This window comes from Diadema antillarum, unplaced genomic scaffold (assembly GCF_040938485.1).
Source record: "Diadema antillarum isolate AM-2024a unplaced genomic scaffold, OU_Dant_1.0 seq00000177_RagTag, whole genome shotgun sequence".
Lineage (NCBI taxonomy): Eukaryota > Metazoa > Echinodermata > Echinoidea > Diadematoida > Diadematidae > Diadema > Diadema antillarum.
In genome coordinates, this window is record NW_027271244.1 from 616,125 (window position 1) to 760,303 (window position 144,179).

General features: G+C 38.1%; 2 protein-coding genes and 1 pseudogene across 2 annotated transcripts; 1 reads left to right on the plus strand and 2 right to left on the minus strand.

Moving 5' to 3' along the window:
• Positions 1-1,312: 1,312 nt before the first annotated feature.
• On the plus strand, positions 1,313-58,569 carry LOC139728376 (adenylate cyclase type 2-like; the record flags this gene model as incomplete). Its single annotated transcript, XM_071639319.1, has 23 exons — positions 1,313-1,612; positions 9,442-9,795; positions 20,361-20,510; positions 22,313-22,473; positions 23,210-23,321; positions 30,677-30,804; positions 34,203-34,361; positions 37,408-37,540; positions 37,936-38,097; positions 38,463-38,521; positions 39,999-40,079; positions 41,385-41,454; positions 42,869-43,051; positions 44,341-44,460; positions 45,142-45,309; positions 47,058-47,233; positions 47,850-47,934; positions 48,526-48,684; positions 50,646-50,711; positions 54,678-54,824; positions 55,684-55,897; positions 56,624-56,748; positions 57,837-58,569. Coding segments are annotated over 23 exons (3,471 nt in total), but the record flags the coding sequence as incomplete, so codon positions are not given.
• A 12,932-nt stretch (positions 58,570-71,501) lies between these two features.
• Positions 71,502-79,935, minus strand: LOC139728394 (ribonuclease P protein subunit p29-like; annotated as a pseudogene).
• A 15,243-nt stretch (positions 79,936-95,178) lies between these two features.
• LOC139728377 (uncharacterized) lies at positions 95,179-112,556 on the minus strand. The gene is made up of 6 exons (XM_071639320.1): positions 112,544-112,556; positions 107,536-107,701; positions 107,022-107,263; positions 106,452-106,700; positions 103,019-103,137; positions 95,179-95,682 (listed from the first exon to the last, which is right to left on the minus strand). The coding sequence occupies exons 1-6, from the start codon at positions 112,554-112,556 to the stop codon at positions 95,179-95,181; spliced, it is 1,293 nt and encodes a 430-aa protein (XP_071495421.1).
• Positions 112,557-144,179: the final 31,623 nt, after the last annotated feature.

Here is a 144,179-nt window from a genome sequence, read left to right on the forward strand (position 1 = left end):
TGGTAATACAAGCCTCCTTTTTTATTCACTGTAATTTATTGTTTCAGGTACGTGGGTGATACTCGGGGTTATCAGAATTTTTGTCAAGATTGGGATAGTCAGTTCAACTTTCTTTAAAAAAAAAGGAATTAGTGATGTTATTGCATTCAAGCAAGCTGTCAAAGATGAGGTCTCTAACGATGAAGGGGAAAATGTAAAGGTGCCTGCAACGTGTTGACATAACTTCGTGCTGGACGAAAGGACAACATGGCATTGTGTCTATTTGTTCTGCCTCTTCGAGTGTGAGTGCATCGATTTGGTTCGCGGTGGAGGCAAATGGAGCATGCGAGATGGGACAGGATGCGTTTTTTATCTCCCGCCACGCCGTGGCGTGATGCTCGAGGAGGAATCGCAGTGAGCGAGAGGAAGGAAGAGAGTGTTCTGTCACACCAGATGTGCACACTTCTGATGCAAAAGCAAACTTTAATGCTGTGTACCGCTATGTTGGCCTCATGCAGTTAATCTATCCATTCCTGACACTCGCAATTACACGCTCAGAGGAAACGAGATGAACCAGAGGGGTTGTCGCGAAAGGACGTTTGAAGTTTCTGCAGGGTTGTGCTCATACAACTTGAGCTACAGCAGTATATGAAATGCAAGATCTATTTTAGTATAGATTTTTGTGCCATCTGCCATAAAACAAAAATTCATTGAGAATGTAAGAAAGAGAAGCACATTGACATCTACTGTATTCCACAGTTATTTTTATTTTATCACCCAGTGACATTTCAAGGATTGTTCTTTATCACCAACTTTGGACGACGCCCCCAACTACGGTTGTTTTCTTGCCCTCGGGTTAGTCAAACATCGCTGGCTAATTTGTGAATCAGCAATGGTCAAGCGCATTAAGATTATTGCAGCCAGTGACATTTGTTGAATGGAAATACCATAAACTCTTTTGCATGAAGCTCTGTGTAAAGGCATTTGAGAGTTTCAGTGAGGCTTTTGCGAAATAACGGAAGAAACGAAGTGTGCCTTGCTATATATATATATAGGCCTATAGAGGACAGAACAGCTGCCATTCTACCTAGAGATCTTATTTCGGATTGAAATTATAGTGCAGTGCACCTTGTTGCTTCTGAGAAACTTTTACGGAGCCTGTGAATGTCTTGTGTATCTAAGTGATTTAGACTTGTATAGAATTTGTCAGTGTGACAGTTGTGTGTCTCATGGTAATTGAGGATTTTCGAAGCCAGAGGACGTAAGAGACTGTGAACAAAGGCGGTAATTGGAAAACACTACCACTGCTTGATGTGAAATTTACGAACCCCCTTATCTCGGTATTAAAAGAAAGAGCGCCACCATGAAGCAGGAGTACTACCAGATGGGACAGGTCCACGGAGACGTCATCAGCTTCGGCTCCCTCGACGACTTCTTCAGGGAGCGCGGCAACACCATCGACCACGCCGGCTGGTCGCTGCGGCAGCTGCGGGAGAAGTTCCTGGCCATGGAGGTGGAGGTGCTGTACACCAACTACTGCGCCCAGCTGCGGAAGTGGCTCCTCTCCATGTTGTGTCTCATTTCCATAGCGCAGGTCGGAGTTCTGATTGGTCTCACTCTCTTCCACTCAGAGGTAAGTCCAGCAGTCACATCTTTTTGTTCTCTTACTCCATCATTCATGTCTGGGGGGGGGGGGGGATTTGTGGTGCTGAAATTATTATCTTGTCATTTGATTAGCACCGCTGAATTTAACTTTATATCTTTCATTGGAAAAAGATTTCATAGATTTTTTTTTGATGTCATAAACTGCATGCACAAAATCAAAAATACCTTCACAAACATTTGCAGATTGAAGAAAGAAACTGGAACTTTCATCTTCTGAAATGTGTTGCCAATTTGAGAATCAGGTATAGATTTAGTAATAAAGATTTTTTTCGTTTAGATTCTGCAACTAAAAAGAAAAAAAAAACAAACTATATATGAGCCACAGAAGTGTACAAATGTTAGTTAGCACATTATTTACTTTCCCTTATGAAACACTGACAGTGATGAATAACAAATCTTACAAAAAAGAAAGGGCAAGATTCTGTACCAATTAAACCATAGATACATGTATGTCATTCTTGGATTTGATGGGTTGAATTTCTGTCAGCTATTTGCTGCAGACTTTACATTCAAACACACAATGCAGAATGCAGGTGCTGTTTATGCTCATTTTAGGTCTTTCTTCCACCTTATCTTAATCCTTGGTGATATTCCCGGCATTTGCTCCAACTTCAAGACCTCTTGAAGCATCCCTTCGCTCAAGGGTTGCCATTTATCATCTGCTTGTGTAACATCCATCACCATGCATGGGGTACTGTTCTCCCAGGAATACCTAGGAGTGATTTGGCACAGAAACAAGTGGCAATTTCTTTCACTGCAGAATAAAATCTTTAGGCGTGTGTGCTTCCTGCTATCTACAGCTGTACTCCAAATCATGCAACAAAAGTATGAGAGGCTTTATTACTCCTGTCATGAATGCATTTCTTGGGGCATTGGGATCTAATTTCTAGGACACAGGACATGAGGCTGCTTAAAAGTGGGAAATTTTGATGGTAGTAATCAAAGATGGTGGGTTCCTGCTCTTCAATTTCTGTGAAGGTGTGGTCATAGAATTCCTCACTCTCATTTGTCATAACACTTGCCCTTCCCTAATTTTTTCATCTTGTTTGCTGAAGAAAAAAGAACAATACTAGAGAAGCACTCTGAGAGTGCAGATCTCCGCCAAGCAGCTCATTTCCATCGCTGATCTTGTTTTCCAAATGAGATCATTGATTACCACTCATATGTATGCATGCTGAAAATCACCCAATTTCCCAATATAGAAACCTTTTGTGACGTCATCAGCTTCCAGCTGCGCGGCACCTCGCCCGTGTAGAGTATGCACTTCAGGGTGTGTATGCAAACCTCAAAAATGCGCAGCTTGAACTCCTAAGTTCAATTACCCTACCTGCCAAAATATCGAAAATCCTTGATAAAATCCATAAAAATTCCTGGATCACTACCAAAATTTAATAATCTCTTCCTTGTGTCATTCTCAACCTTCTCTATAAATTTCATCCAAATCTGTTTCAACTTTTTGAGTTATTTTGCACACAAACAAACAAGGGTACAAACAAATGCTGATGAAAACATATCCTCCTTCTTTGGACAAGGTAATGAAGGGAAGTGATGGGGGTGTAAAATAATATTATCTAATTGCGACCTGATTAGGATGGCACAGCTTAACTATCACTACCAGCCATACTTGAATAAAATAAAGAAAATAACAAAATTATGAACATTGTGAGATTTTCATTTGGTTGTGTGTAATGTTGTTGCTCTTCTTAGGTTTGTTGTGAGATATTGGCTTTACAGTAAAGTATGGGAGATTGGTTTGTGGAAGCACTCTCCTTCGAACCCCGGAGCCAATGTGTTAGTTATTTAAACAAAGTTGTACCTTAAGGGACACTTTTAGACAAATTGTTCCCAGAGTCTGAGTAGGTAATGTACCATATTTTCCTGATTAAATGAAATAAAAAAGAGAGAGAAAAAAAAAAATACAGAAGAAGGTATGACAAATTTTCTCTGGATCGTAAACAGGAGGAAAATCGGCAAGACGCCCACCGGGCATTCTATCCATATAATGTCAGTTCTTCTACATCTCCTTTAGATCTTTTGCAATTGCATTGTGAATTCCATTCCTCCCTTGAAATCAATTACAATCTACCTGTATGATGCGTGTTTATATGTATTTCCCCTTTGGCCATTTATTCCTTTGCTTGTGGGAACCAGATGTGTCATGTGTTATATCAGTAGGGACGTATCAAATCTTTGAAGTGGGTGGTTAAAACATGCATATACTCTGAGAGAGAGGATTGAGGAAAGGAAAGATGATGACTGACTGATATTAACCAGAAAAAAGAAAAACAGGGAGAAAAATTGAGCCTTACCTTTGGAAAATGATGTAATGTGTTTTTGACTGTTAGCAAGCTTGTAGTGTCTCATATCAATGATATGCAGATAACATTAGAAGTCACAGTGTTGCTTAGTGCACAGTGACAGAGTTTTTCCTTTATTGCATCATGTATTTGTCAACTCCTTGTCTCCTTGTCTAAGATAGCATGTTATCGTAGACCAAGAATGTCTAAAGGAAATCATGTATAATGCATCATAATTGTAATTTGCTTGTAAGTAAGCCTACAGTCACCATTGTTTAGTCAAGGTTTGGATACAAGGGAGCTCTGCTTTATTAGGAACAATCTGAAGATACCGCTTTCAATTTCACTGAAACAGAATTTGCAATCAAAAGTGGGGTAAAACATGGTCATCCATTTGTGCATACAGATACGTACAGTGGGTGCATTCAGTCCCAAATATAGTGAAACATGCCAGAGCAAAGCAGAACCTGTCCCAACCCTAGGTGCGCTCTAGAGTAGACTGTTCTGGCACACTTTGACGCTTAGGATTGAAGTTTGTGCTATTCAAGTGTGTGCTTGTTTTATTGTGTTGTGAAGGCCTATATGTATTGAATATCTTATAGTGTATGGCAGACTCAATTTCAGGACTCTTTCAATTGGGACAGCTACATGATCTTGACATGTTTAGTTTTCCTGAGTGATGTGACCATTAATTTCTTTTCCTAAAATTATGTCCAGGGATACAAGTCTTCATTCCTTTAGATAAGTTTTAGTGAAATTAATGCATATTGTTACAGCATACATGTAAAGCTGCACGTTAGAAATCCAGCCAGTTGTAGGTCTCTCCCAGCACACTTTGAGGTGCTTTTCATGCACTTTGGCATTGCCTGCCAGTAAGGAGCAGCCCCATTATGATGATGGCAGTGCACCACAATGTCAGATTATATTCTACTCTTACTCTTCCACGCCTCTTCATGTTTGACACAAAGTCCATCCTGATACTTTCATACCATCAACACTTACCTCATTGGGGGGGGGGGGGGGGGGGGGAGGGGGAGCAGGGAAGGGGAGGGGAGTGTGCCAAGTGGACTCAAGAATCTCTTAGAATGTGTGCAATTCGTGGACCTCATTGCAATACTTTCCCCCTTATCCCCTCTCACCTGGCTGAGAAAGAAAAAAAAATCATCAACAACAAAAACAACAACGACAACAACAGGGAAGAAGTGATTTTCGTTGCCTTCAATTCATGCTGGACTGCACTAAAAGCTGGACTGCTGACGGCGCATCCTTGGATTGCAATCGCAGATTAAATTCTCAGAGAGACACTTATCCCTTGGGATATATTCTTCTCTGTTTTGTTGCATTTTTTTTTGGGGGGGGGGGGTTTGTTTGTTTGTGGCAACTGGTTGTATTCATCTTCCAACCTGGCTACTAGGAGGTAGCAAATGAAATAAGTATTAACTCTTGCAAAGAGAAAATAATGCAATAGATATTTGGTATACATTTTTTCATACTGGCAGAAGAGCAATAAACCATGGTAATATGCTCTTGTGATGGTTTTTATCTTTATATATTTCGTGATGACCTCAGAAAGAGCAAGATGTAGCCAGTTACAAATGTGACTTGCCGTCACAAATGTCTGATGAATCGCTGAACATTTTGTAGACTCCAAACTTACTTTTAACTTCTCCTGCCATTTCTATATACCTCCTACAGAAATATTACAAATGTCATCCAGAAGATGAAAACAGAATTTCAGTAAAAATTGGCTTTGACATCCATATAAAGTCAAGGATGAAGGAGGTTAGACATTCATATATGCAATAGATCAATTCAAAATGCCAGAGTAAGACATTTCATAAAACTTCATAAAATTTTGAATTTCCAAACATTTCTACGCTTTAATATTTGCACAAGAAGTAGTTCAGATATCAAGCTCTTGATCTTTTGAAGAGATATGAAATGTCTTATTTTTCAGTCAAATCTCCTCATATTGCAGTTTTCTTATCTTTAATGTCTGTGGCCTTGTCAATCTTTCATGGTCGATCGCTCGCTCACAAAATGTTTGCAGACTGCTTCATGACTCGTCAAATACACTGCCTGCAATAAGTGGTTATTATCATCCAAAAAGAGACCTACTTTAGACATAGCAAAATTGTATGTGTACATGTAGGTTTGGTGCATTTAGGATGCATCATAGTACATCTATGCGAGCGAGTCAGCTAGGACATGATATGCCAAGGAGCTTATGAACAACCAGTATTGCTCTTTTGTCTTAAAAGGTGTGTATAGTTCTGGTCGAGGTGAAGATTTAGCTTTTAACGTTTTGCGAGATATTCAGAAACCAAAGAGCATGCAACTCTAAGGAGTATCAAAAGTTTATTTGATGAAAATCGGTTTTGAAATGGCTGAGATATCCATAAACAAGGTGAAACAAAGAGATCCTAATAAAAGGCGTGGCCCGTCGCCTTTTATTATTATCACTTTTTGAATATCTCAGCCATTTGAAAACCAATTTTCATCAAATAAACGTTGAGTCCTTCTTAAAATTACATGCTCTTTCATATTTCAGAAGAGGTTTCTCATTATCTTACTTAGGAATGTTCAAAACATGAATCCCCACCTCAACCAGTACTATACAGTCCCTTTAATACTGATGAAATAAATGTATGGTATGCAAAAGTTTACATGAAACTTACAAGGGGCCAAGATTAAGTCATCAAGTCCTAGAAAGCATCTGGTGTGGTGCTGTATGATATACACGTAAGCTTGATTTCTCATTGTTAGTATTTCGTTAGATAGAGTAAAATATTTTCTTTCATATCAACCCTTTGCCCTTTGTAATCACTTATTTCAGTTGCAGATATTTTAAAAACTCTCTCCTTTGTCAATGTATGAATCTGGAATTGGCGACATGTATTTGAAATTTGGAGCTCCTAATTGTTGTGTAATTAACCATTCTTATAAACAATTTCTTTGTGATTTTGTGCAGATTTGATAAGCTTTATCAGTTTCAGTTAATCTTTCTCAAATATGAAATATGCAATGGAATTCAGAGTTGCCAATTTAGTGATGAAATAAGTAATGATTTCTGCAGCAAAGTTCCCTCAGAATTTGATAATCTTAACCCGTTGAAGAAAAATTTGGAGTACTACTCAGGTAGGTGTCTATGAGAAAGATGTGTCATAGCAAAATAAGCTCGTCCTCAAAGGGTCAATGTACAGTGATTATCTGTGCTGTCAGTCTGACAACACAAAACATTCACAATTGTAGATATCAGCCAAAAAAGAAAAGAAAAAAAAAAGGGGGGGGGGGACAATAAGTGGGAGCACAAAGCAATTTGAGACTAAAATGGAACTTGCAGAGCAGATGCTCACAATGTCTTTCTGCCGTCGATAGATTCTCAATGCAAAAAAAGAGGTGAGAAGAATGGCAGGGTGAGAACAACGCACTCCACAGATTTTTGCATCGTGCAAGACTAGAGGGACTCGTAGAGAGTTCACCCTGGATATAAACTCTGACATTTGTGAGAAGGTGCTCTCTTGTCTCCCGCTATTGTAATGAGATTGGCAGTTTAAGTGGAGGGAAAACCCTTCTGCCTGTTCGCAAGGTGGTACTTTCCATTATCAGTAACACCTTCTGGAGTGATAGTTCCACTTTTCTTTTTCCTTCAAGGCAGTTTCTCCCACACAGTGAGGTATCCTGATTTAAATGGAATGCTTTTGTTTCCATGAGGATGAATATTATCATTATTGATACTATTAATTTAGAAGTAATTTGTTGTTGTTGTAATGAGACATTTTTTTGTTTGTTTTTGTTTTTTGGTAAGGCATGACAAATGAATCTGTAGGAATCAGTCTATGTAGAAATTAAAAGGTGATATAGTATTCAAATTGTGATAAGAGTAAAAAATTGATTCATTTATATTACCACTTTGATTTTGTTTAAGGTGAGAGAGTGAAAGAGAGAGAGAGGGGAGAGAGGGAGAGATAGAAAAAAGGACTTTGGACATGTTTTGTCTGCTAGAGCTGCACGTGCACACTGATGTCATATGTGATAGCTACAGTTGTATTAAGGCACCTAATTTGTTGTTTTGGAAACATTCATGTGGTTGTTGTTTTTTGCACACATTTAATCTCAGTGCAGCTAAAATTATCTTGTTAGTGTAAAGTTGTTTTTGTATGTTTAAAAAACAACACTTCTCATTGATGTCACAATAGCCGCATTCGCACGTACAAAATAGCTGGATGACGATCGCGCTCCATATCTTGAGATTATTTGCAAGTGTTCACATGCTCAGAAATAGCGGGATAGCGATTGCGCTCCAAATCTTGAGATGTTTTGTAAGCATTCATGATAGCCAGCTAGTTGCTGATTGATAAATTGATAAATCTATTGTTTTTGCACTTCACAGTGGTGTGATGCGCACACTGTTCTGATGTGTGCTTTGAATGATGGGATATAACATCTCAAGCTTATTTGCTCAAGCGTTCACACCATTACCGCGGGCCAAATTAGCACTCTAAGTCAGATATAAGAGCAAAATGTCTTGGGTCTAGCATCTTGCTGCTGATCGCGCTGCTTTGTGGGTTCTCTGTGTCCACACGTGAAGGAAAAAAACAAGCTTGCGATCGCGATGCAAATCTCAAGCTTTGTATCTCGCTAATTTGTGTACAATTTAATCTCCCTATTTTCATGTGATGATAAAATTTCTTTTAAAACTTTACTTAATTAAAGTCCTTGTGCATCTGAATGTGTTTTATGACAATTGGATATGTACATGTATACTGCATATGGCATTCTTATGAAACAGAGATCATAAAATTGATGAGTTAATGCTCCCTTGACATATGCTTTTAGCTATCTTTGGAGGGTATCAGAATTTATATCCAGGAAATTAGTCACCAGAGGCAAAAGATATCTGTAGAGCAGGATTGTCTCCAGAAAGCATAACAATATTTCCTTGAGACCAATAATTGGTCTGCATCCTAGTGCAATATATCTTCAGACACTGGTCGATGAGATATGTTACAAACAATGATACAATTTTGTAAGTGTCCTCGGGATAGTAATCCTGTATGTTTGTACATTTGTATGTGTGGATATATGTGTGTGTGTGTATATATACTGTAAAACAATATTTTCGCGAATTGGAGCGGACAGCTGTTATCGCGGCATGAAATTTTCGTGAGTTGCCTCTAACATTCAATGCATATAGTGCAGACAAGAACTTTTGCGTGCGTATCTTGGCTCTCGTGAAATTCGTGAAATTAAAATGCACACGAACACTCCTCGTTTTACAGTGCATTTTTCCGTACATGTTTGCCTATTTAAGGACATGAGAGCATGATATTGTATAGTGTGTACATGCTTACTGAGGTGAAACCATACTAACCCAAACTAGACAAGAGGAAATAGTAAAGGTATAAAAACCAGTCTGTGTGATTGTTTTCTTGTTGCATTAAGAAGATGACTGTTGCAATGAAAATGGTTTCCTTCTCTTTCCTACGTTTAAATGCAGACGTTTGACCAGGTCCTGCCCCAAGCGGCCACGCTGATCGGCGCGGCCTTCTTGCTGACCTGTCTCCTAGCCCTCTCCTGCCTTGACTTCATCGTCCCCCGCTTCTCGTGCCACCTCTCCCTGGTCATCTGGCTCATCCTCCTCTCGTCCACCTACACCGTCCAGGCACTGACCTGGGTCCGCTCGGCCACCGACGGGGTGGGGCTGGTGCTCTTCACCACTCTGGCCGTCTACGCGATGATGCCCCTCTCTCACGTGACGGCGGTCATCCTTGGCTCCCTCACCTGTCTGCCCCACGTCATCCTGACCGGTATCCCCAGGAACCAGGAGGAGCCGGTGGAGAAACTCTTGGTGGTAAGTCTTGAGATGCCCAGAGCAGAGCATCAACGTTGTTTCCAATTCATGACATTCTTTCGTTGAGATGTTTTTATTGCAACTGATTGGCAAATTGCCCTACATCATCGTATATAACACTGATCAATTCAGTGCTTATTTACGTCGTTGTAGGGCAATCAGTTGGAATAAAACATCTCTACGGAAGAATCATGAATAATTTTTCAGTACCAGCTGCATGCTATAAGGATTAGAACCAGTACTGTATACGCCGTTATTTTCGCGTACAGATATTTTCGCGAATGATGAGGTCATAGACATTTTTGCGAGGTGTTGTTTTCACGAATCGACACCGACGCTTACGTTAATGCTCTATCAACAAAGCGCATGGAGACAATTTCGCGTGTTGTTAAATTCCTGATCCAACTGCAATTTGCGAAATTCGCAAAAATTAAACCCTCGCGAAAATAACGGCGTATACAGTACTTGCTATCAGGCGGAAGCTCAGAGGTCTAGTAGAGATGATGCCTGTCTGGTGATCAGGAGGTCGTATGTTTGAATCCTGCTTGAGTATCTATGCCCATGATTTCTTTTATCATGACTACTACTAAAACACTGATCAATTCAGTGCTTATTTATGTTGATGTAGGGCAATTTGTCAATCAGTTGCATTCGACTTTGTTTTTGTGTTTGTTTTCTCTGGTTGTCTTTGGCTTGTACACTTTAGCCCAAATTGACAAAGGTAGTTTAAATCAAATCCATGGTTTAAATTTGTCCCAAGGGCTAATAATGCAAGCACAAAATAGGCATACCTTTCACATGCACATATCAGCACGTTTTAGTTATTGGATGTCTCTTGGCGTAAGTTTGTGATTTGAAACGCACATTAATGCAGAGGAAATTTGCATAATCTACAAACTAAATCTAAAACTAAAATACGTACATTTATGAATTTGGGCCTTAGTGACGGGCATGTGTCGTGATGAGGTGATCAGAGATTGTCGGAAGTTGTGTGCACTCAGTTGCATGTATGGCCATTCCATCGTCATATTCATGAAATTTGACATTTATGTATCACAAGCAGTCGTAACAGAATTAGCGGGACATACATACTTTATCAGTGAAAATAAGAAAAATGCCACAACAATGGCCTATCAGAACTAGACAGGCAAGAAAGCTGTAACTTCAGGGGAATGATTGGTTGTAGGATTGCAGCAACTGTTTGCAGACTCACCATTAAAAAACAAAAACAAAAAACAAACAAACAGATTGAATCACTGTCAAATGACCATTGTTCATGCTAAGAGGGCTTCTGATATTAGACATAGGTTTTTATATTAGTCTAGACCTTATCAAAAGTAAAATCTAAACTTTGACACTTTTTCGCAAAAAATGGAGTAGCAATCAAGGGAAGTAGTAAGAAGTTCAGTAGGTAACAATTCCAAACAGCAGAATTATGCCGAAAGTAAGCATCACAACTAGCGACCATGACCCAGCCAGGCACCATGCTAACCTGCAGTGTGTCAGCCAATATCCAATAATCATTTAATTAATTAATATCAGATGACCCCCCTATGGCAGCTGAATAGTATTACTTATCGTTTGTCCCTTGAATTGTCATCGCATCATAATTGGTCAGACATATGATTTGTGTACTGTTGAGTACACACAGCAATACATTAGTGGCTGAGATTTTGAGGTCACTGTGTACAGACACTATAGAATTAAATTTACTCAATCAATGTGGGGAAAAAACAAACAGAAGTGGCTCCATTTAACTGGGATGGGTTTAGAAATCAAACCTTCCTCCGATGTTAGCAGGGCTTTAACCCTTTAGCAACTGAAGATTCCATATATATAATTGGCCAATTGTTCCTTGGAAGGTACAGCTATATCATTCTCATTTTGACAACTTTCAAAATTTTGTAAAACAACTCACAACCTGTTTGTTTCAGTCTATCATAACAATGTACGTTATGTTTATATAAAAGCCAGTGAAGACCTTACCAAAAGAATTGTGTGTCACAGAAGTGATTCTGACATACTTAGATGATCTTTGACCTCCTTCAAATTACATACTTATATATTCTATATGAAAACAAAAATGGTGGTTGTAAGGCATAAAACTATGAGATAGCAGACAGGTGGTTTCGGGCATTTTCATTAAGGAGTAATAAGAGGGATGGTTTCGGGTAGTTCAGTGACTAACAGGTTAAGTAGGCCATCTGCAAGTCCCCTATGTTGAACCAAGCACCAACTTTTATGATACGTATACAGTGAGACATTAAAAGTGAGCAAGAAACAAGCCCTATAGCATAAATGTTTTTTTTTTAAATTTATTTATTTAGTTTTATAGAGATCTTAACAAATAACAAAAGCAATTGCAAGCATCATCTATGAAGCTCTCGATTGTATTGATTACTGCAGTGGAGAGATGGGGGGGGGGCGTATTTGTATACACATGCATACAGGCACATACTAACAGAGCTACACAGACAATAAACATGAACACATTTAGGAGCAAATAGCTATTCCTCTGTCAGTTTGCTAGCCTAGATGATCGAGACCTGCACCACCACGTTGATCAGCCCATCACTCACCAGAGAAGATGCCTGCGTGATACTGGTGCAGCAGTTTTTAAATAACACAAAGTGGATCTTGATTAAGGTCATTGACTCTATTATGACATCACTCATGCCATTGAGCTCTAGCTGACGTGAAACATGCAAAAATTGAGAGCCATTCAAAGCAGGTGATCTTTATTAGGATTTCATTCATTATTCCATCCCTCCATCATTTCAGTTTTACATTTGTCTGACTCCTCCAGTTCCAAGATTGATACTGAAACAGCACCTTTTGAAAAGTTATGTGTCTAATAGTTGCAACAGTGAGGAAAAAAGTATGTACATTGTATGAATGATGATTTTGCTTGTCCAGTAATCCACTTTAATTGTGTTGTATTTTCTGTAGAAAACTTGTATGACTTTGGAGCCTGTATAAGAGAAAGAAAAGTATGTTGGCAATTGGGGTTTCATTCTGAGGATAATTATGTTCATGACAGTGATTGGGAATGGTCATTAGCAATCATTTATCATCAACACACTCAGATCTAATTGAACTCAGTGTGACTTTTATGTAAACTTCCACTAGTGCTTTGTAGGGTACCCTATTGAGACAATGAACATTGTTCTCTGCTCTTTAGTTGTTTTGATCATTATGAATGGGATGTCTCATCAGGGAAGAATCCCACCTCGTGTCTGGTTACATCCAACCGCAGCAGGCAGCGCCTCCATTTTCACTGGCTCGGAATTGTGTAACAGGAGGTGGTCAGCTCGTGGCAAATGGGTTTTGCGCTCCAAAGTGGGTTGAGCGAAGATGGCAAGATCAACAGGTGACGTACTCATTATGGTCCCATTTCTCTCAGCTTTAGCGCGATGTGATTACGCTGAGAGGAGGAAGAAGAGTGCAGAGACTTGAAACTCTTTTCATCTTAAACCCTCCTCTCCCGCCGCTGTGGCCGCTGGTAGCTTATTTCCTGCAGAGGATGGATGGAAGACTGGGTGGCACGGGAGGTGTCGATGCCCCCAGGGGGACTGGGGCATGGAGAGCAGACATTTAATCATGCTGTCTCAATTGGGATTACAGGGCTGAAGTGAAAAGGAAACAACTGTGGGCCCCCTCCGGCAAAAGTTGGAAACACGCCGCGAAGGCCCATTAGTGGGTATACTGAATGCATTGATGTCGGATGAGATGGAGCGAGTGAGAGTGGCGAGTGCGGATGTCTCTTGAAATGTGTGCTCCACTGGATCTGCACGAAAGGAGACAACTTAAAGTCTATCAAATCATTTTGCGTCTTGAGTTTTGACTTGACATGATAGTTTGCGCAACCATGTGATAGAGTTGCAGAGGAGTGATGGAGTTACAACCTTACAGCACCTTTCACTTTCCAGAAATGGGAATTGTGCAGTGCCAACATTTGAGTCTTCTTCTATGAGACTTTCTGTCACATTTTCAATGTTGCTTCATTTGGTTCTTAATGTATGAATTCACTTTTTAGGAGAAATTACCGGACCCTGATGTTTTTCTCACCGAATGGGACTTTGGACGTAACTGCTTCCTTTGCCAAACTGGGACTCTTTTGTAATGTTATGGTGCTTTAAGATAGTCCAGTTTAAAAATCTAACATGAAAATTTCCAACATGCAACTCTATATTTGCACCCCATATAACTAGTAAAAAGAAATATTGAGAACATGTTTGCCCAGTTTAAGTAGACATTTTATTCTGCAACTTTGCTGTAATTATTTCTAAGAGGGGGGTCAAAAAAATACAAAGTAGGTGTTGATTTGCAAACTAATTGTATGACTACACACCACCTGTATTCGGTGGCCACGTACTTGATCTGGCCGTCTGGTGTTCCAATGTACGGTGAGCCATGGGCTAAATGCACAGTACTTTTTGTTTTTCAGTAATCCTGTGTGATGGCAAATTGGCAATGCTTGCGTGCCCAGCAATTTCTTTTCTTCTCTTAAGTGGCGTGACATACTTGGATTTCACTCTCTTGCTGAGTTTAACTTGTGACCTTTGGTGAACTGCAGGGAATTAGTAGTGTTTGTCATTCTTCCACCATTACATGTACGTGCCTAGACTTTTTCATCCTACACTGAGAGGCAAGGTGAAGTGGCTTTTTTAGCATGCATGGGTTGCATAACTCTCTTTGACCTTCATCTATACCTTTCCGAGGGAGCGGAGTATCTTGCCCCTAAGTGAAAGGGGTAAGGCTGTGATTTCATCGCAAAGTGTTTTGTGAAGACTTTTAGTATACCAGTAATTTGACTGAGAGCATCAAGTGTGCTGATACAATTTGACAAGTAAATCGTGCCCTTACAACTCATTTCTTCATTCTGCATTATATCTGTCTGAAGTTGTACCTCATTTCCTTCTCTTCACTTTCCCCTGTCCTCTGAAGTGGCCAAACATTAGGGGACTCATGATAGTGGTATGGACTCTACGAGGAATGTGCAGCATTGTTATTATTGCCATTAGTTCAAGAGAGACTTGAACCGTGGACTTATTGCATCTGAGGCTGCCAAATTACCAGTGTGCCATTCTTGTTCACATCAAAATTTTAGCCTTATTTTTATTGTCTTTTGTACATTGAATTTTGTCTGTTTTTTTCCATCTGTTGATGTCATAAAGTGCGTATGTAGATTAAAACTTTTTAAAGGATTGTTTCTAATGTCCAAACAACTTCTGATTAACTTATTAAATACCTTTGTTTTATTTACATATTTTCATTATACATAATGGCTATCTATTTTAATTTTTTTTATAATTCTTATGAGTGCTAGTTTGAGAAACTTTTTCTTGAAACAAGCTTTTAGTAACAAATTACAGTGAGAGCTTTTATGTCCGATTCCCCCTTATTTCTGGGCATCTTTGACATTTTGTGGCCAGAATAGGCGCAGGGTGTTCGCCTCACGTTTCCACTCCTGTTGAGCTTGAGGCATGAATGGTATCCTCAAGTCACGAGCTCTTCCTAGGTATCTATCCCTTCTCTTTACTTCACCTGGATTGCCTTCCTCTCTGTGTGTGTTTTTCCCCCACCTTCTCTCGCTCTTTCTCTCTCTCTTTCGTCACTCGGCTCTCCAATCCAGTAACCCATGCCCATACATGCATAATGCAAGTGAACAGTAATGTTCAATCAGACGCTAACGACTTTAGTGCACTCAGTCAGCATGAAATCAAATGAGAGGCAGAGTATCAGAGTCCACTTCACCACCCATCCCCCATCCCCCATCCCCCACCCCCACCATCCTCCCATCAATCCCAGTGATTGCATCACCTGGGTTTGGCAGTCTTCTAGGGTCATTGACTTCCAGGAATGCTTCAGCAAACCTGTTAAAGGGATAGTACAGTATTGGTGGAGATGAGAATTGGGCTCTAAATTTTTTGCGAGATATTACCAAGAAGACACTTATGATATAGTACAGAGCATACCATTTTAAGAGGAATTCAAAGTTTATTTGATGAAAATCGAGTTTGGAATATCTGAAACATCCAAAAACAAAGTAAAACAAAGCGATCGTAATAAAGTGTGGGTCCCACACTTTAATACAATCGCTCTTTTTTGGATATCTCAGCCATTTCAAAACCAATTTTCATCAAATAAACGTTGAATTCCTCATAGAATTACATGCCCTTCCATATTTCATAAGAAGTTTCTCATGATCTCAACAAAAAATGTTAGAAACCTGAAATTAGGTCTCAACTAGAACTGTACGATCCCTTTAAAGGCATAATCTACCTTTTGCAGATGAAACAAAAACCCAGCGTTAGTGCTTTAAAATAGTTCTTAAATGTGAGTTCGGGATAGAAACAACCACTGTAAAAATTTGAAGCTGTATAATCGATGTTAAGTATTGTTAAATACACAAAATGTGAACAATGATCATAATGAAAATGTTTCCAGACTAAACCGTGTACAGTTATGGTTTATTTAGAAAAATACTGATATCTCCTTATATTTTAGGTTTTATTGTGAAAATTTTATATGGTAGGATGTTTTGTGATACAACAGACCTACACATATGCATCACATGTGATATCTTGAACATTTTTGAAATCACTGTTCCTAAAGGTAAACAGGACGTTTAAAGTCTTAAAGGTAGCCTTCCATTCCCCTATGTCCTTCACATGCAAGCACAAGAAATCTGCTCCTATAGATTTAATATGTGCATTGTGTTTATTCTATGTATATTTACTATCTTGTACGTATTTTATAGTAATCATGCTCATTCTTGTAAAATGGCGATCCGCAATTTAGCCTGCAGGCTGCAATAGATATCAATCAATGAAATATGCTTTTCAATTCAATTTGGTTCCATTTTATTGCCAAATGTGTAATAATTTGATGTATACACAAGAGATAATTTGATCACTTTGATAAAGACAAAGTGATAGCATTCACAATTTCTTCTAACATATTGTAGGCCCTATGTCTTCTCTGAATGGAGAACATTTGCACACATTTGTTAAACAAGATTTTCTATGGTGAATAAGTATAAACAGAAGTCATAAATTTCAAGGTTATGCTCCCTGGTAATCCTGCGTAGTATGTACGTAGAATACCAGTCTTGAACTCTTCATTCAGGTAACATTATTTATAAATTCCCATTATGCAACCTACCATGATAAGTGGATTGAAATGAATTTGATTAGTACCATGCGCGTGCACTTAATGAGATCAAATCAATAATGAATCAAACGTAAATTAACACTGACTTCTGTTAAGTGCCTGACTAATGACATTGCTGCATGCTTACAACATTCATTTTTTTTTTACAAGTTTTGGCATGATTAAGTTTTGAGAAAGAAATCCAAAAATGATGATGACAATGATAATGATAATTAAAAGCCTGCACACAAAGATATACACATTCACATATAATCATATTATATATGTACCTGTGTCAAGATGGATAGATAGATAGATAGATAGATTGGTATGTAGATAGATAGATAGATAGATAGATAGATAGATAGATAGATAGATAGATAGATAAATAGATAGATAGATAGATAGATAGATAAATAGATAGATAGATAGATAGATAGTAGATATAGATGTATAGATATAGATACTATTGTAGATAGATAGATAGATAGATAGATAGATAGAATGATAGACATTAATTGCCAAGCAGGGAGGCTATTTTGATTTCAATTTTTGCTAGAACGTAAATGAAGTAAGATAAATAAATCTAAGTTCTTATTTACAAGCCATTTGCAATTTTTGTACCAAATGGTGTGGAAATATTTGGCTGAATATATGGTAAGAGTCCATGATGTGTGGAATGTTTTATGCTCTGAAAATTTAATCTACAGTAGATATATGTGAATCAGGACTACAAACAGTGTATTCCCCCTTCATATTTTGTCTTATCGAAAATAACTCTTTTCTGTTTTGCGGTGTTGTAATACCTCAGCTACCTCAGAACAAGTATTCTTTTTTTTTTCTTTTTTCTTTTTTACTTTGTAATGTCTGGCAACACTTCCCCACTTCACATCATCCAAGTGAAAAGCAATACACCCAAAATGTCAGCTTAGCTCTACCATCGATCCATGATATCGGTATGGTTTTGCAGCACAGCGCGCGGTAATTGAATAACAAAAGGTGATTTGATTTTTAAGTGGTTTTATTGAATGACATGCGTCACTGCAGGGTAGGGTTGGGTTAGGTTGGTGGATGGGGGGGGGGGGGGGGGGAGGGAGGGAAGGTACTAAACTTGTGGTCAAATTCATTCAAAGGAAGTGATAACAGCCCAGATTGGAGTAGTAGGAGATGCCTCTAATCATTTGAAAACAACCAAATCAGACAAATTGTTTCTTGCATCTATGAATCTGATGTGACATAAAGCAGAGACTGGAGACTTTGAAATGCCGTTGCTATATTTCCAAACAATCAAGCCTATCCTGTGTTAATTTTACAGGATTCAATAATTCATGGGCTTTTTTTCCCCCCTTCTTTGGCATGTTTTACTTCATCGCCATTTCTGAATACATCCTAGAAGCTTTAATGAAACCAAGTTGGGATCTGTGTGAGAACCCCCAAGAATATCCCACAGTGATTATGGCAATGATATCACAGAGTAACAATCATTGTGTGTAGGTGTAGTGACAGTTCAAGTTAAGTCATGAATCCGAGACTTGTTCTTTTGCATCAATGCCAAAATATCATTTTTAACATGAAGACAAGCTAGAAGGTCCAACATGTGGTTATCATTAGCTTTGTATTGCTACCCCTTTATTTGAGAATTGCTCAAAAGGGAACATGCTTTAATAAACCTTTTTGTGACTTATGGCGACATTATTGTACACAGTATTCATAACATTTTAAATGGTTATAAGGGGATAAAGTTAGTAGAAGGCAGTGCGTCAAATACTACAAAGTGTGTGTGTGTGTTTTTGTATCGTATGTGTTTGTGAGTGTGACTGTGTATGCCAGTTACTTTCTTTTGATAGGCTACTGTAAAAGTGGATATCTTCATGAGTAATTTTATGTACTCATCAGGGTGAGATGAACTTTGTGTGTTTTTATTTCTGTGGAATCAATGTGTTTATTATTGGAACATATAACATGCAAAAATACTCATGTGTCTTTATTTTCGTGCTGGTTTCTGGTGGCGTGAAATGCACAAATATTTCAACTTTTACAGTGCATCCCCAGTGGAAGTGTAATTAATTGTTTGTCTTCTACAAGATGAAAAATCATGAATATTTCTTAAGCCGTCATGAAGTGAAGAATAGCTTAGTCACATGATCACTTCACAAGATGAAACATGCCTGATTTCCTGTGCACTGTGGTTATCAATTTCAATTTTTGGGGCCGATAATTCAATCCAAGTGGTTCTGCACTGACTTAATGAGAAGCATGCAGATCATCGGCTTGTTAGATCATTCTGCATACGCATATAAGCCTCTTTGATAAAGCATGTGACTCATTTCCTAGCTTTGTGTTGTGTTATGGTTTTTTTTTCCTTCCGAGGATGACAATGTTTAATGTTCACATTGCCATACATTTGATTAGTTTGTATGCATCCTGTGTAGTTGCGTAAAGACATCTCATCATGTGCAATGTTCACCAAGATATCACATGATCTTATAGTGGGTTGATATGCGTTGCATGATGTTCGAGCTATTCAAAATGAAAAACACTCCCCCTCCCTACCCCCATAGGTATCCCTACTGTCTATTCCCAAGTTAGTTACTGGAGGCCATTGCACATACATTGTATGTGGGCAGAAAATGAAAAGGTTGCTTACACCATTGCTTTGGAGAGGGCAAAAAAACTTTTTGTTTAACTGCATATGGTTTGTGGCACATGCTGAGGCACTATATTTCTTTTTTTCTTGCTCTGATGAAACATGAGTAGAGTTTTAGAATGGAGGCAACAGTGTTACTCTGTTCTTGTATCTTTGTCTTTAGCACATACATTGATTAGCATCTGTGTTTACGAAATATATATATTCATATCTACTGTAAAACGAGGAATTTTCGCGTTCATTTTAATTTCGCGAATTTCGCGAGTGCCAAAGTTCGCGAAATTAAAATGCACGCGAAAGTTTTCGTCTACACTACATGCATTGTACGCCTGTGGCAATTCGCAAAAATTTTATGCCACGAAAAAGGCTGTCGGCTCCAATTCGCGAAAATTTCATGCCGCGAATTTATCATGTTTTACAGTATCTGTATCTTTGTCTTTTTCTCTCTCTGTCGGTCTGTCTGTCTGTCTGTCTGTCTGTGTGTCTGTCTGTCTGTCTGTCTCTCTCTCTCTCTCTCTTTCAATCTTTCTATCTATATCCCTGTCTACCTAGATTTTGTTCTGATGAAACAGGAGTGGAGTTTTTTTTAGAATGGAGGCAGCAGTGTTACTCTGTTCTTGTATCTTTGTCTTTGTTTTTACATACGTTGATAAGCATCTGTGTATACAAAAATATGTATATTTATATTTATCTGTATCTTTCTCTCTCTGTTGGTCTGTCTGTCTGTCTTTCCATTTTTTTATCTATATCCCTATCTACCCAGATCTTAAGTAACATCGTAATGTTTGTGTGCTGCAACTTCATTGGGGTGTGCCACAAACACCTGTTGGATGTGGCCCAGAGGAGGACCTTTCTGGACACCAGGAGCTGCATCGAGTCCAGGATCAAGTTGGAGCACGAGCAGGCCCAACAGGTGAAATCCCTGTCCCAGGCATTAAAGGGGAGCAACACTCCATCTCTAAGATGCCTTTAGTGAATAGGATAGCATCAAACAATTAATTTGGAAGAAGTTCTCTGAGAATCACACATAGGATATCCAAAAACAAAGTGGCCCTAATAAAAGGTGGGTCCTACCATTTTAAAGTTAGGTCCACTTCATTTTACTTTGTCTTTGGAATTTTTAGCCATTTCAAAATTGATTTTCATCAAATAAACTTGTAATTCCTCTTAGAATTATGTACTCTTTGATATTTCATAAAAAAGGTTTATGATTATCTTGCAAAAAGTCAAAACCTGAAGCCTTTCCATCTCAACCAAAACTATACCATCCCTTTAACCTGTTAATGTCAAATGACACTTGAAAAGTTGTTCCTCTTTATTGAGTGCTTATCTCTAAGTTTTCATGTGCCCATGAGCTTAGCTTTGAATAGCCAAGCTTTTTTTTCAACATACATTTATCTCTCAAACCCTGACCTAGTTGTAAATTAAGCAAGCCACTCAGGTATAGCAATGTGCCACAGTCCAACAGGATGGAAATGGTGATTTGAGGGATTTGGGGGATTAGGTAATATCTTTTCTTTCACAATTTCTTTCCAAACATCATAGTTAGTCAGCAAAGAGAACACTCAAATGTTCTTGCCAGTCAGCTAACATTCACCCCCTTTTCCAATTACATTATTTTTTTCTCACACCATGATAATAATGAACTGAAAATATTTATCCACCTTTCATAGAATCAGTAGAGAGCAATGATGAGGATAATGATGAAATATGCACCCTGATTATCAAAATCATACTTAGCAGTCTTTGTTAATATCACAATGACAAGGGGAAGAAGATTAAAGGTGTTTGAATAAATGTGTGTTGAAGAGAGGAGAGGTCTGTTGGGGGCAGATAAGGACATGAATATTGATGACCAGACAGGCACTTGACCGGACAGGCACTTGACCACAGGGTGAGACTGAAGTGGCCAAAGAGGGGGGGGGGGGGGTTGGAGTGGGAGAAGTTGTAGGGGAGAAATGTCAGTCACGCTTGACTACTAGTACGGATTGAATAACGGATTGAATAACTCACCCTGCGATACGCTGGCACCCCTGGGTAATTCTCAGTGTAGCCATGCCTGGTAGGTTGCAAGAAATCCCACATCATTGGCCTTCTTCTTTGACCGAAAGCATTACACCCACCCCCCCTTTTTTTTAGGGGGTGGGATGGAGGCAAGGGGTCATGGTGATTGACATACATCTCACCATTTTTAGTAATTTACTGTCTTGCTCAAATGACATGGGGGAATGGGGTGAACCAAGTACCACCACCACCATTATAGTGACAAAGACAATCAAAGTAAAGTAAATGTCTGTCAATGTCATTTCTTCATGTGCAAATTACTTTATGAGATAGATTTACAGATATTATTGACAGTGAATTGCATTAAAGAATAACTACATTCATCAGAATGTACGTGCATTTGGCCACACTGACATTGCTAATGGAAAACATGAGTTGCGGTCGGGAGAACATTGCGCCTTGCTGTGAAGTAAAGGAATGATTTATGGAATTAATCTTGTAGAAATGGCAACATGAATCTATCATGGAAGAGAGAGATTAGGGAATATGAATGCCGTGGAGAGACAGTTAAGCTCGAGTAAAGAGTGGCAATTTATGAGAAAGTATTGGATTTTGATATAGGCACATCCCAAATGAGTTCTATTTGGTCTATAAATGGCGTTTAATGTGTTCTTGTTGATGTTATTTTTTTCCCTCTGCTACTGTCAAAAGGAGAGGCTGCTACTCTCTGTGCTACCAGCCCACCTTGCCTTTGAGATGAAGACGGAGATGATGGAACGGGTACGGGACCCCACCCTGGGGACAATCTCCCACCGCCCCAACAGCAGCACCCACTTCCACAGCCTCTACGTCAAGAGGCATAAAAACGTCAGGTGAGAGGAGGATACAACACGGTATCTCTTCCACTCTTTGCGTCCATCAAAGGGGGGAAAAAAATCCACTCTGTTTTGGGAGTTGGCTATTACAAGGAGTGCTAAGCCCAGCAAACACATTAGTGAAAGTGTCTTGCTGGACAGAAAAAAGCACCAACAACAGCAACAAAAAAACAAACAAATGAGCAAGCCAAATATGGGAAACTTGTTTAGGGTTGAAGCTGAAGATGTTTTCACAACTTAGTGACACTAGTCACAGTTTTGTATGCAAATTAGGCAAGGCATTCATAGCATAGATTCACTAACTGTTGTATATGTTTGCTCTTGAAAATATTGTAAAGTTATTCTCATCAATTTCAGCAGCTATAGCACTGCCCCCACATAGCCAGTGCAGCTTATTGCTACAACATCAGAAAAGAAGTAAAAGAGAAATACAATTTCCTTCTGAATTTCTAGTCAAAAGAGGGAATCTGGAGAAGTTATGTGTGCAAGTTAAAGGTAGTCTTGTAATGAAGAATTAACAACTCTCCTCCCCCAACAGGCACAGGTTTTACTCCATGCATAAGAATGAAAATTCACAGCCAGAATCTCTTAATTGAAGAGAGTACATTTGGATGAAAGATGCACTAGACACGGCATCAGTCCAAGATTGAGAATTAAGATTCTGAGATCTAATCCACTCGTAGGGATAAATGATTGAATAACGAATCCTGGTTTTCCTTGAACCCCCTATCAGCATCCTGTATGCAGATATAGTTGGCTTCACAGCCCTTGCCAGTGAGTGCTCGCCTCCAGAACTGGTCAAGACTCTCAACGAACTCTTTGGAAGATTCGACCAACTGGCAGAGGTCAGCCTTGTTGTTTTTCCCCACCTACATGTGCATATACCACACAAACACCCTCTGAAATCCTTGATGCGATTTCTTAGAAGTCTTTCAAAGAAAATGTAGATATTTTGCTTTACCAGTCTGGTTGACGATAATTCATTGTGTCTGGGGAAATCACTTGGGGCCTGCATGGCACTTGTGTGTGTAAGCTTTTGTATGCAAGCTTTCACTTTGTTTCTTTTACATGTTTTGTTAATCTATACTCTCCACTTCATCCTCCAACTGCTTGTGTGTGTTTGTCCTCTCTCTACAGACATCTTCTATGTGGGCATTGTATGCTTTCACTTCACTTTACCCTCAGCTTCAAGAGTGCCTTTTATCTCCCTGTACATTTATTGCACAACAAACTTATGTTGGAATCAAATCAATAATGATTTTGTTATTTTGTTTTCGTCGAGATCTACCCGAAGAGGAGAGGGTAAAATTTTTCTTGCGTCTTGTCTTACATTGTCAGAAATGCAGCAATATTCTTCCCCATACTGCCTTGAGGGGCATCATAATTGCTGTTGATGTACAAAATAGTTTTTATTCTCATGTTTGTTAGTTTGTTTTTGTTTTTTTCACAATGCCCTAGTTTGTGGCAGATAGACTAGCAACAGATGAGCAATAGCTCTTCACAGGTTGAACTCCCTGTTAGCTTTTGTCGTGAATTGAAAGCTTTTTTTCTTTGGGGGGAAGTCGTGCACAAGAAATCAATCCCTGCTCAGATTCCTCTCGGTAAATGACGCTCGGCGAGAAATGGCCTCCGAAACCACGAGTCGTAAATGAAATCTCAAGTGGTCGTCATCGTGAGTGAGATGGCCACAATTGTGTCCTTCTCGCACAGCAAAATCAGCTGCGTCAGTGCAATGGACTTGATTCCCCTCCACCCTCCCTCCACCCCACCCCTCCATCTTCTGAGGTAATAGGGGAAACACTTGCTGCAGCCATAATTGCGATCTGGTGTCATTAACCATGGATTGCTAGAAGGTAATCTGCACTGGCAGCCCATCAAGCGTCTACTGCCTTGAGTGTTGTTTTACAATTTTGTTTATGTCTGCTTTGGCAAAGGGGCTTCTGCTTCATAGCATGATATCATACATGTGGAGTGGAAACATTTTTACTTTCATTGCATGTGCGTCACACTTTGAGACTATGTGCCATTAATAGTGATATTAACTTCTCTGGAGGATTACTGTAAAATCAGAAACATCCACAGCATAAAACTTTCATGAATTGGAGCCAATATAATTTTTTTTTTTTTCCGGCACGAAACTTTTGCGAATTGGCGACTGGCATTCAATGCATTGTGTAGACAAAACTTTCACGTGCATCTTATTTGGGGGAGTCTTGGCTCCTAGGGTTGCAAAAATTGTGAAAGCTTCGTGCGTGCAGAAATTTCTGGTTTTACAGTAAATATTGAAACCAATATTCGAGCTTGGATCAGCTGGGAATATCTGAGAATTGTTTTCACTGAGATGGTTGGTAGAGGATTGACCCGATGTCTGGTGTGATATGTGTGTAATTGGATATACCAATTTTAGTAATGTATGTTATCTTTATCTGTTTTCTCCCTGTGTGTTGGGAAGAACATGTTTATGCAGCTACATGTATATTAAAGTTGAGGCAAGATATATGCAGGTCATAGATAAAGCGGTTCTGCAGCATAGTTGTGCGTGGATGTGTGCGTGTGTGTGTGTGTGTATGTGTGTGTGTGTGCTTCTAACAATTCAAGTTATGCTGATATCTGCCACACAGAAACAAGCTACAAAGTAAAAAGAAATGATGTTCTTAAATATAAAGAATTCCACTTCTAACAATGCATAATGGATACACAAACCTGTCAAACAGTAATTTACTAGTAGCACAAAGAGATTGCCTTGCACAACATGACCACTCTGGGCTGTGTTGCATGAGGTGGTGTGAAGTCAGGCATAACTATCAAATATGAATGCAAAATGTCTCATTATGATTGACAGAAAGCCATTTTGTGTCTGTTCTTGCGTATGATTCCCAATGATTAGACAGAAATATGAATGTGTATTGTATATAATCCATTCGTCTGTTTGTTTTTTTCAGTGATGTGTACATGTGCATGGAGAGGGATGGTTAGAGATGCCAATTACTGTATTTCAAACATATTTGGTGCATTTTCCTCACTTTTTCTTAGTCCAAAGCAAGAAAATAGGGGTTTCAAGTAGAAGAAAAAGACTCTTTAATCAGTTTTGATTCAGTATACTCAATGTGTACAATTTCCCAATTGTATCCAATATTTGTGCATGGTTGTTGTTGTTGTTTTGCCTTTAAAAGTTTTGTTTTCACTGTGTGTCGGGATATTTGTTTGTTTGTTGTTGTTTTCTTTTGCTGCAGGGTAGTGGATAAGATTTAGATTCAGAAAGATTTCCACTCACTTGCCAGTCTACATAAGACCAGCTCAGAAGAGTAGGGATGATAGGATGATACAAAGATCAATCTTTGTCATTTGATATGTCCCCCCCCCCCCCATGGATTCTAAGTCAATACACACCAGTCACATCAACTGTTTTGTGTTCATCCAACAAACTAACGCACTGGGGATGAGATGTTTTGCGATCTTCAATGCTTGATCGTCAATTTTTTAGCGTGTTTTCAGTTCAGAATAAGAAAAATCCCCCTCCTCTTTTCTCTCGACGTTTGGTCATCTCACATTCAGAGGCAGAGGATGAGAGGGCAAGAGAGAGAGAGATCAAGAGAATGAATAAGAGAGAAAGGGGAGAGAGAAATATAGGTAGAAAGAGAGGGTTATATTCAGAGAAGAGAGAGAGATTGAAAGAGAGAGGGAGAGGCATTATATAAGTAGATAGACAGACAAGTTCAGAGAGATAGATAGAGATAGGAAGAGAAAGAGAGGGATAGAGAGAGAGAGGTATATATATATATATATATATATATATATATATATATATATAGATATATATGTAAAGAGAGAGAGAGAGGTATGTAGAGAGAAAGATAGGGAGAGAGAGAGGGACAGCCCTGGAGGCGAAGGAAAGGGAGAGAGCAAGGAGAAATATGGGTTAATCTATCTGAGATTGCAACCCACTCTCCCCGCTGCCACTCGCTGCTGTGAATCATTGATATTGGAGATTTGTTTATTGCTCCTGATTTACAAGGGGTATCTTGGGACGGGATCATATTGGCCAACCCAATCAGCTCTCAGGTCAGAGCTCCTTATTGGGGCCAATCTTTGCCCCCAAACTCTCTCTCTCTCTCATCCAACCATCATGGATCTGGGAGTCGCTAGGAGTACGATCTGTACCGCATATTTCTGTGAATGTGAAGTGTGTTTATATTGTGGCCACATGCATTTTGAAGGAGAATACTAAGGAAAATTTATCCTTCTCGGTGGAAATACTGCAAAAATTTGCGTCATCCCTGTGGTAATGCATATTCTTGCAGATACTAGCAACAACCTCAACAACAGATGTCAAACAATGTAAATTCAAAGCCTGGTATAGTTTACTTTGTTAGAAATAATGAGCCATTTTCTCCTATTTGGTATAAATTGATGCCATCTGCGTCATCTTCATTATTTCTCTAAAAAGCGTGACTTTAAGATTGTTCTCCAAAGATTCAGCACCATAGCTATTAAAGATCTCAGGCAAAATTGCAGAAGCTATCACTATCCTTCTCAAGGATAAATTCCTGCTTGAAAGAGGACAAGAAGAACTGGGACATGTCTGTAATAACACCACAGCTGGTGTGTCGGGTAGACCAACAATCTACTTTATAGGTGGAATATATTATTTGCAGGCAGCACATTTTCAATTTATAATAATAGTAATGGTAATAATGATATGTTATTATTAATATTGTATAATTCTAATATACTATAATTATATAATTATTATTATCATTATTATTATTATTATTATTATTATTATTATTATTATTATTATTATTATTATTATTATTATTGTTATCAATATTATTGTTGTAATTATTATTATTATTAATACTAATATTGGATTTAATTATTATATATTATTCATATTATTCAATTTAGTACTTTACTGAACTAGGGCAAAAATAACAGGACACAATACTTTTTGGAGATGTCAAAATGTGTTAAAAAATAATCTCATCATCAGAACTCTTAATTAAATCAAGTATGACAATGGTTTCCACTCTTACAGCTGAAACTGTTTAATTGGATGATACTTGACTCAGTTTGACGACTATTTTGAATATTTGATCATGAGTGTGATAGGTTTGGTGGTAGACAGTGTGGTGTAGTCTCAGGACTCTTTCTATGATGCACACTCTATGTCTAGTCAGACACAGTGACTCTCCGTAGTGTGTTGGAATGAGTGTGATTAGAGAGGTGGTGCTCATACCTCTCATGCCTCTTCCTCTCTTGTGCATATTCTTTTCTAATCAGTTAGTGCCAGTTTAAAGGACCTATGTAATGCAACATGCTTTGGCTCTTATTTCACAGTTCTGGATGTGATCTCGACAGTAATGAAGGAATGTAGTGGGTCGACAAAGATATGCAATTGAATGATCAAAATATTAGTATTACATCGCTCAGTCCACACGGACTGTGATAGGTATCCAGTTCTGCCAATAATGTCACACCAAGAGATGGCGGTATATCGATTTTAGTGATCTAAAAATGTCGTTCGCAGGACGATTGGTTATTAACGGATTGCTCCAAATTCATTGTTGTTATTAGAAATGATTGCCAGATTCATTTTCTTGAGAAAAAAAAATGCATAGAGGAAACTCTAAAATGAAAAAAAAAGCTCATCTTGGAGCTCCAATTCCTTTGACATTTGATTAAAAAAATACTGGAAAATGAAAATCTAGCACATGCTGAGTATTTGTACGTGATTTGGTCAAGTGTGTATCAGTGAAGAGTGTGTTAATTTTATAGTGATAAATGAAAAAAATTAATTTGTATAATGATCAATAGCAAAAAAAATGAAATATATTTCATCTCAAAATCTACATTTTTTAATCAAAAAATGACATCAACCATTTGTGATGCTACAAGAGAAATTTTGAGAAAAACGAAATGTGGGTGAAAAGTGCATGTGATCACTCCATCACATATGAATATACATCTGTGGTAAAACAACCATCACAAAAAAACATGACCGTGTACAAGATGACAGTTAGCTCTCCAGAGCTGAGATACATGATACAGCATCAGTGATGAATGGGGACAATGCTAATACCAGGGGACATACACCTCAGGTCATGTTACACCATCTGAACATGTCGCTTGATGTGAACTATGCCCTCAAGGTAAGATCCGTCTAGATTCTTAACCCGTTGAAGGCAAAGTCTCCAGGGGGCATGTTGTAGCAAAATCAGCCCGTCCTCAACAGGTTAAGTAGGTTCAGCCAATATAATGCTCCCACATGTGGTCCATCAAATGTGATATATATTTTCAATGAGTTATTTCTGATGTGCCCTGGAAAGCCCTTATGTATAGCTTCAGTTACAAAATCACATTTTTGATGGAGGAATATTTATATTGACTGACCGATGTGGCACTAAATACAAGTCTGTCAGTTTATAGACTTGGTACCACATATTGTATATGTCAAATGAGGAAAAAAAAATAAAAGCATATGAAAAGCTTTGTAAAACAGGCATAGTTACGATGATTGTGTGTAGCAACTTATTGTTACTTGTATTGTTGTGACTTGTGATTATTTTTTTTTCATAAGTGATATTTTAGCAATGAGACTGATTAGATTCTTTTTTTTTTAAAGCAAGCTTGATTTGTTGAAGATCATCCTTACAGATATGAGACCCCATTGTGAAATTTAACCCTTTCCATACTGAATTCTTAAATCCCCAATGACATATTACAGAGGCCACCCAGTTTCAGTAAGGAATGGGTTAAAGGGTAACTTTGCTGATACCTTGTGATGGAATTCAGACCTCCATATAGGTCTAGACTTGTTTACTCACAATTTCCAGGTTTAAGTATGCCAGTACTTTTTGTTTTTATCAAAAGCTGTTCATTATAACCATGAAGCTTGTGTAAGGGTTACCCTGTACGGCAGCAACAGGTACAAATTGTCCATGCAAACTTGATTACAAGGTTTGAAATTCATTTACTAGGAGGAGGTGCACTGAATAATTCATTGCTGTTTCCTTGAGGAATTGGGTCTGTATTCATAACTACATTGATTTAAAAGTGGCACTTTTTCCATGAAAGTGTGATTTTTGTGTACCCTATGCCCTTCAAGATATTTTCAAAGGGGCCTGAACCTACGTGAATGAAAAATAAGTAGCAATTAAAACAGCTTGGACAGTGTGATTGTGAGAGTATATGTGTGTGTATGTGTGTGTGGGTGAGTGTATGTGCGTGTGTGTGTGATAATTGATTTTATTTGTCAATGAGTCAAGTGTTGTTCCTCTAGAATGCTCTGTGACCGTTACATCACAAGTGAACAGTCACTTGAGTTTGTTGGAGTCAGCCTCATTCACTTTGAGTATGCAGTGCACTTACAAATTGCTTTTGAGCTGTATAGTAGTGAAGAGATTAGTGATCTGTAGCCAGCATCCATGGTCTGATGAAGGGCCCAGCTTATTGTGATTTTTGACCTTTTTAAAGACACCATAGACCCCTTATTGTGGGAATGAAAATGTTTGGGAATGGAAATTAGATGTGAAGTTCGGGGAGCATGCAAGGGCTTCTCACATTTTAACCCATTGAAGATCCAGTCCTGAGTATACTCGGGTAGGTGTCTAGTATGGAAAAGGTGTGTTGTAGCAAAATCAGCCCATCCTCAACAGATTGAAATTAAATGCGACTCCACCTTTTGGTGGACTTTGATTCTGTACAAGATTTCAGACAAGAGAATGGTGGAATTGGATTTGGCACAGAACAATGAAGTCATGAAATTTCACACTCTTGGCTGATTTCACGAAATCATTATGTATATTCTAAGGTAAACATTGTTGCATTAGTTTGACCTTTTTATAGCTCTTGCCTAATTCCACTGGTAGTGATCTGACTAGTTTAAAGTCATTGTTTATTTGTTTTGCTTTGTCCTTTCTCTGTTTTGTTTTATTTCGTGAATATTTTTGATTTCTTGTATTTTGTTGAAATTGTTGAAGTGCTTTGAGTCTGTATAGAAAAAGCGCTATATAAATACTGGTCATTATTATTATGGAGTGTCAAGCTGTCCCAGTTGTCTTTGTGCAGCCACTTTCACAGTTTTATTGCCATTATATTTTAGAAAATGCTACAAAATGTTCCTAAATAAGGAAGGCTTGGTAAAGAATGCAATAAAATCTTAAGTAACGTTTTTCTTCCCTTTTGATCCGTCCGCCAGGAGTTTGACTGTATGCGGATCAAGATTCTTGGTGACTGTTATTACTGTGTATCGGGTCTGCCCATCTCGCGGCCTACTCATGCCATAAACTGTGTTGAGATGGGACTAGCCATGTGTGAAGCCATCAAGTGAGTAACCCCAATACTGCAAATCTAATTTATATTGTATGCACGTATGTGGTGCAACATCAAGTTACCAGAATAAAGTCGGAGATCATAAGCAGGAGAAAAATGCACGTAAACCCAATTTTGGCAATACCCTCTACTGTTTTCTAAACATTTAATTCATTTTGAAAATATTTTCCTTGTAAAGATGTAGGGCAAATTCTTTATCAGTTTAATGCTGAACACCTAATGAATTTATATCTGCCAAAGAAACAAAATTATTTTCCTGACTATATATAACTTTTGTGATGGCGTATGACACACACGCACACACACATATATTTCTTCCATTGTTTGTTTCTTGTCAATTTTTTTTTAGTTATTAGAGAGCTAGAAATTTAAGTGGTTTCTTCAAATGGGAAAAATAGTTACACATTCCTTTTTTATTTTGAGCAGATTGAATTCACCCAATTTCATCTTTGTCCAATATAAGATATAAGCAGTGAAATCAAAATTCAATTCAAGGATGACAATATTTCAATCTTCAATTTCAATCCAACCTATTTTGGTATTTCTCAATGAAATGACTAGGCTTTCCTTTGTGTCAGTAGGGTTATGTTTCCCACAGATTCTAATCAGTACTTATGTATGCATGTGGAGCTACGGTAAGGTTTGAAAGAAGTTATTTCTGCCTTCAATTTTCTTCAGCATCATATATATATGAAATATGTATATTTCTTCAATGTAGACAAATGCAACCTGTCAGAAAAGAAGGGTATACATGTGCTTTAAGAGTTGAAAATTGAGTTGCAGTTAAGTTTTGTGGTGGGCCTATTCCCACTGAACTGTGTTTATTCACTTACTGAGAGTTATTTCTTTTTTGCTCAAAATTTGATATCACCAAAGGTTTCACATGTTAGTACTGTTACAAAAGTTCTGTTGAATTTAAAATATATCAAGATTGCACAGTTTTGAGATATTCCATGTTTACGCTGTCATTATTGGCCAGAGGTAAGATGGATTGAGTAAATTCTAAACGTGTTTACCTTTGCCAGAAAAGTGGCATTTTGCTGTTTTGTTTTGGTTTTTTGGGGGGTTTTTGTGTGTATTTTTGTCTATCAAAGTAAATGAGGTGGCATTTCTGGGCTTGAAAAAGGTGAAGAATTCCCAAATGTTTGGTCACTTGAGCCGCAGAGTAGCCCTCCTCCAATGCATCAAAGACACTGAGGGTGTGAGAATTGATCTATAGCACTCATCCCATTGCACTCACCTCTGGGGCCTGGGATGGATTTGTGCCACTGCAAGGAAAAAAAAAAATCTAGGCAGACCAAATATCGACTCTGGATCGCCTTTCACTGCGTATCTAGCACATAGACATAAGTCACTTAGCTCCTTTGTTCGTCTCGCTGAAATCCCCTGCCCATTCGTCACGATGTAATTCACCTGGGAGAATTTGAATAATGCCAATCATATGCACAACCTTCTCTTTCTAGTTGTGTGAGTTTATGTGTGTGCGTGTGGTTGTGTGCATGTGTGTGTGTGTGTATGTGTGTGTGTGTGTGTGTGTGTGTGTGTGTGTTTGTGTCTAAGTGTGTTTGTTTTAATATTTGTTTGTTTGTGCACATGTTTGCATTAGTGTTAGTGTGAGTATTTGTTTTTGTTTTCATGCACTATCTACTATTTTTTATAAGAAATCACCATGTACTTTTGTAAGCTGAGGATAAAGAGAAAATATGCCCGCCAAATTTTGCACAACTGGTGTGACTTTCTCCTCGTACAGAAAGTAATTAATAGCATTTTGCAGACTGAAAAACAGTCTGTCTGCTCAAATATGATTTCCAAGACTGTTTGGATTGCAAATGTCAGAAGAGAGAATGGAAAATCTTGCTATCTACATAAGATATGAATACATTATAAGAGTGACATTTTTTTCCCACTCTCTATGTTGAATAAGTAAGAATCATATTTGTCCATCTTCTCAGTCAGATTCTTCATACATCCTACGCTCTATTTTTCCCCCTGACCATGCAGCTGGTATGTTTCAAATGGAAAGTTTAGTGCCACTTCACTGTCGAATTGACCTTTGATAAAGTGAGTGACATCATACAAGTTTCATTACAATTTTAAAGGGATTGTAGAATATTGGTGGAGATGAGGATTGAGCCTTGAACTTTTTGCGAGATACCAAGAGACCACTTATGAAATAATACAGAGCATACCATTCTAAGAGGAATTTAAAGTTTATTGGATGAAATTTGGTTTTGGAATGGCTTAGATATCCAAAAACAAAGTACACTGTAGAACAAGGCGATCCTTATAAACGGTGGGTCCCACCTTTTATTGGGATTGCTCTGTTTTAGATATCTCAGCCATTTCAAAACCAATTTTCATCAAATAAACATTGAATCCCTCTTGGAATTACATGCTCTTTCATATTTCATAAGAGGTTTCTCATTATCTTGCCAAAAATGCTAGAAACCTGAAGTTAAATCTCAACCAAAACTATATGATCCCTTTAAAGTAAGAAAGCATTTGAAATACAAGGTTTCACATTTTTTCATGAAATTTTGTTGATAAAACTGTCATAGGCACATATGCAAATGAGTTGAGGTGATATCATTGCCTCACAAGTTTCCAACCTCCTCTCATACAAATCTTCACAAAATTCATGTCCGTCACGAAGCTCCGAGGTTATAGATGTCCGATGCTATCTTAACTTTAATTTTGAACATAATCATGACAGAGCTAATATTAGGCGGGGGAAAGTTCAATTCCAAGAGGGAGAAAATATGTTTTAAATGGGAGTCACATAGAGTGAGAGAAATCCAAACACAAGCTGGAGGAGAGTGGGAGATTTAGCAAAAATGGTCTCAAAAGGCGAGGTCAGACTGGCAAAAGATCGAGAAGTTTAAGATCGCGAAGTTTTGGCCATTGGTACGCGCGCAAGAAAGAGTGCGCCATCTGATGGCTAGTGATTGTGACATAACAATTCAATTTCAATTCAAAGTTTATTTCATTTTTCGACAAAACATATAAGTTACACTTCTTTTGACAACAGAGAATAAGGTAAACAGAACCTTATGTATCAAAAAGAATGTAAAACAATTGAGGAGGACTTTATAGTAATTATACATTGTAGTTTAAAAAAAACCCAGAAGTGATCGAAACAATGCACATCTGTACATGACAATGGCCTTGCGCTTCGAAGACGCCGCCCGCAAACAAATCGAGAAGTTTCGCGGGAAGTTTGCGGTCACACTGGCAAAACTTCGAGATCTTAAAGATCGTGATCTTAAACTTCTCGATCTTTTGCCAGTCTGACCGCGCCTATTGTGGGAGATCTCCCACTGAAAGAGGGAGAACTGGAGTCTCTGTATACAGATGCCACGAGTCAAGTGTCTGCTTCCTCTTGTCCTTGTTAGGACTGTGCGGGACGCCACCGGTGTGGACGTGAACATGAGGGTCGGCGTACACACGGGGAATGTCCTGTGCGGGGTCCTCGGATTGCGCAAGTGGCAGTATGATGTCTGGTCACATGACGTCACACTGGCCAATCATATGGAGAGCTGCGGGGTTCCTGGGTAAGTCTTGACCAAGTTAAAATTCTTTGTTTTCTTTTTCTATTCATCATAAAGTAGGACTGGTTCAACCACAAACAGGAATACTGTATATAGAAAGTTGCACATCTGCTGATTGTATTATCGTGAATCTGATTACATGATGATACGTCGATGTAGAGCAGTTTGTCGATCAGTTGCAATGATGATAGAAGACGTAATTTACAGGTGGGAAAGATATTCTCAATCAGGACAAATTTCCCTTTTTAAATTGTATTTCAAAGAAAGAGGAAAAAGCATACTAAATGGGGAATGTTTAGTTTTTTTAAAATGATATACATGTGTGATAAGAAAATGCATGAAGTATAAACAGAAGTGATAAAGAATGTAAGTTCTTCATCATGAATTTAGAAGAATAAAATATATGCACGGAAAAAATTAGATTGCTTCTTTTAGACTTCAAAAAGATTGTTGATCAACATGTGATTAAAAGTTTTGTATATCCCCCCAAATACACACTTCAAATTGATCTATATATATATACAGTTGAACCTCTCGTATCCGGACAAGTCGGGACCGGGGCTCATCCGGATAAGGGATTTGGCCGGATACGAGAGACTCAATGCTTTATACATGTACATACATTGTACATACACATGTACTGATGTGTAGCCCATTGTAGTGCCACATGTAGTAATGTGTATCCTGCAACCTTTTCATTGTTACACTCAGTAACAGACCCCAAAATAGAGGTTCGTGTTTGCAAGAATGAAATCATTTTCTTTTATAAATTCTTGGGATGATTTACCTAAATAATAATTAAGAAATGTATCAAGTAGATCTTGAAGATAAACAGTACGAGTCGACGAAACTACGCTTCAAAATTCGATCATCACGGCTCGGCAAAGTCGACTGTAGGTCGCCATTGTTAGATGGTCTCCCTCTCTCTCTTTGTGTGTGTACTGTGTGTGAACAATTTTTGAGTGTTCAATATCATTCGTTGCTCAGCCAATGACTCGAAACAATGCATGTCTATCTAGTCATATCGACGGCTGTGTGTGGACCTATATGTGGCAATGCGATATGAGAGGACTCGAGCGCATAATCTGTCCATGTTCTTGCGATGATTTGGGGATGTTTGGGGATGATAAAATGCCTGAAGGTAAGCAATTTGGAAGGAAATTTAATGTAATGTATGTTAATCATGCTGGAAGTAATATGTAATTCATGTGTGTTTGTGTAGGAGTTCTCAAGGAGTTGGGAATCCCCCTTACCTCCCGTAATTATTATTTTTTTTAAATCACGGCGAGATTCCGTCCGTGTAATAGAGCGATCCGGATAAAGGAAGGCCGGATAAGAGAGGTTCAACTGTATATCGAAACATTTGGAGAAAATATGGAGCAAATTGTTATTTAATTTAATTGAGTTTAGTAAAGCACATGATTAGATTAAAAAAATGTGATTAGGTTATGGAATTTCATTATTGACAGTGACCTATCATAAAAAAGAATAATAATAATTGAAAAAAGCTCATTGATGGCTAGGTGTCCATCTTTTCATCTTAAGATAAAACTAAAAAGAGCAGTAATATTACCCCCAAAACTGTACTTTTAGTGATTCTTAATTCTGATCGAAGGACAACACAAGTACAATGTCACAATTCCTTTTCAGACATTCAGGGACTGATGAGCAAACTTGAATTAAAGCATTTTCTTTCAACAGAGAGATGACTGAACTCTCTAAACAGCATCCAGATGCTTAGAATGGCTTGAAGATCCTCAGAAGAACAAGCCACACATCTCAGTGTGGTGTCAAAGCTATGGAATCAAGGTTGCAATCTTTGCAGTGCGATTGTTTCTATTCCGCTCTGTCCTTCTCTCAAGCTGACGGCTTGAATCTGATACGAATTCCCACTGCGTTATTAGATTTGTCGGTTGTTCTAGCTGCAGGTGTTGTTTCTAATCGAATCAAAAACTTCACAGCAGCATAGATATATATTTTCTTGTTTCTGCCCAAAATTTTGATATATGGAGCGGATGTTTTTGTGCAAGCGATATGTGTGACAAAGATTATTGCAAAGTCATGCAGAATGGCAGCCGAATAAGAAAGAGCTGCACTGGCACTGATTGTATGTGAGAATGACAATTGAATTAGCCACTTCTCAAATGTCCTCATGCTCTTTTCATGCAGGTTTAATGATCACCAGTGAACAGTCCAGAGCACGAAAAAAAAGAGGAAATTTGTCAAATTGCATCAGCTCTTCATTCTGAATGTCGTTCATGTGTATTTGAGAATATGGATTCCTCACTGGTGCATTTATGAGAAAGAACGTACTTGATATTGAAATTTTTATTTCACAATCAAAGGCTTTACTTTACCTCCCCTCAATTCATGATGGCGTTTACAGAAAGACTCTGAATTTTTGAATGACCAAACACCACTTGGTTCCTTTCACCTGCATTTTAGAACCAAGGCTTTATGTTCTCCTTGCTCCTGAATGATGTTTTCAAAAAGCCTTCAAATTCCTCTTTACTGAGCATGCTGACACCACATTGTTCACCTCGCAATTGACCTCAGTAGTGTCAACATGAAGATTTCTGAAAGCATTGCAATCATTCAGACCAACTGTTGCCTCTTCACAGGCTGTTCTTGCAAACATAGTTCCTTAAAAACCAACATTCTCAAAAGTATTCTTTATTCATAGAATATACTGATTCCTTTATTGCCTTTCTTTTATTGGCGGTTTTCATATTTTGTGTGCTTATCCAAGTCTAAGCTGTTGGATGCTCAGGTGGCTATTTCTGAATGCTACGTGTTTGCATGGACTAGTGTACACATATCAGCTCTTAGGTTGAGATTATCAGGTACACGCATCTCATTTCATGTTACAACATGAATGATCCTACTGCTGAACAAAAAAGTGCAGTGAAAAGGTTGGCAGTACTTACCAAGCCATTTTAACTTAATTAGACGTGAATTACCTCACAGTATGTCTGTCTGTCTGTCTGTCTGTCTGTCTATCTATCTGTCTGTCTGTCTGTCTATGTGTGTTGATGTTGTTGTTTTACAGGAGAGTGCACATTACCCAGACAACCCTCGACAACTTAGGAGGAAAGTATGACGTCGAGCCGGGCAGAGGTCATGAGAGAAGTGAATACCTGCGGGACACGGGCATCAACACATTCTTCATCGTCAACCCCAAGGCAAGGACTTTTAATAGAGAACCTTGAGATTTGAAGAATCACTAGCTGTAGAGATGACAGCTGTAATTGGTTTGGGCTTTTATGGTGAGGAGGAAAAGCTGGAAGAATAGAGAGTGTTCCATTCTATTTATTGTACCCCAGATATCACTGCCAGAGAAAATGTCCACCTCAACTTTATGTTACCATCTTATCATCTTTGTGATAAATGCTAGGTGCAAGATGCTCAAAATTAATGCCTGCTCTTTTTTTTTTTTTACTAATTTGTAATGATGTTTGGTATTTCTTCAAATGTTGAGAATGAGGTTGGTCAAGATAGATATTTTTCAATTGCTCAATCATCAACCGGTCACATTTGGACGAGGAGGTTTCTTTCATCTTGTATCTTCCCTATGCAGTCAGCCACAACGGACCTCCTACAGACCCAAGCGGCGCCCCAAGACCAGCCCCGTGGGAAGACGTCGCGCCGAATGGCCCGTTTCCTGGAGTCCTGGTCTGGGGCCGACAAACCCTTTCAGCAGATCGCCACCATGCCTGTACCAAAATCCATTGGCATTTCTGTGAGTTGAAATTACCTTGCGATATTCAATTTGCTACCAGCTATGCTTTGTGAAGGCAATATGAGAAGATGTCTTGTCAAAATGCAGATTGTTGTTCGTACATGCAATATAATTATGATGACATTTTCACTTGCGCAGAGAGATAATGCATGTATACCAGTTGTAGTACACTTTAAAATCCGGAGAGCACATTCCGCAGTGTGAACTTGTGTGATAATGTAAGCAGACATTTTATCTTTTTACTAAACCATGTCTTGAATAGAAAGTATATGTACAGAAATACTTGTATGTATAGTGCTGTTCAACATAATAATCTGATCTAAAGTAACCTAATTGATTTCCTATTTATTCATTTCTCCTCTCAGGGTATCCATGTTCTTAATGCTTGCCTTATTCCATTTAGCATTATGGATCACAATACAAGGTAATTAGTCCAGATATTTTGATTATATAGATACTTTTATGAAACACATATATGCACACACAAACACACACAAATTGCCTCCCAATGTATTTATGTCATTTTCACATCATGTACCTTTCCACTCTGTGATCAGTCAGGTATCATCTACAAGAGTCTCAACAAACAGTGTCTGTGTGTTTACTTTAAAACTATAAATTTTTGCGTGTATGAAAGTCTTGCAAATTTCGTTGAGGAGCCAATATTAGCGAAAGTAAAATGATGAAAAGTTTTGTCTTCACAGTGCAACGAATGCCGGTGTCAATTGTTCGTAGTTTTGATTAGAATTGATTTAATTTTGATTTCTGCATTTTTTTTTTCGGCCAACATAAACGTACATTGCAAAGATTTGTTAAATATAAATACTAACACATGCAGAGTATGTAAACACTGCCGTTCTTTTAGAAGTGTGACCCCACTTCTTATTCAAGTGATTTCCATGATCTGTTCCATCATTCTATTTGCTTGACTGTAATATCTGTGTAAGAGTCAACTTCAACAAGACAAACAAGTGGAGTTCTGCTTTAGTGACTGCTCCACAGTGAAAACATCATTAGGAATACAATAGGACCATTCCCTTCCGCTGAAAAAGAGAACGTTCATTTTTTTCTGACATTAATGGAATGATTCATAGAACCTATCTAACAAATGATTTCCGTGCTCATCGACCCTGAATGGGCTGACACACAAGTAAAGTGCAGCCAGGATGGATGTCAATCATCCCTTTATCTCATCGTACCAAGGGAGATGCTCGCATCTTTGTTAATTGCAATGAACCTCCATGAACCAATATACATTGTACATCACCCACAGTCATAGATGCTGCCAAGTAATTATTCCTACATTACATTGTACTTGGAGTGACAAGGGAACTTTTGTGTTATTAGTCCTTTTGTCATTGATTCATTCATTCATCCATCCATCCATTTATCCATCCATGCATACATTCATTCATTCATTTATTCATTCATTCATTCATTCATTCATTCATTCATTCATTTAACCATTCATTCATTCATTCATTCTTTCTTTCTTTCTTTCTTTCTTTCATTCATTCATTCATTCATTCATACATTCATTTGTTTATTTATTCGTTCATTCATTTATTCATTCATCTACCTTTCCATTCTTCCATCCATTCATCCATCTATCCATCCACTCTTTCATGTACACATTCATTCATTCTTCCATTTATTTATTCTTTTATCAGTTCAATCATCCATTCACCCACTCATTTGTCCATGCCGCAAGATATAGCCAAGTCCCGTCTTAGTGATTCCCCCAAGAAATGGCTGTTATGCAGGGAGGGAACAAACCTAATGCTGAATTTATTGGCAGTGTTAACAATTGAAAGACGTCTGTACATATGTGTAGAGCTCTAATCAGTTCTGAGAAAGGTTATACAAGTATCTTGCCCTCTCTTTTCTCCCTTGCTCTTCAGAATACATCGTCAGTCAGTCATGTTTGACAAGAGAGTTAATGAGCGTATGCTGGAAGCCATAGAGGCCATCAATTCTCAGAAGTAAGTTTTGATGAGGCTGATTTTCTGTGGATGTTATGATGGCCCCCTTGTGTAATAAAAACATTGCAGCTCAAATGTATGTGACAAACACGTCCGCAGGGTCCGGGTTACACTGTTGCGTGACGCAAAATTAGATGATGGATGCGTCAATCGACTTTTGAAGCAATTGCTTTTGAATTAGCTGACTCCCCAATGTCATAAAAGTATTCATTGCTAGGATAGGGAGATTGTGTTATACTTAACATCATGATCTAAAACCATTAATGTGCCTATATTCCCAGTGTGCTTTTCTCTTCATTGTATGAAAGTTTTTTATATATATATTCTGTTTTTCCTTAGCGTTGTTCCTTTATGTCCACATTGAACAGATTGATGGTAGTTTCTAGATATTTAGTTTGTAAAATGTTTCTGGAGCATACCTTTCCGGTGAATTTATTGATTTGTATATTTATATGTGTGTGATATGTGTTTTATTTTGTGTTTCTTAGTCAAGTAATGTTTAAATGAAGTGAATGCTTGATAGTACTTAAAGAACTAGTCCCCTGCCGACCCCCCCCCCAAAAAAAAAAAAATTAAAAAAAATAAAAAAATTTTAAAAAAAAATGAATAAATTAAAAAAAAAATAGATGAAGCCATTCAATCCTGGTTTTCATAAGAAAGAGTGAAATCATACTGAATTTTTGTTGAGATCAGATAACTAGAAAATTTTTTATCTGTTTGTCATAGATGGGTGGTCAATGTAGCTGTGAGTCTAATGGGAACGGTGTACAGAGTACTTCTTGTGTGAATATGTTTGTACTGTAAAATACTGAACAGGGAGATATCAGCTCACAATTCCTGTTATATTTCACCCTTGGATGACTGTCATTATAGTTCCAAAACTTGACCAGAAATTACCTAGATATAAATTTCCAATATATTTTTTGTAAGCTGTTTTGATACTATAGGAAGAAAATGTTCAAATTTTGGATATGCTCTTTTACATATTTTCAGATAGATTATTGTAATCATGTGATTACAAATACTTATATATAATCAGTTGTTTTAATTTCGTGTTGCTATGCTATGTAACAGTCTATTCTCATTTGAAATTTATAATAATGAAGACAACACAGTAAAAAATTTTCATCACACAACTCATTTCAAGGATTAACAAGTAACTCTTCAGTTCTGCTAATGGGCCAGACTTCATAGGGACAGACAGAATTGGACAGTAGTGTTTTTGCTTTCATCATTCTGCAACGACCCTGTGTACATGACATATTATAAAATGAATATTGAACACATGTTTGCTTGCATTTACAGGCCATGGTCCCGCTCAGAAGACATTCATAGAGGAACCATGTTCTTCCGAGAGTCAAACTATGAACGAAAGGTGAGGTACCACCTCCTGAGCACACCTCTTTATATAGGCATTAAACTTTTGTCTGCCTACCTACCCTGCCCATCATTTGGTAAAACTCTTTTCCCAGAATCGTGACACAAAATTCTGCTGCTGAAACCTTTGAGTTCAGACTGAAAATTGTGTGATTTGATCACAGTGACTCATACCATTTGTGGTTTGTGTAAACAGGAATGTCATTCCAATAGATTGTTTTAGTCCAAAATTCTGTTTTTTTTTCTCCTTTATTGATCAATCTTAAACTTTGCTATGATCATTTTGTTTGAAATGGCCTTGAGAGACCTTTGTACAATTACGATGTTGATAGCAGTAATGATGATGACAAAAATGATGATTATGATGTATACAATGGTGGTTTAAAGGGACTGTACAGTACTGGTTGAAGTGGGGATTCTGTTTTGAACGTTCCTAAGTGAGATAATGAGAAACGACTTATGAAATATGAAAGAGCATGTAATTTTAAGAAGGATTCAACGTTTATTTGATGAAAATTGGTTTTCAAATGGCTGAGATATCCAAAAAAGTGATAAAAATAAAAGACGACAGGCCACACCTTTTATTAGGATCTCTTTGTTTCACCTTGTTTTTGGATATCTCAGCCATTTCAAAACTGATTTTCATCAAATAAACTTTTGATACCCCTTAAAATTGCATGCTCTTTGACATCTCATAAAGTGGTTTTTGAATACCTTGCAAAACATTAAAAGCTAAATCCTCACCTCAACCAGAACTGTATACACCCTTTAATTATGATAATAAAGATAATGATGTTGTAATGATAGTGATCCTGATGTTGTTATGATAATGACTATAGTAATGATGTTAAGGCCTGCCATTATTGTTACCACTATCCCAGCATTATTGGGCACCTGTTTTCACTTCCGAGGTCAAAATGGATGTTGAAGCACAGGTGTTTGTACTTGGCAGGAATTGAAGTTATGATTACCTGTCCTGGAATCCTGAGACCTTCTCATTAGAATACTATTCAATTGATTTCACTTCCATATAGAGTAATACAAAATAATGTACATAATGCTTACATGAGTACATAATATTTTAAGGAATTTTGAATCACATAAGCTTCAACAAAACATGGATACAATTAAAGTAGGACCTACATGTAATATCAACTTTGCATAATCCAAAGTGTTTCTTCTGGGTGTGACATCTTTCTTCCATTTATCACAAAAATAGCATTGTTAGTGTTGCAACTGATTGGCAAATTGCCCTGCATCAACGTAAATCATCAATCAGTTGCAATGAAAACATCTCGACTGAAGAATTTCATGAATTTGAATTGTTAGTGTTGGTTGCATATATGATATATGTTATAACTGTAATATTTTTTGTGCCCCATTTTTTTTTTTCTTAAAAAAAATTAAATTAGTTCATGCTCCTCCATGATGCCTCCTTCAAGTACTACCTGGTCTGTGTCTTCGTTGTCTTCGCCTGCCTCGTCATCTCGCAACTGCTCACCCAGCCAAAGCGCCCTCTACTGTTCGCCGTCTTCAGCGTCTCCTGTCTCCTCCTCCTATTCCTCATCCTCATCGCCATGGCCGAATACATGAAGGTGAGAAAGGAGGAGGATTGAGATGGAGGGAAGGATCAAGGGAGGGAGGAGACCTTGAAAGGAAAATCACTGATTAGAAGAGTGGGATGGTGTAATTGATATATGAGGTCGCTACTGACATACGTACAATAATTGTATCTTGCATCTTTTTACTCATTGGCATTTCATCTTGATTCACTAAGATGAGAGATGTAAAACTTCTTTATTTTCTTGGAGTTTCAATGGTGTTGCCATCCGGACTGTCTCTGAGCCAGTCATTGAAGTCTATGGATGTTTTCTATTTCAAAACTATAGGGCCTACAAGCTGCACACACTGAACATTGCCAGTTTGCATCGTAGAGTTGCATTCGTATACTGTACACGCCATATATTTCGCGAGTCTAAATTTTCGCTAATCAGGAATTCCCGACGATTTTGCAAGTGGTTAAATTCACCATCGCGGAGTCCTGTACTGAGTGGAGAAATGTACATGCATACGTCACATCCCCATCGGGATCAGAGTCAATATTTTCGCATGTCTATAATTTCATGAATAGCACCCGACTCACAAAATTCGTGAAAATAAAAACCTCGCGAAATATTCGGCGTATACAGTATACTGATGCCATTTTTGTGACAAGAAACCTAATTCGGGGCTTGCAAACAGTGTGTAACAGTGTGTAAAAGACCATATGTGTGTTTACCCCATTCCCTTCCACACTCTGAAATCAATGTACACTTTGTACTCCACCCAGGAGGTTACCAGTGGCAACAGGTAAAAAAAAAACAACAACAGGAAAAAACACAACCAAATGCTGAAAAGGCAAATTTCCTGGCAAAGCTTCTGCAATGCTGATAGCATGATAAATTTTATAGGAGATGTTACCATGGATATCATAAGGGTATATATCTATTTTGTAATGCATCTCATTGTATGAGTAAGCTTAACCCGTTGAGGACGAGTCCCGAGTATACTCGGGCAAGCGTCTATGGGAAATGCGTGTTGTAGCAAAATCAAACCGTCCTCAACGGGTTAAAAAGAAAATCATTGGCCAGAGAGTTTATTTCATAGTTTGTTAGAACTCACTGTGAAAAAAAAAAGTGTTTAGCAACTACCATAGCGCAGCAATGTACATAGGCAACCACGTGAAGGGCTGTTAGAAATGAACTCCTCTATTAGGCAACCTTTTTGTGTGTGCTTAACCCTATCATACCCACCCACTTCAAAACTCCAATGACATTTTCCACAGACAAAAATGCAGGTTGTTGATGGCAGTGAGGGATTTTATACTTTGTTTCTGTCCCTTCAGTGCCACGCCAAGCTCTCCATGAAGTGGCTGGTGAGACTCATCCAGAACAGGTGGTGGCTCCGAAGACTGATGGCAAGCATCGCCATGGCAACGCTCCTCGTCATATCATTCATTAACTTGGTATGTCATGTGTGGTCTTGGGTATCTGCAGACAATGTCTAAATAGATCTGTTCTATTTTGAGTGATTTTTTTTTTTTTAAACCAAGAGATACCCTTTCCCCATCCATGCTGCCTGGTCACAATTTGTGATGGTGTTTCTCTTTCCAAAATATTTTCCCCACCCTATGGAGTTGTTTGAATTTTACTGCTGCTCGAGGGATTCTGCTCAATTAGAAAATCAGCATTTTTGACACAGCTCGGCTGTCATCGTTGTGTGCATTGCTCAAAGTCACTCGAACAGAATTTGTGTGGAAATTTGCATTGCATGGCTAACTGCTCCATAAAAGCAAATCCCATAAAATGTGTGTGTGTGGGGGGTTGTGACGAAAATAAACAAAATTTCACAAAGCTGTTGAAGACCAAGACAACTAAGAATCAACCCATGAATACTAGTTGTGGAACAAAGTATAGTTAATCAAAATAATTTCCAAAGTGGTTATTTTTTACCTACATTGTATCAGGTGCTGCATAAATTCTTTATTGATAAGTCTGAAGTATGAATGAACCATTGCAGTGTCTGCTTTCTTTGCTGTGTTTGTCCATGTTTTCATGTCATGTTTCGTATGCTTCAAGATCCCGTTGGTGTTCTCGAGTTAATAACCTTGACACCAACACACGCTTGTTTCTTGCTTTGCTTTCAGGTAGAATGCAAGACTGTCCCAGCCTGTTCAGCCAATAGGACGGAGCCTTACGTAGACAAGAGTGTCTACGAACAGTCTGTTGGACTGGGCATCTCCAGTGCCACGCCCACTCCCAACATCTCCACCGGTGGAGGACAAGGAGACACGCCCATCTGCACTTTGCCCTCTGTGAGTTCATGTCTTATATGTGAGACCTCTTATTTTTCTCAAATCTTCAAACCTAGTCTTCCTTCATTCCACCTCATCTGTCAGACCCCTCCGTTCATCTTCCTCTATCCAATTACTTCATGGCCCACATACAAACCTGTTATGGTGACCGCACCTTCTCTTAATTGCCCCCACCCTTCTGAATAAACTCCCTCTTCATATTCAGAATGCCTCATCTATTGAATCATTTACAATTCTTCTCAAAATGCAACTTTTAAACAGTTTTTTTTTTTCTGGAGGTGCACACAGTTAGTTATTGTTTATTGTATCACATATGTATTTGTTTTCTTTATGTTATTGTTATTTTGTTTTTTAATTGTCCTCATGTTATTGCATTTACTAGTTTTCTTGTATAAATAGCACCAGTGCGCTTAGAAACACCCGTATAAAGTGTCATGCAATCTATAAATGCAATTTTAGTAGTAGTAGTAGTAGTAGTAGTAGTAGTAAAGAACCAATAAGGTCTCTATTTTAAGGGCAGATCATGAAAGAGGAGATTCAGATTTCGCATGATAGATAACTTGTCAAACTTGGCTGCCCCTATAAACCCGCTAGGGTAAATGGGAAAAATTGTAATTGGTCAGAATGCTACCTGTTAGCAACAGAGGGCTTTGAAGTCACAGATCTGTTCATCAAGCCTGCTGACTCACCCTTTATCGTGCTGGAATGTTTGTGTGCAGGGGCGGATCCAGGAATTCTGAAAGGGGGGGGGGAATTCCGAAAATATTTCCAAAAATGTTTCTGGTGCTACTTCCAGATTTTGTCAGCTGACAAGCAAAAAAAAGAAGAAGAAAAAACACGCTTCAGTGCACACATCTTTTTTTTTCTTGTGCCACTTCCGGGTTTCATTGGCTGACAAGCAAAAAAAAAAAAAAAGGCTTCAGCCAATTTTCTGCTCCCACTACAATCAGCTGCCAAAGATGGTTTCTTCAAAAATGAAAGGGGAGCACCCGCTCCCCCTTTCATTTTTTTTTAATTTCTTTTGTTTTAAGAAAAAATGGGGGGGGGGGGAGCATACCCCGGCGCCCCCCTCTGGATCCGCTTGTGGTGTGTGTATGTGTCTGGGGGGTCGGGGGGGGGGGGGGAGGGTTACTGGGTCAATGGCAACCACTGTAAGAGTTGTCACACTTATAACAATGTTGTTTTCATGATTCTGTCCAAGTACCAGAGCTGGGTTGAACTATAGTTTTGTTTGGGGAGGGGGAGGGGGAAAAGAAAAAAGACAAGATATGTTACTCCTTTTCTCACACTGTTGTGTTGTTTCATTTTTCTTTGTCTCCATTGGTAGAGAAAATGTAATTGTTAGTTTGATGTTGCTCGTATACCTCTGTTTACCTTGTACTATATCATTGTTACATTTGCTGTGACTTTTTTCTGGACACCACAGAAGGTTAGTTGTGCCCTGTGGACACATTGAGTATGCCCATCCCTCCATTTCCAGTACATCAACATTGTATATTTCACATTCTCATTTCAGAGGGAAAATCAGTTAATGCACTGATACTGTTTTTGTTGTTGTTGTTGTTGTTATCATTGTCGTCGTCGTTGTTGTTGTTGAGCAGTACGCAACTGAGTAAGGCCATCCAGGCTGTGTCTGCTACTATATCGTTATGTTTCTCATTTTCTTGTTGTGTTGATCAAGTTAGAAAATGAATGTAAATTATGATGCATATACTATAATTTGGAGTTGTTATTTTTCGCCTTGACAGGTGTATCCACTCTGCAGCATGCTGGCCCTGCAGACTTGTCTCCTCTTTCTCCAGATTGGTTTCAGTGTCAAGGCGTTCATTTTGCTCACCGGACTGGCGGTCAATTGCCTGGTGTTACACTACACCCACTTGACGGTGTTTGACTGTGCTGACGTTAATGAATGCTACCCATTCAAGTGAGTCATGGAGAGCGACAGCGTTTGACACCGGTATACACTTAAGTCAACACCGGACGATGTTGTAATATTATTGAGAAACTGCAGGCTTAGTGTGAAGAACTGGTCTTTTGAAGTATAAGTGTATAGATATGTATGAAAAATAGGATTGGTGACACTACTCTGCACATCTGGAGGAGTACCTTAGAAATTATTATTGGACAGTAAGACAAATATGAATATTTGTCACATTTGATTATTCTGACCGTAAAGCTTTGCTCTGAAACATGGCACTGGAATTGTTTTTATTTGACAGTGATTATCTTATTTTTTTTAATGAAATTCACAAGATGAGAGAAGAAACATATAACTGATTGCATTGACATTGTTTTTTCTTTACCACTGGAAATCTGACTTTTTGATAGTGAATTTACAAGACAAGACAAGAAGCTTAGATCTGATTGTTTTGATTCATAGTTCTACAAGCTAGTAGTTTGGAAGAAAAAAACAAAATTTATTATGTATGTGCGTTGTTAATTTTCAGATAGTGGAAATTTAAGTATTGCAACTGCATTGTGAAGTTTTGACTAATATTGCCTGGCTCTTCTATTTTTTCCCTCCTTTTTCTTGTTCACAGATACTATCACTACATTCCAACCAGGGCCCTTGTTACTGTCCAACTGGTACTGCTGGTAGTTATGCTGCTCCTCATAGACAGAAGAGTATGTCATACATTAGTAATGGGATGGTATTGGGATGCTGAGTAGCAGCAAAATTGACATTTGATCCACACTGTATAGTAACTGTGGACTTAGATGCAAAAGATATCAAATGAGAGATATCCATAGTTTTTATGGTATGATTGTATGTACATGCATAACTGATCTCGGGACAAATTTAATACAGTTTCTCTTGTCAATGAGTAGAAGAGGTTGTAATTAGTCTAATAGTTATGTTTATATGAGAAAATGGTAACTACAGGAAATTTACAGGCCTAAAGACAATTTCTGACTTAAACTTCAAAAATATTTTGACTCCAAGAAAAATTATAACATTTGAAAATAAATCATAAATTTGGTGTTTTTGTTTTTTTGCTTTAGTCATCACTTACGGTAAAATTTTGTTGAAATTATGATGTATGGTTTATTTTTTTAAAAAAATGATGATTGTAATGATGATGATGACCAACATTTATATAGCACCATTTATCTGTATTCAACATTCAACATTCAAAATCAAAGTTTGAAATCAAGGTGGGAGTGCTGACCCTGTTTCCATTTTGTTTTGCCGTTTCCTTCCCGTTCTGAATTCAGATTGAGTACACGGCCCGGCTGGGGTTCCTGTGGCAGATGAAGTACCGTGTGGAGCGGGAGGAGGTGGAGACCATGGAATCCCTAAATAAGGTCCTCCTGGAAAACATGCTGCCCAGCCACGTGGCCCAGCACTTTGTCAAGCAGAGGATGAAGAGCGATGTGAGTATCTGTCCCGCCCAAAACCACCTTTTCATCCCCCTCCACCTCACATCAATTTGGTATCCTGTTAACCTTCGGGAGCAGTGATGTAAAAAATGTTCAAGATGTTACATATCATGCATATGTGTAGATCTGTTGTACAATACCACAAAACATCCCATCATATAAAATTTTTGTAATAAAGCCTAAAATATAAGGAAATATCAGTATCTTTCTCAATAAACCGTAACTGTAGACAGTTTAGTATGGAAACATTCTTATTATAACTATTGTTCACATTCTGTATATTTATCAATATGTAACATTGATTTTACTGATCCAAATTGTAAGAGTTTTTGTTTCTATCCCTAACTCACATTTTGGAACTATTTTAAAGCACTCATGTTAGGCACTCAAATGGTAAATTATGTTAAAGGAAAATGCCCATTTACTGTATCTTCTGCAAAAACAAAAAACATAAGATAAACCAATCTGATGTAAGAGCTTGTCATCACTCTGATTGCAAAGTGCAAAATTACGGCAACAGAGAAAAATTGTGAGATATTGTACACATGAGCAGTGACCTCGACAACTTGACGGACTGATTTTGCTATTACACACATTTCCCATGGACACCTGCGAGAGTATTCTTTGACTCATCTTCAACAAGTTAATCATAGGCACTTAACCCGTTGAGGACGGTTTGATTTTACTTCAACACACATTTCCCATAGACACTTGCCCGAGTATACTCATGACTCGTCCTCAACGGGTTAAAGAAATTGTCAATTACCCAGTCTATATCAGCATGAGGGGTAGATACTTTGGTTCTGGGTGGTCAGTTTGTGACAGGAGAGGTGTTTCATATAGTGAGCAGATTTGAAGATGCTCTTCAGTAGTATGTGATCTCCCAAAACATATACAGTATGTAACACTCTGGCATGGGCATTACACACATGGAAAAAACAAACAAACAAACAAACAGATGCATGTCATATCAAGTTTTAATTGGGTTATCAATTAGCATATGCTGCCTTTTACTACATGCATACAGATAGTGTGGCTTGGAGCTATAGGGTTGAGTGTTTTTCCCCCCAAGGAAATACGTAGGCACATTCACATGGTCATTTGATATGGATATGCAAGTTTTGGGTGTTGTCACTTCATAGCTTGCGTGAGCTAAGAGCTCAAGTGAGTTTTCATGTGGATAGTTTGGTTTTTTTTTTTTCTTTCTTTTTTAAAATCAGTATATGTCTTCAATCATCAGTCATCTGTTGTGTGTCGGCTATCATCAGTTGTTGGTTGCCCGGGAATGTTTCGCATTTTTATCTTCTACTTAAAACAAACAAACAAAAAATCAAACTTCGCTAATGAGTTTAAACCAAACATGTCGGGAATCATTCTTAGATGCGTACTGACACAAAATTAGGTCCTGAGGTAGCCCTTTTCCCCCAAACCCAAACAGAGTAAATCTGATACATCAACATCATCATGCTCGCATTCTGTTTTTTAATCATTCCTTTATAGGCAAAGAAGGCAAATTTTTCCTAGAGACTCTGAAAGAGATTTGAAATGAACTAATAACATACCCTAGAGGGGCACCAGAAAAAGGTTGCATCAGTGCATCAGATCAAGCTCCAGTGCCGACCCCAAACCCCATCCCTGTTTTTAACCTCCTGCCCCCATCCCCACACAATTTTTTTTTTTTGTGCTGGAGTGAGCCCTCTATGTGCATAAGCAACACAATGATCAAGCTGCCTCATCTCAAACCAGGCACTGTCCAGTGTGCATTCTGCAAAAAGTGGTAAACTGTTCAACATTTGTCATCTGTACTGCCATGATATCAAAATTTCTAACTATGCAAATTGTATGCATGGATCAACATTGCACATACATTGTAAACTTTCACTTTTAAAGTCTGTTCATCTGAACCATATTTCGTAATTTTCTTGTTCTCATTCCCCCTCCGTTGCCCGAAGCAGTATTTGACCGACCCTACACAGGATCTGTCTGTGTGGAAAACAGGACTTTTGGGGAGCAGTGGTGATGTGAGTTGAAGGGGGAAATGATTAAAATCGCATTAAAAGAAAATAATCCAAAACCTAGTAACCAGAAAGGTAAATTGCCTGAACACCAGACACAGTGTGTTTTTGCATTTGTAGAATTCTATTTTATATTCTTATAGATAAAAGCAGCGTAGTTCTTAGTTTGTTTGTCGTTTACTTGTTTGCTGTCCTGCCTGTGTTGCATTGCAAGGCCCTCCATCTTTAAATATTGGTGTGTGCACTCTGTCCATCAGCAAAGTGGATTTCTGTTGATTGCATTCCCTACCAGTCTGAGTCAGTTTGACAAGCAGAAATTCATGATTATGAATAGAAAAACAAACAAGTATGAATCCTAAATACAATATACCATTACTTCCAAAATTACATCAGTCCAAAAGCCTTGATTTGATCACTTCCTATCAAAAATTTACAGTGAGCTAAAAAAAAAAAATGATGATAGTAAAAAAGTACAGTATACAACATGTTCTGAAGACAATCTATCCTAACTTGCTTTCTGGTCAGAGCGATGTGTACATACAAACTAAAAAATGTGGCAACAAAACTGTACTTAAGTTGGGTTTAAGTGGTGTTTTTCTAAGCTTTAGGGAGTTCTTTACCTAGTAGATTGAATGTTATTAATTTCTGCAAACCAAGAGGCAGTTCTATTTGAGAAAGAAAACAAAAATCACACACAACAACACATAGAGCCCTTTGCAGGAGACCATGCATACACAGACTCTACTGGCTTGGTTTAGACAATGTCTCCAGGCAAAATCTTGATCTGAGCATCTCAGAAGACATGCACTTCCTAACCTTCAATTGATATACACAGTAATTAATGGCTCAAATAGCAACTGGTAGCATGCATAGATCTGTCTCATTATTAAATGCACAAAGAAGATTTCAAACTGGGATGTGATAGGATGACATGATAGTACCTGTGTCATACAGCTGTATCTTTACTCCTCAAATCCTCTAGGGAATTTTGCTGCAGGAATTATTATCCACTTTATTGTAGACATTACATTGGCACCTATGAATTTCACTGCCTTTTTATTTTAGAGAAGAATGAGATGGAAAATGTTGAATTCATTATTAAAAACTGCAGAAAAGTAGAAAGAATTGAAAGAAAATTCTCCATTTTCTGAGAGAGGCAAATTTACCAAAGTGCAACAAACCTATCATAGGTTTAACACTTAAGCAGCTTTTGACAAGTCTGACACTGAAGCATAAAATTATGAATGAACAAAAAAAATCCCTGAGATGTGTTATTCTGCTTCATGAATTATCAATAATGAGGATTAAAAAAATTGTAGTGAAAAGACACAGTACTAAAACAAGAAGACTTGGTTTGGGGAAATGGATGGATTAGAGCCTACCAAACTTGGTGTACATAAAGAGCTCTGTCTCAAACCTTTTCAAATGACCTTCCTTTAGCCTGATTGCATTCAAGAACTGTTGGTCATTGCCTCACTTTCATCAGTCTGTAGCAGAGCCAAGTATTTAAGATTGGTCAGAGTATATGTCATTCATTCCACAAGTATGCATTGTGTTACAATCAGGATGTGAGCTTGCAGAAATTCTTTGTACAATTTCCTCATGTGTTTCAGTGCTACTTTGTTATGTTAAAGTTTTCACTTTTAGCCAGCCATTCATGTCATTCTTCTGTACTGCAACTTGTTTGTAATCTTAAGGAATTTGAAGTGTGAACTCTATACAATAGTTTGATTCAGTATATTTCCCGTGAGTTTATTTCTTTGTGTGTTTTGTATTGCATTTGTTACTTTACCAGCTTTACTGTAATGACAAAGTATGTCAATATGTTTATATCATTGAGATGACTGATCCACTGTCAGGTAAAGAAGACGTAAGAATGCAAAGTCTGGACGATACATCTTCAGATATTGCTACCCTTATGACATTGATCATGAGTATGTTTTATCTGGACAAAACAAATTCATATGATAGTTCCGAGTTGTCTTCAATTATTACCATTCAGTGTGAATGTTGCAGTGAAAGTACTTTATCAAGAGTCAGCATATCATTTCCTCCGTACATTATAGTTTAAGCCTTTTGTGTGTGTCATTTGTCAGACCTTCTGTGGGCCACAGTATCAGCTGCCCTCTTTTACTTTGAGCATTAGATTGTTACAGCCACAGTATGCTATTGTGTCAGTTACATCCAGTACATACCTTCTTCATTTGTCGATATGTTAGAATCTGCCTTAAAACAGCAACCTCTACCTGTCCATTTAACTATCTATCTGTCTGTCTATCTATCTATCTGTCTGTCTATCTATTTATAATATTTATTTATTTATTTATTTATTCATTCATTTATTTACCTATCTATCTGTCTGTCTATCTGTTCATTTATCTACCTATCTATTTGTCTGTCTCTCTGTCTATCTGTCTAATTTGTCTACCTATCTATCTCTCTTTCTATCCAACTACCTATCCCAGTAGCCTTCCTTTCATTTGTATATCCTTCCAGCCATCTATTAATCTATTTTTTTTTTTAGCTTGTACTTCTACATACTCACCAGTCTGTTACTGTACCAATCTAGATTGTGAGTTTCATTGCGAGTGGTATCTTCCTGTAATTCTGGACAGTATAAACCTTTTTACAAGTCTGGCTTTCTGCCTGCCAAGACATTTGCCATGTGTGAAAACAATCTGATTTTTTTTTTCCTGTCTCTACAGTCATACCTCTTTTCCCCACCTAAATCCATAAAACTCAAGCCTGCATATGTACTATTGAAGATTAATGAGCAAGTAAAGAAAATACAGTCAAAGCTATCTGTAGTGGCCACCTATCAACAAAGGCCAGCTTGTGTGTTTTTCCCGAGAGGCTGCTGATCTGACAGTACTCAGGATTCTTGTCAGCTGACAGCTAGTTCATCGGAGTAATAAGAATGTTCAAGTATCATTGCACGTTTGTCCGGTTGAAGTGATTTCTCTATATTGTATCTTGGTTCATTGTGCATGTCTAGCTCTCTACACAAGGTGTAACACAAACATGTCACAAACACACACACACACACACACACACTTGCACATATACACCAATGTTGGAGGTTTAAATCCTTTCAAACACTCACATTATGTCTCACTTGCCAGAAACATGTGCAAAACCTACAATATTAGTTTAATTGTACACTCTACCATGGTTCTGATCTGTCAGTAGGCATGATAGCAGGTGGACATGTAGGCCCTACTGCAGTCTTTACGAAGTTCACTAGCTACCATTTTAGGCTTATTTTACTTCACAATTAACAAATTAGTGATTCAGACTGTTATCTGATATCTACTTAGTATGCATCCTGGCATTGTAGAATGAACTTTGCACCAATTACAGATAGAAAATAACCTGTTTTCTTTCTCTCTTTCTTGGTCAGGGGGAGGGGGAGAGGAGTAGCCTGAACCAGAAAACAAGCAATCAGGAACAACTTGTATGGGCATTTAAGTCATTGTAATGTATAATTATCATAAACATCTTTAAACACATGCCTTCCTCCAGTATGAGTGTTGAGGAATACAAGTCAGTTCTAGCTCTCTTACTTAATTACTACACTCCCCCCCCCCCTCAAAAAGAAGAAGAAGAAGAAGAAGAAGAAGAAGAAGAAGAAGAAGAAGAAGAAGAAGAAGAAGAAGAAGAAGAAGAAGAAGAAGAAGTAATCATGACATGCAGTATACTGTTGTTTAAGAATAGGGACTGCCAAGGGGCTGAGGAAACGGTAGGTTTAGACAAAAAATGATTAGGAGAAACTTCAGATTACAAGTACAATGTACCGGTATTTACATGTGAAAATGACAATACATGTACCACCATTTCAAACCATAACGACTCAAGAATTATACCAATTGTTTCAAGTACATGAGGGCAGTGCAGTCCTGTAGGGCGTAGGTGCCAGTGCCCTGGACATTTATCAATCATGGTATCTTCACTAACCTTCCATCCTCCCTCCAGGAACTGTACCATCAGTCTTATAATCTCATCGCTGTCATGTTTGCATCGATACCAAACTTCAAAGAGTTTTACACAGAGACAGATGTGAACAATGAGGGTCTGGAATGCCTGAGACTACTGAATGAGATCATCGCAGACTTTGATGAGGTGAGTGAAAGCTCAGTCAATGTCTTTTGTGCACCTTTTGGTCTCTTCTTTATTTCCTATATCCATCTTTTCAGCTTCCTCTCATCTCACAGTTACATGAGAATATCATATCTTTTGTTTTTTCTTGTATTTATTCTTGTTGTCGTTTCTCAAATAATGCAATCATATTCTCTTGATGGTTAAATGCTGCACAAATGTATTGAAAAGTAAATGATGAAATTCCCCTCAGATTTGTGTATGTGTGTGTGTGCGTGTGTGTGTGTGTGTGTGTGTGTGTGTGTGTGTGCGTGCGTGCGTGCGTGCGTGCGTGCGTGCGTGTGTGTGTTTTAAAGAAAACCTGAATGGATGAGACCATGGAAGTATGTATACACTGTCAGTAATTTTCATTCTGAAACATTATAGCAAGATCATGTGGTCTGTCTGATATTCTCATCTTGCAGATAGTCATTAACACAAGTTTGTTGTTAAAGTGAAATCGAAATCAACATCACTCTGTGAATGTAAGCGCAAATGAGTGAAAACATGAGCGGCATAATCATCATAAAAGGGGCCGAGGAACATTTTTCAGTGTAGGGGCCAACTAGTGATGCAGGACAGGGGATGTCAAGATAAAAAATTCCCCCCTCTCGGCTCAAACCAGGGACCACCTTCCTGCTCAGACAGAACAGGACCTTTGGAAAATCATTGGTGTTGTGGTTCCGCGGCCCTTGAGTAATACCAACATTTGTATGCTATATTAGGCTCAATAGGCTGTGGTGGGTAAGATAGCGTCCTGTGCTTGGCTTGAAAAAAAAAAATTGTAAAGTAAAGTACCCTGGTAACCATTACTGACTTTGCAAGTTTGTGTACAACCATGCAGCTACTATCCAAGCCAAAGTACAGCTGTGTGGAGAAGATAAAGACCATCGGCAGCACGTACATGTCGGCGGCTGGCCTGAAGCAGCCCGAGACGGGAGTAACCACCAAGCAGTCCCTCTACTACGTGGGCGTCCTGACTGAGTTCGCCATGGCCCTGCAGGACAAGTTGGAGCAACTCAACAAGCAGGCCTTCAATGACTTCAAACTCAGGATAGGTAAGAGACTCGATACCTGGGCTATGATAAACATGGGGAATGTGTGAAGGGGGTGGGGGAATTTCACAAATTGAGGTGATTTCACTTCCAGTCTAATTTACAGGCCTCAATTTAAGAGCTTTCTATATTTACTATAAACCTGTATTTATATCCAAATTGCAATTGATATTAGCTGTTATTTGTTGTATTATTTGGCTGGTAATAATAATGATAATAATGGGAGTCTTTCAATGCACCATGTCTGTCACACAGTGACACTCCTGGTGCAGAAAGGTAAGACCTCCTTTTATATTGCTTCATTTGGAAAGAGACACGATTGAAAGAAAACACATAGTTACTGGAACAAAAAAGGTTTGAGTTCTTTCTTGAACAGAAGGAATGATACAGAGGGAATGATATATTGATACATTGAGGTATGTCACATAGTTTGGTTAACTGCATTTCCCAGCTGCAATCATGACTTGAAATCAAGTTCATTCATCTGTTTTCTATTCATTGATTCACTCATGCATTCATACATCCATCCACCCATTCATGCATTCAATTATCGATGTATTCAGTCATTGAGTCACTCATGCCTCAGTCATTCCTTGCATTCACTCATCAATGTAATAAAACTTCATTATCTTTCACCAAACGTTGCCAAAAGGTACAAAGGTGATGATGTAAATTCGTTCATGTCCAATCCAAGGTGATATTTTTTTTTGTTGTCCACATCTTGACCAGGCATCAACCACGGTCCCGTGGTGGCCGGAGTGATTGGGGCCAGGAAGCCTCAGTATGACATCTGGGGCAACGCGGTCAACGTCGCCAGTCGCATGGACACAACGGGGGTCATTGGTGAAATACAGGTAAGTGGAAGATTAGAAGCCTGCACTTCGAAGGGCAAAACTGATCAAGTTTTGGCTTGACGTGCATGGAGGCAGAATTGTGTATAGCAGCCTGGGGAAAGGAGTCTAAACTTTTAAAGACCCTTTGCTGCAACATTATGCTCACAGATATAACTGACTATGAAAGTGTAGAGTCTTGTACAGTCTCCGGTAATTCGTCATGTTTTCCCAAGTAAGACTTAATTTGCCATGTTTTACATTTCACAGACAGGTGAAGTCAGTATGATTCATACATCAACTGCAAATTCAACACACGTTAACATGGGTTTTCCCTTACCGAAATGTAATGATGGAACTAGTCAGTTTCATGTTTTTTTATTTTCATGGTAGTTTCATGCAGAGCAAAATACAGGTGACTCTTGTATTACGAAGTCCTCGTTACCTGCAGTTTTCTTTCGTTGCATCGAAATTCTGTGATACCTCAACAAATAAGGCATATAAAGATCTTAAAGAAAACAATTTGAATTCTTTAATTTTTACTTTCTTCGAGCAAAATTTGTTTTAACATGTTCATTGTAATGGGAATGCCCTGTATATGACAATCTTCCCCCTGCACATTAGTCACACTTTCACTGAAATGTTGTGCCAAATGCTAATAATTCTCATAATGGTATTAAAGTGAGGAGTACATGGGGTAAGCTTTCATTACACTTACAGGAAAATCAAGTGACAATCTCATGTCTCATTCCCAACTTTTGAGGCGTAATCATCCCCAAATATTTGGCATATGATACTCTTGGTCACTGAGCCATCTACTGCAAAGTTTGGTGGATTTTGCAGCCTCTCTTTAGCTTTCTCAGTGGAGTCATAATCTTTTTCACACTGAAGAGATTTTGCCCCAAAGTAGCTGTCAAGATTTGTAACCCTCAAGTTCAGCTCACAAGTCGCGTACTTCACTGAAACGCCCCACATCACCCCTTCAGTGGTGGGGTATTGACACCACTAAGTGGAGATGAAGGTTTGTTGTAGAATAGCAAGATGAAAGATGCAGGTTTTAGAGCTGGTCATTCCCCATTTTGTGTTATTCTTGTTTCTGTTGCTGCGTTTAGGTGACGGAAGAAACTGCCAATGTCCTGATGGAACTTGGATTCACCTGTGAGACAAGAGGCTACGTGTCGGTGAAAGGCAAGGGAAAGCTGAAAACGTATCTGGTGCGGCGGATGAGTCGCTCCATCTCACAGTCAACAAATCTCAGCACCTTCTCATGACGAATGGATGGGTTGCCAATAGCAACAGCTCCCTCATTCCCCTTCTATCTGTAAAGTGTGTTTGAACTTTGATGGTGGTCACATCACGCTGAAATGATGACTATACTTTCAAAAACTTCACAAAAGGTTGTACAGTAATTGCCGAGAAGTCTGTGAAAACTTTGTGGTGCGTAGTATCCATGGCGATGGGAAGAACTCCAGAGAATCATGGATTTTTTTTTTTTTTTTAATGGTTGCCAAAGGAACAACAGTTCAGGGAAAAGGTGCAATTGGATGCTGTCTAGGTGCTGAAAGCTCAAAGTCGTCCACAAGCTGAAAGACTGCAGTGCACAGAAGCTGATAGATGGACACAAGATTATATGTGCTTTGTCACAGCCAGCCATATTTCTTGAGCTGCGAAGGAGATCTAGTTGAGAGATAGAGGTTGGTTCGCTGCCATTATTAAATTCTGCTAGCAAGGAGGGAGTGGATAGTGCATTCATGGAAAAACCCTCACAGATACCTAAATAGATATTTGTATGTTTTCACCAATACTTGATGTGATGTGACTTGGACTTTGAGCTTTGTTATTTAAGGTAGCCACACTTTTCTCTTCTTCTTTTTTTCGGTCACTAGCTACCATGAGGGAAACAATGATTAAAGTTGATTTATTTTGTATAACATTTACTGAATGCATTACATATTTTGTAAGACCGGGTATTGTTTTGTGAAAAAACCCACCATATTCTCAATAGGAAGATGATGCTCGAAGCTGTGAGAATTACACCAATCTGATTGTTTCTCAAGTGGAATGATAAAACCTTAATGAGGTTTTCTGGAAAACGGTATGCACAACAGAGTCATTGATATGGTGTTTTCATTGACAGTATACAATTTTATAGAAGAAGAAAAATGATACACAACAGATGACACACCACCATGTAATGCATCATTCCAGGGTAAATGCCAGCTGAGCACAACGCTAGAATTTTCAATTTCTGTATTTAAAGGTGCCAGTAATTTATCCTTGCAATATGAGCGACAGAGAGCCAACGAGAGTATTTACATGTGCTGTTGTCACCGCACTCATTTGCTGAAAATGTTTCATCACGATGACTACATTCAAATATGTGTAAAGCTCACTTCTGGAACAATTACTCATTATATAATGCCTAGTTCAAACACACTGTGGGTCAAAGTAGCACATTATTGTTTTCAGGATCTTCTACATACAGTGGTTCTCCTCATTCCTATCCATGCCAAATAACAATCCTGCACACAAACTCACAATTCTGTTTGAAAACTGCCAGATTATTTACATGTGACAGAAGTGTCTACTTGGTGCAGTAGTCCATTCAATTAGCTTATACAATTGTCATGACAAACGGAATTAAATTGACCAGGAGCACATGCATGTCTTCACACTCATCAATTTATCTTGTCACATACTTGTTCGTACGTGACCCAGACACCAAATTGGCAACCCTATCATCAAAACCTTGTAAGCTCACGGGCTATCAGCTTCAACTTGCCTGCCGTTTTCATTGACATAATCTATTTAACCCATTCACTAAGAGACGCTGGTATTCCCATAGGCTTTGTGCAAGGATTACCATCTTCCCATGTGCAAAGGGTTAAATGAAAACGGCTCCTAGAAACTGAAAAAAAAACTGAGACTCCTAACGAGTCGGACAAGCCCAATATTTGGCCGAAAGGACAATGATAGTAAACAGGCAAAACATGACAATGCGACAAGTGAACAAATTCAAGACATCACACCCGACTACAGTAATCAGTTGTAACAAGAGTGGTTCAGATGGTCATAGTCATTCTTTGATAACAGACAAGGATATGTGTAAAATTATGAAGTGTGTGATGAAATACCCCTTGATCCCAGGAATGAAATAGGTTCTAACTCTGAAATTCTAGCTGTATCTCTGTATTAAAGCAGATGCATGTCATAGGTAGCATATTGCAAATCACAGCAGACATTTTTCTCCTCTTTAGCTGTGAAGAACTTCTTGTGATACTGAATATTTATGACACATACTGTACAAACCAATATTGCAAATGTATGATGACCTAGCATGGGTGACCTTTTACATATTTGTGTTTGAAACAATGATTGGCTTTGTCTTTCAAGAAAACTCTTGATAAACGGATATTATGATCATATGCCTTGGTGACAGGAATGTGCAGTGATTTGGAAAAAAAAAAATTCTGGTACAATGTGGCAGATTTACTTTTGTATTTCAGAGCATTAGATTGTACAAGCTACAAATGTACCTTATATGATTGTGAACAGTGCAACGTACTGATCTTTCACAAGGTCATGACCTTTCTCCATCATTCTTCACATCACCCACCAATCATCTTTAACCCATTGAGGACGGGCTGATTTTGCTACACAGCGCATTTCCCATAGATACTTGGCCGAGTGTACTCGGGACTCGTCCTCAACGGTTTATCTAAAAGGGTCTGTTATTTTCCTCAAATTGACAGCTTGCCTGCTATTATGTCATCACTTTGATTTGACTCGTGGTCACATAGCACAGAGCATGTTTGGAATGAAAACTCACCACCTGAGTGGAGAAAGGTTATGAATCTGCTTTGGTTTTTTAAAAAGAAAAGAAAAAAAATAAAAAGATCAAACCTCCTAATCATCACAGACTTATGAAGTGGGATCAATGATTATGATTTTGACACATTGGTATGCATTATTTAGGTCATTTGTATATCTGTTAGTGAAAGTTTAACTTATGTGAAGACATTGACAATTGTCAAGATATATCAGCTGACTCTGAAAGTTCTTTAGTGATGTCATCTAGCACGTTTTGCAAGAAATCATACATTTATCATGTTTTTTTCTCAACAAAAGTTGCATTTTTTCATTTCACACAACAGTGATTATGCATGCAGGCATATGAGAGATTGCAATTGAACTTAACCAACTTTTATTCTACACACCCTGTACAGACCCTATTTCATTTACAGAAAAGTTCCTAGAAGTGAACATTCATGACACAAGGCTGTGAAAGTTTTATCAGCCCAACATCTTCACAAGTTGGCACATATATCGTATCTGAAGTTTTGGGGTCCCAAAGGTCCAATTCAGAAATTAATTCAGAGTGTGTCTCATACCATTGCCATATCAAAATACCAATCTATCTATGGATACCACCACAAAACTTTCATGTTTGCAATTTGCTAAAGACTACTTGTCCCATTCTAGAAGTCTCTAACTTGTGTTTACTGTATTTGACATCATTTTTGTTGCATATCTATTTGGGTAGGGTTTCATACTTTATTTAAAATCTTCACAAGTCCCCTCAGTACGCTAATGTTTTTAGCGCAGAGGAATTATTAACATCCACTATCTGGTTCTTTGCACTGAGTTGTCATCTTTTAAATATTAAAAGTAAGATACAAAGTGCAATACCGCAGTTGATCTAATTAATTAATTTGTTTCAGTAGAATTCATTTCAATACTTAGAATCCAGCATGCATGCATTTCTTATCCGTAAGTCGGGCAGTATGCAGGCTAATTTCTTGGGTGCAAAGAATAATTGTTATAAAATCATATATATAGAAGATTTGAATATATAACAATCAGTAATCCACACTATTGCAGCTGTATGTTTAGTTGTGTGAAGGGAAGAATGATGTTAAATTGGATTATAATCTGTCAAGACAACATTCTGAGCAAATGTGTGTAGACATTTTTGTTTTTGTTTGTTTTTTTGACATTGTCATCCTGTTGTGTGTCATACATCAACTGTATGTTGGTTAAGTTTCATAACTATTCGTAAATGCTATTCAAACCAAAAGCTGAAGAGAAATCTTGAGAACATTATAATATTTTTTTGTAGCAAAAAGCTCAGTAGAATTAATAGCCTGAACTTTGACTGGTGTGCTAATGTCATGATATAAGTCATAAAGTGACTCATTGGAAGTTCTGAAGGCATGAGAAAAAGGGAATCCATGGAGGGAATAAAACAACTTTTTTCCCCAGTATCCTTTGTATTTACTAACCCTTCGTATGCTTTGAGTGCTGAGTAGCACTGAAGAAACCCATAGCATTGTACACACTGTCCAAAATCCCTGGCACAAAAAGGGTTAGCTATAAATTGTGTGCTTGTTTGTGTAAACTTTGTTCAGAGTATGTGCCCACACCCATTTTATGCTGAGGTGTTGTGTTGTCAATTAGAGTCTGACTCGCACATACATAGCAACCACACAGAGAAAAAAAAAATGGATAAAATAATTGGTCATTTATTGGCAAGTGGTCACTATAAGCAAGTTGATAGGCAAGTGGCCACTCTAAGTAGGGTGATGGGCAAGTGCCCACTTTAAGCAGGTTGATAGGAAATTTGATTCAAATTTTAATGCACATTATCAGTAACAAAAGTCCATAGCAGGTATGCTACTAATTGCCATATCTCAGAAGTAATTGAATGCAGATTTGCTTCTGCATTATATTTTCTTCCAAATTTGATTACTGATTTGGCTGACAGCAAGCTATTAATATGACATTCAGAAGCCCATGTAGAAAAAGAAAGTGATGATAATCTAAACCCTGGTGTGAAAGGAAAACAGGGCTCATCCCAGAGTCTATGGCTACAATAAACACTGAAATATTGACAACAGAGCAAAAAATGGGGCCGTTGCTGGCCGCATAACGTGCAAGAGGTTATTTTCTCGATTTAACACCAAGGCTATTGTAAGTGCACTAATGCCTGTCCGTCTGCGATATTTTTACATATTGTTAAATTTGCGAAAATAACAGCTTTTTGCATTAATTGTGCTTGACAAGTGTGACGAACAAAGTGGGTAGAGGTTTAAATCTTGATGTGCGAGTTTGTCACAGCACAATTTCTTGAACAGTTTTGAAATGCAGTGTTTATCAATTCTGCATTACTACTCATTTGTTTGCAGTCAATGTGTTGATACAGCTTGTCAGATTATATCAAAATGTTGTTGATGTTGTCTTTTCTGTAAACCTGTAATGCTCTTTATGATTTCTTGTTTAAATCATGGATACTGCCCAAGATTATGTCTAGCAACATTTTAGAGGAGCTACATGTATGAGGACTTTTGTTATGTCTGAATGATCTTGCAAAGGCCAATTAGGTTTCAGCTGGCGTGTGAATGAACAAGACTTTGACAAAACTATGAAAGCTCACTGGCAGAATTGGCACCACAAAAAAAAAGAAGAAGATTAAACACAAAAAATCTATCATGGCATATATGACTGTTTGAGGTTAGAAGCTATGAATTCCATCATAGAGCTTTAATTGTGATGAAGTATTTATGCTTGTAAAAGATAGTTCAAAGTGTTGTGTGTGTGTAGTTTCTCAACCCAGCTTTATGTGATGGGATGTCCTTGTCCATGCAATGTGCCTGATATAAGAGTTTCAAGTTTTGCTCTACTTTTTTTGGTGACTTTAACTAAACCATACCTGGGCTTCAACTGTCTTTAAAGGACAAGTTCACCTTCAAAGACATGTGAGTTGAGTGAATGCAGCAATATTAGTGGAACACATCAATGAGAGTTTGAGGAAAATCGGACAATCCGTTCAAAAGTTATGAATTTTTGAAGTTTCTGCTCAGTCATGGCTGGATGAGAAGACTACTATAGCTTGTGATATCATATGAGTACAACTATATAGAGAAAGTATAAAGAGAATTCAAGATATTCTCACTTTTCTCACATAATAAAAGAGCACTCGACTTCTCTCTTTCAGAAGTCAGGGGGAATAATATTACCCCTAACATGAGTCAGTAACAAGTCGAGGAAATGTGCACTTTATTCAAAAAGGTCAAGTTTTGTGAAATTCTCTTCTTATTTTCCTTATATCGTTGTACGCATGTGACGTCATACACTGTAGTAGTCTTCTCCCCCAGCAGTGATTGCACGGATATTTTAAAAATTCATAACTTTTGAACAGATTGTCGGATTTTTCCCAAACTTTCACTGATGTGTTTTACTAACATTGTTGCCTTCACTCAATCCACATGTATATGAAGGTGAACTTGTCCTTTAAGTTGAGCATGTAATTCTATCAATTGAAAGGTTTCAAATGTGGATATCCAAAGTAGAGCTCCAACAATGTAATTCATGCTATTCCACAAATAAAAGTACACACAGTCCAGCCATGAGCATTACATGTATTTGGTTTGCATTGCAGCTGTTGTGCAAAATAATTAAAACTTCTGTCATTTGGTTCAAGACAAAAGTAGCCTCGCACAGTATATATGTAATAAAATTTTGACATACACTTTTATAGTGATACTGGTATTTATGTGCATAAAGTAGTTTGACAATCGCATTTTGCAAGATGTGAAATGAGTTTTGAAGATTCACACGTTGTACCGTTCTGTTTACTGAACGCATCTGCCGTACTCTCATTTTCATTCTAAAGCCTGTTTATGTTTTCTATGCAAATATAGCAATAACTCTGTGTCAACACGCATCACATGTATTTGTCCATAATGTGTAGCTTTCTTTGGGTCACAGAGTCCTACTTTAACTATCAAAGAAGAGAAAGAAATGAAAAGTGAATAACTGATTCACTTGCTTCTTAATACACATCCTTGAGTACAATGAGTAATAATAGTATGTGTGAAGGTGTATTTCTTTTACATAAATATTCATAATAATGTGGATCGGCGAGTCACTCGGGAATAGCATATCAGGTCACCGACTCATTTCCTGAAGGAGTCTCACATTGTATTTACAAAAGTTTTTGAAGACAAAAAAAACAAACAACCACACAATCCCAAAACATGTCTAGTGTTCAGAAGCCTTGATAATGCCTTACATTTGTGGTGGAATAATTTAAAAACTTGATAACATGGGGATACCATTGAGTTGGAAGGCTGACCTGGCTTGGATATACAGTGGAAACTCAATATAAAGAGATCTCATAAAACAAAGCACCTGATATTAGAATCTAAATTTCTCCAGTCCCAATGAATTTATTTCCTTTGTTTTGTATTGTTTATTGACTACTGATGTAACAAAATATCTGATATAAAGAACCAAATTGTCTCGGTCCCAAGGATCTTGTTATACTGAGTTTCCACTGTATTCAAGAATCCCTGAAAGAAACGGTATACAGCTTTACCACTGATCTCTATGTAAATACACACACAACCACAGAATCCCAACTGGGGTCGACCGCTACCAATGAACATACTCTTTGATGCACATATTTGCTGACTGATGCTATTCATGGTTTTCTTTTTAGTGTACCCCAGGTAATAGCAAATGAATCCCGACCCACCCATGAATGAATCCCCACACTACCAGCTCTGGTCTCTATAAGATGAATCATCTTTTGCTCACTGAATTGGATAAGAACATTCAATCCAAGCATACAAAAGTTCTTAAAATTGCACTTTCACAATCAAACCATCTTTGAACAGATGCAGTCGACCTTGCTTTTACAGTCAAGCTCGCATAAGTCAAATAATCGCCGAGGTCGAAGGTCTTTTTAAGTCCTTTGTTCATTATATTCTATTGATTTTAATCCCTCATAAGTCAAATTTTCTCTAAGTCAAAGCTATTTTTTTCAGTCCAAATAGATTCGACTTAGCCAAGGTTGACTGTATTATGCTACAGGCAGCTCTCAATATAACAAAGTCCTCTGGACTCTTGCAGATTTCTTTCGTTATGTGAAAATTTTGCTACAGCTGACCAATAAAGTATACAGTGATACACATGTAGATAATTTTTTTGGACCTGAATTTTTATTTCGTTGTAACGAGAGTTTTGATATAGCTGTCTTTGTTGTATCAGGAGTGCCATGTTTAAGAAGTTTTTTTTCCGATTGTTTATTCCTACATCACCATCTTTGGGAAGATTGGTCATTCAGAGTTTTAAAGGACAAGTTTCACCTTTATAGACATGTGGGTTGAGTGAATGCAGCAATCTTAGTAGAACACATCAGTGAGAGTTTTTGAAGTTTCTGCTCACTCAAGGCTGGATGAGAAGACTACTATAGCTTGTGATGTCACATGTGTACAACGATATAAAGAAAGAAAAAAAATTCAACATATTTTCACTTTTCTCGCATAACAAAAGAACACCTGACTTCTCTCTTTCAGAAGGCAGGGGGAATAATATTACCGTTAACATATGTCAGTAACAAGTTCAAGAAATGTGCACTTTATTCAAAAAGTTAATTTTTGTGAAATTCTTTTTATTTTCTTTATATCGTTGTACGCATATGACATCATACACTGTAGTAGTCTTCTCATCCAGCAGTGACTGCGCAGATACTTTAAAATTTCGTAACCTTAGACGGATTGTCCGATTTTCCCCAAACTTTCACTGATGTGTTCTACTAATATTGTTGCATTCACTCAATCCACATGTATATGAAGGTGGACTTGTCCTTTAAGGTAAATTGCATGGAACAGACAGGCTTAAAGGGACGCAGTCCTCACGAAATTTAAAAAGATATGTTGTTGTTGGTACCTCCAATGAACTACTTTCATCAAAAACAAACTTTCAAATCACCAAATAAGCTCGTACATTTCGGTTAAAAAAGTGTGACTCTGCAAATGAGCAAGTCTTGGCGGAGAGTCATACGTCATCGATGCACAACTCTTTCCAGCGGTGTTCTGCTCGTCATCCCTAGTTATTTATAAATACATGTTTACTATTTATTTTTATATTAATTGTATATATAAATAAGCTTGAAATATTTTGTTTGAAATGATAAAACCACATATTGTCATATTTCATGAAAAAATCAGATATGATCATTTTGAACACGTAAATTGGTTTTCTGAGGCACGGCTGTCAACTTGAGAGTAGGGCATCAATGACGTTGCAACTTTTGGCAGGCTCTTACACGATCGCTTGCAGGAATTATTTTTTAAAAATCGCGTACGGAGACAATTTTTGATGTCCACGCGTATAAATTGGTGAAAGGTTATATTTTTCACTCTTCTTAATTATCAGTACAGTGAAAATCTCAGGACTGCTTCCCTTTAAGAGCATATACTGTAAAAGTGGAAATTTTCGCGGTGTTCAAATTTTGGCGCATTTCGCGCAACCAGAAACTAGCGCGAAAATAAAAGCACGCGAATATTTTTGCTTGCCATATGTGCCTGTGCGTGATGTCTTGATTCCGCGGAATTAAAAACACGCGAAACTCTTCCGACCCGGCCAAGCGCGAAAAATTAGTCACGCGAAAATATCCACTTTTACAGTATTTCACAGCTCCATATCAGAGACACTGGTGACATGTAGAATCATGCAGCTCAATGTCTTCATTCGTATCAATGTAATATGATGCTGAACATTAATTTTGCAACAAAATTTTGGAACAAGCTGCAGAACTTTGTGGAGAAGGAAACTCCTGTTTGATCTCGATCACATCCTCACATTTTATTTATTTTTTTTTTTGGAAATGTGTGTGCTCTGTTTAGTTGCCAAAACCAATACCAATGGAGTAAGAAAACAAAAACAAGACAAAAAAGACCAGGCTATCTAATGTAGCGTTAAATAGTGCATAGTGTGATAACGTTTTGTGTCACAATATATCAACAATTTTCAAAGAAAAGAAAAATGAAATTATGAGTGCAGAGTATTATAATCACTCCATCAATACTCACTAAGATATTACAGAAATATCATTGCACCCTTCTACCACCATCCCCCTCCCCTCCCCCCCCCCCCCCGAAAAAAAAACAAAACAAAACAAAACACAACAAAACCAAAACTAATACCATTACGAAACAAAGACAATGACAAAAAGATCAGGCTAAGCTAGTTCAGTGTGATGTAATATCTTATATGTATTTTTTTTTTACAGCTTTAAAGATAAGCTCTAATATTCTCATTTGTTACTAAATCACCTTGCCTAGAGCCCTTGAGGCATAACACGTACTGTTTTGGCTGGTTTGTTTGTTGTTGTGGTTGTTGTTGTTGTTGTTGTTTATGATGATGTTCTTGTTTAAGCACAAGGAGCAAAGTACAGACACGAAGGGGGGGGGGGGGGGGGACTGAAGTTCAATCAATCATAGTAATGAACATGCATAATGCATGCTTTGCTGCTAAAGCAAGCCCCCGCCACCCTGGACGCATCCATCCGCATCGAGTAGGTGGACAGGTGTCACCAGGAGCAGGTGTAATCATTTTTCCCGTGATGAATCAGCTGCTTCCACATCCAACCATCCCCCCCCCCCTCCCCTTTGTGGAGTGTTTCAAAGAGTTGAGAAGACATAGTAAATAATATGTAAAAAGCCTGTGACAACAGTCCTCATAAATGAGACTTCATACATGTAAAATGTCAGTGGACCTTCTTTTTATTATTATTATTATTGTTATTTATCAGCACATGATGTGCACATGTTGATCACAACTGAGTATTATGGTGAGAAACCAACATTCACCTGATCACCTGTCACTGCGGGAACGCACGAAAAACATCCATAGTGATGAATACATACATTATGAAAATTGCCTTCACACAATGGATCTCCAGTCTCGCTGCCTGTATCAGTGCACACTTCATGTACTGTTTCAGGAATAACTAGAAAAGCTCTCTGAGAGCGCAGACCTCCGCCAAGCAGCTTCTTCCCACCACTGATCTTGTTCTTCCATAAAGATCAGCGATTTCCACCTATATGCGTGTATGCATGCTGAAAGTTACCTGATTTCCCGATACAGAAGCTTTTTGTTACATCATCAACTTCCAGCTGCGCTGCGCACCTCGCCTTAGCAGAAACTAGAGTATGCACTTCAGTGCATGTATGAAACCTCAAAAAAAAAGCCTGAACTCCCAAGTTCATTGACCCTACCTGCCAATATGTTGAAAATCCTTCATAAAATCCATACAAATTCCCAGATCACTACCAGAATTTAATGATCTGTTCCTTGTGTCACTTTCAACCTTTTCTTTAAGTTTCATCCAAATCCCTTCATAACTTTTTGAGTTATTTTGCACACGGACAAACCAACAAGCAAACCAACCAATGCCTATGAAAACATAACCTCCTCCCTCGGCGGAGGTAATATGAACGTCCACCAACAGCAACTATGACAGAGGAGGGAGAAAAAAACTTTTTTTTTTTCTAGGGAGGGTTAACTAATTTAAAAGGAAGAGAAGAATGGAGGCAGTAATTCTTTCTATTTGTTTTGTATTCTAATACATGATGACTGCTATTGATTCCACAAGGAATTGAGAATTATGAAATTTCACTGTTCACTTTAGAGATTCCACAAAAATCTTCACATCTATGTATATTTTCAATTGGTCACTTTTGGGGATTTTCACCATGCATGCTGAACAAGTGAGGCTGGTGGTAGAATTAATAACTGGCAATTACTACCCCACATTTGAAATCTATGTGATCACAATAGACACAAACTCACACACAGGCACACACTCTTTATCAGGAACACATCATTGCTCATTACACACACATACATTCATTTGGATCACACACACACATACATGCGCACGCGCGCGCACACACACACACACACGCACACACACGCACACACACACACACACACTAACCCCACTGCACTAGTGCTCAAGTTTTACACTGCACTGAGAGCATCATTATACACATACAAACTTTGAATTACACAGAATCTTAGCAAACGAGCCTTGAATCACGTAAGTGGCTGATATGTTCGATCCGTTTCCATCATCCATTGGTCTGACATCAAAAGCAGTCCATGTTACTAGCTACCACAAAGCCTTTAGAAGTTCTCCCAGAGCATTCTGCCGGAGGAAATTTTCATACAGCACTGTCTGATCTTTCTCACCGCTGCCTTTTCAATCCTAATCGACTTAATGCATTGGACACCATCAACAGTTAAGAGAAATGCAGGAAGTGGGGTGGAGCATAGTAATACAATACACGCCCACAATGCTTCAAATGACCCCACCAGTGCACCGGCTCTTAACGTAATTGGGGTCGGTGGGGAGAACTCCACTTCAATCACTCTTGCCAATTCCAAGCATCTACAAGATTACCTCGCTGTCATTAACACTTTTGCTATATCTGAGGGGTCAATGCAAAATTGATAAATAATTCAGTGACGACAACGACAAAAAACAGACTTCTGAGCCAGAGCGCAAGGTCGATGGAGAATTTCTTACAGAAAGTCTGACCTCTACCAAGTCTCTTATATGCCACCAGCAGGGGCACATGTCTCAAGGCTACTTGTATGAGGTACAATGCCAACAACATTACCTTGTAAAGTGGTCACACATGAAAGAGATGTGATGCTAAAAAAAACTAGAAATGTCGCTACAGCGACTGGTTATACCCCCGCCAAACAACATTTCATAAGCTTTGGTCAAAACAACATTTCATAAGCTTTGGTCAAAAAACTGAGGAAGTAGTTAAATCCGCAAGATCTTTCCTTGATCTTCTGCCATTATTATGCCGTTACCATGGCAACGTACTTTCGGGTACTGTCGAAAAATGCGTCTTGCACATCTACAACCAAAGTCACATATCTGTACCAAGTTTCATGGAAATTGGGCAAAAACTGAGGAAGTAGTTTGCAACACAAAATTTTCCATCATTTTGGCTCATAATATGTGAGCTGTTACCATGGCAACATACTTTTTGTCACTGTCAAGAAATGTGTCATGCTGACCTATATCCTAAGACAAACATTCAATATGAATTCCATGAGAATTGGAAGAACACTGATGAAGCAGTTTTGCCATGAAGCATTTTGCCCTATATTTTACCTATAACATGCCGTTACCATGGCAACGCACTTTTTGCCACTGCGGAAATATGTGTCTTGCACATTAACATATTCAGATGAACATCTGTACCTAATTTCATAAAAATTGATCAAAAACTGTGGGAGGAGTTCGCGACGCAAGATTTGTACCCATTTTTGCCCATAATATGCCGTTACCATGGCAACGTACTTTTGGGTACTGTCAAAAAATACGTCTTGCACATCTACAACCCAAGGCACACATCTGTGCCAAGTTTTATGGGAATTGGTTGAAAACTGAGGAAGTAGTTCGCGACGCAAGATTTGCAACGGACCGACCGCCCGACCGACCGCCCGACCGACCGCCCAACCGTCCGCTGATTCCTATATACCCCCTTCAAACTTCGTTTGGCGGGGGTATAAAAAGTTAATGTCAATAGCAGGGAATGCATACTTTGAAGGTATCGACCAGATTGCTTCCAAAGGTTAGTGGTGACATATTGCAGACAATCAAGCGGTCAACAAGTATTCAGTGCCCTTGCCAACTTCACATGTGTAATAATCAATCTATCGCTAAGCTTGAAGAGCGATGGACCAACAGAACTAGGGTTAATAGGCACCATGAGTACTTCATTTTCAGCAAACCTGCCTGAACTGTCTCGTATATTGCACATTTACAATATACTGCGCACCAACGCCTTCACATCCAATCAACACACATAATCTTCCATGAAGGACAGTCTGGCTGCCATGGAGTGCACCCCATGTGGAACATCATCCGCATCAACATACTGTATCGAGCTCCTTTTTCTCCGTCATCAGAGCTCGATGGTTGGCCTCGCCTTGAACTTCTTGGCCGAACGCATGCTGCTGCGGAGGCAGAAGTGCTGGCCGTAGATGGTGATGGCAAACTGGTCCACGGTGAACATGAACCAGCATTGACTCTTGGGTATCGCTGTTTGGGGGAAGACAGAAAGGAAAAAAAAAACCATTAGTTTAATGCACTGGGAACTCCCCACACAATACCATTCATCCTACTAATGAGAAGCTCATGAATGAAAGGCAGTAAAAATAGTGCCACCATCACGAAGTCATGACAAGCCAATCTGCCTTACCCCACCCCCTTTGCCACACAACACACCTTGTAAGGAGTAAACGAGCATCCAAGGTTGGTCTTCACCCTCATCCTGATTCTAGCCACAACTTTGTTGCTTTCATTCCATATCATGTGTTTTTAAATATTTTGGCGAAAGTGCTCCCTAGTTATCTTTAATCTACCACAATTCCTTTTTATTTCTCTTTTTGCCACTGTGTCTTTCAATTGTGCATTCAACCACCCTTTACTATTGTAAAATCGTCTTACCAGTCGCAATTTAGTCTCAGTGTAGGGTAATTTGTTAATCAGGTGCAATACGCAGGTAACAACAACTCGACGTTGTACTGCTTTCACAGGTAGCAGTCCTCATCGTTCAAACAGTGTAGAGGGTCTTGAGCAGAAATCAAATAGTTGCAGTTTGAAAGCTGGCTTTCATGAAGTTGACTACATCAAAGTATTCCATCCAAGATCACTATATCCCATCACAATGCAAAAATTGTGTAATTCTGCTTTTTGATGGTTTGGGGTTTTTTCATCTAAACTCAGCTACAAGTATAAATGATACCTGAGGAGGATAAAGCCTGCATGTAACATAAAATTACATGACCAATTCAATTTCTCACTCATCACAAGTTTGTGTCATAAACAAGATGCATGCAGATTTGATATCAACCAAAATGCCTATTAAAGCTTTGATGAAATTTGATGCTTTTTGTGAAGGCTTGCCAAGAAGGACGACCATTACTCCCTGCAATGCGGAAAGAATACACTTCAAATTTCAAGGGTAATGGCATCTAAATATGTAAAATTGAACTTCATTCCTGATTCTTTCTCTCTGTGTAGATGGAAGAATGAAACCTACTCTTGAGCTTGTCATCTTTGGTGATGATCTTGAACACATTTTTAGTTTCCTGAAGCAGGATCCCAGATGTACCAACGTATGAGGGGCACTTGGAACGAGTGACTGCATTGGGAAAAAGTGCACAAGACAAAACTGACTTTAATATACATGTAGTAGTAGTAGAAGTGGCAGTACAAGAAATGGTGGTTGTTATAATAGTAGTGGTAGATATATGATACTGATGATACTGACAATGCCAAAGAATAATAGTAAAATGATAATCATTACCATTGTGCTACATTTCATTTACTACTATGCTTTCTCTTTGAAGCATCATTATCATTATCAATATGCGATCAATGTCAAATGATTACTTCTCCTGTACCTACAGGCGTATGTACTTCATCGTTACTTCAGTATATCTGCCAGAACGCTTCACGCACATTCTACCTAATTTGTATTAAACATGCAAAAATGGGTTTTCAGAGTTGTTTCTATACCTTGACTACTTGGACACTACATGTGCAGAATGGTGACACAACGTTTGCTCCTGCGACAATTGCTCCAGTCTTACTTTCTCCAAGGACTTTAGGATTAGGGTTAGGGTTGTGATTGAGGTTTAGGTTTAGTTTGATGTGAGGATCAGAGTTAGAGTTATGGTAGTGGGTAGAATTTACGTTTAGCTCATAATGTGCAGATATTCCATGGGAGCAATTGTCACAGGAGCAAATGTCATGGAGTCATGCAGGACACTGGTGGCACTATGAGAGAGGTTTGAACCCACGAACTTAAGATCACTGCTCCACAGTGCTGTGAAACTTATGGAAAATTCAAAAGGAGGAGCCGTATATTTTCAACTCACCTGTCAGAATGCAGCCATGAAGGTCGCATTTGAGCAGCCTCGACTGAAGCTGCGGCATGCTCCTGTACTCCAAACCAAAACACAAAGAATTCAAGTTTAAAACTAAGCACTGACTTTTATATGTGCACAATAAAACAAAAGGGCAGGAGACCCAGAGCCAGTCCTTCTCTCCCCTCTCTCTCTCTCTCTCTCTCTTGGGGGGGGAAGGGGCTGTATTAAGGTGACTAACACATTATTTTGTGAGTTTTTAAAGCAGGTAACACGTACTGACTACCAGATTCCTAAGACAGCTGAGAACCCCTGTGGTCTATTTTCAAAAAGATGTAATGGTTTATATGCATGCTGTATAAGCTGTTATTTTTGCAAATTTTGCAAGTCACACTTGGATTGCGAATTTAACATGCAAAAATGTTGGCACGCACTAGGGTAATAGTGCATTTACGATACCATCTGCAAAAAATAATATCTTGTAAAAATGTCTGTGACCTTTGCATTTTGTAAAAATATCTGTATGCGAAAATAACAGCTTATAGATACAGTAGTTTGTGTCAGTGTATTCATTATTTGCCGACTGTCGGGGTATGAGATGTGTAAGGGGCATTTATGTGGTTAAAATTTGTATAATCCACGAACTAGATTTCTAACTACCGTACATGCTTCATCCCATCTACATCATACCATAAAAGAGGACATTTTTGCAGTGTGGAAATTTTCGCTAATTTTGCACAACCAGAAGCTGCTGCAAAAATAAAAGCATGCGAATATTTCTGTTTGTCATATGTTGCAGTAATCAATGTTGTGATTCCGTGGAATTAAAAACACGCAAAATTCATCTTACAAGGCCAAGCGCAAAAAAAAAAAAAAAAAAAAAAAAATTACTCACACAAAAAATATCCACTTGTACAGTATTCTACTCTCATTTCAAGCAGTTTGGTTTTTTGTTTTGTTTCTTCTCACTCACATAAAACTCTGCCTTCTGCACTTTAATTGACTTCTGTTTATGAAAGCCCACCAACTGATCGCATGCTGACAGAGCAAATCATATGCAGATCAGAATCTCTTGACATGTGTCCAAGGCACGACAGAATGCAGATGAATGACAATCAATCTCCACAAATTGATAACCACCTATCAACATGATTGGATATCATTCAAGAGCATGAGACCTTAAATTGACCTTTTGCGTGGTAATAATTCTATGACACATTACTGAGGTCTTTTACACGTTATTGTACTGCCATATAAAATCAAGGTGTTCATTCATATCCTCACAAAAAGGGAATACACTTTCACAACAACAGAATAAGCCATCTCATAGATCCACTACGTGCATGAGCCAGGAAAAGATCATTTAAGATATTAAACAGGCATATTGGATTTTAAATTCACACGGATAAGCATCTGGATATAATGATTATTTAATATGTAATATGTATACATGGTTCTAGCCAGCACATCTGTCTTACAGCAAGCCTGGTATTTAGCAATGTGTCAAGAGAAAAATGCATTCAATGTATGACAATAAAATGAGTGCTTCCTCAATTGTAAACTGATCGGCCACTCCAGTCACCCGATTTACGCAGGTTCATTCTTTGTATGAATATACACAAGTGTGTATGAATTCCATAAATTGTTACATCAGATGAGGTTATGCATTATCGCTTTGACAATGAGAAAAGTGCACCCACCAACTGAGAGAAAAAGGAATGGTCATTTGTCTAATAGTGTGCACATGAGCAAATTACAAAATGGCTTTCTAAAAAATGTGCATCAACATGTATACATGTCCCACACTAAGAGAGGGGTCATTCGGTCAATGAATTACAGCGATTTGTAGATGATGTATTTACATTGTCTGCACAATGTATGGATGTCTATTAAAACAAAAGCCCTTCTGTGCACAGTGTTTTACATTCTGACTTTGCCGCACTGGATTGCACAATCAGCATACAGCCCGCACAAATTCAAGAGCTGTAGCAGATTCTACTCGTATTTAACCTTGTGACAAGAACAGAAAAAAACAAACAAAATAAACAGAAGTATTCATCTACTTGACTACAGTATTGCGGAGTCTGGCTAATTCCCAAACACCCCCAGGGGATTATCAGTCTGACAAAAGTCTGTGTTGTGAATCTTGTCGCTAGGCAACGCTTTCAAGGCTACTCACGGGTTTTGTGTCATCAGCGTCTCTCTCATGTAATCCAACCAGAGCTGGTGCAGAGGCGTATACAGCTCATACCTGGGGGTCACAAGCGTGCATTTGTCAATTATTGGATAAAACGAAATCCAAACACCTTGTGATATGACACCCATGCGAGATAATGCACACTGTGCATTAAGCCATAACTTGGTACAGAGTATCCTGTCTGCATATATCTATAGGTATTTATAACATAATTCAGGTAAGATACTTATGATGGCTTTATGCATTTCAAAGATTAAAGACTGCAAAAACATTACAGATGGGATCTACAAAGGTTAGATTTTACAGTGAAGGCCAAATTCCAAATGGGGAGATTCTCGGCCTAAAAATGTATATGCTACTCATCGAAACGGGATGTTTCAAACCCATCAAAATAGAAACAGAAAATCACTTTATCATCATCACAGGAATGCTACTTTTAAGAAAAAGGGGTTTTGAAGTTTCAGGTCTATTCAAGTGCACTGAATCACACTTCAGTGTGTATGTTTGTGTGTGTGTAAAACAAAAACATAGAATGTAAAACTTCACAGCAATCTCCAGAAGACTGAAAGGGAGCATCTGATTGATTTCAACATGTGTATATTCATTAACAACAATCTATTAATGACATTTCATATAACACAGTATCAATGCCATTACTGATTGCTTGTAAAGTTTCTGAATGGCTTGAAGACACATCATAACATACATCTACTGAGTTTAAAATTGGGGAAAACAACTTCTGAGAGAAGTGCTTATCTACAAAGCTGTTATGTGTATGGTACTTTAGTTTGGGTTTCTAAACCTCAAATCTAGCTACAAAAGGGGAAACTGTTAGGAAACACCACAACCTCAGTCAAGTTGACCCTAGCCTTTTGGCAAGGCCTCATGGCTGTGAAAGAGACTAACTGCGAGAGAACGGGTGAATGCGAGAACGAGCAGCGCAGCCGTGAGGTCTTTTGAAACCTGACATGAATTTCTTATCTTGAGCCTTGTTTCTCGCTGATTCTGCTACCCTATAGGGCAGCAGCCAATCGGCGACCGCATTGCTCACCATGCCGTCGCATCTAATGAATACGCATAAGTATGCATGTTGGCGGCTCGCTCATCTGTAGCTGCCTGCATCGCCAGCGCAGCGTTGACACGTCCTCATTAGCATACCAACTGTGCTCTGACTCATGAATATATGAGTAATTCATATTCGCCTTCGTCGGGAGGCGGTGGGGAAAAAAAAAACAGATTTCAAAAGGCCTCTCGGTCTCGCGTTCACCCGTTTCTCGCAGTTCTCGGTGTGGCGAGTTAGTCTCAATCTTCAGTCACAAGGCCTTGTCAAAAGGCTAAGTTGACCCAGAAATTGGATATCACTACCACTGGGAAATCAAGTCTAATAACTCTTTGAGGGTTTTGTGATGTTCTTTAAAACAATTACAGAGCTTGCTGGAAAAAGGAACAAAATACATTTAGCTGGAAAAAAGAACAGCACTGCATGAGGTTATGGAATCCTGGAAAGAACATTTCAGCATGCACCTGAACATGCATGCAATTCCCAGATAGTGAGGCCTACATTGACACAATACCAGTACCACCACCTACATTGTACAAGTGCAACAAACCAGCCATTCACGAGGTGAAGTTGAGTCAGCCAAAAAGTCACGGAAGAACAACAAAGCAGATGGCTGGGACAAAACATCGGCAGAAAAAATAAAGGCACACGGCCTGGCTATGACACAGATGCTGCTCAACATAAAAGATATCCATTGGTCATTAAGGTATACCCCAAAAGAAAAAAAAAATGTGACTTCACAACATGGTCACCCCCAACTCAGATGGAAAGATCAGACCAGGAACATCTCGGAACCAACCCTTGAAGAGGCAGAATATACTCAAGCCCAGAATTGGACTGACTGGAGGATATTTGCCACAGTTAAGCACGGGAACACTTGGTCCTGAGCAATTAAGTCAAGTTGAGAGGGAGTCACATGATCTCAATATCACTTCATTATAATAACTAGACATATCGCTACGGCTACTGATATGCCTCCGCCATAATGCATGGTTCTCCTAATAGGTCTATAGTACAATGTCTTGACAATGTGTGATGACAGTTTCACACAACTGGCAAAATATTAAAAGGACAAGTTTGACACAAATGTGCTGAATGTTCACTTTCCTAGAACTAGGTTCAATTGGATGAATGATTAAAATGTCAGAGTGCAGGTATTTGGGGAACTGATGATTTTTACTTGACTTTTGACCCTTTTATAAGTTTATGCATTGAGTAATTTTCAAGGTATTGAGGAAAAGTATAATTTCAGTATCAAATGGGAAAATAGCATTATCTAAACCTGGCCTTTGACCTTTGACCTCACAGTTCCAAAGAGAATCACTGTTAGGTTGAACATGCATAAATATGTAAGTTTCATGATGATACCTGGAGTTACTTTCGAGATATGGAGGAAAAAGTGCAATTTAGCACTTTCACTTGACCTTTGACCTTTGACCTTTTGGCAAGAAACTTCCCCAAAAATATATATTGGGTAATACATGCCATACATCAAGTTTAAAAAAAAAAAAACCTTCAGGCATATTGCATTCTAAGGAAAGTAGTGATATTTTGAGGAGTTGACCTTGACCTTTGACCCCTGACCTTTGACCCACGACCCCAACTTCCCTAGATAATCACTGCCCATCAGTACAAGCATATATACTAAGTTCCATGAAGATACCTTGAACCATTTGCGAGATATGGAGAAAAACATGAAATTTCAATTTTTTTTTTCACAAAATAACCTGTGACCTTTGACCTTTGACCCTGTGACCCTAAAATCCACACAAAGTATTATCCCCCAAGGATATACCCTCCTACCAAGTTCGATGTAAAACCACCACACGGTCCTTGAGATATCGACAAAAACAAAACGGGACGGACGGACGTACGGACGTACGGACGGACGGATGGACGGACGGGCGGACGGACGACCCGAAAACATAATGCCTCCGGCCACTTCGTTGCGGAGGCATAAAAACAGAAAACAGGGATAATGCCCAGCATAATGGGCCTCCTTTGATTTTACAGCAGTTGACAAACTTTTGTTTTCACCCTCTATAGACGTGGTCAGACTGGCAAAAGACTGAGAAGTTTAAGAATGCGAAGTTGCAATTTCTAGCAGTCACACTGGCAAAACTTCCAGGTCTTGAAGACCGCGATCTCAAACTTTTTGATCTTTTGTCAGTGTGACCAAGGCTTATGTGTGCTCCACTCACTTTTGTTGTTCTGGAGGGATTTCAAAGAGTCCCAATTTCTTCTTCTCCTGCATGCTCAGCATCTTCTTCCCTCGTTTCGGGTTGCTGGACATCTGCTTCTTGGCAGGCTTCTTCCTCCTCACACTCCCTCCTTCCCTGATGACATCTCGCCGCCTCACTAGGCTCACCTTCTCCGAGGCCCGGTTATCGGGCACATGCCGCTTGATGAAGCTGGTGACAAATCGGCCAGGATCAGCAGTCGGCTGTCATCAGAATTATACCATGGGGGGGATGGAAAAAGTTGTATTTATTTCATACTCAATTATCTCATTTGGGCATGGACTGGCATGTTACTTTATTCCCAAATAGTTTATGAAATCAAATAAAATGTGAAGTGTGATTGTGTTTAACACTTCTTCTCAAAAGTGTATTCAACATTGACATATTTCCTGAACCACACATGTCCAAGTCAAGATTTTTTACACACACACACACACAAAATCACCGTTCAAAATATATCAAAAGAATGAGATCTACAGATTTACACTAAATCTGATCAAAGAGTCACACAAATAATTTCTCTTGATGCTCTCAGATGTTACCGAACAATTCTTTCAAATTGTCATCCTTGTCCGAACACATGGACTCGACCAAGATGCATTCGTAATATGGAAACCTTTCATGTCATATCAAATCGGAATGCCATGACGATGTCATCATTAGCATTATATTGGGGGTTTGATGCGAGTGATGAATCATAGACAGATATTATGCTTTCCTCAATCTTTGTGAACTGTTTTATTTTATTTTGAATGAGTACATTGTAGTGAAACAGGGTTGAATAGGCACTCAACACCCAAGTGTCACTTGAATGTCTGGGGGTCACAACACACTCCAATAACAGGCTGAAGTATTGCTTACCTTAACCAAGGAGTCATCATCTGTAATGTCCTGTGGAAGATTTCTGTAGAGCCACATGCATGTGCCTTCCTCTGTCTCCATTGAAGACATGATGTAATGTGGTTCCTTGTGTTCTGTACATTAAATGGCAATCAAAAGGTGCAGCATATAGAATCCTTTAAACTTCAGACAACAGCTCATGTTTCATGTTGTTCATCCTACTTTATTTTACCAGACATGTAAAATCTTATTTTGAACTGCATATCCTGAAACCCATAGAGCATTACCTGTGAACATATTGACGACACTCTTACGAGAACAAGGAAACACACACATACACACACACACACACACACAAAAGTTGTAAAATTAGCAATGAACAGCTATAGGGTCCTACTGCACTTTATGCACATGCACATGGTAGGTTTCATTTTGCTGTAATAATAAGATTCTTAACCCGTTGAGGACGAGTCCCGAGTATACTGGGGCAGGTGTCTATATGGATTATGGGAAATTCATGTTGCAGCAAAATCAGTCCATCCTCAACGGGTTAAAGGTTACTTTGTTCTTAGAAGAAAATACATTAAAATACAACAACAACAGTGAATTGTGTCATTGCACCAGTACACTTAAGATTTTGGACAGAGCCCAGAGGTCTGTCTTCAGCATTCAAATACTATACTACTGTAGCAGATCAACTTTTCTCCAGTTTCTCTCCTCCACAATCTCTCTCTCTCTCCGCTCCGATATCTCCGTCTTTCCCACTCTCTCTCCTCCTCTCTCCGTGGGTCATTTATCCTCCCCGCTGGTTCTCTTCAAAACAATTCCAAGGTAACCGCTTGTCAACACTGACCACTTGTTTCACTGTCTCATACCAGAGAGGTGAGTCACCTCCTGTACATGTATAAATACCAGTGGCTCTTTCTGTAAAAATGGAGAGTGTATCACAATTTCACCGTCGTCACATCAGTGACTGGCTCCCACAACTCGATCTAATAAAACCATTCAATCTACAATGTACACAGCTCGGAGTGCTCGATGCCTTCATTTCCTATAGTGTATTCGACTTAAATTAGTGAGAAGGTGTTGTTGTGAACGTGTATACCTGTGCTGCACGATGAACAATACACCACCAAAACACATATCATGCACTCAAACTACCATCTAAAAGGAGTTATAGTCTGGACAGTAGCCAGTGTGTGAACACCAGCAACATGCATTTTCTGCCCGATTTTGTGAGTACCAGTAACATAGTAGGTTACTTCAATAGACCAAATTAAAAGTCTACTCTAAATTTAGTTTTGCCTTTTTTTTAGGTCCAGAGGCTCAGAGCAGCTGCCACGAGTCATGCGCACTGCGGGCTGCATATTCTGTAATTAATACTATAGGAGAAATTATATTTGCTGACAGTCTGACACTTATCCATTATTGGCTGCCGGTAAACTACTTAATTTACTCTGCCTGTGAAATCTAAGTAGTGGTGGTCTAATGAAAACTTTTTTTTTTTAACCAATGACACGATTAAAAGGCAGTGGGACTACAGTTTATGAGCTTGATGCAATGATGATGGGCGCTGGGCAGGAGTTATTTTTCCCTTCGACGCCGTTTTCTTACAAGTTAAGAATAGGTTTCGCGACAAAATATCGAATTCACGTAAGGAAAACTAGATTTCTACGTACATTACTCTACAATGAATATGCAATCTCACATCTATTACAGATGACAATTTAATCACCCCTGCAACTAACTGTCGGATGCGCGGTCGCTGCTGGTAGCACACTTCGGGCCTCGTTGCGTTTTACAGTAAATACGTGTACAGCGTGAAATCAAGCGATTGCGCAAGAAAGATGGCGGCGTTGTTTATGAGACTGGGCAGCACATGGACCGGCGTATTTTCGCGTCGAGTTGGGAGCAAATTCAAAGGACAATTACTTCTACGAGCTGTCACTAGAAGTGCGAGATGTCAATTGGGAGAGAGAACAGATTCATTTGATACAGACTTGCTTAAGATCTTGGTCTGCCCGATTTCAAAGCAGGCCCTCAGGTAAGCTACCTAATACAACAATTTGCTAGAAAAAGATGCTGCTCCTGCCGTTGGCCGCCCGCCCCGGCCCGGCGAGCTGTGGCCGACTGCCGCACAGTGCTACGCTGCATCTAATCATGACATTGGGGAGGAGTTTGCCTATTGATACTGAACGCAGACTTTGATTTAAAGTTCAAAGCCTCTCAATTCAGGACCATTGTTTTGTTGTTATTGTTGTTGTTGGTGGTGGTGGTGGAATGTTATTGTTGTTGCTGCTGCTGCTGCTGCTGCTGTTGGGTTTTTTGGCGCTTGTTAGTCAAACATGACTATTAATGTCAGATTTTGTGATGCTTAAGTTGGCTGGGTCATGGTGATATGGGATGGCATCAAACTTAAACTTGATGGGTTCGTTCTTCCAAAGCTTGTCCAGACCGATTTCAAATTTGTAGACACTATGCCATGCCATCAACTCAGGTTTTCTCATATTAAAGAGTTTAGTATGAGAAAATTTAATTCACTTCTATTTCTATACTGTACTGGATTTGAGGTCTAAACTGTTTTGATTATTTTCTTAACCATGTAGAGTCTTCGGTATTATTTGTGCTAAAATAAAACCTCTCTTTCCATCAAAAACAGTAATTTTCCTCCATTTGTATTTTCATTGATTTGAATATATGTTGTACTAGACTTTGAGTGCCAATTGGCAGAAAAAACTCAATAGCATTGTACACACTGTCCAATGCAGAGACTCCAACCCCAAGCACCTTCTGATCTGGAGATTCTCCCGCCTGAAACCCCTAGCAAACGGGAGATTCCAAGTTGATGTGCGCGAAGCGCAAAATTCCTTGCGGCCGGGGTCCAGTCTAGGGTTCTAGATGCTCTCTCGTGCTATCTAAGGCTTATTTTTCAACATACGATATAGCAATAAGTAAGAAATCCTTTCCAACGGGAGACACAGAGCCAGGGTGGGAGAAATCACATCTCAAGCGGGAGAACGGGAGATTATGCAAAAATGGGCTTTCGGCGGGAGATCTCCCGTCGAAAGCGGGAGGGTTGGAGTCTCTGCCAATGTCCCTGGCACAGAAAGGGTTAAAGCCCTATTCCTGTTGTTACATTGTATATGTTCATTGTATATGCACACACACACACACACACACATGCAAAAAAAAAAGTTCTGCAGATGTATATGCATATCTATGGGTTATACAAACTGTAGTAGGTGTATGGTTGAAGACCTTTATGAGGTTAAATACATTGTACATGAATAATAATATTAAAACGATTAAGTCATCCCACACAATGCATGCTGAACAGGTACTGCCAAATGAATTAACATTACAATGTACAGTGTATTACATAGATCTATATGCATCAGTTATAGCTACAATGTGTATTATCTTCTGCAGAGTAAGAACACATAACAAAGTGAAGAAATGTCATTGGATACACAGTTTATTAACTCTGAAGACAGTAACACTTCAGCTTCTTTCTCATGGTTTTCTTGGTTACAAAAATCATTGCCAATTCTTTTATAGATTTCCATTGCTTATGCAAAAAAACAGTCATGGTCTATTTTTTTTTTATACAGTGTAGTTCTTTTTCTTGTTCTTATTGTTTTCCTTTTTGTTTCTCCGACTGCTTGTCATTTTAGCTATGACTCTGACACCAACGAACTCATCTGCCATGCTATCAATGTTGCATATCCGGTCAAGAATGGAATCCCAAATTTGATACCAACAGATGGACGCATACTCACAGACAACAACAAGAAAGGACTGAAGCCTGAAAAAAAGAGTGAATAGATATTGTGCTTTTAGGTGAAGGTCACAGCAAATTGCCAAAACCTCTCCAAGCTTGAACATGTACATATATGGTACAGTATCACAGATATGATGTGCCAATTAGAAGCACAGGGCTGAGAGGATGTAACATCTTGCCTAACTGTCATTGTGTAATGTGCTAGCCAAGCTAGACCTGGCAATGGATTTGTCAATTATTAAGCACCCTAAAATGATATACAGTCAAAGTATTAAGTCATAGAAGGCAGAGATGTCTTACAACTTGTATGCAGTGTCACAGGTATTGGTATCGTGTAGAGGAATGAAATTCATACCTGGATGATATTACTGTATTATATGTATTCTTTGTTTAAAATAAGTTACAACAGAGAAACCAGCTACAGTGTATGTATAGATCTCAGCAGTTTTTACATGCGTAATATCATATTGTACAATGACGGCATTAATACAACCCATATCGAAATACAGTCAGGCATTTTTCAATTTTTCCAATTGAAACGCTGCATGGCACATGAGATTGAAGGTATGAGAATATTGACAGGACTTGTGGAGCAGTCCAAGACAGGACAAGGAGCAGGGCCTGCAACAGTTCTACAGGAAGACCCAGTAGAGCCAACTGCTGTATGCCAGGACAGAGTCAGGAGACAGCTTCAGGTCAACCGAGACTCTCTTCAAACAGTGCTAATGAAATAATGTGACAGACCTAAGGGAAGTAGTTTGTAGGCTTGTCAACAGTCTATTCATGGAAGGGGATAGGATAGGCACCGGTGTGCGAGATGTGAGAGGGACACAAGATTATCGCCATTCGGGAGGCAGTAATCTATCGTCTGTGTCCATCCGGATTTGTGGACATGGCTGACATCTGGGAGAGATGAGCTGTCCGTGACCAAGCAAGAACAATGAGAGAAAAATGAAAAATACTGCTGAAGTACCAGATAAACATAACGAACATAAGGAACAACCATTCTTCCAGCTCGAAGATTCCTTTCCCTCTGTCTCACTAAAGTACGAGCATTAAATTCACAACCATTGGACCTGTTTAATGAATACCAATTGGATTCAATTTCTTTAAAGAGGTTTGTTCGCAATTGCAATTCTTGACATCTGTAAGTATCATTACAGTAGGCCTACTGTGTTTACCGTCATGTTTACCAAAAGCGATCAACATGCAATAATTATTTCATGTACATGTTTGTGATGCGATATTATTATTTGTGATCAAATGCAACATTTCTGGCATAGAAATTTCATATTCCATTTGGTTCAACACTTCATGCTTCTCCAATTGCTGTTTTGGAAATTTGTCTTGTTTTGTGTGTGTGTGTGTGTGTGTGTGTGTGCTTGCGCCGTGTTTGAATGGGCGGCTTGTGTGGATGGACATGTGGGTGTGTTTTTTTCTGCTGATGCAATTTGCTATCATACCTCCGTGGTTGGTCTAAATATCGATGCATGCATCTCGATGGTGTGTGTATGTGTGTGTGCGGTGTGGTGTGTGTGTATGTGTGTGTGTGTGTGTTCGTGTAAATCTGTATTATATGGTTACAGTTACTGGTGGATGTGTTTTCTATGTGATCTATGACTGTCCAAATTCCTTTTACATGTACGCCCTACTTGTTTAGGTTTTTAAGAGCGCATGTTAGCATTCCACCCCATTTCCAGCATTTCCGTATACTATTACATACATGTACTTTGAATATTTTGCAAACTTATAAATTTCGTTTATTGTACATTGCAATGTAATCTATGCATTCAAGTGCTGTTAGAAAAAAAGCTAACATGTTTCTGATGTAAATAGAATAAATTAATGAGTTCAAAAAAATGCATGAGTATCGACATACACACACATGATACACAGTACATACAGGTTCACTCACTGATTTGAATAATCAATATGGGTCATAATACTCCGGCACTGAACATAGGAACTTTTTATGTACACTGTAGATGTACATTTTGTATTCATCCGGAAGTTTCACATCAAATTTTGTGCTATGAGGTTGTTGGTCGAAAAATTAAACCACGTGCGTATAGGGATGATGATTTTTCGTTAAAACACAAAATGACCTCTCCATTTGGGACAACTGTCAATTCGCTTTCAAGAGGACTTCTCTATTGAAATTCCGTCTGCCCATAGAAATCGCACACTTTTCACACACACACACACAAAATATTTTATTTCCGAGATGCCACATGTTTCTAAAGGTTGTTAATGGTACAAACGTTATTTCTAATCGAATGTCTCATTCTCTTAAGTGTAATTGGCATTGTTAACTTCATTGCCACAATCGTATTATTACTCTGTATTAGGATTTTTTTAATCAATAATGTATGATTACATGTCTGTATTTATCATTTTCAAGCACGTGTATACGCAGCTCGCGGACGTATAACCTTCAATGTATTAGACAAAAGTGTCAACCTTGAAAGTTTAAAAATTTGCATAGGCCTACGTTTGCGGTAGAGGTTGTTTTTATTTCCGTTTTGAGATAAAATATACACAATTAATTTGCAAGAAAAATACATATAATAAACAGTATGAAGAAACGGGGGATTGCCCGATCAGCCATAATTGCAAAATAGTGTAAGACTGTTCTTCCACAGGTTCGCACATTTACAATACACACACACACACACACTTTATTGTTTTTCAATGATATTTTATTGATTTCATTCAAGTCAATCATAAATCAACCCATTCTGGGTGTAACATGAACATAAAAACGGTACAAATGCCATTCAAAAGACAAATCCATTACCAACTTATACTGCCAATCATCTCCCTTCAACATAACAACTCGATTATAAATCAATCCTACTGACCATTTCTTCACGAGAAAGTATTGACATGTACAAATATATATATATATATATATATATATATATATATATATATATATCTTTGACTATGGTATACTTGCACTGCCAGTCATCTCTCTTCAACATAACAACTCGATTATAAATCGAGTATATAAGGGTGTTATACAAGGGTATATACATAAAAAAAGCTACAAAAATACGTTATACAAAACTAGAATGAAATCATTTCATTGAAAATCAAATCCCCATCCCCACCAACCTCGATGCACTCAAACCTATCCCACAACCCCAAACACATGCGTCCACAACCACCACACACATACACTCCAAACACCAACACACATACACACCAACACCAAAACTCACATACACACATACACCCCACACACAAACACATCCGAAGCGATACCAACTTCCTTCCTAATGAAAACGATTTCCAAATGTTGATTGATACGTACAACATACAAGCGTGTAATGGGCCGTATGCAGAAAAGCATCGTCCGCCCGCACCCAAATACCACTCCAAATACACATTCAAATTCATCAAACAAAACTCATCAAACTCCTAACTGCAGACAAAATCCTATAACTTTTACACCACCAAAAACTTATCCCTCCCCGCCCGCGGCCAATGACACATTTATATTGCTTCACCACTGATAACTACACTGTACAGTATGTCCCCAAAAAAAATTACAACGGGGCCCTCCGCAATGATATCTGTAAAAATAGTGAATCAATCTAAATACAAATTCAGGGTATGAAACTATAACTCATTGCCCACATCTTACAGAAAACCCCATTCGATTTGCTTCAGTGGTCAAAGAGAAATACGGAATTTTGTAGAGGATGTCGGGAATCTCTTCTGTCCAAGTTCTGTCTATTGTTCACACACAAGATCATTGAAATGCTAAACTCGGAAGAATCTGATTCATGACATGCTTTACAACAATCCACATTTCTCTGTGACCGCTTAACCAAATCGAATGGGGATTTCTGCAAAATAGAGCTAAAATGTTATATTTCAAGACCCTGAAGTAGCATTTGAAAAATTTAATCATATTGGGCATTATCAATGCGAAAATCTTATTGTAATTTTTTGGGGGACATACTGCAGTAAGTCGCCCCAAAAATCACAATCAGATTTTCGAATTGATAACACCTATTATGATCAACCTGTGTAGGTGCTACTTCAGAGTCTTAAGGTATAACATCTTGGCTCTATTTTGCAGAAAACCCCATTCAATTTGGTTAAGCGGTCACAGAGAAATGTGGATTGTTGTAAAGCATGTCATGAATCGGATTCTTCCGAGTTTAGCATTTCGATGATCTTGTGTGTGAACAATAGACAGAACTTGGACAGAAGAGATTCCCGACATCCTCTACAAAATTCCGTATTTCTCTTTGACCACTGAAGCAAATCGAATGGGGTTTTCTGTAAGATGTGGGCAATGAGTTATAGTCTCATACCCTGAATTTTTATTAAGATTCACTAACTATTTTTAAAGATATCATTGTGGAAGGCCGCGTTGTAATTTTTTTTGGGACATACTGTACTAATAAAAAGAAAAAGAAAACAAAACAATACTTAAGCTCTCGTTTCAGAAACATTTTCCCATTTCAGCAAATGTAATCCCAACTTATTTCTTTTTATAGCAATTTCTTTTTCTTCATCCCGAAAGCTTATTATTCTTTTACAAATTTCCTCCAAAGTAGGAATTTTCCCTCCGACCTAGATCTAAAAATGATATATTTCAAAATAAAAATTATTGTATTATAAAATTTTACTATTGGATCCCTTCCCGTAACACCAAAATGAACATCTCTCCACTCTATGTTTCGAAGATCTGCCATCTCAAACCTATCTATCCCTTCCTGCCACAAATTCTTAACATACACACAATCCCAAAATAAATGTTCACATGTTTCTACCGATTGCTCACAAAAAGAACACCGGTTATTTGCAACGAAACCAAACTCAAAAAGATTTTCCTTTGTATAAACAACTCCATGTAATAATTTATACTGAAATTCCCTAAGTTTTGATAAAAGTGTTGTCATTCTTGGTCTTAAAAATATATGTGTAATTTCCTTTTTTGAAAACAAATAATCATTATGGCCATCTTTCATTCGTAAAATATACAATTGCTGTAAATTTGTAACAAAGAGTTCACACCAATACACCTTTCTAAATGAAACATCTTTCAATAAAATTACATTCTCAAAAATTTTCGAAGAAATATTATATTCCTCTTTATCAACAGAATAAAAATCATATATATTTCCCTCAAATTTCTGGCTTCTTACAATAACCTCCCCTATTTCCCAAACTTTAACTAGAGTCTATATTTTCACTATCTAATCCTAACTTGCGAAAATATACTGCTGATCTCATACGATATTTTTCCAAAATTTGCTTCACTAAATAATATTCTTCCTATATAAATTTTCACAAAAAATCATTTTCCCTTTACACAAATAATCCTTATTATAAAAAGAAAAATACACACATACACACACACACACACACACACACACACACACACGCATACACACACACACACACACACACACACAAAGAACGCTTTCTCACTGTTCGGCAGAAATGGCAACGACGTATGCATATCAAGTGGATTCTGGTTGTACAAGTATAGGCGTTTAGACAGGTCAAATAAAGTTATGATCCTATTCATTGTTTGGCGGGCAAAAGATGTTCGATGTCGCATCGAAAGCCTCCAGCCCGCAAAGATGTGAACGGGGCCCTCATTGAATGAGTTCATTTATTAAAAAAAATGGTAAATAGAAAAAAAAATGTTTTGTCAAGAGAGTCACAAAATCATCTAGTAAAACGATATACGGTATGCAGAACACAAAGGAAAGAGCAGCAAAGCATTGAAAAAGAGATACTATAATACCGTTGATAAATTTTCGTTAGTATATAGCCAGGCGTTAATCTCAATACACTCGCGAATTACTTCGGAGGTTGTTTATGACGTTTGTAGAAAGAGAATTACGTATATCGGATACGAAGTTAATACCGACCTGTACTTCACGCTGATCTTTGGAATAATACGCTGCTAGTCCCCTCGTAAACAAGTCTTAAGGTTTGTGAATATAATCATGGCACGGGATAAGGAGAAAGCATCGAGTGCGTGAAGATCTGACTTCATCCATATTTTGATTTTTAAAAATGCCACCGAGTCAGGGTGGTTTTTTTTTGTTTGTTTTTTTTCGTAATACCCGAGAAAAGATTTCGGGGAATCAATAACGTGAGAAATGTGTACCCACGCTCACTCAATGCATTAAGCTTGACATCCTTTCGAATGTAACAGGCCGTTACTTACCTTTTAACAAATATGACATTCGGTAATCTTCCGCAGATACTGCAACACCTTATATTGATGTTTTCATTTCGTTTTGTTTGTTCATTCGTTTATTTATTCAGATGTAATCTATTCTTAGTTTACAATAATAATGACCATGAAGTCCACTAGTAATTGAAAACTGAAACAGTCGAATACTGTATATAGTCAGCGGGAGTTGTCTGTCTACGCATAATTATGATAATGGTGGCAAGATCTTCTCTACATATACAGCTAGGTAGCCTTTTCATTTTTGCTACTGCTCTTTTCGTCTAACAGAAGGTTCTGCATGTCCTTAATTTCATATCCTTGTTTTGCCAGGTACCCATTCTATTTATACACCTGGGTCGCAAGAAACATGGTGATGGATAAAAACATATTGTTCAAGGACTTGGGTACTTGACAGGATTCGAGCTCGCGGGACGTCCAATTGAAAGTCAAGAGTCTTATCCACTATATGCCGTGCCCCCATCTAAGCTAAGCTGCTTGGTCCGATCAATCGTTCAAACGAGATCTGAAACCAAAACGGAGACGACCCGTTGATGTGATTATCATGGAACCTGTGAAATTAAAAAAAAAAAGCGATTGACCCTGGAAAATTAAATCGGGACTTGGACAAACTTGAAGAAAGCTATAAGCATCGGAATGGCCTGCCGAAAGCTCAAGTAAGCCATTGCGATCATTTATCGTCTTACAAAAAAACATAATAATATGTATACATGTATATATCACCGCCGGCGGAACGTTTTCAAAAGTGGGGGCACTTCCGGGTTTCATGAGCTAACAAGCAAAAAAAAAAAAAGAAAGAAAAAAAGGTTTTCTGTGCAAAAAACCGCGCTCACACTTCAAGGTTTATATTTCTTTCAAGTGCCACCTACGCACTTCCGGGGTATAAAAAGTGGGGAGGCCCAAAGTGGTGACACCTTATGTATTCCTTTGTACGGTGCAAAAGTGGGGGCCCAAGCCCCCCCCCCCCCGTTCCGCCGGCCATGTTTATATATATAAACTGGACAGCAAAAGAAAGTACCCACTTCTTTCAAAGGCGCACACAAAAATTCACCTCTAGAAATAAACAATTTTTGTACATAGGTGTGCTGCAATGCTTCTTACTAATCACATACACATAAGCAAGTGAATGTCTTCATAACAAAGAAGTACTTGACATGCACAGCATCTTGGTCACTGAATCAAAAGTCCCACACAAAAGCACTTTCCACCATGCATAAAAGGCCACTGAATGGACAACATTTTTAAACAACCAACATTGATCCAAGCTCTGCAGGAGGAATGGACAGAACTTCCCCAGGACTACGCCAGACAGCTTGTCCAGAGCATGCGTCAGAGAAGCCTGGAATGTGTCCAGGCACGAGGAGGACATACACATTATTGAAAATTGATGTTTGTGACTGTTTTTTTTTTTCGTCCTGTGACATTGGTTTTGCGTAAAACTTGTAAGGCTCATTCTGTTACATTTTGTGACTTTTGATTTAGTGACCAAGACGCTGTGCATGTCATTTTTTTCTTTGTAATAAAGATAATCACTTGCTATTGGGTATGTGATTACTAATGGATGTTGCAGCATTCCTCTGTACAAAAAATGTTTATTTCTAGGGGGTGAATTTTTGTGTGCGGCCTTTGACAGAAGTGGGTACTTTCTTTTGCTATCCAGTTTTTATATATGCATGTATGTATTCTTCTGTAACACCTGCAATGCTTTGTCTATGGCAGACCCAGCCCCTCCCCTGGTCTGGAACTCCACGGACGCCCTAAGGCTCCAAAATTAGAGAATCTTTTTAAAAAATCTTCCTTTAGAAACAAGAAATGATCGAGTCAATGATATTCAGTTAACTTCAAGTTTGGTTTGGTTTGGTTTGCTTGTTTGTTTGGTCGTTATGGCAGATGCAGGAATGACCTACTTGCTTCCGGGACGATTCAAGTTGGGGACCAATTTCTTAAATTTCATTTTCTTTACCCAAACGCATGGTCAAACTCTCTACAAACTTGGATTGTGTAAATTACCGCTTGCGTGGTATAATAATAGTATACAAATTTTAATGAACACCATACCCCCTGAAGCCCCCCCCCCCCCCCCTCCTGCAGGTTTGCTATGTTCTTCTTAGGTAGGCTCCTAATACATAGATTATGACAAGAAAGCGTGGAAGGTGAAATTGCGATATTCAAACTTTTGCATTATTTTGTTTCTAACCGAGCACTGGAATCATTGTGACGCAATAATTTCACATCACTTCATGAAGTGGAGACCTGGGTCCCGTTTCATAAAACTTGTTATCAGTAACAACTGCTACATTTCTATGACAAATTTGCTCTCAGCCAATCAGATGCAAGGAATTTCAGTAGCTTATAACAACTATCATAACTTCTTACTGATGACAAGTCTTATGGTACGGGGCCCTGATTCAGATCATTAGCAAATAGTCTTCCAAGAGAAGAGCCAACATTGACAATATGCGTCTCAACGTTTTCAAATATATTCTATCCCATTTTCTCTGTCTTTCTCTCTCTACATATACATATATAATTATATACATTGTATATATATATATATATATATATATACAATGTATATTAGCAAATAGTCTTCCAAGAGAAGAGCCAACATTGACAATATGCGTCTCAACGTTTTCAAATATATTCTATCCCATTTTCTCTGTCTTTCTCTCTCTACATATACATATATAATTATATACATTGTATATATATATATATATATATATATATATATATTACGCTATACACAATTTTGAGAAAACAAACAAAAACAAATAAAATCCTAATATTTTTAATTTTTAGGTCTGGAAATATCATGCTTAGGCCCTATAATGTCTTGAAATTTAAAGGGATGGTACAGTATTGGTGGAGATGAAAATTGGGCTTTAACTTTGTTTGCGAGATACCAAGAAAACACTTATGAAATAGTACAGAGCGTACCATTTTAAGAGGAATTCAAAGTTTATTTGATGAAAATCGGGACTGGAATAGCTGAAACATTCAAAAACAAAGTAAAACAAAACGATATTAGTCATAAAATTTGGGTCCCACACTTTACTAGGATCACTCTGCGATTGTTTTGGATATCTCGGCCATTTCAAAATCAATTTTCATCAAATAAACGTTGAAATCCTCCTGGAATTGCATGCTCTTTCATATTTCATAAGAGGTTTCTCACTATCTCACCAAAAAATGATAAAAACCTGAAGTCAAGTCTCAACCAAGACTATACGATCCCTTTAAAACAGTCTGTGAATGATTACCTCCACATGTATTTGCAGTACTTTGCAAGGGGTCTCCGAAGATGATAACCAACTTTCGACTTTTTCATGTATTCATGTGTGTTTGTGTGTGTGTGTGTGTTGTGTGTGTGTGTGTGTGTGTGTCGTCCTTTCTCTATATGTCATCCATTGCAGCATATACATGACACTGTATTACCTTGCAAACCGTGGTCTTTTTTTTTTTTTTTTTTTTTTTTTGGTCAGTGCTCTATATTGGGCCCCAATATAACCTCATGCAGTCATATTGTTATCACAACGATCGAACTCTACTAACACCTGTCGCCGTTGTGTTATAAAGCAGTCAGTGGCATACAAAGTTAGTGTATGGTCAATTAAATAACAGAATGCACTCTTTTCCAAACATTTTCTTTTATTTAATATGGTGTTCAAATGTACAGTATAATAAAATTATATAAACATTGCCAAAGGCTGCAAAATATGTACGGGAAAAGGTATTTGACAAATAAGTTTAGCTGGAACTACAGTATTCACCACATGTGAAATACTTTTCAAAGAACAAAATATTTGCCCTCATGGAGCTCACACACTGCACAATAACAATTTCAAAGAAATAAAAGCTTGAGATCATCAGCAGATATTAAACTATATTACTAGACCTGATGGAGAAAAATCAGAGGGAGGACGCCCTCATTTGGCTCATTCTTGACCATGAACGAAATACAGCACCGATGTTCCATCACAATGTTTAGACACTAATACTTCTTGGAAGAACTTGTGCTCTCATACTACCGAGGAAATTACCTCGGACTGTTTCACACGGGTGACAGTAATACAAAGTTATAGCATGATACGATATAGATACAAGACGGGCAATACTGATGCATATTATACTTAATCGTAAGATTGCATCTAAAACAGCTGCGACAGATTTTAAATATTTTTCGGTGACATTCAACGTTTGTCGTTCTTGTATGAGTGATATCAACATTACTGTTGTTTCTAACTCAATGATTTCACACGTTCTAGTCCCAAGTAGCATGACATGTTTTGCTTCTACTGCTTCCCGTACAATACACCCCAAAACATGAAAGTCAACAAACTAAGTGTCAGATAGTACTGTCCTTTATTGAGACAATATGAGCTCCCTCGTGGAAACTTTATGAGCTCCTTTGTGGCGACAATATGAGCTCCCTCGTGGAGACGGTATGAGCTCCCTCGTGGAGACTTGGTATACATTTGATATTCTCGTTTATATCTCTTTAAGATCTATAATGTTTGTTTTATGTTATAAGTGCTGTCTGGGGCAAATTATTTGTATAGGGCCCCATTTCTCTCTCTCTCTCTCTTCTTTCGTTCTTTAAAACAACAACAACAACATACTGTCAGATATCAAGCCAAAATGAATAGATGAAGGAACATAGATGTGGAGAGAAAAACAGACAAGAAAAGAATAAAAAGTAATGTACTAAAGGGTGCGGTATTACTGTAATGTTAGTTTTATAATGGCGTAAAATCCGAAGGACAGAAACCAGGCCTTTCATAGAGCATCACTCATCCAGTTGTACAGTCAATTTGGAGTGTAGCGCAGTTTACACGTACATGTATTTAGTTAGCATCCATTCACTTATTTGTCATAACGCCTGCATGTCATATTGTGTCAGTGGACATCACACTTTCATGACTACGTTTAACTGATGTGTGTGGGTTGGTCCGAGTCCTTCATTTTGTCACTCCTTTCCTTTTTACATAATATCCCATCAAGTCATTGATCATTATTGATACGTCGCTCCCATGCACGATAGGAAGTCAATTTGATATTGCATGGCATGGGGTCATGGAGATAGATACGATAAGAAGCTCCAACTTTCAGTGATTCCTTGGTTGGAACTTGTTACGTCCTAGATAAACCTTGATGCAAGGCTCTAAAAAGATAACAATGGAACAGTCGATTTGGTTTCACTAATTAGTCTATGATGACACAAGAAGACATTTTCAATTCTCGAAATGACTTGAATTGTGTACAGTAGTCCAGTTGATGCCTTTGCTGATGTCATTTCATATTGACGCACCGAGGTATTGGTAGGTCGTCTGTCACTGACTTTTTCGGCTTTCGGTCAGTTCATGATACGCTCATTTTCGCGGGAAGAGCACTCGGGGTGGTGAGGGCCAACAGACGAGATTTGAGATTTGCGCCATTGGAAACTCTCATCTCGTGTGTCCGGTCCGAGAGGGCGTCCTTTGGACCCCTGTCCATCATCGGGAAGACGAACCTCGGGTTGAAAACGGCGGGATGTGGAAAATGACCGGGACTGTTGGGGTGGATCCCTCGATGGGGGTCGTGATGGTGCAGCTGGTTGGCCACCTGTGGATGGTGGTACAGCAGCGGTTGGGTGTGACCCTGGTAGGGTGGACGTTGGTGATGCGGCAACTGATGGAACTTGTGTGCGCCGCCGGCTGCAGTCAGGAACGGCAGCGCCCATCGGGCAATCGGCAGGGCGGAGACAAACGGGAGATGGGGCGGGAATGCGGTCTGGTGGTGTGGCAGATAGGTAGGAGAAGGCGGCAATTCGGATGGTGGTCTCGAGGTCTCTATCCTCTGCTGTGATTGCACTGCACTGTAGGCCTGTGGATGAAAATCATAGAGAAATAGACAAGTGAAGATTAAAGACGATGCTTTAAACACAAGCGTTTGCGTTTAGTTTTAGGAATAAAAACTATCGCAACTTCCGCTGGACATGAAACACATCGCCAGAGGAAACCTTTCAGGCTTCTTTTAATAAAATTCTGATGGATGAATTAAATCTTGACGCCTTGGACCAAAGAAAGGATATGTCATGTTTTCCCGTGTTGTCTCTGCGAGAGTCGATAAGGACTGCCTAATCTCTGCAGTAAACATCGAAAATATGTGCGAATTCTAAAGCCACGCAACAGAAATCGATAAACACTTGTGAGGAGTGAAACAACGGTGAGAGACTGAATAAACTCCATCCAAAAATATCCCCGATCATCGATACCAGAACAACGCCCTCTATGTTCACTTGCAGTGAAACAAACGTTGAGCGCTCTGGCAATAGGATTGGCATTGGGGGAAGGATTTCGGTGAAGCAGTAAGACCCAGTCCTTTAACAAGCAAGCCTTTTTACGATAGTTTGTTAAAGTAACATGTTTTATTGTGAACGCATTTCAGATAATCTAGTTCTGCCTTTTTGTACAGTTCAGCAACACTTTCGAAAACATGATTAAGTATTGATCATTCCTCGCACTTTTCTGACAAATTCCATTGCAAAATATTCGAAGATTGTGGGATAATGTCAGTCATTGGAACTCTCAATAAAATGCAGTGCGAGAAGGATGGATCCCCCCCACACACACACACCCACCCACACACACACACACACACTGATGATATGCCGTGCGATTAAAGTCTTCCTGTGGTATTAAAAGAGGGAAGCAGATTAGACGAACCGGTTTATGAGGCGCATAAATTTACAGGCCTTAATTTCCAGATAAAGTAAACTGTTTCACACAAACTTGGAGGAAAAGAAAACACCTGGTATCGGTCTAATAGACATGCAGGTGTATCAGTAGATAGAACCCGGCGATCGAATGGCGTGACTGAAGTGCTATCGAGCGGAGCAAGAGCTTCGATCGAGTAATTGTTGCCTATCGATCGAAAGTTACGAGTTCTTTGTTGGCTACCATGTTTCGCCGCGCTGTTAAAAGGGGTGGGTTGTCGTTGCTGTGCAAGGAAGCGAAACTTTCTGGGGGAGCGGAGGCCTATTTTGAATTGCGGGGACCGTATCCATAACTTAATTCCACTTTAATATGAGAAAACAACATTTCAATAGCAGGTCCACTTAGTGTGAAGGCGACTTGAGAATCTCCCTCCCCAACAACGAGGCACACTTCTAACATAGCAGAGAAGGGGTGCAAGAATTTTGTAATTGCATCAATACGTCTTATTAGATATACAGATATAGATTTGTATCCATGAAAGAAAGTAAACTGCAATGAATCAAAACGCAAATGTATTGTGCTTGCTCCCACACTCACTATAAAGGCATTCGGTGCCCCTATTACGCTCTAATACTAGTAATCAGCGACGGTGATGTCCTTTAAAATGTGTAACCGCCAGCGAATGTCTCGCATTTTAACGAACACCAGACTAGCGCGTAAAATGCTTCGGAATGACCGCGTCTCGTGATCAATCGACCGCACTGGCCCAAGACGATTCCCAGGCAGAAGTGCTCGCTTGGTTTCATGCGATTGTTGACCAAGATCGTTCGCGGTTACTTTGATATGGCACGATTCGATACCAAGTGGGTATTTGTGGGCACAAGAGCCGAACTGAAGGGATGAGGGAACAAAGAAAAGAAGTGAAGACGTGCAGTTAAAGAGTTTTATTTGCACCCATCCCTTCCTTGCTGTCCTGCAGCCCAAATCAATGACTGATGAAGCTTTGGTGGCGATGATTGGCGTTTGATATTTTTCACGATTGATTTTTAGGAACGATTTAGAACAAAAGGCACGATAAGTGGTCCGTGTCAGTGTTTCAGTCTGAGACCCCTTCTCTGTGAGCTCTGCACTGGTCATTGTCTTTCCCCCTCAAAGGGTATGATTACGCTTCGATTAGGTTCGGGTATGTATGTGACGCAGAAGACAAATAGGTTGCAATGTTCAATAAGGCGGGAATGTATCATGCGTTGCCCCTGGAGACGAGCAGTACACAACAACATTTGTTGAGTGATACTCGAAATCCTTGAAGTAAATAAAGGTTCTGTCTATTTATAGAGATTCCGTATCGGCGTTTTGACATGAAAGTAAATATAAGCAGAAGAAGTTAAGAATCGAGTTTCTAACTATTTGCGGTTCCCTTCTTTGGATGCCAGGTTAAATTTGAAGAGGGAGGCAAAACTCGAGATATATGAAGTGATACTTGTGGAGGTCAGTAATAGAAGTTAATCAAATATTCAGAGAAATGTTCGACCACTGCTTTACAAAACTTGCTCCTTGGAACTGATTGGTCGGCGGTACGGAAATCTTGCAGAATTTCCTGCGGTCACGTGGCAATGACGTCAATACCAGTACGGATGACTTTCCAAGGGCATTTCACCAGTTGTATTTCACAACTTGTCCAAACCGTTCTCTGCATATTTTTTAACATTGTACATTGCACCAGTTGGGACACCCAAAATCCGTCACACAGGAAGATTGAAAGATTTCAAATGAGGGAAAGAAATACTCTGAACATTTTGTGATTGTACAAGCATTGTGTTTAATGCGCAGTTCCCCATAGCATGATCAAGTTGACTTTCATAAAAGAGTAAAGTCAGATAAACAGCCTTGGGGAAGTGTCATTGAATCAGACATACAACGTAAGATACTGAGAGTTCAGGAATTACAAAGTGTCTCGTGTTTTAAGGGAAACGTCTCTTTGATTAGCAGAAATTATACAAAAAAAAAAGAACTGTGACCATGAAGAAAATCTTCGGTTTTGTGGAAATATGAAGAAGAAATTTAGTTGATGCATGGTGCCTTCGTCTTGCACATTGTTGATAGGATTATTCAATCTTTGGAGATATACTGCGCGTCTAAATGAATAATGCACCCCATCATAAGAGCTCTATTTCTGTTGGATTTGTTTGCCGGATTTTTGTTCTAATAAGTAACAATGAAAAAGAATTTATTTCGCATCATTCACCAATTTTTGTCATGAAGCTTAGCAATGGTAAATTACGCTTGCAAGACTTACATGGTCAAAAGAAATAGATATGTATATGAGGGGACGACAAACTATGAGCCCTGTTTATTAGCAGTCCCCTCTATTTTAAACAACTTTCTTTCGGTATTTGCCATGAAAGTTACAACATCGTACCTCAGTTCACAGTTTGTAAATTTTTCATTACGTTGGTGTGTTATTATTTGTATTCAAATGTTATAAAGCGATGTAATTGTATTTGTTGGGGAAAAAAACACCAATGGACAATAAGGATGAAAACATCGAATTACAAGGTTGTTATCAGAAGCATTCAAGATGAAAGAAAAAGTGAGTTCATGAGTTCGCAACTTCATGAGTTCGCAACTTCTGTTACATAACTTTCAGCCGCGTTTAAGAAACATACCAGCTGTGGTTGAAAGAGCATTTAAAGATGTAGAACCCGTCTACCAGGCGCACCGCCCGCGGCTGGGATTAGATGATACTCTCTCCCCGTCACCTCCGAAAAAGGCTGAGTAATGTAAATGACTATTCGATTTTTCATCTGCTCTTTTGCCGTGGATTCAGAAATTCTTCCAAGTTACAGTCGTTTAAAGAAAAATCGATTCCGGCTCAAGGACACGAAGAGAAAGTGGGAGAAAGATTCAGTGACTGACGTTATATCACCCTCTCACGACCAGTCTTCTGAACATAATCATTGACGTTGCGTTCAAATAATGTCATTGCAATCAAGTAGTATTACTATAGGGAAAGAATGATTCCTGTGAGATTGTGAAACCTCCGTAGTCGCCGTGTATAGGATTCGCCGGATTTCCGTGGGCAGATGATTACAATACGAATCGCGCCGAGCGAGGGATTTATAGTTCCGGCTTTAAAGGGATCATATATTTTTGGTTGAGGCCTACCTTGAGGTTTCAAACAGTTCTGGGTGAGATAATAAGAAACCTCGTGTGAAATATGGGGGAGGATGTAATTCCAGGTGAAATTCAACGTTTATTTGATGAAAATTGGTTTTGAAATGGCTGAGATACCCAAAACAGAGCAATACTAATAAAAGGTGGGATGCACCTTTTATTCAGACCGCTTTGTTTTACTTTGTTTTTGGATGTCTCGGCCATTCCAACACCGAATTTCACCAAATAAACTTTGAATTCCTTCTTTAATTGTATGCTCTGTAACTACTTCACAAGTAATTTCTTGATATCTCGCAAAAAAAGTTAAAAGCCCATTTCTCATCACCACCAATACTATATCATCCGTTCAATATCGTATTGGTATCACCCGTTTACAATCCCTGGCGAGGGAGGGCGATATATCCTTTTATATAAGGCAACATTTTCAAGGACAAGCTTTCTGGACTTGTATTCGTAGACACTCGTTCGATGACCCACCGCACTTGTCTCCGTTCTGCAGGGAATTATCCGTGTAAAACGATGCGTAGACCAATTAATTTCAGCATCCTCCACCATATTATTTAGATCCGAAAAATATATATACACTCATGCAATTTACCATTGAAACTATTTTCTTCTTTCGTAAGGAAATTAAAGAAAGAAAGAAAGAAAGAAATCGAAATCCATATCGGGCTATGCGATCGTGTTAATGTAAAGTGATGCTCAAACCAATCAATTACAGCATGTAGCGCCAAAAGCTAAGACAAAGATAGTCCTCAACAAGGAGGGAAAAAATTCAAATAGCCCACAAGCATTTCCGTAACCTAATAGCTCATACAGACGGTAAACAAAGGTCCATAATGTACTCCCTATCTCTAAACCCCGTACCGTCATTGTTCGAATGAGAGCTCAAGTGTAGCGTTTGCATTCAAATGAATTTCAGAAACTCTAGGGTGTAATATGATGACATCCTTCGGAGTGGACAAGAATCAATGCTTGCTTCAATGACAGGCAATCAAGATTAGATGTTAACATAGCGATGTCTGTCTGGCACACCTTCGGATATTGGAAATGCCATACACGTTGCTCGTACTCGATATTTTCATGCCATTTTTTTCTGGTCGCTAACTTTCATTTGGCAGAGGTTACACTCATTTCATTATTGTATCTCCTGTCCAGAGTAGACTCGATTGATCTTGATATTTCATTTCGTCAGATCCGGGAATATTTCTTTTGAATCTTGTCGTCAGTCGACCCAACCGACATACGCGGACTGTAAGTGCTTGTGTGGCTACCGATAGTCAGTCCGTACGTACGAACTATCGACCAATCGGGCGTGAAAGGATGTCGCGGAGAAAGAACCGCGCATCGAAATATTCGCCTCGCGCCTGCGGCGGGATGAAAGATTGTTGCGCCCAGACGGATCTACTTTCATTTTCTATTAATCGTTTCTGATATACTTAGTTTAGAGACTAAGATACACAATAAGTGCCCTGACCTCGTGTTGAGGAATATTTCTTTTGTTCAATTCAATTCAATTCAAAGGTTTATTTTCACTTCTTTCAATTCAAAGGTTTATTTTCACTTCTTTTAACAGAATGTACAAAAAAAAATATAGATTCGACATGCGTTTGAAGGAATGATACATAGATAGCAAAGAATAACATTTGTCAATAATCATTACAAAATTGGGCATTTTTCATACAGGCATATCTATACATTCTGCGAAAAAAAGTGGAGGTACCCACTCAAAAGACTATGCTTGTACAACGTGGGCACCTCACAGGAAAAAAAAAAGGTGAAAACTTAACTACAAGTGTGCGGGATGAAAAAAAGAAGTGGAAAAGGGGAAAGGGAAGAAGCAGAAATACAAGTAAAGAGACGAGACAATTAAGAACAAAAAGCCTAGATCAATCGGTACATTCAAGATCAAACCAACAGAGACTATTAGCCATATTATAAGTGTAGAGCGTTGAAAGCGACGAGAAAGTGATATACAGAATTGTATGGAATTGCTGATAGCAGAAAACATTATCTGTTCTGTGAAGGCACGTAAGTTTGCAATAGGAAAAACAGGGGATGCGATGTGGAATTCCTCGAAAGACGCGACCTAACAAGCCTATGAAAAATCAGTAGCATCCTGGTGCTTACAAAACCTACTTACTGAAAAGGATAAACAAACAAAATTAATTTCTTTCTGTTACATTACAAGACTTAAGAAGGAATGATTTCAATCTTTTTTTTCAATGAAAACAAAGAAGGAGCATTTTTTATGTCTGGACTAAGGGAGTTCCAGAATCTTGGGCCTGTATATATAAATGTCTGTTGGGCTCAAATTTTTGTTCAAAAAATTTTCTTCAAAACCAGGTGAAGACGAGATCCCGTTTGTCCAAGGGACGTGAACAAGGGGAGTGTATGCATGAACATGTCGCGTGAGTGAATTAATTCCGCTATTACCATCGTGATATTAATTGTCCTTGCATTAAATAAATCGGAATGTTTTTCCGTTATAATGATACACTGTGGTATTTGATATACATAGAATAACCGGTAACCTTCTTTTCAAAGCGCCGCCTAATCAATCAGAATATATATATATATATATATATATATATATATATATAATATATATACAAATATATATATATATATATATATATATATATATATATATATATATATATATATATATATAATATATATATATATATATATATATATATTATATACAGTATATATTTCTTCATTGCCATGTACGGTGATATACCGCACAGACTCCCAACATCTCTCTCAGTAGAAGAGAAAATACTACTTGTTGTTCAGTGAACATGTCAAACACAGTCATCTTTAATTATAATGCTAAACCCATCTATTCGTCTCAAGTGAAGAAAAAAAAAGATTGCTGGAAAATAAAGGTTGATCAAAGGCTGATGTTTTCTCAAAACCTTTAAACCATCAGAGGAAAACAAAAAGAATATTACAGAAGAGATATTGATATAATTGTGATCGAAATTTAATGAAGTAACCGATGTAGTGATAAACAATGACATCGCTGGTTTATGTAGGTTAATGCCATCTATGCTGAATCTCTTAATGCTGTTTACGTGAGCATAATTCCTGTGATATAAATTGGCGTAACTTCTTGTCCTATCCGAAAAACAAAAATACAAATCGTCTCTTCTCCCTTATGGTTACATGTTACCCACACGAGTGAAGTGACGCAAACCGGCACATTGCCGTCTTTCGAAAGTAAGTCGTTGCTGTCATGAATAATTCAGCATGCATACGTCACAGCATATGAAAGGACAGGGGAATGAATGTATTTGCTCATCGTCTTTTCAATGACCCACCTTTTTATCTTCTGGTAGCTTGTGTGACTCTGAGATCGGGATAACTGGAGGTCGTTCTTTCTTCTCGCCCGGGTCGACAGCGTCGGAGCATTTAGGCTGACGGCGGGCTCGCTTTGGATCTGAGAATGAATAGAAAGAAAGGGGGTAGGAGGAACGGTCACAGGGTGGCACAAAAGAAACTGTGAGAAAGGATGAATATGATGTCAATGCAAGGACAGGGACTACAAAGACAAGAAAGGATGCGGCATTCTATAGCTCATCATGCTGTCCAATGGAGCGATTAGGAGCGTATGTATGAAAAGGTGAACATAAAAGTCCCCATATTCCCCGCAGAAGGTCATGAGTGGCCGACCTTGGTAGAGTTGGTTTTGTCACGCCTCCCTGGTCTAAGACACCATTATGGCATCCCGCCTACCACTTGTTTGTTTGCTTTTCTTTTCTTTCAAGGGGAAAGTCGATACGCAATTCGCCACTGTGACCATTTCGTAGAATACCATGAGTAATTATCTTCTGTGCCATTCAGCATGGCCTTACCAGCCAAAACAAAATGCTCAGAATAATCATTTTTTTCTCATTCACTTTCTTCCAAAAATAGCGTGCTATAGTTATAGCCCCTTCTGGAACAAATAATAATATGTCAGTATAGCGTTACTGTGGAAATTTCTGGAAGAATGTTCCTTGCAAGTCTCTCTTAAAAACGTGTGCATGCTTTTTCAGTGATGCACAAACACACACACACACACACACACACACACACACACACACACAACTTGAAGTGAACGGATTGAGCGAAAAAAAAAGAGTTCGGGTGAGTATATCGCGAGCTCTAATCTTGTGCGAGATCGATACAGCACAAAGTGTGCGCCGTCAGAAAGGGCTTTTTCACCGATTGATTGCAATCGATTGCACGTATCACTCGGGTATGGCGCAACGAAACATTTATTCATGCAAATAAACAACCGCGACAATTGCCGAGGTTTTAATGGGACTTTTAGTGTATCCTGAACCTTTGTGAGCAAGGGTCCTACCGCCCCAAAAGGCTCTAAATTACTTAATAACTTCCGCGGGATGTTTTTAATTATCACTTTTTTAAAAATGCCTCCTTTTTTTTATTGCAGAACTCTTGAGTTTATCAAAATTTCAGTTTTAACTCCACTTGCAACACCATAAGAAATATTAGGCCAAAAAAAAAGTATGTTTAACAAAAAATTATCTTCGCGTAGCCACTGAACTATGTATGAAGATTTTCAGTTTTAATGTTGTCTTGCCAACATCATCTTCAATTTGTAGATCCTCAAATAAACAACCCAAATGTAAAGTTGGTGTGATTAATAGTAGAAAAGGTGGCTAATGTTTAATGGCTGTTATTTGCTGGATTTCGGTTCCATCTCCCGTCGTCACATTTACGAAGATTGATGGTAAGATGTCGAAACCTCATCTACCCAGGGGTAATCCTGGTGTCAAACCCAAGGTTTTGATGGATAATCTCGCTAGGAGCCATAATTATATGAACGCCTTCCCCTGCTTCAAATTTCCCCGAAATTGGGATTTGAATTCGCGAACAATCGGATCAGCAACTATTTGTGTCATTTCATTCCTAGAGACAGTAAGAAATAAAGACAAAATCTGCAATAGCTTGGATTTTCCTGTTATCACGTTACCGTCCCCTGGGGTGGGGTATCACATGCAGCTCCACCAAATTAATCAACTCAAGTTTCACTTCCTTGTAGCGTTTTCAATACCTTTTGTTTATTGAGGCTGTACATGATACCATTTTCTGTCTATACTCTGTGAAATGTGCCCATAATTTGGTTGGATTTTGTCGTCGGAACATTAATGCTCAGCAATTCGAGCGATTAGAGTTTTGGGGCTTTCTGCTATTTCTACTTCTGCTGAATATGTTTTACTCGCAAAATATCGTTTTAGGCTTCAGACTGTTAAAGTATATTATTTATATATGGAAGCTATTCATTACTTAAGTGTATTATCATAAAGTAAGGCAAAGTATAATTTTGGCCGGAATTGTGTCATGATACCATTTTCTGTCTACTCTGCAAAATGTGCCCATAATCTTATTAGATTTTGTCGTCGGAACATTAATGTTCAGCAATTCGAGCGATTAGAGCTTTGGGGCTTTCTGCTATATCTAATTTCTGCTGAATATGTTTTACTAGCAAAGAAATATCGTTTTAGGCTACAGACTGTTTATAATTATATATGGAAGTTATTCATTACTAAAGTGTATTATCGTAAAGTAAGGCAAAGTGTAATGTTGGCCGGAATTGTGTCCGTCCAATTGTCCAATCTCTTCTGAGGAAAGCTGTTTAGGCTGTGGTTTCATACTGCTAAAAAATCGTTTAGCTTCTTTTACAATAATTATTACAAAACGGATGAGCAACCACTAATATCTCTCTGATTTTTTTTTTCCATTTGGCATTGATTAGTGATTGATCGTTGAACTTATTGGCGCTGCTCGGAGAGATAGGAAAAACAACGAGAGGTCACAGTTAATGAGATATTATCGACAATACAATTATGGTATTATCCCGTCAATGCCCTCCAGGACGAATACCTGAAATGTTTATATTGTATACAATAATTATTCATAGTCCATCTGTACGCTAATAGAACTACTATGGACGAAGTGGATGACGTATACCCCGTTTTATCACACCGTGAATAATAATTGCTCATTCCAACCTTCGGCAGACGGCTCTCATGTCGATTTCAAGATTCGTGTGACTCCATTGCCTATGGCCAGCTAATCGTTCTAGAGTGGGCGGTTATCATGTGGTATCGATTCGCGGGCAAGCTACGTTCAAATTACACAGACGGCTGCCCAGTGGGAGTTGTCTAGTTGCAAAGTTTTCCATCTCTTTTTCTCCAGAGATGCAACTTAATTAGCGGCCTCTCTCTCTGCCTCTATGAAGTCAACATCATCACACAGACATTTCCCCCGCTAATTGTCACCCGTTATTTGGGGGTCCATCTAAATTACCCAATACTACTTCGGTGTATGGATTAATCCTGTGGGCGGGAGCGATGGGATTTCAGCAGCGGCGATTTATGAGAATGTTTCGAATTATTGTGGCTGGTGTCACTGCCTCATTGCACTCATGTGAAATGAACACGGTATTGTTACATGGTGACTCGCTCGTATCGATTATTTCGGCTATTTCTAATCCAACTGCGAGACTTACATTAGCTCAGATAAGTTTACACCTTTGGAAGTGTGCCCTAGTTTTGGAGCGGACTATTGATCAGTGGTAACATGAAAAGAACATCACAGCAATGTGTCACGTTCAAACATTTTTAATCCATTTCTGTCAGTCTGTACACTACAGTTCTGTACAGTACTGTCCTGTACATGTTCAAAGGCGCAAAAGAGAATGTTTGAACGAAAAATATTATGTCAACAAGGTTATCTACTCACTTGGCTCAGAAGAAGCGCTGCTTTCGTAGCCGATATCTTCCTCTTTCACTCTCTTCCCTTGCTCTCGGAGACCTAGGATGTCGTCCACGGCAAACGAAGGTCTTCTCGTCGTATTAGTATTCAACATCGGCGAAGTCGTCGATGACCGGTTGTCGCAGTCGCGCCCGTACTGCGGAGATCGGTGCGGTGTTTTTTTCTCGTCGTCGTTCAGGCTATGGCCGTTACTGGATTCGTCCTCCTCAACTGAATCTGCCAGGAGGAGACATACACAGATTTAATTGTCTGATATGACTTGTTATTGAATATATGTCTGAACCATACATAGAATCATTCAGTACTGAACAAAATGATAGTGCAAAATGAAGAAACAGCAAGATACTTCAAGGCTGCTATAGAATTTATCAAGGCAAGACCAGGGATGGCCTCTTGTAATTACGATAATCTAATACGGGAAAAAATGATATATCATCAGTCCCTCTGTCCTAAAGTTGACGTTGTTAAGAAATCGCAATATCGGTCACCACCTATCATTCTCCTCTTGTTTCCAAGCTAATGGTCGAAGGATCTCACCTTCCCTCTCGTCGTCGGGCTCGCCAGAGCAGTTTCTGAGAATCCTGTTGATGGAGCTGACGCTTGGCAGGTTGTCCTTGGTGCAGATGCCATCGAGCAGGAGGCGTTCCCGGATCTCCCAGGCAAACATGGACGAGTTCTCCTGTTTGTAGAGAGCGATACGGGACACCACGGCCGGTGTCGACACTCGCGGTTTGCTCCCGCCGATGGCGCCCGGTAGGATCGACCCGGTCTCAGCAAACCTTGAGGGGGGGGGGGGGGGGGGGAGAGTTATAGTGTTTAAGCTGTATTATTAGAAGGCATTATAAATCATATATATTGTGGGATTACATAAAGTGTCCAGTGACCAGTAAATACTCAGTAAATACGTGTCTTTTCAATCAAATACAAATATCTTTAATCACATCGTGTGATTATGTGAGTTATTGCAATAAGCAAACCACACGAACTTGAATTTTGAAAGAAAACTACAGAATGCAATGTGGTTATTCCAGCTACAAACATATTTTATTACCTGCTGAGAATCTTACTGACACAGCCATGAGAAACCAGAAGTTGGCGGGAAATGTCGCATGGGCGTAGCCCCAGGTGAGCCAACTCCAGTATACGGTGACGAACGTGAATGGGGAGAGGTCTTCCATTTGCGAACACGCCGCCAAGTTGGTTGATACCGCCCTGACCTTCATCGGAAAATAGCGAAAAGTTCGCGTTTTAAAATTCAATGTTTTCATTGACACGTACTTTTAAATTCAATTCAATTAATTCAATTTAATTCAATTCAATTCAATTTAATTCAATTTAATTCAATCCAATTCAATTCAATTCAGTTCAATTCAATACAATATCGACGTGGCTGTGTAATGGAGATAAATTGTAATACATATGTATCGTTGATGATAATCATGAACTTTATACAGTGTGTAGATATTTCATATCACACCGCAAAATGTCGTCTTACTATCATTTAGTAATGGTGTGTTTGTTTTTGTTTTTTCATCTGATAAAAATTTAATTATTGCAGGTACCATAATAACAGTTACTATATCTGATCATGTTTGACTGGGTGATGTCCCATAATTGCCATTTATGACGAAAGTCTTTTTGGATGCTGTTGATCTCAAACATCTGTGCCATTTCAAAGACAATTTGACTTTCGACATGTTTTTATTCAAAGTGCAGATTGGGCACAATGTACAACAAGACAAGAAATAGAGACATTGTTTTAAACACTTTGATATCTTCAAGTACCAAAAAAAAAAAATGGCATAACTACATGTTTATCCTAACTTGGAAGAGAATACTATTGGTTTTGTTGACACATTATTATCATTGTTATCATTCTTTATTATTTTGATGCTCTGTTTTACAGTGTGATCGAAGTTGTCTAAATATGATCACACAAAAAAGTCAAACGCTACACAGAGGGTGTAGGTGCCTACACAATGGATGTAAAAAGAATGCAGCTGCAAACGTTCATATTATATAAATGCAACACAGTTTAACACCTTGCTAATGTGTACAACACCGTTGCTAATATACAGCGGGAGATTAAAGCAATGTACAATGATTACACTTTGTCCTTCGAGTAAAATCGAAACATGGTGACTGTCAATGCAAGCACTGTGTTTCCCATCGACAGTCTATATGCCCTCTGTTTCTATCCGGAAGAAATATTACTCATGCGCGCCCTTATAATCCGCACATCTCACAAATAAGAAGCCCAACGAGACACAAAAGACAATGGAGTGTTGTCCAGTCCCTCCCTAGTCCCGTCTGCCAAACTTCCTGGTGTAAAAAATGGTCAATATTCGCCAATACCGCGCCGACCGCAGTGAGTGGTATTAACCACTCTAGACACTGCTGGAGACATGACCACCTACATACACCGCTTAGTAACCAGCCATCGGGTGTGAACCGTCCCCTATCCGTTGCTAGGAGACGCCGTACGCCGACGCATAGTCTTCTAGTCTCTCGCAAATCAACATCCGAGTTTTTACACAATTTACAAATACGACAACAAAGTGGACTTTAAGCGAAGGTCAAGGTCATCCTTTACAGATATTTCATCAATAATCCTCGTCAACAATTTTTATATTGCTTTCAGCGTTTGGTAAAAGAAAAAAGTTTAAAAAGGAAAGTTATAGTTGAAAGAAAATGGACGATATCCAGTAAATATCAATCACATTTCTTGAATATCATTTATCAGCATACTCTTATTTCATTCATTGATACGTAACTTAGAGCAGTGTATATAACGATATCAATACATCGATCAAACAGACACTCGCTCCGTTTCGTCAATCAGTGGTTGCACAGGTAAGACTCCTTTTCTCTAAATTAACCTGGAAGTATACATATGGAAGTAGCCAAAACATAAACAGCTCAGTTTGGGGGAAAAATATTTTCCCCGTTCCATTTCTTGCACAGAATATTGACCCACATTTAAGTCGGATACAATCGCCGAGAGGGCAACAGCTCAGTCAGTGTCTTGTAATCGAACTCGGCCAAAGGTATGACTCCGGTGTGACTCCATAATAAGGAGCGTCAGGCGGACCATCAGGTTAATGAGAATGCTAAAGGAGAGGTGTATCCAAGTAATGATTGCCGCCCGCAAGGGAGCATCAAAGTTATTGTTCTCCTGCATCGGCTGTAAAGAAAGGAGAGTTCGGCAAACACAAAAACACGTTCTCGACGACTATGAATGGCGCTTATGACGGGAGAACACGAGACAAAGGGACCGGCTGCCCATGTGGGGCTTTGTGCGTCTGATGGATCTACACCGAATTGGGAGCGCCTATGGCAAAGCTGCCTACTTCCTCGTCCTCGTCTAAAAACAGACCATCTTGTTGCATCTGAACGCCTGAAGATCTATTCTTGATGTTTGGCAATAAATGCCGACTTTAACTTGAGACGTGAGAAACAACTGCTGCGTTTTCAAGTTGACCGTGAATAGAAAACAAAGCAACGCCTAATTGAAACCGCTGTTAATTCCTCTATCCATCACTGATGGATTTTACCATTTTTAAGCGCCATTTTGTAAAGCTATGTGACCCATGAGGATAGTTACATCTTTACACTAAGGATACGGACTGGTAGTCAAAAGGTGCAGCATTTAACATGACTTCTGTCTGCCGAATTTTGACTTCAAATACCATGGCACTGAAGGTTTTCTTCCATCATTTATTGATCTGCAGCGCCATCTTTGAGTGAATGGATCGAATGTATGCAAAGAATGTTGCCAGTTGCTTGTTCAAGTAACTGCTGTGGATCAGCATCTTACAAAGTCGAAAACAACAACAACAAGAGCAAAATAATCAACACTTAGAGAGCATTGTGTAATGTACAAAAATCAGCTAGGAAGCGCCATGAATAATTCCACATCTGAAAAAACAAAACAAAATGAGTCAACATTGCAGAGGTATAGAGCGTGTTTTCAATACAATGCTATACGTTTCGAGGCCCCTGTCTCTTACGCACAGCTGACGTACTCTTTCTACGTGCAAATGCAACTATTTCACATCAGTTTCAGCGTTACATAAAAATAAACACCAGAGACATGTCTAAAATCTGACTAATAAGAACTGTCAGTATTACGCATTATACGCACAAATACGGTGCTAAGCTCTTCCATTAGCATTGCCCCCTGTACCAGTCGATTTGTCTTCTGCTTTCTGAGCAGTGAGATGGTTGTTTGAAATGACAAGTTGGAATTAAGTATTCGTTGATGGATGTAGGTTACTTCCAACGGCACTGGATACGAAGGATTGTGTCGCGGCAAAAAGGGGAGGGGAAGACATTACAATAATGATGTGTGTGCGTGTGTGTGTGTGTGCGTGTGTGTGTGTGTGTGTGTGTGTGTGTGTGTGTGTGTGTGTGTGTGTGTGTGTGTGTGTTTGTGTGTGTGGATGTGTATGTGCGTGTCAAGTATGAATCTGTGTATGCCGAGAAGAACGAGAGTTGTAGTAGTTGTGTATTACCAAAGTCGACAGTGGAATTATATATTATACACTTCGTTGTTTGCGTTGACAGAATTAGGAAACTTGTTGCAAATGGAATGGTGTTACAAGTGCGTGACATGCGCTCGAATGATGATCTCCGTTACGTCACTCTATTGAAAGAAGTGGTCCGTGCAGAGTTGAAATCGAATGACGGCGTCACGTAGGTGACAGGGTTTCCTTCACATTGATTGCAGAGTATTGTGTACTTAATAGTTATACCAGTAGGCCTACATACAGTCACAAAATTTGTCTAGGCAATCTACTGGCATCCCCATTTGACAACTAGCTTGCCTGCATGTACCACCGTCATGATCAACCAATTATTAGTTCATCGTTCAAGTTTTTCTTTGAGAATTCAAGATGTAAAGTTCTGTTATTTGCCTGGGTTCTATTTTCAACAAAACAAACCCACTTGCCTAGGGAAGTTTTGGTCATATTTCCAATAAAGTTGACACATTCGGGCCAGAATTTTAAGTCATTCTTTTGCATATATACGCCAGATGTAGCGCCAATTCTCTACGAGAGAAGATAGATGAATAAATGAATATGTCACGGCAAGAGCGATCTTCATGTCATAGATTAAAGGGATAGTATAGTTTTGGTTGAGATGGAGATTCAGATTGTAACTTTTTGTAAAATAGATAAAAGCCTCTTACAAAAAAAAAAGAAGAAAAGTGAAACAAAATGTCCCTAAAAAAGGGGTTCCCACCTTTTATTAGGACCCCTTTTGTTTTTAGATATCTCAGCCATTTAAAACGGATTTTCATCAAATGCTTAGTCAAACTTTGTTTCATCTTCAAACATGTCATGTGGTATGCACTTTAATATTTTGTGTAAGAGGCTTCTAATTATCTTGCAAAAAAAAAAAATCTGAATCCCCATCTGAAACAACTATCTCTTTAACTATACACTTTCCGTGATCATCTCCACAACAAGAACGCCACTGGCTGTACACATACTGCATATACATTGAGCCAAGTAGAGCATATTGGTTGAAGGGAATAACCATGCAGAACAAGCGAAATTTGGCAGACAGTCAAGTGTTATTAACAGCAGCCCCTAAATGAGGTGTGAAGCATCACTTCGGGTCCTTGTGAGTATAAGAGTACATTCTTAAAAACAAAACAAAATGTGTTGATAGCACGAAATGCCCTTAGGCCCATAAGATATAACTTCCCTTCACTACACCATTACACGTAAAACGACTCTCTGAAATAGGTACAAGCGAGGAATTCTGTTCCAGATATTAATGGAAACAATATCATACTTCCTTCCACAATACAGGACACAAAAGTTATGAGTGAATAATGACAGCATATAATCATAGAGGCCATATCTGTAGACCGCGCTGATGCTAATAGGGTAAGCATATGAAATCATCTCCAAAATTACCCAACCTGCAAGCAAAGCATGATGAATAGCAACAAATCTGATTTTTCTTTATTTTTTTAATGTGAGGTAAACAACTCGGTTATAATACGGATATCATAAAACTCCACAATAGTATAATGCATCTGTGTTTACCCTTATGAGTCATGATGAAAAACGTGTTCAAGAACTGGTAGCTTGATTCCTCTCGTCAGCGGTCCGAGTGGAGAGAAGATCCAAACAAGGATTAAAGCAAGCGAAGCAAATACTGACACCCTTCTCTAATAGAAGAGAAATAAAGAAAGAAGACTGAAAGCTGTGTCCTTATCACCGCAAGCAACGCCAATGTGAAAAGTTCCTTTTACCACCTCCAGCGTTTGTTCACCAGCGCAACCTCTTCTTATTCTTGGTCTCTCGCTCCTCCTCCTTTCTGGTCCTACCTCTGCAGGTCCGCTCGGAGGGGGAAAAAGGAGGAGAAGAAGAAGGGGCTGTGCGTCACCCTTGGGTAGCTCAGGCGTGAAACACTTAGGTAGTGGTCATTTGTCCGGCCAAGTCAACCGGTAGCGCGACTAATCTCTGCTACCGGACAGGGCACGGCATCCAGAAGAATAACGGGACCCGCTCCTGGCTAGGTAGCCCCGCCCACTCCTAAGTACGCGAGCAAGGCCCTGGCCCTCTGGCGTAGGGGTTCTCTTGGCAACTCAGAGTCCAGCCGGGAGTCGCCAACATCCACAGTGTCCATGTTTACGAAGCTGGAGGGAAGGTTTCGCGCCCGCTCATCAGGTCGATATTGTTTGCGAATAAGCCAGGCTGTGTGGAAAAAAAATGTAACAGAACAAGAACAAGAACAACAGCAGTCCTCCAATGACAAACAGAACCCAAACTAATATTCGTTAACCAATGAATAGAATAAAATGTATCTGCATTATAAGACCTCACACTTATATACTATGCGCACGCGTACTAACGTATATCTATCTGTATAATATATACATATATGATATATATATATATATATATATTTGCATAGATACATTATATTTAATTCACTAATGAGGAAAGTATGAATGTATGGGATTCCTTTACAGGAAAAATGGTTATATTGGTTCACTGTCATCATGAGAACTTATAAATTCGTGTGACTCAAACTCAGCTCAATAACATTTTCCCTTTTGAGTACTTCCTGAACCAAGTGGAAGATAATCATTTTTGTTTAATGATGGAGCTACATCCTGCAAATCTTAGGAATTTGTGCATGTTGAAATCAATGTTAGCCAGATCCACAGTATAACTTTGTCAGACATGTGTAATGTGAATGCGATCAATTAGTGAATTAATTATTCATCTATTCATTCATCCCTCTATCCATTACTCTTGTCTCTTGATCAATCAGTCAGCCAAGCATTTTATCCAGTAACAGGAGCGGTTCATGCAATGTTCATTCATCACGGCGTATCTATTCAAGAATGAAAAGAACATGCTAATATCCCTTAGGCTTCTTTCTATATAGAGCTACTGGCGAGTCTGACCGGTTAGGTAAACTGAGGTAGATATCTTTTTTTTTTAATTCTTCTTTTCGTTTGATTAAACCCTTAAACCCTTTTACAAATTTGAATGATTTAACAGTGCCTTTTACAAATTCGAATTAACTACACGTAGTAACATAGATGGTAGATATATTATACACATATTTTTGTATGTACGTATATATATATATATATATATATATATATATATATAACGAGAAGCGGGCTGGAAGCCATTTTCCGTCACACACACACACACACACACACACACATATATATATATATATATATATATATAATACATACATATATATACACATTTATATATATGTATATATATATATATATATTTACATTCATACGCGAAAATACTTGCGTTCGTTACAGGATGTGAACTGTGTCACGAAATGCCCCTATTTCATACTGTTAGAACAGAAAAGAATTTCTAAATGAGATAAAGAAAATAAGAGGTTTAAACATCATCTAAAAAGCGACACGAAACTTCAAGCAGTCTAACTTAAAGCTAACAAGGACAATACTGAGATCGATCTCTGTTTTTGCAATAACTTCGAAATGAATAGCTTCGAAAAAGACCGACAACAGGAAAACATTAAACGCCTATATATGACAAAGAATTCATTCATAATTATGTGTTCCCACATTTTTGTCTTAACGTCAAATCTATAGTCGGTTATGCCTCATAAGATGAAATGCCCTGGTCCCTTAGCGACAAACTGCATATGACAGAAACAAACAAACAAACAAACAAACAAACAAACAAACAAACAAACAAACAAACAAACGAATAGATAGATAAATAAATCACCCGATGCGGTCGTCAGTATTTTTTACTATATTTTTCTACGGCTTATTTGAAACAAAATGCAGAGCGTGTGCAACAATCTAATTTTCAAATCACTTTTCTGACCAGCCCTGAAAACTGCAACAATGTGTTAAGTGGCAATTAAACCGCACGATGGCAAGAAAGAGCTTTTGCTAAATAATATCTTTGTGTGCAGTTCTTGAATACGATATTAATGTATCAATGTTGATAAAGTGAATATTACATTTCCCATATTTCCCCGACCAATATTCCAGCATTCTGGGATAATCTAACCTATTCTCAACGATCAGGTGGGTTTGGCACACTGGATCTGAATCAGATGTACTCCACTATTTTCTTTTTCATGCCCGGTCTTTTTTAGCAATTCTTCATTATTGACTCACTTTCACGACAATGATGAAAGATAACAGTGACAAGAAATAAATCATTCGTGATAGAAAATTACAAGACTATCGTGAGTATAATAATGCAAAAGGTTCATGAGTAAAAAGTTTAACGATTAAAGTTAAAACGTATATACAGATTTAACTACCAACGTCGTACAAAAAGTACAGCGCATGCGATGAATCGCTTCGAGTATCGTTCCTTTGACAAAAAAAAGGATGCCAGAGTAAATCTAGAATAACTGCAATTCATTTAGGTTTCCAATGATGATCTAGTGACAAGCATGAAATGCCTTGGTATGGCATCCTTATTACAATTTTTCTTGAATATTCTTAAGTTTCTTTAATGAGCTCAGCGAAGAACAGTTAAGAATCACACTTACGTCCATGGGAATAATACCGAAGTACTACTTTTTAAAGTTGATGATTATGAAGTTTCAAGGATATATATAATAACTTGTTTTCAATTGATTTCACTTGTTGGATTAAACGACATGTGGAAGTTTGTTGAAAATTTTTCTTTAAAAAAATCGTCACTAATGTGGGACAGAGAATGAAATGCAATAACACTTAATCATTTGCAATTTGTTCACTCCCTCGTCATTGGTCTTTCGGTCAGAAAAACATGATGCTCCAAAGCGACGCTATTTAGATGACAGGCAAAGGGAGTAACTAAATGGCTCTTAAACGGTACGAGCATGTTCCCGGTATCTATTCAATTAGACAACTTTGCCTCCTAAAGAAAGGTGCCTTAGAAACGAGTTTGAGAGATTTACGTCATTAGCGACAACCACGGGATATGGAACAATTGAGCCCTCCTTTTGGCTGTTAACCAAAATCCATACGGGACTCGATTCGCTTCGCCACGCCATATATCGCCCTCTCTCTCTTAAATAAGACCGTTATACCGCGATAGATGGGATCCTCAAAGACCTCGTCTTCATGCTTGAATCGATAATCTTTGTAGGACCTTCGATGTGTGACAATTTTCATGCTTATCTTGTTAAGTGACGCGGCTTTCTTTTTTGCCTGCTGACAAAAGAGAGTGGATATAACGGTTTTGGCTTAGCAGACTAATATAACTTTAGAGGGGCTTAGGGAATTATCCAAAATTGTGTCGATAGGGATTTGGTTCCTAAAAAGAAGAGAGTTACTAGGAAAATTGTTCGCTGGTTTTGTGCATGACCATATCGCGATCGATGGAGAAGATGCCCGTCACATCACGGGAATCAATTTAATTCGCTAAAAATAGGTGGGTTTTGTCAGAATTCAATGGACTACAAGTGTGAAAATGCATCAGCGACTTGCCCACAGACAATGACGCATCGGTCAGGTTTAACGTCGTGAAAGCTTCGACCATCGATCTCGACACTTCAAAACCGGTTGTTCCTATATGACAAGTGTTGGCCTAAGGGTGCTGTGTATACCTGCAATTACATCCACTGGACACAAAGAGACAGTGGGAATGAAGAATGAAGAATATAGAGTAAAGAATATCTCCTAATGCACAGGAACAAACCAGCTGTGAGATCGACAAAGGTAATTTGGGGATAACTGAGCAGCTCTTGACAAAAAGAACTTGTTTCAGTAGCCTCCTTCAGTAACAACAGTTAGGGAGAAAAATAAAGATACAAAGAGGAGGTCCCAAACCAGAGAGTGGAGGACACCGTGGCTCGGCAATCGATGGGGGCAATTAAAGTACCCCACGCTGATACTGAGGTACCTCCCAATCCCCTAATCGGCCCTCAGAAAGGATGGGGGCAGTGCAGAGGATCGATTAATAATAATTAATCCACCCTAATCTGTCGTAAATTCTTCAGCTCGAGTGTCACCTCGTACAACTTCGAGCATCACAAAAAAACCATTTACACAAACCGGAAAATGCCCACTAAAAGAGGTGTCTTCTTCACTCAGTCTTTGTGAGTTTCACGGACTTGTCTTCTTAAGAGCCGTGTTGCCTTTTTCTTTTCTTGTCTTTCGTGTCTTTTCTTCTCTTCTCTTACGAGAGAAACTGAATCATGTAATAACAAGAAAATCTTTGGGAGTTTGTATGAAGTACATGGTAGTTTATTACTTGTTCATAAATAGGAAATATATAGCACTGTGAGAAGTTAAATGCAAAACTTCATTTAACGAACAACAGATATGACATCGGGTCATGTTTTGTCTTTATGTCAAATCACGATATCCCCTGTGATTTAGAATTAGTAGAAAGAGCATAGTTATCTGTTTCCATTCATTTTCACTCTTTTCAAGCTAGCCTTTCTTTGTTAGCACTATCTTGATCTATATACTCATACTAACCTGCCAGGAATTATTTTGATATAACGAGGAATAAGAAAATGTATTTTCCTGAATTCAATTGTAAGCTTAATTTAATGCAGATCATGCAACCCACAAAGACAGTCTATGAACTCTCCGTCCATATAAGATGTCATTGGTAATTTAACCAATATTAGTTAAAATAAGTCATGTAAGTTGTTGTCTAATATGTCTATTGATATTGCGAGAATATCAATCTACGCCGCAACGTGTTTTATCGGCTCATCGGACCAAGATGTGATTTTTTAATATCTCTTTTTGTCTCTATGTAAGTATGTAACTTGTAGTCTCACCGTATCCAAAGGCAGTCGTTACAGACATCAACAAACCACTCAGAGTCGTCACAATGGCAAGTGCTGAAACCTTCTAAGGAATTAGCCCGATTTAACGAGATTCTGAAACCCTAATGGACTTTGCACATTAACCAGCAAGTTCCAAAATGAAATGGGGTAAGATGGAAGGAAGGGGCGTGGTGACTTAACCTTACACGGAAACGGAATCATGACCGCTCATTGAAAAAAAAAAAGAGATGCTGATAATTTGAATCAATTATAGTAATTGTGTGATAATACATGGTCATTTATTGCCTTTTATTACTTTTGTACGGTAGGGTCGTGCCACTACGTACTCCATCTTTGCTAGGCAGCCATTTTTATGCTCTTTCTTGGAAGGACAGAGATATAGTGGGTGAAATATCTTCGCGAAGAATGTAATTGTTGCGCAGGAGTTGAAACGTGTGTGTTACAGAGTCAATACAGAATGATTATGCTAATCATTCGCTCACATAAGGTTTGTGACGTCATATCATGAGACAGAGTGTATATAGTCTTTGTGAATGATCATTTTCACAGCTGTGAATATCTTGTTAAGCATGGTGTAAACAAGCTATAAAATCGATGCCCAGTATTATCTGATTCAGTTTTATGGATATCAAATAAGACCATGGATAGAAGTGAGATTTCATATCTTGCGAGGTGTACATGCAATATCTGTACATGTACAAAGAGAGAAAAAAGAAAATAGAAAGGGGTGGGGTGGAATTCTCGGAATGGAAATTTAAGTAATATTATGGTTATGTAGAGTATTGTGCGTTAGCTCATGTTTGAAAATGATTCTTGTGAAATTGAGGGCCACGGGGAAGCTAGGAATTGTATTTCCTCCTTCATCTCGGGACGGCGTGTCCTCCACACGCTTCGCTGACTCGGAGAATTGAGTCGCAACACAAAAACCGATTGTGGAAAAAGATGTTGCGATTATACATCAAGTGATTCTCAGACAATGCAAGGACAAAGGGATTCTGGCTTGGTCCTGCCTCAAATCAGATCAAGTCGAGCAAAATCCTCCTTTTCCTCATTATTTCACTCCTTTTGTGTTGGCCATCTTCCTTACTTGTCTCCGTTCCCTAGTTTTACCGCCCAAGCGCACACTGGAGGACCGTGTTCCCTTTGCGCTCCCTCCCAGCAGCTTTGCTCAGTGTTCCGATGAAAGAATCCGTGAATCACCACAAAGCGAGTCTCCTCCGTCTGATCCGATTTTCACCCCGTCTTGATCAGAGTTAAGATGCTTATGCGGAAGACCGCTCTGCACCATTTTTCTCTTTCTCTCCGCGACAAAACAGCAACATATTTAAGATTATCAAGAACAAAGAGTATATTACCATGGTCCAGTGAAGAAGAGAGTTTTGACAGGCTTTTCTTCGATTCATCGTCCCTGCTCCTACTTGGAATAGGCATAAAGTAATGAAAAAAGGACAAATGTAAAATTCTTCAAATAAGTACATCTAAGCTGTTCCTTCTGGCTTCCATTAAGTATCGAACATCTGCTCTGCAACAAGCCGAGAGTAACCGTGTCGTCTGTAGGCAATGTCAAAAGAAATGAAAGAAAGAAGAAAGATTTAATGCATCATTACAGATTATGCTTTCGTGAACGTTTTGTGCTTTCGTCAACCTCTGGGCTTCTTTCCAGCATGTACAATAAGTCCAGTAAGCCATGAAGGATCTGTGTATGTATTTATGCGCGTGTGTGTTTGGTGTGTGTGTGTGCGTGCTTAGTAATGACTAGGGTTTGAGTTAGTTTTCGTGTTTTGTGTGTGCGTGTGTGTGTGTGTGTGTGTGTTTGTGTGTGAGGATATTTTTTCTCATTCTAGGTTCGTTAATGTTCTCCAACTATTGCATACAAGTACCATTTCTGTTGTAAATTTGAATTACAGAATTTGCAATTACGATACATTAGAAATATTTTGTTTTTAATTTATTTGAAGGAACTCCAATTGAGGGGTTTTTTTTAAGCCCAAACAAATGTGTACAAAAGTGCTGTCGATTTGTACCGATCAGCGTGTTTTTTAGGTTTTTTTCTGGCTCATTGCAATGCGTATAAACTCGATATCGTGACAAAAGTGACAATGACTTTATGGTGTATCTTTATTTTTGTAATAGGCCCTATATCTTAGATTACTCTTCTCAGATATCTAGTTGATTTGTATTCAGTATTCTTTACCCAGGGGGTCCCCATTAGTGGCTTATACACTATAAATCTTGGGGTGTTTGTAAGTTTCTGAATGTTTGTTTGTCTATAACGGGTGCAAAAGTATGTTTGATGATTGTGTCGAACTGTAGAACTTTGAAGAAGTTTTAAAAATGAGAAGAAAAAAGAAGGAAAAGACGGTGAGTGTTAGTATATTTCCTACTTTGTCTAAATCATTAATTTTCATTGACATTTTATCTTATTTTCATCTTGAATGATACTGTCATCCATTTTCAATTGCTTAAAGGGATATTATAGTTATGGTTGAGACCTGGCTTCAAGTTTCTAACTTCTTTGGTGCGATAATGACAAACCTCTTATGAAATATGAAAGAGCATTTTATTCCAAGAGGAATTCAATGTTTATTTCATGAAATTTGGTTTTAAAATGGTTGAGATATCCAAAACAAGCAGTACAAATAAAAGGTGGGACCCACCTTTTACCAGGCTCTCTTTGTTTTACTTTGTTTTTGGATATCTCAGCCACTTCAAAACCGATTTCCATCTAATAAACTTTAAATTCCTCTTAGAATGGTATTAGTCTGTAATATTTCATAAGTGGTTTCTTGGTATCTTTACAAAAAACAAAAGCTCAATCCTCACCCCCACCAATACTATACCATTCCTTTAAATAAGGAGCTATATCGCTTGTTACTATGTATCACGAGTGTAGTCAGGTTATTATGATAGAAAGAACGTGTGTTTACGAATTTCTTGCTTTGAGTGAAAGTATTTACAGTAATGCATTTCTGATTTAATAAAGATGATGCTTTACATGCTGACTGTGCTTGTTTGAAAGTCTGACATTCCATGTCTGAAATCAAAGAAGTCAAGCGCAATGTACAGCAAGCCAATTCAATTACGTTGATTACAATTTCATTTCACTCTTCAATTGAACTGAACTGAACTGAACAGAACACTGTATGAAAACACAGAGCTTTTCTATACATTATCATGTTGAAGTTCACACAATATCAGAAATATAAATCGGATGTCATGTAATTAAAATGCTAGTCTTTGCAAGATTATTTTGTTCAAATGTCAAAATCTTAAAAAGCCACCGTAATCCCCTAAAAAGTTAGTTTCTACTTTGGAGACATTCGTGCCGATGCGTACTTAATGATACAAACCACAATAAGCAATTCCTTTAATTGACTTTCATTGGTCGGAAGAACAAAACTAAAATGAGTTATTGTTTTTTTTTTCATTATTTCTTGTACATAAAGACATTCAAATTATTTGTTGTATGCAACAAAGTTTATCACCTGATTGCACTTAGTTTTGACTCCTTATGTATCTTTTGTGCTCTGTATTTTTCTAGTGATTGTGCTGCATTAATGTAGTTACATCGGGTTCAGCCTTTCAAAGACCTGTCAGTAGCGGTCGATGAGATTCCCATCGTTATATACTGCAAGCAATTGATATCAAGTTGTGCTGTGTCGTTTGATAAAACATTTGGTGTTTTCCCAAGATTCGTTTCCATGCTTTGCTACGTACTGTTCTTGCATGTGTACATTACTTTGCTTTTTTTTCAGATGTGGAAACGAAAATAAATGAAAATGAAGATGAAATTACGAAAATGAAGATGAATTTACGAATATATATATACATATGCCTGCAGCCTATAATTGTGTTAATGTGAAAATACGCCCTGTTACAGAAGTGTTCTGAATTAACCCAGGAGATGGCATAATTTCTTCTAACTTGAGTGTAGCATTTGCTCCTCTGTTTATTTTTCCCCCCAAAACCAGTTTATTCCTTGCAATCGACTCAAAATTTGCAATGAGAAGTACTTACATGAGCTAATAGTTGCACGCAACATTCTATAACATCATTACGAATTCTTGCTTTGAGCGGATATTCTGTTAATGGGGGCTATCTATTTATTTTACTGTATAATGTGTAATGGTAAACGGAATTTGATGTCTATTATACATTGTCACAGGAATAAGATTTCCAATAGAGTTCCTGTGTTCTATGGACTTGCAGATATCTCTGGCCACCAAATTAGGCCTACGTGAAAGGACGTTTTACTTCTCTATGCCAAACTATATTGTTTAAGGTGGTCGAATAAAAAAAGATCTTTAAAAAGGGAACGATCTAAATTTGGGTTTAGCTGTTCGTTACTCTTATCACATGGGTTTACAGATGGAATATGTTGGTGGTAATTTGAAGGTTCACAAATAACTACACCTACTATGCTGTAGTCATTGGAAAAGAAATGGTGAGATGATATATTACAAAGTTTGTGATGTCGACAAAGCACAATGGAGTAATAATCCCTCCTCAAATAACGATAGAATTGACATTCAAAAGAACGTTTTCCGGGATCCTTGTCAGAATCTTCATGTCGAATAAAAGACGCCCTTAAAACCTTCAGTCGTATTCGAGTAAAAGAAACAAAATATCTTTTCTCAACGGATCCATTTTTCAGAGCTGTAATTGGTATATCTTCGGCTGGACTTTAGGGAATTGTTGATGCATGCATATTTCAAATGAGTGTACTTAAAAGACTGTTCGTTTGGCTTTCCGGCGTCATTTCAAAAAGACGACGTTTCAATCAATTCCTGTCCACAGTGAATAACGCACTGGCGATTATTATCGCAATTATAGAGGCACGTATAGAATCCAGCTGGGGTGCTAATCGATAGCGTTCAGGCGATTAGATACATCTGGTGGTCACCCATGTAACAGAAAAAAAAAAGAAAGACAGAGTGAGGGAAGGGAGAAGGGCGGAGAGAATGAAAGAAAGAAAGAAAGAAAGAAAAACCTTAGTGTGTGTGTGGGGGGTGTTACATACTTTGGTAGAAGTTATGTACAGCTGGTGATCAAAAAACAACAACAAACAAACAGAGACGGAAAGAGAGAGAGAGAGAGAGAGATGTGTGTGGGGAGGGAGGGGCGGGGTGCCACGTCAACTAATTACAAAAATACCTGTAGACTTGACAACCCTTATCCGGTCTTTATCAGTCGTAAAAAAAAAGTCGTTTTGATAAATTTTGGAATGATTACAACTTAATTACATAACAGTGAACAAGGGGGAGGGGATCCTTATTCAATTTAATTCAATTCAATAGATTTTTCATTTTTCGACAAAAGCATATAGACATCACTTGTTTGGTAGAAAATAAGGTGCATAAAAAGATGAAAAGAGTATAAAATTATTGTATAGCCTATAAAAACGATAATTATACATTGTCATAAAACTCAAGTGATCACAGAGGAAAGTAAACAATATGCAAAATTCGAAAAAATGGAGGAAACCATGCACCACTGAAACATGCTCTTCGTTCTCTTAACAAAGTCGTATATTTCCTCCTGTATTCATGTAAGCCTTCATTGCATATGACTGACATTTGAGAAATTGGTACATTTCTACATGATATCATTAGGTAGATTGTATATCAAATAGGAAATCGTAGAAAGAGAGAACTTGTTGGACATTTCAAAAACTCATGCACGCAGATCTACAAAATGTTTGGTTGTCAGGAAAATTTTTCGATATATAGGCCATAAAATGATAATGTTAGTTAATCTGTTCTATTGGAAGAAGAAAAAGAAAAACGAAAAAGAGCAGCCTGGCCAGGTGTGTTCGACACGGATGATGTAAATATCTCATTTTTTTTTTTAAAGATATCTGACATATATATATATATATTCTTATGTGTCAATTACAAAGCAAAAAGATAAAAGTTGATTTCTAAATTTATTCTTTTGAAAAAGTAAGGTCAACATAAGATGAATGAACAATGAAAAATTAAAAGAAAGGTGTAAAATATTTAGATTAAGATTATTCGTTTGGAAAACAAAGAAATATTATTTGATTTAATAAGACAAAATATAAACATAATTATAAGGATACATGAAAAACATTCTAACAAGCCATGAATAAAAAAAAAGATTAGATATTACAAAAATAAGATGTTACAATAAAGTATTTGAAAGTGCTATAGTGACGAGGTCAATATTTTCAATTCACATTTTTTTAAAGTTCAAGTTCAAACTAAACCTTTGGAACAACGATTTATTGATTGTGGCAACCATAAGTATTGCTAACCTTGTCTATAAACAGAGTAACAACTAAAATGAAGAAAGGTTTGACCACCGATCTTGAAACTTACATATCGAAAGGAATGAAGGACTACTGCGCCTTCCTTGAAAGTCACTCAAATAGCAGACAATCTTTTCATTAATGTACATTTCAAAATCCGTATAATCAAACGTATTGCAGCTGATTCGAACACACGACGGATTAAACTCTCCGAATATCGCTGATATGTATATTCAATAATATGCAGTCGGGGATATGAGTACTCATATCTAGCGCCCTTTCAGTTAATTAAGTTTAGTTATGTCTTGCTGTTTTCACATTCCACTTTACGTACTATAATGCTCAATGCATAGGGCCTAATAAACACCTCTTGGTCTTGGAGTTATGAACTTGAACAAATCCCTACCCTCTATGGTGATAGAGTGAGGTATGATATTGTTTACAGGAAAATCTTTTATGACACAAAATGAGTACTTTATTTGCACTTCATGCGTGTATGCATGCGTGTACATAATTGTGTGTGTGTGTGGGGGGGGGGGGGAGGGCAGTGACACCGTACATAGTAAATTGAGTTCAAGAGAATATTCTGGCGCCAGCTACGGCATGTCCAAGCCAGTTCATTTGCGAATTTACTGTATTGCCTATACGAGGTCGTGTGGAAGCGTGGGAGGGGAGAGGTAGAGCGGATCAGATCAAAGAACAGGTTTGTGATAATACAACCTTTAGTACAGTAGCTGGAGGGGGACTATATATTATGGCTAGTATACCTCCACAGAAAGTCATAGCACCAAAATGAGGAGGAACTTTGTGACATCTATTCCGGACCAGTCTGGAACAGTCTTAAAACCCAGCTATACACACACACAATTACGATGGGAAAACGCTATCCCATTTTGATTTAGAGCGATGTGAATGATGACGATGATCATCATGCCATTATCTGTATCATCTTCATCATCGATAGCATCAATCCACCTGCCACGGCGATAACATATTGTCCTCACGAAGCGCTAAAGGAAGAAGCAATTTGTTTTGGATTACGATGTGTACCGGGATTTTTTCATGGATCTGTCTTCGCATCACGTTGTGAAAGGATAAAAAGTAATCTCTAAAATTCATATGTCTTATGGTTTATAGATAATACATTTCCTGGCTTATGTATGATAACAAATAATTTCCATTTCATAATAGCAGTGTTATTGCAGCCATGAACTAAAAATATAAATATTCAAATTTGTCAGCTCTTTTTTTCTGTTACAGTTTTATCTTGTTTTCATTCCAAACACATATGATCGTGTGCTGTTGTGCGTTGCATAAATTCAATTCCATTTCAGTGGAATTAAACATTTTGTTTTCTATATAGCCCAATTTAGTTAAAGATTTATATTATGCGATTGTTTCAGTCATCTTGTGGCTTACCTAAACTAATGAATTTTTTAATGTCTGTATACCTGGAATAACCTTTCCAAATATTTTTTGATTGTTTGTTTGACAGATATACCTGTAAAACCAGGTGATATTCTGTGAATGAAAAAAAAAACACCCCACACCAATGATTTCATAATTGTTCCCGATTCGGTAATAGTTCTAACCCGCAGACAAATTAATTGTCTTGCAAGCTATGGTACCACCAGTTAATATTCACATCCATTTACATCTTTTTTTTTAACCTCACTTAAGCGGTTCTGATTTTGAAAGAGATTTCGCACACTAGCTTATGAATGATTCACAGTCAATGCTCAATAACTTCACAATACCGTGCCACTGTAAACAAAAGAACACATTTTTAAAAATGAATGAGTCCCACAAAAGGTGTTCCCCGTCGTGCAATTGTCTCAATCGTCGAAGTTTGATAGTAATTGAATCGGTATCACCTGCAATTCTGTCTCCGCCACTACAATTTCCCGAGGCAAAATATTGCAGCAGTCACCCCCCATTTCTTTGTTTTTCTTGAGCCTGTCTTCTACCCATGTACACGCTTCTCATATGCCTTGATAGATTAGGGAGAATTTCCTGTCTCCTTTGATGTATTCCGACGTCAACAATTGAGTGGGCTGGCTCTCTCGACGGGAGGGGGGGGGGGGGGGGGGGGAGTGCACGCTACAATTGCTCGCATCAACGGCTATGATTATGTTTGTTTCATATAGCGAGGTGTCATCCGGTTCTTGATGTATTTTTTTCTTTTATGTTTACCGCGTGAATAATGTTGTTTACTTGTAAAAATATTTTATGGAGAGATTAAAGCAAAGAACGTATTATTCTACCAAGTTAGATTTTGCTTTGTTGTTATTGTTGTTGTTTTTGTTTCCCACAAGATCCTCATAACTGAGTATAGTTCTTTGTGTATGTCTGTGTTAGTGCTAATCTGTATGTGTATGTGTGTGTGTGTGATTATTTTATTAGATTATTTGAGCGTATTAGCCTTATCATAATGACAATTCAATACTTTTGTACTTCTACATCTTCTTCTCAAACCTTCTTCCGTATGGGCAGGTGTGTTCCGTATATGAATTATGAATGGTGGTTTTTTTTTTCTCTCACCCAACCTGTGACTACCTCGGTCGAGGAACCTCTCTTGCGTTCATGCGACAGATCACCCTAAAGCTTAAGCCCTTCGTGTTCTCGCATCCATTCGCACCAAGAAACACCGGGCTTGTGAGATGCACCGACCAGTTATCAATCTCCCTACTTCCGCGCCTTAAATCTCACCCTAAACTACTAATAGTATATTTATTATAAACACCTCTGTTTTCCTGTCTATGCAACACATGCATTGAGACGACGGACGACGCGCGTCTTCAGGATGAAATCGAACGACAAAGTCCCCTTTGGCGACTGCCATTCTATTTTGTAGCACACGCGGGAGCTGTTAAGTCGACCATTGTATGCAGAGAGAGATTGTTAATGAAATTTTAAGATGTATCAATCAAAATAAAAGCAAAACTTCCTTGAAGGCAATGTAGATTATTAGACGGTCGTTCATCGACTTTATGCTTCATCTTCAATATTAATTTGCAAATTTCGCACATTCAATCTTTGTTAATCTGGATAGGTAAACCTCATTTACCGTGTCAGTGCATTCTATTAAGGACTACGTTTGGAAAAATTGATTTTCACAAAGAAGGGGACAGGTTATAAGAATTAATGTATGATAGAGGATTTTTCTTTACGCGTCATACTCTTAACTTTCGTATAAATCGAGGTGGACAGCGCTCCCAGTAAGAAATGCACTCTCCTTTTTTCTTTTTCTTCCTTTTTTTTTAGGCCGATGAAATTCTGGTTGCAGATCGTTATTTCGAAGGTCCGTTAATCCGAAAGTGAGATAAGGTTCGTTAATCAAAAAAACTAAATAAGGTTCGCAATTCTGAAGGTTTGGTAGTACGCTTCTTCAGATAGCATATACGACCGGAGCATTGATACTTATCAAACGGAGAAATGGAATGGGAACCAAATGTTCAAGTAAACTGTCATATTATATACGGTATAGAATCAAGCATATGTGATGTTGAACATTCCACTAAATTCCACGAGATATCAGGAATGATAGATTCTTAAAGTTAAACTTGTATTTATGAGTGACACCGTCCTCATTAGTCGGGGGGGGGGGGGGAGAGGCAAGTGTGGATGAGTGTTTATTGTTTACAAGTATTTTTTGAATAAATCACAGCTAAGATTGGTGAAATATTATGTGTGTATTCTCGATCTGTCTGCATGTGTGAGCTCTACACCTACTATATTATGTATACGTGCGTTCAACTTGTCTATATTCTAATTCATAGTGTGTGGGTTTTTTCCCCCTCACTTTTCTCTCATTCGAGGGAACTTTTCTATTTCTATGCAGGCTATTCAGCTTTTCAATAGGTTGCTCCAGGCAGCTATTGTAAGTTCTACATATAGACACTTTATCTTTTAGGTTTCTACCACCCCCGCCGCGTTGTTATGTATGTCATTATGTCGTGTACCTTCAGATTGCATTCTAGAGATAGGTAAGGTTGCTTATTTTAACACCCTTTCGTAATTGTATCATTATGATATCAATATTACCAGTTTATGTTTCAGCTTCATGTGTTTCAGTTTGCGTGATGTTCGATACGTGAAACATACATCAAATTTGCTCAAAGTTGTAATGAATCTGCAATAAGTTATTTTGTTTGGGAAAGGAGATAACAAATCCTAGATCATTAAAAAGAAATAGCTATCGTTACAGTAGGCCTATTTCTTTCTGAAGCCAACCGGATTATATCATGAGACACTAAAAAAATCACCTCGTCTAATGTGCGTACACGCTTGTCAAAGATATCAGTAATCGCAAGAAAAAAAAACACCCAAAAAACAAACAAACGTGAAACTCAAGAATACCCGATATATCTTCATGTTTTGTGTGATCGTCAACGAACTTTTATGGGTCAGTTTCAATGAATTCAATTGTTTATCAGCATGTTCATCCTTAGAAAATAGCAGACATATTCCTCTCATACAAAGAGCTCCATCTTGTCTGTTCGACAGTGATACTTAGGAAAGTACTAATATCCGGTAACACAAACCGACGTAATACCCATGGCATTGGCCGTTCACGTAGCATGTGTTGTTTTGATCTTGCTAAATTTCAATTTGTAACACATGCAGGGAAGCAATTGCAACCAACTGTATGACAAAAGCACGAAACGTATTATGCGTTCTAATTATCAGGTTTTTGCTACACCGCAGTATGTTCATATACAGAAGTTAACAGATCACTGTCTTTGGTCACGTCATCATTTAGAGCAGATGGTTCATTTGAAATTATTTCTTTACATGCGCAACATTCATGGAGCCTTAACTCATTCTGTCATCATATTAGATTAAAAAAAAAAGACTGCTGGAAGCGATGTAATACAGTCATGTACTGTGAACGCAGCGGATAGCCCAAGCTGGAAGACTAACAAGTAATTAATGATATTTAACTATACTATTTCTCCACACTTTTTACAATTATGTCTTTTTTTAAGTGTATCTGATTATTCATGTTCTTTGAAAAAGATAGAATGACTACAAAAGAAACCCTGAAAAACAAACCGAAATACATGTTGAAGTTAACGATCTATGGTACCCTATGGTGTCACTGTGATGCTGTATGACCGTCACTAACTATAGCTTATCCTGGCAAAAGTAGTCTCTCCTGTCATGGTTTGGCTCAACATTTAGCTTTAAAAAAAAGAGGAAATAATTGCAATTGAAAAATTTGGGTTTGTCTTTTTTTCTCCTGTTGCATGTTGCCATGGTGTTCTGAAATGACCAATATCAAATGCATACGTCCCCACCCGCTTGACTGCGGGTCTGGGGCAATTGCCCCCTAGGTGCCTAGGCAATTAGCCCTGGACCCTTCCCTTGGCCCTAATCCTAATCCTAATCCTGAACCTAATCCTAACCCTAAACCAAAGTCCTAACCCTAAACCTAACCCTAATCCTATCGAATCCGATTTCCTCAATGCTGAGGTTGTTGGTTTGTCTTTTTGTTTTGAATTAGGTGGGACATATTACTACACCTTGAGAACTTAGAGTAAGAAGAAATTGCATAAATGCTCCGTCAGATGATTTATTTTCTGAGTAATAATCAGACTTTCGTGATGATGGGTCACATTCAAGTTTCCGGTTTGAGTTTTCAGGTGACGTTGAAAATTTCGAGCTGCCTTTGAATAGAATTTACTTTCAAAATTGAACTTTTTACTCCCCTTATGTTACACGTTTTTACACGACAAATGCTACTCGACCTTAAAGCTCATTACCAATGCAGCACGGCACATAAACACACACAAAGAGTAACTAACGTTCGTGAAATATTGTCGTTTATCGTAAAACCACGTGATATATAGCAACCCACGAACTGCAAAATAGACCCTACAAAACGATGGAACATTTAAAACTACAAATGTAACGAAAACTTACTAGCATAAGAATGAATAGTTAAAAATAAAATGCAAGTGTGGCACAAACGATTGGTCAGTTAGGCCTATACGGAAACGCTGAACGCAGTTTCTTTTTCAACAAACTTCCCGGAAGGAAAATATATTTCTAGATATGTCTGTTGTGAAAGACACAAAGATGGTGTTGCAATGAGGGAATCTTTACACCATTTTTGTTTTCCCCTTAACTAGAAATAACTTTACGTAAAATATTATGTAGTTATCACATGTTGGAAGCCCCCCTTTTTCCGGGGGTGGGGGGGGGGGGGCAAGTGGTCTGAGGCTTTGCGATTTGTAATGAAAATAGGCACTGTTATGCATCTTTATATCGTAGTTCCTCTCTCCTGCATGCTTGTGTCTGTCGCGATCTGCTAACAATTCACATGGAGTCATATCCAATTCTATATGGTATCATATTTCTATCTCTATCACGTCTATTGTTGCCGTGAAAAAACGCCGATAGCCTGCAGCCATAAAATATAATAAATATATACATATATAACATATATATATATATATATATATATATATATATGCATCCTTTGTTCTTAAGACAAAACTTCATTTCGATGATACATTTTCCCTGTTTCTTTGTTTTGCGAATATTCCTTACAGCTTACTGATTATCACGTGGTAAGTAACTCGTGGATCCGATATCAGCATTTTTGTTTTGTTTGTTTGGTGTTTTTTTTTAGTCAAGGCAAAGGCAATCAGTAAGAAAAAAAAGGCATACGATGGCTTTAGTTTATATGTGCGAAGATAATTGGCCTAGGAAGAAAGTTTAGAAAAGAAATGCGTTGTGCCTTATGCTGGTGACACATCGTGTTTTGAGTATTTTCATAGTGGCTTTAGACTGATGGAAATTTGTTAAGTAAATTGATTCATGAATGATGTAATGGGTCTGAGATTGTCTTCGTTTGTGTGGTAAGAAACGATCTTATAGCAGACTACAAACCTAAATAAAAGATTATTTAAAGTCAATTTTGTCTAATTATTTTCTTTCTTTGTGTGTGTGTATATGTGTATGTGTGTGTGTGTGTTTTGCTGTATGGTTGTATGCGCATTTCTTCCGATCTGTTTTCCAATCATAGTTGCAAACAGGAGAGGAGTGATTACATCTGTCTCGTAGAACTAAAGTCGTCTGCAGTTAGTACTATCTTTCAAGGTCTGGAATATAGCCGACATAAATAGACCAGCACGCTCCCACTAATAAGGCGGCCACGAAAGATGTACGAACAGGGTTAACAAACTTTGTCTCGGTCTGGAAGAGGTAGCGACGGACAAAGCCAAGACATTTGACTTCACACCTCGATTTCATGTAGGCAGCATGTTCCATTTTCTACTTCTCCGCAAACACGTTTAAGCGCAAATATTTCAACACCCTGGAATCGTCTTATACCGCAGAGGGATGGAAAGGATTGGGGGGGGGGGGTGGTGGTGGATAGAGGGAGTTGATGGTGTGTGTGTGGGGGGGGGGGGGGGGGAGGTTCCAGAACAACTTCTGGAACACGACATGCTTCCAATCTTTTGGGACACAAAACTGCATTGCTCATCTCTGTAATATGAAATTAATTGTTGCTCGACTTCTTGACAACAGAAAATATTTGTACAGAATATTGTTACATATTATTCCCACAGGCACTTGCAGCATGAAACCAAATTATACAGGTTTTCTGGTAAACACTTAATCATTGTCCGTACAATACAAAAGGAATTGAAAATGTTTGATGCGTGTCGCATTTTATCAACCCTCAAGGTTAAAGTGGCAATTTCTTGCAAATTGCCCATCAATTCTGAAATTAAAAGCGCTTTGTGGCAATCGCTCTGAATAAAAAAAAAGAAGATACTCCCGGGAACATTTTGTTCTCCTGACTGAAATGATACGTCATTGTCAATTAAAGGTTTAATATTTCATATCAAATCTGCTTTCCTGCGTCTGTCAGTCTGCGTTTCCTTGTCTTTTTGTCTATAATTATAGTATTTTGGGGTGCGCAAAAATCTCCCAGTTTACAAAGGAAAATAACCCGAATCTGTAGGTGGTGCAAAAATATGTTTTGTTGTACACTACAATTTTCCGTGTGCGTATGACTATATAAAAAAAAAAGATAACCGATTCCAAGAAGTTCTTGCTTTTCATTTTGTCATGTCGTATATCTATGTTTGGTAATATTCATTTTGTCTTCTAATCGCCTAAATATTAAAAGACAAATAAATCCGTCTGACGACAATGCTTTCCTGTAGTTTTAAAGAGGAAACAATGCATTCAATACTGAAAAATAATAAGCAGAGTCGTGGAACAGTGAAGGGTTTCACCATGATGAGAGGACAATAGTCCAAAATGTTGATGATAATATATCAATTATAGTTCCACCTAAAATGTCTTCATCTAAAAATACAGACATTTTGTAGTCTTTAGTTACAATTTTTGTAATATTTTCATTGCTATTTTCTAATTGAACTATCTTTGCACATTCATTGGAATTCCTCTTCAAAGACGTGATCCGTCGTGTTTGAATACCACGAGCTGTGTATTTTTACTATCCTATCTTGATATTTCAGCAAAATGTCTCTCATGAGTAGTTAGGCCGCTTTTTGATATGTCTGAAATTATACAGTCATGCCACCACGCACAGAAATGAGGCTGTGTGTGCATGGGCGGATCAAGGAATTCCGTAAAAGGGAGGCGCCTTCACAAAATTAAAGGGGGCTTTTGTTTTAACAAGAACGAAAGAGGGAGCGAACGCCCGGTGGGCCCATTCTGGAACCGCCACTGATGTGTGTGTGTGTGTGTGTGTGTGTGTGTGTGTGTGTTTGTGTGTGTGTGTGTGAGGGGAAGCGGTTGGTTGTTGTTAAATCCTAGATTATTTAGTGTTATACCTTTAAAGCGTTGTTACGCACATGCACTCCAGATTTAACAATATTCAACTAGAATTAACAAGATGTCTGTCTGTTTTATGTTATGTTATGATCCATTTATATATATATTATATATATGTATATATGATATATATGTATATACTAGAGTATGTGTGTGTGTGTGTCTGTTATGAATACATAAAAATATCTATTGTGTGTGTTTGTGTGTATGTGTGTGTGTGTGTGTGTGTGTGTTTCAAACTCACATCGAAAAGAAAGAGAGGGGGATAAAATGTGCAATCTGTGTCGCATGCAGGGGGGGGGGGGAGAGAAACATAATTCTTAACCGCAAGATGAATTCGTAAATGGGCCACGAGCAAAACATCCAAAACACCAATCATTAACAGGAACACACACACACACACACACACACACACACACACACACACACACACATATATATATATATATATGTATATGTATATATATATATATATATATATATATATATATATCGCGTTTGCACAACAAGACAGCTGCTTGGAGAGGTTGCAGAAATAGGAGTGCAGATGTGACAAAGTTCCGAGAAATAGGATCACAATCGCAGGCTATTATTTTCTGCCTGGCTGCCCGGAAACCGGTGCTGTGGATAAAAGAGCAGTATATACTTGACCTACGAACGGGTGTTCAAGTGCTACGAGGTGTTTGTACAGTGCTCTGAAATAAGATATATTTCTGAGAAATGGTGGGAGATGGGAGCGCTACATCACCTAAAGTGCAAAGTGAGGTTTTGTCACTTTTTCTCTTGCGGCTTTTTTTTTTCGCGTGGCGAAGCATCATTTTTCAGATTTTTTTTCTCTTTTTTGTACCGTATTTGACGAAATGAATAAGAGAAGGAAAATGTGCAATGTAATGCTTATTCATACAACCAAGGACGTGATGATATAGTTACCGTGAGAACCAGTTCTGGTGTCGACTTGTGCTTTCCCAAGAGCAGTAGCATGTGATCGGTAGATTATTGTTTCTCTTCTTTTCATTAATGGTAAGGCATGGAATTATAAGTATATCTTTTTGCTACCAAAATAATGTATATCGCCAATGGATTTCTTTTAGAATTATGACATAAATCTCGTAGTCCAAAAGAGGTTTCCTGTGGATGACCCCTTATGACATGTGTTTAGTCATTTGCAGTCCACGTGTTGGCTAAATATTATCAATAGCAGGAAAACCGAGAAATTCCTTCGGAAACCTATCATCATGCTTTACATCAACAGTTTATTTTCTTTTAACACATTTTCGGGCATTTTGAAGAAGGGCAAAGTGCCCCAACAGTTGTCAATTGAAAATGAACTAATGGTGTACAGCATGATAAGTTTCCGATTTCTCTTTTCTCCTTATATATATATATATATATATATATATATATATGTATATAAATATATATATATATATATATGTGTGTGTGTGTGTGTGTATAAATGTATATATATATGTACATATACATATATATAGGCATATAAATGTACACATACATATATATGTATATAAATATTTATATATATATAATATATATATGAATTTTCCACGTGCTGGACTTCGAATATCATCATATTATTATGTCAAAGTAGTTCATAAAAACCTTGTTGGAACTACAAATTGCCTACTCGAGACTCCTTCTTCTATAAAGGGCGAATCGCTCCAAAATTTGTGTGCCGAAAGAAACTGTTGGTAATGACAGCATGAACATGGTTTCTGTTTTATTTGTAATACTATTGCACCAACAAGTGGACTACTTACTCAATATTATATATACAATGTTCTCTCTCTCTCTCTCTCTCTCTCTCTCTCTCTATATATATATATATATATATATATATATATATATGAAGAGCATGCTTCCAAAGGCGCTAAATCCATCATTTTTTCAATGGATTTGGTGCCTTTTGGTTTCAAGCTATATATATATGTATATATAATAGTCTATTGTTGGAAAAAGGCGAATGATACGTCTTGAAAATTGTTACATCAGGCCTTCCCTTCACCACCACCACCAAGTTTTACCGTATTATCAATGCAAGAGCCCTTTGTATCTAGAGGCCCTAAAATTGTCATAATGTTAGAATGCAAAGTAAGATGTTACAAACAATGAGACAAAAGTCTGAATATGAAAACGAAAGGTTAAGCCCTGTAATCGTCAGTAGAATTATGGAAATGTACGTAGTCGTAATAAAAACAATAAAGCTGCAAAGACCATTATGTAAATTGCTCATTTTATTAACTACTCCGACAACTTTCTGACTGAATAAAAAGCAAACACTTTGCAAGAAGACAGCATTTCGATGAAGCTGTTCTGACAGTAAAAAGATACTCTCATGTTCTCATTGAAACAAGTACAAATGCTTTTCTGAACGAATGCTTTTCTCCGAATCCGTATTCACTGTCTCAACCTTTGTTACACGTCGAGTTCAGAAATTGCGGTTTTACTTTGGAAAAGAGAAAAAAATATCCTTACAGAGTAAAACACGCATTTTCTTTTCATCAAAATGTTTGCTAAGACACAGACACAGCACTAAACAATCATACATTTGAATGTCAACATGATGAATATGAATTCCTATCCATTTTTTTGTGTAGTATAACAAAGCTAAATCATTATTCATATCATGTCATACGACGTACTAAATGGTAATTTTGCGGAAAAAATGTCAGTAAAAGTTGGTTATATACTTTCTATACACTACAAATCCAAATTTCTCATTGTGAAATAGCACGTCTACGATAATACGAAAAGAAGCTAATATCTAAACATAATCAGCAGATCAAGTGCGATGTGTCATCATATTGTTTCATTTATAGTATTCAGTGCTGAAACATTTCTCGATAATTTTTTTTTTCACTCTCTTACTTTTTCGTTTTTGACAAAATAATGTCTCATGATATACACTTTTGCATTATACTTTGACTTAAATTTTGAAAATTTTAATAAGAAACAGTGCGGTGATTAGAAATAAATACATGATTTTTTTTTCTGATCATTTCATGTATCAATCACAATAATCAAATCTATTTCAATTATTGAATATCATGAGCAAATAACCTCGGAATCGGTTTGCACTGTCATCCGAAATTGCAACCTTCATGAACCACCAATGAGCATGGTGAGATAATTCACCTGGAGTTAGTAAGATACATCTAATAATTCAAACACACCATATCACAAGAATGATTGATATTGAGAAGTTTTCCGTTTCTTGAAAAAGAGGAAGCATTTTAATCCCAGGGCGCATAAACGATGCGCTACAAAATTATGGAAAATAAATCCTAGTGAAATAAAATGTTTGTTTTTTGCCTTTTTTTCATCATCATCTGGGATCAAAGTGTTGTCACAAATCTGGCCCCTGGGTGACTCTCGAGATTGGATTAATTCTATATGATATCAAGCATTTAAACAAGAAGAAATCGGATCACCGGGCATGGCAAGGAAATTCAAAGTAACCCAAGAGACGCTATATGAAATAACTTCGGAAAAAGACAAGATAATAATTAAACATAATTGAGCCACTTCCAAGTAAAAAACTGAAAGTAAGTACTAGTACTCCCCAGAGGGGAAAAAGGTGAAATTCTATCTGCCAAGGCATGTGTTAGGGCTTACCACAGAGAAGTAAAGGAACGCTGATCCACAGTTAACCTGACCACATAGAATTAAAGGGACGTTGATCCACAGTCAACCATCTTTCTACATTGTGAGCGCTCTTAAGCTCTCTCCCTCTCTTTCTTTATATACCGAACATCTTTCAGGAAATCGTGTCTTCAATACTCCTTTCAAGACGTTGTTTGTCAGCGAGCAAACACGAGACTGACAGCTTGAAGTCGGTTTACCACTTGATTTTCTTTTCTCTGTTACCAAAGAAAGTGAAATGTATAAGTTTTTGTCGAAAAATGAAATAAACTTTGAATTGCATTGACCTGAATTGACTTGACTTGACTTGACTTGAATCGAATTGAATTGAATTGAATTGAATTAAATTGAAGTACCCTTCTAAGGACGTGTCCAACCGCTGCTGGCAGGGGACTCATGTCTTGAGGATTTGCATTAGAAAAACTCTGGCCCATTATTGTTTCGTTAAATCATTTATCACTGTTTTGTAGAAATTGATATTACTCATTTATGATTTCGAATCGTACTCACACAACCCAATAGTTATAAGCCCACACTCTAAAAAATGTTATAAGAAATGGTGTAAAATCGAACATTTTTATTCGTGTTACTCTTCGAATCATATGTAAATGTTAGATATTATAATAACATTCAAAATGTGAAATTTGAAATGTTGGATTTACCACTTTATTTTTTAACTAAATGATTATGAAATAGCAAATCCAGCATTTTGAGTGTAACATTAGACATTTACAATTTGTTCAAGTAGTGACAACATTTAAAGTGTTGGATTTACCATTTCATTTCTTTAGAGTGTATATGTGAGATATTTTACACAATAAGCATAGGTTATGCATTAATTCCCTGTTATATATATATATATATATATATATATATATATATATATATATATATATATATTTGTAAATATGGCAACATTTAAAGCACATATACAAAACTGAAGGACAGCTAAGGAAAATGGTTTGTCTTTTAACGTATCAAGTTAGATTGTTTAACAATTTCCAAAGCATATTTCATATGAGACAAAAAGCGTGACAAAAAGACGTTTTAAAAACAGACCCTACTCCCTTTATATGCGAAACGAAATCGAACAAGATGTTCTGACATCTACCTGAAAATGAAACAGTCGAGTCGCTTTCCACTCATTTTTTTTTTCTTATTGCTGTACAAATTACATTCCCCTAGCTTATGACTTGGCATTTCGCATTCGGCCATAAGTCTTTTTTCCCACTGTATTGCAAAGAAATTGCAATTTATAATGCTAGCAAACATCGAGATAAGCAATGCATTTATAATACTCTCCCTATAAAGAAAAAGGCGAGCAACTTTGGCGATTGTATAACAAACAAGAAGTCTTTGTGTGATGTCTATGACTGTGAAACTGTTGTCAGGTTGTGATAAGGATCTTTTACACAAAATGAGCCCTACGGATTGCATTCTCAGTATTCTAGTGATGAAAATACGGCTAGAAGAACAACTCCCTAACGTTCCTTTCAGCACTAGCACCAAGTACCAATCAATGCTATGACATGATATCAACATCAACTCATATTTCTATAATGAAAAGTGATTTTATGAATGAAAGTACTTCATGAAATAACTAGGAAATGCAAAGATGCCATAGTGACTTGTATGGATATCATACAATATTACAAAGACAATTTACATTAATAAAAAAGAAAAGAATAAGAGCACCCAATAATTACACGTCAGTAGACGAACTCAATTTGTGCTATAATATTTCAGTCCTTGTCGTTCTGCTAGCTGCATACCTCACTATTCTCTCAACCGTATCTCGGATAGCTTCTATCGTAAAGGCTTTTATATCTTCATCACGGCCGGTCGATCGCCTACTACTTGCGTGGTGCTGAGTGTAGTGTCGTCGTGCATGAGACCTTGAGATTTCGGGGTACCGTCTATGGCGCGCCGAGCGGTCCGGGTGGCTGGACCGGCGAGAGATCCGGGAAATGAGGAAAGAGGAAGCAGGTACAGGCACATAACGGGGTCTTTGCACGACACGAGCGTCGAGGGGTCGTTCGTGATAGCCATCATAACCTAGGTCATCGTCGAACAGATTTTCCTTCGCACTCGTTCCAGGATAGACGTTCGTTCCACGTTTTCCGTACCGGGGAGGGAGAGTGAGCGGTCGATCTCCCGCTGTTAGTTGAACAACATGGGATTGAGAAAATAATATTAGGTTGTATACATACAAGTAAAAAAAAAAACAGAATTAATGATATGCTTTAACTAAAATATGTCTTTGAATTGCTTCGTAGAGTTTGTAGAATTAATTTTGCAATTACTCCTATAGTCCTATCTATAAAATTGATATTTAGCAAAGCATACTTGGAGCTTTCATAATTAGACGTTTCAAACTTATTTTGAACTGACAGTGTGAAACAAATGATATAAAAAAAGAGATCACAATCGACTGTCGACAGCAGTTCAGAAGTTCAGCAAAGATGTTGAAGGGGGACTCCAGTGCAGTTGAAAGTTGGTCTGAAGAGAAGAAGTATTTTTTTTTAGCACAACAATGAGAATTTGAAATTTTGAAGTTTCGCTAATATTTCAAGAAACAGTTGTTGAACAGCCAATGTGAAAATAAAAATAGTGAAGTGATGATGAGATTGTCATTCCCTCACAAGTGGCCAAAAGTTTGTACATAAATTTTTGACATTTCTATTTTTCTTTTCATTCAAACGCAATTACCCCCTAGACTCAAATTCTGATATATCATACTTCTCATTATTCTGAAGTTATTCAACCATGAATAACATCATGTTTTACACTTCTAATAACAGAAACATTGAATTTTCGTCAATTCTCTTTGCACACGATCAATGGAAATTTGTAAGGTGATTACATCATCAGCTCATTCATTTGCATATTCTTATCCACAGTACGAGAACTGTTCTGCAGAAATAGAGAAACTTCACGATTTCATAACTTTTCTAATTTTCATCAGTTTTGATCAATTTTTCACTGTTGTGGTCGTAAGATTTTACTCTTATTCATCAGACTAACTGGAATTCATCATTAAGCTCAGTATGACGTAGGTAGATTACTGGAGTAGGTCCATCCTACAAACGTACACTCTACTGTATTTTTATTCTGTCGGAGTATGAAACAACCTTTTCTAGTTTATGGGATTGCGCACTAGTTCCAAGGTGCCGAAAATGCGCAGCTGTGCTAAGTCGCGATTTCCTTTCAACCCCTCACCTTATTAGCTTGTGTACTAGATGAAGACGCTGCTTTGACAAGACTATTTGGTATTCATTAAATTCTAATCCACTTGATATTGTTTTCTTCCATATTCGAAAACAAACTCGTCTGTGATGTTCGCTGATTATATCAGGACAATGGCCTACTTTCATTTCGCTTTACCATCTTATACAAGCGCCTGGTCATTAAAACGAGGCGATGCTTGTAAAACCCTTGTAAGCTCTTAGCTTGTAACAGTATTTACGTGTATTTGCATCTATTAGTTCGCACTTAAAGGGATAAACGTATGCATATGGTGGTGCATATGGTACGATGTGAAACGATAACTAGTGTGGTATGTTGATTTAGGGTAAAGCAACCGATATATCTATAATATATCTTCAGATCAAATGTTTATTCTGTCGCTAAATTGTCACTGTTGTGAACTTGTGAAGGGAATAGGAAATGAATTTCTTAACGAGATATCAGATTTCAATGTACATAATCACAAGACACTAATTTGGATAGGACTGGTTGCAATAACAATCGACATTAAAACCACCAAGGCTTACCTAACAGTAGGAAAGTATAAGCAATAAATGTCGAATTAAATAATAGCATCATAATTTGGCTTTGCAAGTGTTGTTGAAATCATGGACTGGTCGTTAGAGAAGTCAGAATATGCGTGTAGAAGTAAATGCAAGCGAATAGAACAAAGACTTCGGAAGTCTATAGTCCTACAGGTCTTGATAAGACTAGGAAAGACATAAATTTCAGACATGTTACTGGGTTAACCTTTAGGATTGGGTTACAGTTTGCTAATACGAAGGTTTGTTAATCCGAAAATGAAAAAAAAAAAAAAACCAATCGGTATTGCGAGAGTTCGTTGGTGCGCACCCTCTTCTCATGAATTAAAGAATCTTATTTCGTATTTGGAGTAACGAACCCTAGAAATAATGAAACTTTTTTTTTCATGTTTGGATAAAACAACACCCTTCACAATGACACAATATTATCATAAATCTTCTGAAAACGGCTGGGAGTTAGTCTAGTGGGATTTGGGGAAAATGTGACTGTTAGAGGCATTTTTTAGTAAAAGTTGGGAACCGGTCTATTTTGTATAATTCAAGTACGCTGAATCCAAAAATTCCGGTTCCCAAGCGGAATTTTGAGTCTAAGAGTATATAATTTGCATAAACAAAATGGCCGCCAATTCATTGCTTTTTAAGGTGTTTCGATGTTCTAATTTTCAAAAAATCTCCCTAGACATGCAGAAATAGTAATAAATTATGGTGCAAAGACAATATCTATAAGGTCATCATTTGTTCATAACTTTCACTTATATATGCAAATTAAGAAGTGAAATATGCAAATTAGAGTTGCCGCTGATACAGCAATGCATTACCGCATATATGCACATGATTGTATAGTATACCTACGTGTTCACTTCTGTTTTTAATCATTTTAACAAGTTATCGGGCAAACAAAAAGTACTTGGTGTCGCCAGAGTTGAACCAAAATTAATCAATTCAAAAGAATTCAATCAATTCAAAAGAATTGAATTACACTTATGCAAATATCTAGATGCAAATTAGTATACATAGCAAGAGGACACATAACTGGCAGGATTCTATATTCTACAACGCATTACCGCAATATATGGATCTGAATCATAAATCTGATAATAGCTATCATTGTATCAAGACCGGTTCACGATACCTTGTGTGATAAAGAGATACAAGAACCAACTTTAGGTATTAAAATAAATCATGCATCTCATTTGCATGATAAATTATGCAAATATTCTTCAGTTTTCTCAACATATTTTCCCCTAAAACAAAGCTTTGCTATTAAAATGTACCTTGGCGTATATTATAGTGAAAAAATAGATATGCTATCGGTCAAACAAAGTGTACATGGTGTCATCTGAGTCCGAGGAAAATTCAAGTACTGGAATCAACCAATTCAGAATAAAAAAATGAATAAGAATATTTGCAAAAACGTATGCAAATTGGTATGCAAGAGGCCATACTACGACAGGCTTCGAGATTCCACAACGCATTGCCGCGATATATGAATCTGAATCATTATAGTTATAATATCAAGACACAAGTTGATGATTCTTTTGTGAAACAAGAGTTAAAAAAAACTATTAGAAATACCCTAATAATCTAATTTGCATATAAATCATACAAATAGTTCTATGGATATATTCCCTAAGACAAAGTCTTGCTATCAAAATGTACCTTGGCGTACTAAAATACAGCTAAGTTATCGGGCAAACAAGTTGTACATTTTGATGTCGTCAGAGTCTGAAGTAAATCAAGTAATGGAATCAATCAATAAAGGAGAAATGAATGACACTAAAAGGAAATATGTTTGCAAATTGATATTCAAGAGGCCGTAGACCAGGCAGGTTTCAATTTTCTACAACGCACTGCCTCGTTATATGAATATGTTTCATAACAGTTATTATATCAAGACCTGTTAATGATTCCTGGTGTGATTAAGAGAGAGAGAGAGAGAGAGAGAGAGAGCAACTACTATAAACAACACACATCTATGATTTCATTTGCATAATCAATTATGCAAATATTCACCCATTTTCTATGCATATCTACCGCCAAAACAAGGTCTTGCCATCAGAGTTATCGGGCAATCACATCACTATACATTACTCTATGGATAAGTGCAAGGTCACTTTATCCTTCCCTGTACTTTGTCGTTTTCATTAGATAGATTGGTTTATGATTATTTTCAATCTGTTGAATTTAAAATCAAGTGGTAACTTTCATAAATCTCGTCATAATTTATGGGGTTTTTTTTAATCTCTTCATCTCTTATCTCTTCACCCACTCTGCAAGCTTAAGCAAAAAAAAAATTGTGAGAAAAATACTGGTATCTCGCCGCTCGGACAGTGTCGGAAACAGAAAGGAAGAATGAACTTTGTAATTCTAGTCATCAGCACATTTATATTTTGGCTGAAAAGAAACATAATCTGAGTTGAAAAGTCTATTTCTCAATCGAGCTAAATTGATCTACATTCGTGCAAGGTTTGCATCATCACATCGTTGCTAACAACAATCTGGTCTGGCAAAATGAGCAGGATTTTCTTCTTTTTATAATCCCCCCTTTTTTTTACAGGAGTATTGTCGTTGAACTGCTTCCGCGACAGTTCAGTGTACTTTTTTTCGGTAAAATGACGGAACATAATTTTGTGCCAAAACGAGCTTGTGTGATGCATCTTTTGAACCAAATATAAGTGTATTCTTATAAAGAAGACTGAAAACAACCATGTTCTCTGAACCCTTTAGTTTTCTTCTCGTACAAGCATGCATCATTGATGTTTGTGAGTCATTGATCACTTGCTTTAATAAGAGTGCTACTGTCAGTATCAGTCTGGCAGAAAAAGCACAACTCCAGTATCTACGGAAGAAGGCCTCTTTAAAGTAGCTATCGGATCGATCTTATCTGTCAAGGGAACAAAAGTGACTTATGTTCGAAAGGTGGTGGGAAACTCAGGTCCTCCATGAAAAGATCCACATCCTAATTCTTGGGCAGAAATTCAAATGAAATGTGGATATTCAAAAACTATACTTGATAAAGCATATAATGAGAGGCAAAATGCCGACCATTTCCGTCTGATATGAAGTGAAATCTTCTGTATGTATTAACGTGGTTTCTAATGAGTATTCATTGTTCTTTAGATCTTGCAATCCACTGGTCCTTAAAGCTAGAGGCCTGTTTGCTGAGAGTGTCATTTCTATGATCTGTATCACACCTGGTGAAATATATCATAAGTCAGACAGACAAGGGAGCGTGGCGTCGTCAGCTAGGAATAAATTTAAATGCATCATACTTGGTGGTTATCACTGACGGCATGTTATCCACGTATACCAAAAAAGAAATGTAACAGGAAGGTGTAAACCCCTTACTAGTATTTCGCAGATTGGTGATTGACCGAGGCAATTTCAGAGTTCAAACTGTCTTGGAAGCTGACTAAGTTACATTCTTATAACACATGTAGAAGGATCAAATATAGGTAGATGTGTGCCACGCATCTTTTTTTCCCATTTCTTCTCCCTCACTGCTATTCTAACATCGTTATTCAAGTTTATCATGATAAGGCGCGGTCAGAGTGGCAAAAGATCGCAAACTTTAATATCGCGAAGTCTTCACGATCTTTTGTTGTCCGGTCACACTGGCAAGAGATCGAGAAGTTTGGCGATCACAGCATTATAAAATGAAATATCCCTAGCTGTAGTGGGAAGTTTCGCGGAAAGTTTGAAGTCACACGCACTTGAAAAACTTCAAGATCTTAAAGATTGCCATCTTAAACTTTTCGATAATTTGCCAATTTGGCCGCGCCTTTTGAGATCTTGGAGATCGTGATCTTAAACTTCTTGATCTTTAGCCAGTGCTATTCTACAAGCATAACTTTCCAATGGATCTTTCTCTAGTCTTAT

Excerpts from the sequence above, each read along its gene's own strand:
- LOC139728377 (XM_071639320.1), bottom strand. Across the intron at positions 107,264-107,535 it reads GTCAGTAAGATTCTCAGCAG|GTTTGCTGAGACCGGGTCGA; the intron begins GTAATAAAATAT and ends CCCCCCCTCAAG. Across the intron at positions 95,683-103,018 it reads AGCTACCAGAAGATAAAAAG|GCCTACAGTGCAGTGCAATC; the intron begins GTGGGTCATTGA and ends TTTCATCCACAG.